Source organism: Arvicanthis niloticus, chromosome X (assembly GCF_011762505.2).
Source record: "Arvicanthis niloticus isolate mArvNil1 chromosome X, mArvNil1.pat.X, whole genome shotgun sequence".
Lineage (NCBI taxonomy): Eukaryota > Metazoa > Chordata > Mammalia > Rodentia > Muridae > Arvicanthis > Arvicanthis niloticus.
Genome location: NC_047679.1, coordinates 88,198,006 through 88,322,885, shown reverse-complemented (window position 1 = coordinate 88,322,885; position 124,880 = coordinate 88,198,006). Strand labels below are relative to the sequence as shown.

Genomic DNA, 124,880 nt, shown 5'->3' with positions numbered 1-124,880 from the left:
TACACAGAAGCCATGGTTTCTCCCCTTGGCTGTTGTGGGACCCAAGCAGCAGAACTATCTATTCCCTGTGAGCCCAGCAGCTAGGAATGGAGCAAGTAGCCAGTGTCATGTGCTGGCTGAGCTGCAGAAAAAAGCCTGCAGCTGCGGAGAGGGTGTTGGGTGTAGAAACTTGATGGGCCAGAAGGGACACCAGCAAAAGTACACAGAGAGAGACATTAGGCAGAAAAATGCCAGGCAGTAAGCACATCGCACAAGCAGAAAAATCACACCAGCTGCAGGCACGTGGAAAGGGCAGGCGAGTTTGAGAAGTTATCAGACTTGGGAAGAGAGAGTTAAGTAATATTAAAAAGAATAAGACACATAAGGTTGGGAAATGTAACACAGAGTGCTTGGATCCTATATAGTGCTACCTAAGATGGCTTAAAAATAGAAACAAAATAAAATAAATAAACGAGTTAAATGAGATTGGCTCAATGGTGATTATGATTACTATTATTTTGGTATTTTATATTTTATTCTTAATAGCCATAGTGGCTTTCTGTGTCCCCTCAAAGAAAAAAAACTTCAGAGATACAGAAAGAACAAAAATATAAAAGGTGAATTGATGAAAGATAACCCTTGTAAGAAAATTTAGAAAGACTTACAAATAAAAGTAAAAAAAAAAAATGGACAGAGACAGAGGTATTAAGACAAGAACCTACTGCATCAACATATAATGAATTTGAAGAAGGTCAGCTAAAAGTTGTTAGAACCCCAAACTTAGCTTATCTGGTTACTATATGATAAATGCCAGATGATAATAGCCACCCCAAGGTTATGAAGAATTTGGATGGTATCTTGTAGAAATGCTGGGTTTAAAAAAAAATTTAGAGAAGCTGTCACTTCATATAATATGCATTCATTATACATGAAGCAGATACTAAATTCTTAGGCAATTCAAAATAGAGTATTCCCCACAAACTGGAAAGATATGAAAAAGGCAATATTATAGGTTAGTGTTTAGTTCCAATGGTGACCATAGTGGAAGGAAGAAGCTAAGGGAATATAACAGAGAAATAGGGACAGCAGTATCAGTTGTTAGGTGAAAGTCCATATGCAGAGGTACAAATGCAGGCTGAATATGATGATGCCACCTTGGTGCTGGTGCTGTGTTGTATGTCAGCTTTAAGTGCTTGGGACAAAGTTGAAGAAAGAGGAAAAGGGTCTGAACCACTTTCTAAAATTATACAAGGTACAAAGGAAACATATACTGACTTTCTACAAAGGTTGACATTAGCTGTAAATAGAAGAATATCAAATCCAGAAGCTAGGCAACAATTAATCGAATCTTTGACTTTCAAAAAATGCTAATTTTGAATAAAAAAATAATTATGCCTCTAAAATAAGATTATCACCAATAGATGAATGAATTAGAAATACAGCTGATATTGGAGCTTATATTTATGATGTAACTTTAATAAAAGTAATCTCTAAAGGTTTTAGGAAAAAATCAAACTGTCAGATGTCTTTGGCATGGCAAGCAAGGTTGTTTCTAAAGAAATTGTAGACAGAGCCAAGATAACTTCGAAAAAGACCTGAGCCTACAAAATACACAGAAGATATAGCAAAGGCCAGCACTGGACTAATGAATGTAGATCAACAAGGACAAACAAAGTAAATCCTTTTTGGAAAAGGCTCTAGGAGTCCTTTTGCTGGGTCTGGTATCATCTTCAAATTGGGCATTTCAGGTCAGCAATAGAGAAGCTCACCTACCTAGCACTTAAACAGCATTGCTGTGGATATAGCCATTAATAACCCAGATACCAAATTCAGAGCAGCTTCAGTAGACAAAACAGAAAACGCGGGAGAAACCAAAAAAACAAGTATTTTGGCAATCTGCTATAGATGATCTTGACCTCCAGATTGGCATTATTGAGAGGTAGATATTCAGTTTCTAGGGGTTGGAACGTTATCCTAGGTAAAACAGAGTGAGATGGCTTCAGTGTATACACTTAAGAGCCAGAAGGTCAAATGGGAAAATTAAAGCTAATTGTGGCTAATATAGCCATGAATTTCCGGGGACATGATTTGTTGCAGCAATAAAAGACACATATTAACATTCTTTCAATCTCAGAAATAAACAATAAAACAAAAAAATGCTCCCAAGAAAAATATTGAAAGGTGTTATCAAGATACTAGAAGAGCTGGTACAGGAGCAACAAAGTACTCAACACATTGAAGAATCTACTGGGCCATGGAATTCTCTTGTGTGTATTATAAAAATTAAATCAGGAAAATGAAGAGTGTTAACAAATTTAAGAGCCATTTGTAAGGTTATTCAGCCAATGGCTCTTTACAGCGTGGAATCACAGTATCTTCTTTATTACTCAAGTTGTGGCCTATGATAGTAATTGAATTAAAAGATTGCTTTTTTTCACAATCCATTTGTGTATGATGGGGAAAAGATTCTTTCTCAGTACCTACTTATTATAATAGTTGTCCAATAAAAAGATATAATTGGAAAGTCTCACCACAAGTAATTTTAAACAGTCTTACCTTATGCTAATATTTTGCACAATGGCCATTAGAGATGATTCGTAAACGGTTTCCTAAAGCTATAATTTATCATGATATGGATGATATTTTGCTGGCTGATTCAGATGCAGATAATGTTTATCTTAGAAAAAATGATGAAGTCAAGAGAATTTTGCCTTGTTGAGGATTACAAATTGTTCCTGAGAAGATACAAAGAGGAGAGTCTATTAATTATCTAGGACATAAGATTGGTCTACAGAAATTTGACCACAGAAAGTACGAATCAGGAGAGATCAATTATAAACTATTAATGATTTTCAAAGATTGTTCGGAGATATTAATTGGCTAAAGCTCACAAATATATTAACTATTCAAGAGCTACATAATTTATTTCAAACCTTACAAGGTGATAAGGACTTAAATAGTCCAAGAAAAGTACCAGCTGAAGCTGAGAAATAATTGTCTCTGGTAAAAAAGAAATTACAGGATGCACATGTTGACAACTTGGCTCCAAACCTGGATTATATTTTGTTATTTTGCCTTCTACTCATTCTCCCATAGGTATTCTTATGTGGAAGGAAGATGATATTTTAGAATGGATATTTTTACCACATAGAGTAAAAATTAAAGAACTATGTAGAAAAGGTTTCTGAATTGATTCTGAAAGGAAAAATGAGACTTTGTCAATTAGCAGGAAAAGACCCAGCAGAAATTATGGGACCTTTTTACTAATGTTGAAATTGCCTCATTATGGAAAGAAAATGGCAAAGAGCTTGAAGTAATTTTTTGGGAAAGTTTGACAACGTATTTCCCAAAATGTAAGAGACTTCAGTTTATAAAAAGAACTAATTGGATTGAAAGTTTTGTTGGGTAAGTAGTCCACATGGAATCTGTGGTTTCTTAGTCTATATCTTTCCAGGTCTTTCAGTCTTCTTGAATCTCCATTGAGAAGTCAGGTCTTATTCTAATAGGTCTGCCTTTATATGTTACTTAGTATTTTTCCAAGTTTTTCTATTTTTATCTCTATATACTTATATATAAGTCTATACAATATATTTATATTCTTTGATGTGTATGTCTTGTGTTTTAATTATTATGTGTTGTGGGGAATTTCTTTTCTGGTTTAGTTTATTTGCTGTTCTGTATGCTTCCTGTACTTTATAGGCATCTCTTTCTTTAGGTTAAGGACATTTTTTCTATGATTTTGTTAAAAATATTTTCTGCACCTTTGACCTGTGTTTCTCCTTCTTTCTCTATACCTATTGTTCTTAAGATTTGTTCTTCTCACAGTGTTCCAGATTTCCTGGATGTTTTGTGCTAGGACATTTTTTTTAGATTTAATATTTTCTGTGACTGAGGTAACTATTTCATCTACTATGTCTTCAAAGTCTGAGAGTCTGTCTTTCATCTCTTGTATTTTTTGATGAGGTTCTGTTTGACATCCCAAAATGTTCATTTACAGATTTCTTTTAGTTTGGGTTCTCTTTATTGTTTTTTTTTAAATTTTATTATGTTTTATTTTTCAAGACAGGATTTCTCTGTGTAACCCTGGCTGTCCTGGTACTTGATCTGTAGACCAGGTTGGCCTCCAACTCACAGAGATCTACCTGCCTCTGCTTCCTGAGTGCTGGGATTAAAGATGTGTACCATCACCAACTGTTGCGTTTTCTTTATTGGTTCTATTTCAATTTTTAATACTTGAACTGTTTTATTCATTTCTGCAGTGTCTTAATTAGGGTTTCTATTGCTGTGATGAAGCATTATGAACGAAATGCAAGTAGGGAAGAAGCAGGTTTATTTGGCTTACACTTTCATATTGTTGTTCATTATTGAAGAAAGTCAAGACAGATACTCAAACAAGGTAGAATCCTGGAGGCAGGAGCTGCTAGAGAAGTCATGTAGGGGTGCTGCTTACTGGCTTGCTTCACGTTGACTTGCTCACTACCATGGGCTGGGCTTTCCCCCAGAAAATGCATTACAGCTGGATCTCATAGAGGCATTTCCTCAACTAAGGCTTCTTCCTCTCTGATGACTCTAGCTTGTGTCAAGTTTACACACACACCCAGCCAATACATTTAGTATGTATTTTCATAGATGTCTTTATGGGGAGGTTATTCTTTTCCTCTTTAAGGATTACTGTCATATGCATAAAGGCTATTTTAAGATCTTTATCTTATGCTTCAGCTATGTTGCAATTCTCAGGGTCTACTATGGTAGGGTTACTGAGCTCTAGTGGAGCCATATTGTCTTGGCTATTACTGATTATGCTTTTATACTGGTGTCTAGACATCTAGATGGGTTTTGGAAGATTGTTATTCTAGGTCAGTAGTTCTCAAGCTATGGTTCTAGTAGTTCTCCAACATATGGTTGGAGTTGAATGACCCTTTCACAGGTCTCACCTAAGACCATAAATATCTAAAACATAGATATTGCCAGGCAGTGGTGGCACATGCCTTTAATCCCAGCACTTGGGAGGCAGAGGCAGGCAGATTTCTGAGTTTGAGGCCAGCCTGGTCTACAGAGTAAGTTCCAGGACAGCCAGGGCTACACAGAGAAACCCTGTCTCAAAAAACAACAAACATAACAGTAGCAAAACTACAGTTAAATAATATCAATGAAAATAGTTTCATGATTGGGAGTCACCACATCATGAGGAACTATATTAAAGGGTCATGGCATTAGGAAGGTTGAGAACCAATGTTCTAGGTGCTGATATTTGGTCTTGTCTTTGTTGCATGGGTGATTTGTTCATTGGTTTCTGTTGCCTTATCTGATTCTTAGGAGAGTGTAGTGGCTGCGTGTTTCCTGGTAGGGCATTCTTTAGGGATTCTGATAGATGTGGTCACTGGAAGTCCCTGGAAAGACATGTTCCTAGGTATTTAGAGCTGACACTTAGGAAGGTGCATGGATTAGGAGTCAAGGAGGAGTCCACAGGAGTGTGGAAAGCAGGCATTCCACTAGGATTGGTTTAGATCCCTGGTAATATGTGAGAGAGTAAAGAGAGGACACAAGTAGTCTGCTACAGTGCTAAGGATGAGACTGGAACATTGCATATCAAGGAAAGGACGGAATGTGAGCTCTGAAACGCATGTGCCTGCTCAGCTGGCCTACGTGCTTCTCTATCAGGCTTGGCTGGTGGGTTCCCAGAGAAGGTGTTCTGGAGGTGAGAACTGGAAAAACAGGATGAATTGGAGTAAGACTGGAGAATAAGTGTAATTCTCAAAATGACTCTGTAAGCGCTACCTGCCCAGGAAGCAGGTAACTTTCTGGAATGCTGGAAATTGTAATACTTGGGAAATAACAAAGCCCCATGGAAGTAAAGTGACAGATATAGTTGGCCTTATAAGCCCCTACAACAAGAGCCCTGAGGACATTCCAGCTGGGAAAATCTTGGAAAATGGTCCTGACCCAAGTCCATCTCTTAGTGTTTAATATTTAACAAAATGCTTGTTTTAAATTTGGCCCAAAAGTATGAAATTTTTTTTCCTGGCAAATCTGAAGATTAACATAAGATCTGCTAAATCCCCTGGATGGGGGCAGAGGGGGGGGGTGGCAGCAGGTAGTCTGCTACAGAGAATGAATTGAGAATGGGGGATTATACTGGAGGGTAGGAGGGCATGGTGAAGATCTACAGTTAAACTACCTGCTTCCCTGGTTGGAGTGGCCTGTGGGTTCTTAGGGAGTATCTGCTAGAGTTGGAGGCTGGGATAAAGTAATGACTATGGGGAGGGAAGTTTGGAGTGGAAGATCTATGTGATTCACTAGTGATAGGCATGGGAAGGTGGGAGGCCACAGCAGATGGTCTGCTAGGAATGAAGCTAGGGGTTTGGATTTGGAGAAATGGAGAGAGAGGGGAAGACCTGCAATTAGCCTTCCTGCTTTCCTGCTTTTCTTCCTGAAATGGTTTTTGTTAGATTCTCTTTTCCTCAACTGTTAAAGTGCCATTTTGTCTCCTATTTTCTTTCATTTTTTTTATTGAAAAAAAAAACCTTTTTTTATTATGTGTTTTTATTTTTCTTATTGTAACTACTTTTCATCTTTTCTTTGATAAACTTTTCAAAAATCTACTTCTGAAACATATTTTGTATATATTTCTGGTATATTCTATGTTATACTGCTTAGTTTTTTAAGTGGGTTCCTTTTATATGTCTTTTGTCAGTCTTCGAAAAATTTTGCTCAGCATTTCTTCATATATTATTTCTAACAACTGATAGTTACGCTGATCCTTATCATACACACAGACAGTGTTTTATCAACTCCATGAGAATTAGTGATGTCTAACACTTTTCAAATGTCTGATGAACATCCACTGTTGGGGGCCGACTTTTAGCAGAAAGCAGCTATCAGCTTTGCAGCCATCTTGAGCCATATACCCTGACATGTGACTTGGATTACAATAGCCTACAACAGCTGAGAACACTCCAATAATCTTGGTTTAGATACCTTGAGATTAAAGGTGTGTGAGATTAAAGGTGTGTAACTTAAGAGTATGACTTAGAAGTGTAGAGATCAGATTTAGAGATAAGACCTAAGGGCATGATTAAAGGTGTAACTTAGAGGCGTGGCTTAGAAGTAAGACATATAAAAGGCAGAGACAGAACGGATCAGAATTCAGACACATCAGGCATTAGGGAGACACAGAAGAGAGAAGAAGACACTTCAGAGAGCACAACTGGGAGTACAACTTGGAGTAGGAATTAGACATTAGGCACTTGGAACTTGGAAGAAGTAACTTGGAACTTGGAGGCACTAGGAACTAGGAACTAGGAACTCAAGACTTGGGACTTAGACCAGGAAGAGAGACTGAAGAATAAACGGTATTGAATCATACTCTGGTCTCCATTCTTCGAGTCTGCCCTCACTCTCTCGCTCTTGCTGAACCCTGACCCGCAGACCTGAGCGGCAGCTTGGGCCTGGATACAGTAGCAGGCAAACACGGGGCGGCCCGGGCCTCAACATTTTGCTTGGGCCGCGACATTTTTTGGCTGCCCCAATGTGGGGCTAGTGTGGACCCCAACAATCCACATGTTTATTTTCAAAAATACCCATTCAGGTTTTTATCTGATACTGATCAGAAGTAGTTTTTTGTTTCCGAATTGTTTGAATTCCTTATGAAATCCTGTGTATTAATCCCTTATACACTGCAATTATTTCCCCTCATTGGATGATTATCTATGTATTGTTCTGACTATTTCTTTTTCTTTGAAGAGGGTTTTTAGTTTGATTTAATATCCTTTGTTAATTTTTATTTTTGTTGTTTGTGCTTTTGAAATGTTTTCTCTTGGTTTTCTTCCAGTAGTTTTATGTATTCTAGTCTTACATTTAAATACTTATTTCATTTTTAATAATTTTATTTTTATAAATATATAAATTTATATTAATATAAAATTTGTAAATTTATTCATAAATTTGTAATTCTATAATAAATATTTCATTTTTCATTAGTTGACTTTGTAACTACTTAGATATAGAGGTATAATTTTATTATTCTATATGTAGATATCCAATTTTCCTAGCATCATTTATTGGAATTGTATCTTTCTTCATTGTGTGGTCTTGGTTCCTTTGTTAAATATAACTTGGTTATAAATGTATATGGTTATTTTTGGAATTCTTGTTCTGCTCACTTGGTCTGTTATATCTGTCAGGTTCATGTGCTTATCTCAATGCCATGATGGCTTAATTACTAAAGGCTCATAGCATATTTGATATGTGAAATATCTGGCTGGGGTAATATGGATATTTTAATAATTAATTCCAATCTATGAGCATAGAGTATATTTTCATTTGTATCATTCATTTTGTTTGCATCATTTTTCTTCAATATTTTTTTACCTTTCTGTGTATATGTGTTGCTGCCCGAGCTGCCCCACGTTTGGGGGCCAAAATGTCAGGGACCGCTCTATCAATGTTGGAACCCACACTGCAAAAGCCTTGGGAGCTAAATTGTTCCAGCTCGTACTGTCCCAAGCTGTTCCAGTCAGCGGGTCAGGGTTCAGCAAGAGAGAGAGTGAGGATGGATGTGAAGAATGGTGACCAGACAGAGTGTTTTTCAATCCTGTTTATTCTTCAGTCTCTCTTCCTAGTCCAAGTCCCAAATCTTGAGTTCTTAGTCCCTAGTTCCTAGTTCTAAGTCTAAGTCTTGAGTACTTTCCAAGTTCCAAGTTCCTTCTTCCAAGTGTCTCGTCCAAGTGTAAGTGTTAAATAATAGTTGCCTGTCTCGAGTCTCAAGTGCCTACTCCAAGTGCCTAATACTTAATAATAATTTCTTCTGTCTGCCTCTCACCTTTTATATGTCTCACTACTAAGCCACACCTTTGAGTCATGCCTTTAAGTCCTTAGGTATTGTCTCTAAATCACACCTTTAAGCCTCACACACCCAAGGGAAAATCCTGGGTATCTAAAACAACATGTTATCAGAGTGTGCTCAGCTGTTGTAGGCTGTTGTAATCAAGTCTCTTGTCAGGGTATATGGCTCAAGATGGATGCAAGGATGAAGCCGCCTTCTGTCGGCTCCCCACATATATGTGGGTATGGTTTTGTGTACTTATGTGAACATAAATGTAGAGGTCAGAGATCAATGTCAGGTTAAGTGTTTCAATAAACCTGGAGCTCATAGGTTTGGTTAGAGTTAGAGTGGCTGGCCGACAGGCCTCAGGGATTCTCTTATTTCTGCCTCCTCAGTGGTAGCATTATGGGCAACCATTACTGCTCCCAGCTTTTATATGTGCACTGGGAATTTGATCACAAATCTTTATGCTTTTATGACAAGCACTTTATCTCCTATAGATATTATTTACCTCTTTTTTATTCATAAATATTTTGTGGTAATTATAGATGTTATTGTGATGTCTCAGCCATTAAAGGCTAGGCTCACAACCAAAAATATAAGATTTCTTTTTCTTTAGCGTTTACTAATGTATAGAAATGATACGCTTTTTGGATGTTGGTGTTTCATTCTTCAGCATTACCAAATTTGATTTTGCTTGTTAGTTTTTACAGTATTTGGTAAAGTTGTAAGCATTGTTTTTAAATACTGAAAATTATATTATCTGTGTCTTTCTTCCTTTCATCTTGGATAATTTTTTATTTATTTATCTTGCCTAATTGAATTGCCAAGTGCTTTTAGTAGAACATTGAATAAAAGTGGTGAGAGAGGGAAATCTTCCTGTAACTTTAATTTTTTCAAATCCTATTTTTTAATGATGGTTCTTAAATGTTTTAACCTCCCTTTCAGCCCACAACCCACTAGAGGCAGTAGAAAGAAAGGGTATAGGGGAAATGGACCTGTTTAGAAAGTTTCTTTGGAGCAGCCCCCATCTGTGTTGTCTAGAAATCGGCAGTTCAGTTCACAGGTGAGCAGCTGCAGCTCGATCCACTCACAAACACTTCATGGATACACCAGCAGTTCAGTTTGGTAGTGATGACACAACCTAGCAGAGACAACCAGGCCTCAGATTTGGCTCAAGTCAGCAGGAGGCACCCAGAGTGACACCAGAAGTTCTTGGCTGTGTCTCTCTCAGGGAAGCGAAAATCAGTGAAGACACGAAGACATGAGACCTACAGCATTGCACAACTAGCTCTACCAGCAAGGCAAGCTCAGCTTCCATGTGGAGTCCTATTTTCATGCCCCAAACATCACATGTTCTCTATATGCCTTGCCTCAGCATGTGCATCCAATCAGCCAGAGTCCACAGAAGCCACAACAAACTGCACCACACCAAATTCAATGACCTTCCTAGCTGTTGCTCTGTTCCATATTTTCAATTTCTTCTTCATGATTCAGCCCTACTAGGTGATATATTTTTTGCAATCTACTTCAATTTTGTGTTCTATAGTGTGTTCATATTCTTTTTTTTTTCTTACATAAAACTTGGATGAAGAAAGGAAAAGGGGGCATGGGATGGGGTTTTCCAGGGGGGGGGAATGGGGAAAGGGGATGGCATCTGAAATGTAAATAAAATATCCAGTAAAAATAAATAAATAAATAAATAAATAAAAGTTTCAAAGCTAAAAAAAAAAAAAGAATTATTCGCTAACAATACACATACATTTGCCCACCTTACATTGTGTAGTTGAGCTGCATTTGTCAGGACTCCATAGAGAAAAAGACACTAAAAAACTTCTCGTGATGTGCTGCAGCTTCTTGCCACTTGGACTCTGACTGATTTTCAGAGAGATGCCAATTGAGATAGATGCATGAGCTGAGGCAAGTCCTGTGGAGGACATGTGATGTTTGGAGGGAGTATAAAAAAGGACTCCATAGACAGTAAGAGTCGCTTGAGCTTGTCTTGCCTGTAGAGCTAGCTGTGAAAGACTTGTTGGTCTTCGCTGATCTTCCCTTTGCTGAGAGGTACAGCTGAGAACTTCTCCGGTATTCTTGGTATTCTTTCTGCTCCCTCCTGCTGGCTGAGGCCTGGCTGTCTCTGCTAGGTAGTGCCACCACTGCTGACTCGTGTTTGCTATTCCAACTCTACTGAACTGGACTGCTTGTATATTTGTGAAGTGCTTGCAAGTGGATCGAGCTGCCTTCTGTGAACCTGCGAACTGCTTCTGCAGACTTCCAGACAACACAGATGGGAGTTATTCCAAAGAACAATTTGTAAACAGGTCTACATCCCCAGCATTCTTGCATTCCCACTACCTCTGGTGGGTGATGGGCTACTGGGCTAGAAGGGAGGTTAAAGTATTTAAGAGCCATCATTAGAAGTCAGATTTTAAAAGTTAAATCTACATTTGGATAAAGTATAAGCATCTCTTTTAAATGCTTATTTTACACATCACGCTGATCTCTCCAGTGTGTCTGGCATTTGGAATAGCCATGCATCTTCAAATATGTCCTATACCAGTGTGAAGCATGAAGCAGAGAGTGCTGAGGGAACATCTTGGGGCAAGTTAATTATACCCAGAAGCCAACAGTGGAAAAATAACCCTTATGATGGCAGTCGGTCCCAGGAAGAAAAGTATGTGGTAGTTTGAATGAAAATACCCTCCATAGGCCTTGGAGTAGGTGTGGCCTTGTTGGAGGAAGTCTGTCACTGAGGGGCAACTTTGAGGTAGGAAAACTGTCCTTTGTAGTCTGAGATATTTGAACACTTGGTACTCAGCTGGTACCCTAGTTCTGGGATGGCGTGGAACCTTTGGGAGTTGGAGGCTTGCTGGAGGAAGTGTGCCATTGAGGGTGGGCTGTATTTATTGCCTTGCCATATTTTCTATTGATGTTCTGTTTCTGCTCCTGTCTTCATACCTTCATGTCTACTAAGTGCTGCTATGTCTCCCTGTTGTTATCTTTCTGAAGCCATAAAACTAAAATGAACTCATCCTTCCTTAAATTGCATTGGACATGCTCAAGGCAAAAAAAAAAAAAAATTGACTCACACATGTCAATGTACACGTGTGTTATCTTTTTGTCGGTAGTGGTTTTTGTTTTCTTGTTCGGGTTTTGGTCTGTTTGTTTGTTTGTTTTGAGACAGGGTTTCTCTGTTTAGCCCTGGTTGTCATGGAACTCACTCTGTAGACCAGGCTAGCCTCGAACACAGAAAACTGACTGACTCTGCCTACCAAGTGCTGGGATTAAAGGCGTGCGCCACTACAGCCCTGCAGTAGTGCTATTTTACATAGCTATCACCTGCTCCAACTTCCTACAGTGGTTCCCAGTGGTTTATGATGGGGGTTGGTAACATTATTCTGTCAAAGTCCGGACAGCAAATATTCTTAGGTTTAGTGGGTTCTATATTCCCCGTTGTAACTACTGAGTCCCACCATCATATACAGATAGCATCCATGGGCAGTATGTAATTAACTACATAGGAATGTGTTCCAACAAACTTTTACTCAAAAGTCAGTGGGTAACACACTCCACTGGATGGCTCCAAACTCATGCACATATAGGCAGCACTAATAGGATTCAGGGCAAAAAAGATATGAAGCTAGGAGGGTAGAGGTGGGGACTAGCTCAGGAGCAGTTGGACAGGGATGTAAGGTGAATATGATTAAAACACATTGTATACATACATGAAGTTTTCAAAGAATAACTAAAGTGATTCCTAGCCTTTTAAAATTATTATATTAAGAGCATGCCGGCTATCATCTATACACTCCTGGTCTACAGATTTCAGTCTTGAATTCAGGACCTTATTGCCTGTAGCCTTGCTTTATAGTATTCCTAATATGCATTCCCTGCTCCAGTGAAACCAGACAATGTTCTTTTCTCTTTGTTCACATCAATTCCCCCGTTTCCTCCCTTACAAGCTCTGTCTGTTAAAATCCTATCTTCTGTGGCAGGTATTGTGGTGCATGACTTTAGTCTCATCACTAGGGAGGCTGAGGCAGGTGGATCTCTGTGAGTTCAAGTCCAGCCTAGTCTGCATGGTAAGTTCTAGGATAGCACGGGCTACAAAATGAGACTTTGTCTCAAAAAGTATCCTTCTATTTCACTCTCTTGATTATAGTCCTTTGTAAGCAAATAACAGATGGCTTTGGCAAGTAAGGAGTGTAGGGGTTCATCATTGCAGTAATCTCCATGGAGACACACTTTCACTTTGGGAAGTTTTAGTTTCTCATGATCAAATATGCTCCAAAAATCATATATATGTATATGATATATTTGTTAATATATATCACACATATATATGTATAATTTGCAAAACAATCCTTAAGTTTTCAGTTGCCTATAGTTTTGAGAACTATGATGGAATCTCATGCCATCTTCTGTTGTCCTGGGTGGGACATGAATCATTTTTTTGTCAAGTGTATGAACCATTTCTTTGTCAAATGTATACAGGCTGCACATTCTAACATCTAATTACTCATTTAGTAGCAGTCTTGGTTATTGGCTTGATCGCTTCATGTAGTGTGCCATGGTTGCTGTTCAAGGAACCTGTGCTCTAGTTACTAATGTTCTCAAAGTACAAAGAACAATGAGCCTGGCAGCTTTGTCACAGTAGGTTGGTATCATTGTAGTATTTATTCTTAGTCACAAATATAGGTATGTATGTACAGGAAAATACTATATACAGGTTTCAGTACTATGTGTCATGGATTGATGGCTTGGGATTTATCTCTCATGTAACAGTGGAAACTAATGCTTCTGAGGGTTTTTGTTTTGTTTTTTTTTAGACGCCTATTCAGGTTACATTTCTCTGCTTATCTGGAAAGCTTATGGCAAATATGGCCACATTCCTGACTTCTGGACAATGAAATTTGAATAGAAACGCTATGCCATGCTTTCCATAGACCCCCCCCACTTCCATTTGATCCTACCAGTTAGATGTAGATGATTCTTAAGGCCTAAAGTAGAGCATAGCCAAAGGATGGAACCAAGTCACTTAGAGCATAGTCTTCAACCTTTGAATGAGGAAATTGACAGTCTTATATATTTAAGTCACCGAGGTGTGAGAGCTGGTTCATTACTTATGAAAACGAACACACTTACTAGTCAGCAAACTAATTTAAAAGAGGATGGGTCAACTTCTAGCAGGAAAATTGAAAAATTAAGTCTCAGAAAATAGAGAAACCACAACATCTACTAAGATATACATAGAGGAAAACAATGAACTACTTCTTCAAGGCACCACTGACATTGTGAACAAACTTAATGTACACTATTTACTTCAAGTTTCAAAGTTCCAAGAAAGCCCACTATATTTACATAGAATGTTATACACCCACCCTAGTAGAAAGAAGACAAGGCATAAAGACTGGCAGTCTCTAAATGTACTGTGAAATGAGAGGACAAAGTTTCAAAAGGGACAGTATACAAAATAATCATGGGAGGTAGAGGGAGGGAGCAACGTGGGAGGGAAAGAGGAGGGGGAGGGAAAATGGGAGGCAGGATCAGGTGTGGGAGGAGATGAGGGTGGGGAGAAGTACAGACGGTCAGAAAATTGAACTAAGGAGTGTAGCAGTGGGAGATGGAAAACTGGGGGTAGCCACTAGAAAGTCCCAGATGTCAGGAAAGCAAGAGGATTGATCCCAGGACCCCACAGGGATGACATTAACTGAAATACCCAACAGAGGGGGAGAGAAAACCTGTAGAGACTATTTCCAGAGGTTAGGCATGGCACCGAGTTGAGGGATGGGGCTACCTACCCTTCTCCAAAATTTTTAACCCAGAATTTCTCCTGTCTAAAGGAAATACAAGGACAAAATGTGGAGTAGAGACTGAAGGAAAGGCCATCCAGGGACTGCCCCACCTGGGGATCCATCCCATACACAGACACCAAACCCAGTCACTATTGAGGATGCTAAGACCTGCTTGCTGACAGGAACCTGATATAGCTGTCTTCTGAGAGGCTTTGCCAGAGCCTGACAAATACAGAGGCTGATGCTCACAGCCAACCATCAGACTGAGCACAGGGACCCCAATGGAGGAACTAGGGGAAGACTGAAGGAGCTGAAGGGGCCTTATCTGGCATCAATGGGAAGAGAGGTCCTGTGAAGGCTGATGGCCCAGTGTAGGGGAATGCCAGGGCAGTGAGGTAGGAGTGGGAGGGTGGGGGGAGCACCCTCATTGAAGCAGAGGACAAGGGGCCTGGGATAGGGGTTTTGTGGAGGGGAAACTGGAGAGGGGGATAATATTTGAAATGTAAATACATAAATTTACCAATAATTTAAAAAATGAACAGTATATCCTACAACATATTGGTAAAGCTTGGGCTTTATGTTGGATGAAACATAATTCTATTAAATTTATAACTTCATCCACTGTGTTTCTCAGCTTTGGATTTTCATTTGATTTTTTTTTCTTACATTATGGTTTTCTGGTCCACTGTGCCACCTTTTCTTAAATGTTTGTAGTCCTTACTATTTAGCTGCAATAACCGGGTCATCATCAGTCTTTCTATATTGTCTGTAAGTTTTCTTCTTGGTGTTATTTCTTCATATTTCTGTTATTTTTTTTTTTTTTACTGACTTAGTGCATTTGTGCTTGAAAAAGTATACAGACTCTTGATGACCTTGTGTCCTTCCAAAAATGACACGGTTTTCTGCCAAGAGGCAGAAATAAAAATTACTTGAACCAATGCAACCATTGGGCTAAGACTGTAGGTTAGATCTCAGTATTTGCTGTGCTCTATTTATGTCTAGCCCAGCACAGTCCTAAGATCAAGGGCTACACACCATGAGATGCAGGGACTGGGGTTTCCCTGAAGTTCCCAAGAAGTTCCTCTTTAGCTTTATGATGCACTTGCAAAAATTAAAATCACTTTCTTTATATCTAGTCTTTTGTTCTTTGCAACATGATCAGAAAGCTAACGGATGTTGATGGTTGTTCTTAGTGGCAACGCCATTTTTAATGTTACCTTCTCCTCAGAATCAAGATTGCTCGAAGTTTAGCAGGGCTTGTCCCATCTCAAACACATTTTTTTCCTCTGGAGTTTGGGAACATTATTAAAGTTATGCTGGCTTTTCTGCCGTTTTTTTTTTTGTTGTTGTTGTTTTTTTTTTTTTTGTTTTTTTTTTTCCCATGTCTAGGCCACAGCCTGACATTTACTCAAAGGAAAAACCCAATGTGCTCAAATCTGGGTTTGATTCAATGAGCTCCCCTTCCCCTTCTTCCTGGGAATTGATGTCTTGGTCCCTGATGTCTTGAAAGGGGAATCTGTGCAGGCAGGTTGCTATTTCTTCTAATTGTTCTCAGCAACAGTATTTAAATCAGCTATAAGCAGAAGACCCTTGTTTGGTACAGTATTTCTGAGAATTTTCTTTCATATTTATCTCATTTATCTAGCCTGTAATAAGAACAACCGTATATGAGATCCAGTAATTAGAACTGAGGTCAAAAGGCTGTGTTTGATAACCTTTCTGTGTACAGAACCTTAATTGCTCTAGATACTCAGTAAGGAGGACAGTGAACACTACAGAAAAAACACGAGTTTATGCGTATGCATACATATGCAGACGTGTGTGTGTGTGTGTGTGTGTGTGTGTGTGTGTGTGTGTTTGCATGCACGCACCTTTAACCCTGTGAGTCACAGGGATTGAATTCAGGTTCTCAGTCTTAGCATCAGTAAGTGACTTTTCCTACTGAGCCATCTCCTGGGCCCCACACTATATAGTTCTGCATAATGGTGAAAAAAACTAATTTGGGGGAATCCTCTGCTTACTCTTGGACTTTAGATGCAGAAATAGACAATAATTCACCAAGCAGAATGTGGGTTTGACTTACAAATAATTCACCAAGCAGAATGTGGGTTTGACTTACAAAATTATGGCAATAGATTTTTAAATATTAAGTCATACATTATAAAAATACCTACTCAAATAAATTGTCATTTTAGAGGGTCCACAAATCTCTGGATAAGCAATAGAATGGGCACTTTTATTTCAATTCACTCTTGGTGAGAGCAAAAATTGGTTCTAATATTTTGTAAATTGACTACAACACATATGCTATGATCTATAACTCATCTTCATACACATTGATGTAGTAATTTCACCTTTGAGAATCTATCCTAAAGTAATCATCCTTGACAGAGGTTCTGGTTAGTCAACAAAATGATGGACTGGGTATTAGGACTATCTTGTACCTCACAGGTACAATTAGGAATAAGTATGCTTTAATTGTAATTTGAGAGAAAGTTTTACTTTAACGGGAAGAGTGATATGTAGGAGGAGCTAAGTGGGAAGGTGTACTGAGAGGAAGAGATGGAGCAAGGAGAGAAGATGAAGGAGAGGAGAAGCTAGGTGATGAGAGAGAGAAAGAGAGAGGGGGCATGGAGGCAGATGTTCACAGATCTCCACCAGTCAAAGATAGTTTTTATATCTAGGTTGGGTATTGGGTTACGCTTCTGATAGAGCATTACCAAACCTATAAATCCTTTGATTAACATTTTAAAAAATTGTATAAAAGCAAAAAGGAAAGGGGGGCATGGGACAGGGGTTTTCTAGGGAGGGGAAATGGGGAAAGGGGATGGCATCTTAAATGTAAATAAAATATTAAATAAAATAAAAAAATAAAGTAATCATCCTGCCACATTGCAAATAGGGTTATATTTAAAGATCACACATTGCAGCATCATTTATAATGAGAAAACTGGAGACAACCTAAATTTATAGTCATAGAACAGAGCTTTCCTCACTTTAGAGTGCACATAATTAGCTGGGCAGTGGTGGCGCACGCCTTTGATCCCAGCACTTGGGAGGCAGAGGCAGGTGGATTTCTGAGTTCGAGGCCAGCCTGGTCTACAGAGTGAGTTCCAGGACAGCCAGGACTACACAGAGAAACCGTGTCTTGAAAAACAAACAAACAAAAATATAGAATGCACATAATTAAATATTCTGCAGCCATAATAGTAATACATAAGTTAAATGATAATATTAACTAGAGGCTGTCATTTTCAAATATCTGCACAGTGCCTTATACCTATACGTTTCTCAAGGGCCTGCAAAAGAATGTGAAGCTTGACTAAGGTTCTTGGAGGTATTGGCTCACACATCCAGATAATTCTAAAATCCAAGTCAATAAATGGTAAATAAATGTCAAAACATACAATGCATTGATTTTTATGAATGCTTATAGTTTAAATTCAGAAAAATTCAGTAGCTGGTCTAAGTGTCTGGTTGGATGTTACGTTTTTAAGAACTCCTGTGTATTATAATCTCTACTAAGGAGTATAAATTTATTAACAATACTTGGTAAGGTAGAGTTAGTATAAATATATTCCCAAAACTTGAGAGGTAAAGGCAGAAAGATCACAAGTTCAGTGTCAGGACCAATGAGATGATTCTGTGGCTAAATGCATATATTTTAAACCCTCACAACTTCAGTTTGATACCTACTTCTCGCATTATGTAAGCAGAGAACTGACTCTCACAAATCGTCCTCTGGCCTGCACTAGCCTGCTGGGGTTTGCTTGCTCATGAATGCATACACAAGCACATACAAAACAAAATTTAAAATGAAATACAAAGACATCCCATTCCAATCTTAGTTACATAGCAAGTCTGAGGCTGATCTAGGCTATACACGAAAATGTGTATTAAACAACAAACACAGAATTTTCACCAAAAATGAAAAACTAATAATAAATTTTAAACTCAAAGCTTTAAAACTGCCCAAATACTTTTTTTTAAAGAAAAAGATTTATTTTTACTTTATGCACATGACTATTTGTTCAAACAGATACCTGTGTACCATATCCATGCGTGCTTCTTGAGGAGTACGGAAGAAGATGCTGGGTCTCCTTGAACTGGAGTTACAGGTGGTTGTAAGCTGCCACATGGATGCACTGAAACTCAGCCCTCTGCAAGAGCAGCCAGTGCTCTTTAACCATTGACCTATCTCTCCAAGCCTCTAAAATTATTCTTCAAAAGTACATTTACCATTACGTGACAATGTGTGTGGGAGAAGACATGGGGCAAGGCCTCCAAATGTAAAAGTGCAGAGGGTCTACTGTCGACTTAAAAGGCCTTGGTTTATAAGAAACAGTATTACTGGAACTCCTGCTTGATACGAGAGTCATCATCTTTAATCTCCACAAGCAAACTCAGGATTTAAGGAACTTACACATCTAATTCCAGTTCATAAAGTTAGGAAAGGTGGAGCTGGTATTTGAAGAGAGGTCCAGTTTCACTCCGTAGCCTGTGGTTGTAATGAGAACATGTAATTATAATATATTTTAAAAATGAACTGCACTGGGCACAATGGTGCCTGCTTTTAATCCCAGCAATTAGGGAGTAGAATTAGGCGGGTCTGTGAGTTCCAAACCATCCTGGTATAAAATTTAAATTGGGTTTAGTGTCTCTAATCTTTTTTTGGGAGGCAGAGGCACAAGGATTGGGCCAGTCTGCTGTGTAGAGTGAGGCCTTTTCTCAAAAACGGAAATGCACACACAAATAGGACATTTAATATAAGCAAAAATAGTTTAATGATTTTGTGCTGTTCTCCATCACAAAAGGTTTTCAGCATCGAGTTAGAAGACTTTTGTAGTCATAATGTTGTAATGGTGACATCGTGTGGTTATATGCTGTCATTGCAGCATTGGTTTTAATTTCAGTTGTGAAGCTGACCACTAGAGGGCAGCACTGAGCTCTATTCTGGTCGTGTATTCTGGACTAAATATGATAGCAGGAACAATATTCCACCTGTTTTGTTAAAACTGCAGAAAAACAAACCCATTACCGATGTCACAGATAAATCCATGTGTGCACAAAATAATATATGCATGAAAGTTACTTTCTATTTTCCCCCATGCAACCTGAAGAAATATAGCAAACTTACTAAGTTCCGGATTCTCAAACCACACTCCCTGTATTCCACTTATGACCCCACCATTTACTAACCGTGTAATATTATTCAAGCTACATAACCTATATAGGTTTACTCAATTTCTACACATGTATAATCAGGTTAGGAAATGTCCCCGTGTCTTAAGGTTGCTCTGGAAAATAAACGAAATAATACATTTGCAGTGCCACTTGTGAGGATGTGCACAGAAACTGGTAATTATGATATTGATCCTGACACCAGACTATCCTCTTTTTTATTTATTTATTTATTTATGTTCATTTGTTTTGTTTCTCTATGCAGCCCTGGCTGTCCTGGAACTCACTTTGTATACCAGGCTGACCTCGAACTCAGATCCATTTGCTTCAACCTTACAAGTGCCACCATACTTGGATGAGACTTTTTTAAAACAAAGAACTAATGTACAATATTATTGAGCACAATAAGCATGATAAATGTGATAAATACAAAAAGACCTTTGCTGTTACTACTGAATGCACTAAAGACATTTAAGTGACGGGACTCAGCAGTTAGAGCACTGGCTGCTCTTGCAGTAGACCTGGGTTTAATTCCCAGCACCCACATGGCAACTCATAACCATTTGTAATTCTAGCCTCAGGGAATCTGATGCCCTCTTCTGGCCTCCATGGGTATTGCATGTGTGTTATGCACAGATCCACATGTAGACAAAATTCCCAAACACATAAAAATATCAAATGATCTTCCAAAAATATTTCAAGAAAGGAATTTTAGTGTCATGGATTACATGAAAGAATTTTTTAAAGGTTGAAAATTGCTAATAAGTGCCCTCATTGGGAATAGGGGGACTGTGGGAGTGGGTGATGTCTAACATCTTGCCTAGTGGCTTTCCTTTTCACTCATACTTATTTTTCCCCAACATTTCCCCCAGGTTCGCATACCATTTCTTGACTTGATGAAAGAACTTATCCAAGTTCATTCTGAATGAACAACCAGGGGCTTACCATTGTGGATATATTTTTATAGCCCACACTCCAGCCTGCATCTCAGTCATAAAAGGAATATGAGGGTTGTAGGCTAATGCCTTGTAAAGCCTACACCACTTTTCCATGATGTATGTCTTTGAAGTCCTGTGTAGTGTTTAGTAGGAAAAAAAATCATTAAATGGAAAGAGACTGTATTTTCTTTTGTTTGCAGTCATTACAAAGAAAGACAGGGGGCTGGCTAGATGACTCGGTAGGTACAGGAGCTTCCTAAGCAAGCCTAGAAGCCTAGAGTTCAATCACCCGAATTTATCTAAAGGGTGAAGGAAAGAATAATCTCCATCTGCAGGTGATCAAAGGGAATACATGTGCCAAGGACTTCTCTTTGTATATACCCAAGAGAAAAGAAAATACTACTTCGACTTAATCATTTTTGTTGTTGTTTTTCAGAGACAGTGTTTCTCTGCTTGGCCTTAGCTGTCCTGAAACTCACTCTGTAGACCAGTCTGTCCTCAAACTCAGAGATCCACCCACCTTTGCCTCCTAAGTGCTAAGATTAAAGGCTCGAGCCTCTAATGCCCTCTCTGCCCACCTAAAATTTTTTCTATGAAATTACAGCTTCAGAGATGGCTTAGTTTATAAAATGTCTGCTGTGCAAGCAAGGGCACCCGAGTTTATCTCCTACAACACCCAGTGATGCTGAGACAGGAACAAAGGATCCTCTGGGCTTGCTGTCCAAAGTCTGCATCAGTGAGAAACCCTGTATCAAAACATAAGGTGAACAGCGATTGGAGAAGACACCGAACTTCTTGTCTTGGCATATATGCACACACATTCCCACATATATGCACAATGCGCACACACACAGAGAGAAAATCCTTTCACAGAAAAGAGATCATTTTATAATGGCTGAAAAGTGGGAACAGCCAACATACCAATTATCTGGTGGTAAATGTGATGTGTCCAAGGTAAATAAAAAGTGGTATGTCCTGGAGGGTTGTAAACTAAATGTGGTGTGTCCAAGAGAGTGTAAACAAACAGAACGTGGTGCATCCAAGAGGGTGTGAAGGAACAAAATATGGTATGTGCAAAACAGTGTAAACAAAGTGAGGTATGTGCAAGAGAGTGAAATATTATTTGATCATAAAAAGGAATGGATGATAGAACAAGTGTGAATCTTGGAAATCTAATGCTAAGTGAAACAAGGTAGTTTCAAAAGACCACAGACTGCATGCTTTTATTTATAAGAAATCTCCAGGATAGGCCATCCACGGAGACTGAAAGCAGAGCAGTGCTTCCCTAGGCATGAGAAGAAAGGGGAATTAAGAGTGATTTTTACTCAAGCATAAAATTGCCTTGTGGGGAAAGTAAAAATTGTCCTGGGATGAAAGAATGGTAATGTATGTTCAGTCTTGTGAATATATTAAAAATCTCTAAATCATATGTGTCAGGGAAGTAAATATGATAGGTGAGTTATAGCAAAATTAAGCTATTGTAAAATGGTTGTCATGTAGTAAGCTTCACTTAATACAAGTCATTTTTATTCATGATATCTTCACTCTTTAACTCTGGATTCCAGAATAGAGCCCTGGAATGAACGGTGAGTAGGCATCTAAGGAGACAGATGATGGGCAGAGCACAGATCTGAACTCTAAGTGGGGACATGGGAGGACTACAGTGCAGGGAACTTCGAGACCCTTTTTTTGTAAGGAAAGGAAAGGAAGTGCAGGTCCTTAACGAGGGTGGGGGGCTGTAAGAGGGAGAGAATTTTCATCTCCTTTGAATTCTTCAGGACTCGGCCTGGATCATCACTCATATCTCAGACCAGAATCACAGCTGATGAATGTTCTGGCATTTAGAGCGCTCCTGGAGAAAGGGAGCTTTGTAGTTATTAGACAGATGGGGGTGGGGGAAGGAGGAACACACAGGCAAAATGCAAGGCTATGAGAGCCAAGCTGGGAAGGTAGAAGAAGGCAGTAGTCTGCGAAGGATGTGTTTGTCTAGAGGATTCAAATTGTTAATCTCTGGGTCAATGCATCTAGGTCAGCTCTAACTCGGCTACAGGTGGGATCAATTTAAAGGATTACAAGTGTCACTCTAAATCCTAATTCAGGTCTTGGTGTGGGGATACTGCAGTGATTTTCTAAAGGTTCACAATGCCCCACAATTATTTACTCTTTCAGTGGAATTTGTCAACAGATTGGAGTCCTTGGCAGGATTACGACAGCCCAGAAGATGCACAGAAATGGGTGCATTGGAGTAGCTGTGCCTGAGATCTGCGTGCGCGCTGGCTGTCCACTGGCAGATGCTTGAATAGTGATTTACATGGTAAGTATCTGAGAACTCTTGTTTATGGGAAAGCTTGTGATGGGGGAAAGACAAACGCCCCACTTGTGAGTTCAGAAACTGCTTGAGACATTGTTACATTTACTGCAATATGTGGTGAAAAGAAGAAAGGAAAGGAAACAAAGGGAGGGGAGGAAGAGGGGAGAGAGGGAGAGAGGGAGGGTCGGAGAGAGAGGGGGTGGTTAGTTGAAGATACATTTAAATCAAGATTTGGATTTAAAAACTCTCCTGCAAGCTTTCATTTACTTTCTCCCATGACTCTTTTATTTCTTCCTGGTGCTGTCTTAGCCAAGCTGTTAACTTGATTCAGGTGTAACTGTGAAGATCAATCTTCCAGAGGAGTCCCCAGCTTGACAGGCTTGGAGAAGGAACCATTTCCCTCGGTTCTATCTGTCCTAGCTTTTCTTTGTATCTGTTTAGAGAACAGTGTCTGCCCTATGAAGCCAGGCTGCCCAGAAGGTTGGTAAAGCTACCTGAAAGGAAATGGTGTGCCCCTACATGCTGAGCATTGTCTGAGGAAGCAGGACCCTGGTGCGGGTCTTCATACCTGAGTTACCTACACAATAACCACAGAACTTTGGGTCAGGAGTGTTCTAGTTCCAAAATTTCATAACTTCAGATTTCATTTTGGTTGTGTCTAGGCTTCCCATTTAACCCTAGGGAACCCTATAGCAGGCTTGTTTTGCAGGCAACAGACAAAGACGTTTTATACAAGAGCGTTATACTTGGTCTTTAAATCAAAGCCAACATGTGAAGGCATTCTTTCTCACTTCCCCCTTCCTCCCTCTTCTTATCTCCACTTCTCCATCTCCATCTCCATCTCCATCTCCCCTTTCATTCCTCTATTCATTCCCTTTTTAAAGAATATCTTTTCCTTCTGCAAAGTCTTGAGTTGGGGGAAACAAGATGTAATAGTATAATAACATAAAAAAATTCTAGTTCTTCAGGGAGACCTAGCAGAATTAGCCGTAGTGCTTAATGCATGGCACACATGCCAGAAAGAGTGTGTATGCGGGCAGACCTTCAGCTTGGTAGAGCATTAACTGTGCAGTTGATGAAGAAAAAGAGCTGCAGCTCTTTTTTCTTTTCTTTCTGTTTTTTGAGGGCAGGAGATGTACAAGGGGCACTTTCTGACCCATGACTAGAGGACAGGTCTATGTTATAAGTGCATCTAAACTTTGAAAATGCTTCAAGAATACCACTCTTTTTAGAATTTGAGATGGGGCAGGCATTAGGAAGACTGACCTGGATTATATCATTAGAATGCCAGGCTTATATTAGAAAGGACAGCTGATGACTTTGATCTACAAGCTCTAATTTCCCTGTTTAAAATGTGGATGCTCTTCATGTACCTGCAATGTATTACACATCAATACTGATAATGTTAGCATGAGCATGTCTCTGCCACTATTTCAAACACTATTCACTTAAGAAGGGTAGGAGAAGCCATCAAACGTTCTAATTCTTTCACATACCCATGGAGATTAGTTAAAGATTTCTAGAGTTGCTTTTCTCTCTATTAATGGAGAGGCCAGAGAGGACTGAGAAAAAATTGGGGGCAAACTTCAAACTTCACCTTGTGGATCATTTTGCAAAGGTAGACACTAACCAACGTCTAAAATAGGGCCTTTTCAAGAACATCTCATTACTGCTGTTTTCTCCTCTTCGCTAATTGCTCAATAAATATTTATTGATCATTTACTATGTCCCAGGCACAGTGCTAGGTGATCAGGTTCTAAATGTGTGTGTAGGAACAATAACAGTAAGTGGTGGTTTTAGGAATCCAGGCTGTCAGCACAATATAACTCACACTGAAGGAGAAAGGAGGCTTCACATAATTAGAGCTTCTATCAAGGATTGCAAACCAAAATTAAGAAACTGGACCTGCCAGTTTGCACTCAGTAGAAAACAGTTGGGTATGAAATATGAGGAAGAAATCTTTTAGAGGAGGAAGACCTTTTTCAGGGGATGTTGACATCTAGTTTAGAGGGGAGAGGGGAGCAATTGGTTGAAAGTTGCACGGTACTGAATCACTAGCAGAACCGGATCCAGAGACCTGGCCTCATGGTTGCCAGCATGACCCACTTGGCAAGCAGCAAAGAAGAACCAGGGTAATGAATGAAAAGACTGCTGTGTGCTTAGCATCATAACTTATTTAGCCAGCTGTCTTCAAAGGGTTACATTCTATTTAACCACATTTTGCAGATGAAGAAACTGAACAGTGAGTGATGTGCTTCCAAGACAGCCATTCCTGGACACCTATGTAAACTTGCTATATAGTGCAATGGTACTAGTGACCCCCACTTCCACCCTGGAAGCACTCTGCTTCAAGTCAGGTTGTTTCGGGGAGAGGATTAAACATACACTGTAAATTTCTTCCATTTAGATGGTGATTTTTTTTTCCAATTTGCTTTGTTTCTTTGCTTCTTGGTCTAATTTATTCTTTCATGGGGGATGGGGGAACTTTGAAAGTCTTAAACCACAAATGAGTCAATAAAACTCAATTTGAGTCGGAGAGAAGGTATAATGAGGTGATCGCAATTATTTTATAGATTGGGGATATCTGGAAGCCTTCTTTCTGAATGCTTAATCAACTGGGGTGTAAATCCTCAGTCTACTGTGGTGCACCCTCAGGCAAGTTGTTCTTTCTCAGTACTCTCTCCTCATCTATAATTGATTATGACAGCAGGTGCCTTTAAGAGCTCAAATGAAGTCTTTAAATTAAGTTGTTATTAAAATAAGATAATACATGCAAAGGGTATAGCCAACTGTTTCTCACATACTCAGAACTCAGTAAATGTTAGCCTTTATTATTCAGTGTGCTGATTTCTAATTTAAATGTACACGTTATGGAAAAGAACTCATCAGACTGGTGTATTTGGGTTAAAAGAACCAATTGTTTGTCTTGGTAGTCCACTTTGTGTTGCTATGACAACATATTTGAGGTTGAGTACTTTGTAAAGAGAGATGTTTATTAAGCTCAGAGCTTTGATATCAGGAAATTCAAGATCTGACAGCTGCATGTGCTGTGGGCTTCATGGTACACTGTAATATTTCAGGTGACATTGACTGATAGTACAGATAAGAGATCGAATGGCATAAAACACTAGGGAGCGGTACCAGACTCACTTTATAAGAATGCACTCATTTTCTCAAGAACCTATCCATCCTTGTGTGAACACTAAGTCCCCCCAAAACCCATAAATCCCCCCTAAATATCCATTTACCTCTTAAAAGTTCCACCACAATACTGGTGGTATATTGGTGATGACGTGTCACTGTGAATTTTGTAATGCACAAGCTCCTTATGACTAACGGCAGCTTCCTAACCTTGTAGCTGTGAATGAGGGTAAGTTCATCACATGGAATTGCTTTCATTGTTGTCCACTCCTGGTGGTTGAAAGAGCGAGGACTTGTAAGCTAAGATATAATTCAATATCTTTGTCACAAAACATACTTGAAAGAGGAACCCCTCCCGTGAAACGGAAAACCTTGGAATGGGAAGAAGATGGGAAGGGAAGCATGTGACTGTTTATCAGATCTCAGCTTGTAGCCCCACCTTCCACTTTAGGCTGTGTCTTAACTTCCACCGTGACACACAGACCAGATGTGAGGTTTTTGTTTTTATTTTTAAAGAGAAATTAGACCATATTTTATCTTTCAGGGTTTAGCAATGAATCTGAGACCTTCAGACACATAGTCATCCATAAAGCACCTTTTCTCTACCCCTAAAGCAGTTTGGGAGCTTCTCTTTCTAGCTCTCACACCTCTGTCTTCAGTGTGCTCCTTTCCAGTTTCCTATTTTCCCAAGTTGCCTCCACTGTTCATTAAAACAACTTTCCCTGGTGCATAGATGTTGACCACACTAGTTTGGTGGCTCTTAAAGATCTACCAGGTGTGCTCCAATTAGGGTTTCTCACAAAATTAGGTGTTGGAGCCAGGATAATATCCAACAGGGCTACCAGAAGCAAAAATGGTTACAGATAATAATAATAATAATAATAATAATAATAATAATAATAATAGTAATAGTTTGGCCTGATCAGTGCACACCTGTGCTGATTATCAATCCAGAGGAGAGCCAAGTCATTATTTTGGCATTTGATTCAAGCTAAATGTTTACTAATGATTTCTCTCATTATCATTTCTCTTGAGCAATTAATGGTTTTGAATGTATATAGTTTTTTTTTAAATTAATTTTCTTTTGAGAGTCTCAGTCTGCACACTGAATTTACTTGAATTTACTTGAGTCTTTTTTAACTTGGCTTCCTAAATGCTGTGATTACAGTAATGAGCAGTTAATTTGATGTACTGGGGGTATTCCTAGCCTGGGATCAACTTGAATGTGTTGTTTCTTCATTTTATGAACATTCGTGTAATTCTCTTTGCTGGGCACTTGGTTTCAGGAAGTCCTAGTTAAGCCAGACCTCTTCTCCATACAGCTGCACTTATTGTCACTTATTTCCTTTGAAGTTCTGTAAGTGCAGAGAAATCAGTCAGATCAGTGTCTTCATCCATCCAGAAATACAGAAAGCTTAGAATGAGAGTAATGCCTTCTTGCAAAGTTATGAACATGGGTGCAATGAATTCAACCTGGGAGAATTACCTAAGGTAGCACACAATGGGAAACACTTCAGTTGGTTCTTGGAGGGAGAGTTCATCAAAAGAGACTGGAAGGAGACAATGGAGGAGAGAAGAGGGAATTCCACAGAGAAGGCACGGGATTTTCTAAATCCTAGTTCTGTCAGATGATGTGACAGACCTTTATCAGAGCAGGAAGAAAGAAGAGCAGGAGATGGAGTGGTAGAGGCAAGGACTGAAGCATCAGCATTTGTCATCTTGAGTTCTCCATGCTTGCTGACTTTACATCATTCACTCATTCTTCTTTGTTTTCTCATTGTGGTCCTCAAACTTGCATCCTTAGTCTCTGAGTCGAAGTCAACTAGGCCCCTAACTATCTTTTCCTTACTTGATTTTACCAAGTGTGATACTGATAAATACTTTGTGTCCTCAAAGTTTCACCATTCTTGGAGTATACAATAAGCTTTTCTTTTTTTCTTTGGAACTTGTAAGTCATTATGCTATATTTCCTTTCTGATTGCCCTTCAGTCTTGTGGATTCTCAGAGATTTTCCTTGGTACTCTTCATCCTGGAGAAATTCATCTTAATTCTTCTGTATCTTCACTCCTATGCTCTTGGTCTGTTATGTCTCTTTTTTTTCCTTTTTCTTTCTTTTTATAAAAGATTTATTTATTCTTCAGCACATTGGTATTTTGTTTGCATGTATGTCTGTGGTGAGTGTGCCAGATCCCCTGGAACTGGAGAAGTTATAGACAGTTGTGAGCTGCTACGTGGGTGCTGGGAATTGAACCAGGGTCCTCTGGAAGAACAGCCAATGCTCTTAACCACTAAGCCATCTCTCCAGTCCTCCTGTTATGTCTTATATGGGTGTTTCCAAGTTGTCTTTTTTAAAAATTCTTGCCAACTTTCCAGAGCATTCTCCACACTGATGATAGCAGGCATGTCTGCTACAAGCCATGGCCATGTATAGCTGGGATAGCTATGAGGTTGGCCCAACTAAAACAAATCATAAACATGTTAAAATATTATGATTATTTCGTGGTTTGGGGGTGGGTAACAGGATTGCAAATTTCTCCCGCATGAACTCTGTAGATGACAATGTCATATACAATGTCAGAAGCTTGAAAACTCATGATATATAGATCTTAGTGATTTGGCCTATGCCTTCAGTGATTCCATAAATCCAGTAGGCAAAAGAAACAGTTTGAAACTCTGGAATCTAACGTACACTTTTTATTTGGTTTTATTTTCAGACAGGGTTTTCTCTGTTAACAGCCCAGGCTGGCCTTGAACTCACAGAAATCCTCCTGCTTCTGCTTCTTTATACACTACCACGTTCAGCTAAATTCACATATTTTCAACTCTGATTCATTCTACACATTGTAAGAAAAAAAAAAAGAAAATGAAACACCCTGAATGCCTTCTAGCATGCCCTACCTTGAAATCATAGTTACTTGGCTATGATTCTTCTTTCTTTGTTTTTTAAAACACACATTCTTGAGTGACCTCTTCCCTCCTCTTCTTCCTCCTTTCTCCTGTTTCCTCTTTCTTTCCCTTCCCCTCTTTTGTCCCCTCCCTTCTTGTGGTTGAAAGTAGGAAGTGCTATAAGTGGAGAGTGCAGAGATCCCAAACAAGAAGATCTTGTTATAACAGCCAGAAATACCCCTTCCCCTGCTCTCTTATCCCACGCTTCCTTTGCCCAGTTGTTCCTGTCAGTGTGAGCTACCTCAAATAGCTCTTCTCTGCACTGTTATGATCTGTTTTTACCTGTCTGTCTCTAGGAAGGCAAGATGGGGGTAAACGGACATCTTACAACCCATCTTGTCTATAACAGTACACCAAATATAATTCTGATGATTATTCAGGCCATGTTGTAAGCACTTCCCATATGCTACCCATTGTAATTGTTGCACAATTGTGAGGTGGACAGTTCTTATTAGTGTTGAATCCACTGGACTTAGCCTTGGTGATGGATTGAATGTGGAGGGGTAGCAAACGAGGAGCCTCCATAATTCTACAGTTTTTGAAGCAAGTGAATAACAGTGAATGGAGACAATGCATCTACTGTAAGGTAAGGAGGACCAGGTGAGGAAGCATTTTGGTTGGGGTGGGGAATGGAAAGTTTCACTTTGGGAGACTCCATTGTTTCAAAAGCGATTTTTTTCCCCCTAGAAACTGCAGAAATAGTGTAACATATATTTTCCTCTGCTTGACAGGCACTCAGAAATACCACTGTCCATCTCCAGAGGGCAGAGTAATCCTCCAGTATCTCATCACTAGCTTGCTGGAAGGCAGCAAGGCTATGTTCCTCGGACCCTGGCCTTTTTCTTACTTTCTGTCCTGGTTTGCCATTTCCAGCAGACTGTCAGGACAGCATGGCCTCGCTTCCTCCAAGTTCCTGAGATGCTTGTGCCTCCTGGCCCTATTGCCTCTCATACGGTGGGGGCAAGCACTCCCCTACAAGATAGGGGTCATAGGCCCCTGGACATGTGATCCGTTCTTCTCCAAGGCCCTGCCTGAGGTTGCTGCTGCTTTAGCAATTGAACGAATCAGCCGGGACATGTCTTTTGACCAGAGTTACTCCTTCTCATATGTGATTCTTAACGAAGACTGCCAGACTTCAAAGGCCCTCGCTAGTTTCATTTCCCACCAGCAGATGGCCTCAGGATTTGTTGGGCCTGCCAACCCTGGCTACTGTGAGGCAGCCTCACTCCTGGGAAACAGCTGGGACAAAGGGATTTTCTCTTGGGCTTGTGTGAATCCTGAATTAGATAACAATCACAGCTACCCGACCTTTTCTCGGACACTCCCTTCTCCTATTCGGGTGCTTGTAACGGTCATGAAGTATTTCCAGTGGGCTCATGCTGGGGTCATTTCCTCAGATGAAGACATTTGGGTGCATACAGCCAATCGAGTCTCCAGTGCTCTTCGGAGCCACGGCCTACCAGTAGGGGTCGTCTTGACCTCGGGACAAGACAGCCAAAGCATTCAGAAAGCTCTCCAGCTGATTCGCCAGGCAGACAGAATTCGCAGTGAGTGCGTGCTCCTGGCTAAGGTTTAAATGTGGTTTTGGTGAAAAGCATGACAATCTCTAAAAGGTTTTTCTGCCTCCATACCTAGGCTAACACGTTATTCCCTCGTTCTTTATGCACATGCCTTCTTTCATCCATAATCAGAGCCCAAGAAGATTGCCTCAACAGAGCCAATCTTAGGGACTTAATAGAGATTTCAATAATTCTATGGTCAACTACCCTTGTGTGCTAGCACTTGATCGCAGCACCTGGTGTAGACGAATGACATCAAGAGTCCTGTAGGCACACCCAGTCTTTGTCCTGGGGACCACAGAAGTTTCAGATTAACCACAGCAATGTCCTCCTCCGGTTTCGTCTCTGTTTTGTTTTATTGTTTTATGTTTTGTTTTTTAATCATGGGGTGGAGATGTACTTTTGACTTTCTTCATGGGTGCCCAGTACCATTTTGTCATTACATCGGTCCTTCTCTCCCCTTCCTAATAAAGCAGATACTTCTCCCAGCAGCATGCAGCTCACTGATATGGAGGGTAGTTAGCTGGCAAATGAAAGCATAGCAATGCATGCTTTGTGTTAACATGCCTCTTATTTCAAGGGAAGCTTTATGCTTGGAAATATAATTCTCGCAGAGGCAATAGGCAGGCAAAATGTGCCACAGGGGACTCTACTCACCAAAGCTTCAATTACCAACAGAATTTGATTTACTCTGGGGAGGGAATTTTCCTAGTTCTCTAGAATCAGATTTTTTTTCCTTACATTTCTGACACTTGGTTTTTATTTTTTTCGTTTCTATCCTTTCTATTTGATTTTTTAAAAATAAATTTCCTCTTTGCCTTCCTCTGGAAGTGGCAGTGATGTATGGAAATGATGCTCATGCCAAACTGCAGCTGCTTCATCACTGTAGGACCTGTAGCTCAGAACCCACTTGTCAAATTGATGGCTTCTAGGATTAGTCCTGGTCCCAGTCATTTCCTTAGCATAACAATGGTCCTGCTAGGCACTGGTCCATCTTAGGCCTGGCTTATAACCAGAATCCATTTTAAATTTCAAGTATCCCCACTATTGCACCTTAATTATGATCATTGCAGGAAGATGAAAGCCATAGGTGTAAGTTCCAGGAGCTACAGTAGTCCTGTAGTCTGTAAAGCCCCAATCTGTAAGACCTTCAGCATTAGGCAATCAGCACAGCTCTGATTATTTCATAACAGAACTTAGCACCTGTTGAGCATAGAATTATTATTTTTAAATATAACAAAATTATTTCCAGAGAGGATTCATGCTAGAAACAAAACAACATATTTAGTGTCAGAACTTTATGTTACAGAGATTCATGAAGACCTGTGTCTCTTATAAGTTTCAGATCCCACTCATTCTGAATACCATACTTTGAGATGATATTTTGGACCCTATCATGAAATGATAAATGAAATCCAGGCCCTGTGCCTCTTTTGTCATCAGAGCGAGAGCAGAATTAGGACTGAGTGCTCACCACCACCAATTCCTTTAAGATAGAGAGGTAGCAGCCATGTGTTCATTTTCCTATATTAGAAGCCTAGCTTTATTTTTTTTCACTATTCTTGCATTAGCTGACCACTATAATTACCTGGGCATCTTTTCAAAAATGACTGAAGCTACCCGCAGAGACTTGAATTGGCCAGTGGTAGAGCCCCAAGCGAGCGAGGGGCTTTTAAATAGCTCCCCAGGTACTTCTAAAGCACAGAGTTCAGAGCTGCTGCCTTTAAGTTTTTCAGAATGCAAATAAAGTGTTCCTCATTTGAAGTGACCAGTCATCTTTGCCTTACTTAATAAGACTTTGTTTGGTCAGAATGTATTTTTTTTGATGATGATGATGGCATGCATCAGCCCACTAAAGGGATCGGAAATTTGAGAATGAGTTGGGAACCCAACAGAGACTGTTTAAGGAACAATGGAAGCCCCTATATAAGGATGGCAGAAACAAGTGAAGGAAGGGGACTCTGAAAGAGACAGTGCTGGCAGTGATGATAAATCTCTACCGTCCAGAATACTATTTCTCTATCAGCAAACTCAAATAAGTCACAATGTGATGAGGTATGGAAGCAGAGAAATTGGGTTGTAGGCTGGGCTGTAGACTGAGTATGATGTCATGTTATTTCTGTGTATAGTGAGCAAAGGAGTATGGGTTTCCTGCAACTGGTACAATTCAGTGTTCGGATTTTAGTCTGTGCCAACCAGTAGGTGAGATATAGCAGTAGGAGTTGAAGAAGAGAAGTGAGAGTTTGAGAAAATAGACCTTTGGGTCAATGCAAAGAGGTCTTGTTATGCCACGAAACCAAGAGCTCCCAACACTGTAACCCAGGTTCTTCTAAGGATGATAAAGAAACTTGATAGTAAGGAGTTTTTCATAGCTCTGAATACGGTGAGAAGGGGCCCATTCCTTTGAAGAGATCTGGTAATAGTTGCAAGGTTGTGTCACAGTAACAGTGATGACTTTCTTATATGACAGTGGTAGCAGGTGGTGGGCAATTGGGACAGAAGAAAGAAAAGAGCAGGTGCTGCTCCATATGCCACTTCTGTTTCTTATAAATTGATGTTTCTAGTTAGGCCATATTATTGGCCCTTCATTGTAGTTAGAGGGAATGTGTTGTAGTAATTATTAGAAAAAAAAAAAAGGTCAAGTCAAGCCGACTATCTAAGCTGCAGCATCTCTGCCTAGCTGTGTGCGCTGCAGCTAGAAATGGCCAGCTAGAAACACCAGCCCTGCCACCCAGGCTGTCTCTGCAAGGCTGGGCAGTGCCCGGACCATCCTGCCAGCCACATGGGCTTGGTACATATGAGACTCTAACGCTTAGATTATCCAAAGGCTTATATATTTAGTAATGATCAATAAACAAGATAGATACTCTTACAATCAGAGATGTAACCCAATACCCAACCTAGATATACCAACTACCTTTGACTGCTACAGACAGGCGAACATCAGCCTCCATGTCCACTTCTTTTCTTCTCCATCTCCCCTAGCTCCTCCTCTTCCTTCTGCTCCTCTTCCTCTCTTATTCCTCCCACCTTAGCTCCTCCTACAGGAATGTCTTTCTGAGAAACAAAACTGAATCATGTTTACACAGTACAAAGGCAGTGGTTAATTAAACAATAGAGTAATAATAATAAAGCTAAATACTTTTGGAAGGGAAAACAATGGAGGCTTCATTAGATGTTGGGCCACAGAGACAATAAAAGCAGCCATAATTCATTCTACCTTACATTTACACAGCACTCTACAGTTTACAAGGTACATACCTTGTAAACATTGTAAACACATTGACCAAGTCATTTGTCAATATTTTCCAGGAGATAGTTGTTTTCATCTTCAAAGTTTACAATATCTGTGAGGCTCACAAGAGCAAGTAGATAGGTGTAGGCATTATTAGTATGAAATAGTAGAGGCAATGCAGCTTCAGAGTAGGGGGATTCAGCCTTCCCAAGGTTAGCGACCCATTTCTTTTAAATCTTGGAAGTGATTGCCAATTATCTTTATTTCTAACAAAGTCAAGTGGAGGTATTGATCAAAGACAAAGACCTCAATTTGCAGTCAGAAATTCTGTGTAGGATTATGTAGGTTTTGCCCGGTGCCTGGGAACCTAACTGAGTGGATAAGGGGGCCACAATTCCATCCTCTCTCTGCTCCTCCACCCATGAGCCCTGCTGGAGGTTTTTGTCCCTTGATACAAAGGAGCATTCACTCCCCACGGCAAAGCACCTGAGGGATTGTGTCCACCCAGGAGAGGTTCCTTTTCCCATTCCTACAAAGGCCAGCAGGAGGCCTTACCTCTAACTCTTCAGAGGTCTTTTCAAATGAACATTTCAATTCCTCCTGTCTTCTTATTTTGAAATCCTTTCAACTTGAGCTTACCTGGTTGTCCACCAATTGGAGTTTCCTTTAAATCCTTCCAAATTGGAATTGCTTTATTGTGCCAGTCAAAATGCCCTTCCCCTGTTTTCCCCAAATTAGATACAGTTTTCTTTCTTTAATAGCCAGGGCCTGACTAGCTTCTTTCCATCGACTACATTCCTCCACATGAAAGAATAACTGATAATACCTAATATTTATTGAGAGTTTATTATATTCTAGGCATTTGGAAAGGACTTTTCATTCAGTTCTTTCAATGTCTATAAAATAAGGCCAAATTACTGTTTCCCAGTTTTATGGGTAAGACCTCTGAGGCAGCAAGGTTAAATAACTTGCCTGATATCATACAGCTAGTGAATGGGAAAGCTAAGAGATAGGCCTTCAAATCTAAGTAGTGGCTCTCAAATCTAAGTGAGCACAAGAATTTCCTGGAGGGCTTCTTCAAACACTTTGTTGAGTTTTTTCCCAAAGTGTCCAATTCAGTGAGGCTAGCTAGGGTGAGGTCCAGCATATGCATCTCTAGTACGTTCCTAAGCGATGCACATCCTGCTGGTCCATGGACTATAGCTTGATACCTGACCTATGAAAAGCCTTTACTGCTTCAACTCTGCTTGAGATATGCTCCTAAAACCCACACGTTGGAGAGTCTCTGTTTTCTGGATCATATATAATTCAACCCTTCTGATTTTCTTTTTTAATTCAAAGGTCTATTGATGAATGATTTTAAGCATCCCCATGTGGCAAGGTTTAAGCCCTGTTTCCAACACACTAATAACAGTGATATTGGTAATACTGTGGTGAATGGTATTAGTCCTGATAGGGACTTTGATATAAAATTTGCTATAGGTAAATGTGAATGTACATACATTCACATTCTATAAATGCAGGCAAGAATACTGCCTGCATTTATGAACACTATATCTATGTCGGCTCTTTCTCCTCCTACAGCCTTCCCTCCCGACTAAAGTCCTAACAAATCATTAAACTGAAGTAGGCTAAGATAAATATCTGTTGAAGAAAATGGCACAAAAAAAAGTCAAAAATGCTGGTGGAGGACAAAAGAATGCGGTTTTTTGTTGCTATTGTTGTTTTTTGTTCTTTGGGTTTTTTTTTTTCCATTTTGTTTTTTTAAGATAGTGTATTCCTGTGTCTCAGGCTGTTGTAGTCCAGGCTGGCTGTGCACTTTAATATTTCATCATGGTCATCCTGCCCACTTCTTACTAGTGCTGAGATCACAGGAATGCAGAACAGTGTCTGACATGTTTTGTCCTTTGGAGAATATAAATCATCTATCTTAAGGAATAGTGGGTAGAGAATTTCAATGCATGAAGAGAAAAAAACGAGTAGAGGAACCCAGGAACTGGCTTTTTTTTTTCAGGCTTTCATGACATTCCTTTCTAGTAACACTGAAGATGAGAGAGGATTGTACAGCGCTTATCATGGGGGAGTGCCACAGTCTGAAGACATGGCTGCTAGGCAGTTCAAGTGGAGTGCACATATACCAGAGAAAGTGCTTGCTTCATCCTCATAAGATATGATCTCCAGAGGATGTATTTTCTGGTTCTTGTTTTGGCTATAAAATGTCTTCACTGTTAACAATCAAGATGGAAACTTACAAATTAATATTATTTGGTGACCACCTGTTGACCTAAACCTTGTCTAGGATTTAAGTTTTCTGCATACTAATCCTTTCCTGACAACAACTTAGAGGTCAAATCCCATTTTAATGAATGTAATTTTGAGATAATAAAAGCTATTTAGTAAAAACCATCTTGTAGAACAGATGCATCCATAAATCCCTGTGCATGAAGCACTCAATCTATTAAATTAGGATGCTGTTGTTTGAATTCAGTATTTATGCTTTCTACTTTAATTGTGTCCAATGGCAAGTTCTTGTCTTGCAAAAATAGAGGTCAGAGATTATTCAATTTCAACATTTCCATTTTTTTTTTAAATCTAAATATGAGAGGGAAAACTTGGGATGGATACTTTTAAGTTGTCTTTCTAGTTTGGGAAATTTGGACCATTTTTTAAAATGTCATTCATATGTGCCAATGAGAAAAATAGAGATTCAGATTGAGGAGTAAGATAACTGTACGCAGCATCACATGTAAGCTTGCCAGTATCTACTCACGTAAGAGTATAGCTTCCAATTGCTCTGCTTTCCTGATAGTACAATGTGCTCATGTCTCTTATATACCTCATGGAACATTTAAAATGCAGGAATGCAGATTCTTTCTTCCTAGGAATTTGCTAGCATGCAGACATCCATCTAAACAATGTTTACTGTGTGTGCGTGTTCATGTGTATCAGAATAAAAGGTAAATAGGACACAGTCTCTGACCCTAAGAAGTCTACAGTTTCATAGAAGATGCTGTCATACACAAATTAGAGCAAGAAATACTGTGGGTATCATGATAGAAGCCAGTTTAGGGTATAGTTGTAACTTCAAACTGGTGCTAGATGTAACTTTGAGTGCAGGAATTTTATTGGTGATGGTTTTCAACTATAACACTCATGAGGAAGAGAAAGCCAGAGAATTAGGCAGAAAGAAGAGAACAAAAAAGGCCTTGTTCAATCCATAAGGGGTGCCCTGGAGCTGAGACAACTAGAATTGGGATAAAAAATCTGCAGTTTTCTACCACTGTGTGTAGACTGCTCGTTGTGTAGGCTGACCCAAAGAAAGGCTACAGTGTGCTAATAATTGTTTTAGCAAGCACTTTCCCGGGAGTGAGAAAGCCCTGATTTGTAGTTTGCTGATTCCCATAGAGTAAATCACCATTACCATGGCCAGTTTCAAGCTAATAACATGTTGTTTACTGGCTTACAGATGTCCTGAAAAAATGTAACCATAGATTCAGTGAAAGTCAACCCCAGCCAGCTTCAGTTCACTGCTAAAGGCATCTGACCTTGTGAGAGGCAGCTCTCTTCAGCTGAGGTTAATTATTGGTGAGGCATTAGCTCTCACATGCTAACCTTCTCAGCAGCTAGGGGGGATGCATGTCAGTCCTGAAGTGTGTGTCTGGATGACACACCATAATAGCTCCCTCTGCATGCATTGAAATATTTGTATCTCAACAAACACAAAGCACTTTGTTCTATTTGATGATTTCCATGCACTAATTTCAATATCCCCTAAGAAAATTAAATGGAATTCTGTTTGGTAACCTTGATCAAGTCAGTTTATCACTGCCTTTGCAGGAGAAATGCCAACTGACTTTCTTGCCAAGAATACTGACAAATTAGACATCTACTAAAGCACATGGTTTAGTCCATATCCTTTTCATCCCCAACCCCACCCAACAGACCTGTGACTTGATTGATTGGGTCAAATGAATTCATGTTTGGTGGTGTAGTCAAACAGAGAGGGTGAAGCTACTTTTAATTTTCTTTAGTATCATGATAGAAGCCAGTTTAGGGTATAGTTGTAACTTCAAACTGGTGCTAGATGTAACTTTGAGTGCAGGAATTTTATTGGTGATGGTTTTCAAGTATAACACTCATGAGGAAGAGAAAGATCTTTCTAATTTTTACTTTTAATCTTCCCAAGCTCAATTCTTGAATTGCCAAACCTCTCTAGTACCACATTTCCCCATTTCTACAGTGGGTGATTATTGACAACTGAAGCAGAATTCTTTATGTGGCTCAAGACATAGCTCCAAAGATATATCTTTAGAGAATTCAAAGGAAGGTCTGAACATCTGAATATGTGTAGATCCTCTTAAGGTATCTATTTTGTAGAAACCAATGGTCATTTAAGAACTCAAATTTGGCCAGGTTGTATGTGTATTGTGCATGTGTCTTTAAGATCCATTGTATAACTTACTGGGTGCATTAAAAATCGAGAGGTGGTGGCTCTAGTTCCAAAGCAAAACTTTCCAGGAGTATTTAAAAAATGTAAAGAAAGCTTTTGAAAACATGTGAAGCAATACGGTAAAGCCAAAGAGGAGTCATTGAATGTAGTTAAGCACACTTAGTGCCTGAGATTAAAGGTTTCACAGAAGCATGTATAATTAATATTTACCAGTGGTGATAGGACTTTTGCTTTTCTTCAAGGAGCTCAGAATGCTTGCCAGGCATTATCTAATTAAACTACTCAATGTACCTGTGAAATGCATTGGAATCTGCATTTTAAAGATGTGGGCACTGAAGCACAAGTGGGCTTAAACTAAACTCATTTAGCATGCCAAGGACAAAATTGGATATAAGACTTTCAGTCTCATGATCAAGCCGCCATTCTTCAACCGTGGCCCACTCTAATCCAGTCTATTCTAGCATAGCCTTGCCAAACAACATAGTTTCATAAGTCTAGGAAGAATTAAACTGAGTGCAAAGTAATTCCAATTATAGGGAAGTAAGATTGAAAAAGTCGAACATATCATCCACAATTTTAGTAGCATTTATAGATGAGTATGTGTTAGTGCCATCCATTGTCCATAATGGCTTTGGTAAGAGCCAGGAACATTAGTCAGAATATGCTGGAGTGCACATTTGTAATGAGTGGACAGCAATAGTGGCCATGTGTCTCTTTTCCAATCTATCCTTCTTACAGAAGAGTAGATACTATCTGTCTAGTGCTATGTACTAGGCTCATTTATGAATTTTCTCTTTGAATTATCATTACCTCTTCATGAATTATTGACATCTGGGGGCACAGTAAGGATAGTCGTTTACCCAGAAGTACACAGCTAATACCTTGTGCTATTAGGATATAAACTTAATGGACCTCAAGGCCTTTGTGTTTACTAGCTCCAATTTATACTATTATTCCTGTTTAGGAATACTCTCTGCAGCCTGTAGATGTGTCTTTCTTGCCTCTATACGCAACTTAGAGAGTTCCCATATATAACTCAGACTTAACTTAGGACCTCAGTATCTTGCCCATCCTGTGGGAATAGGAAATAAATAATTTCCAGCTTATTGGTTAGAACACATTTCTTTCTTTCTTCCGTTTGGTTTCTGATTCTATGTTTTACTACCATAACCCCCTGCCCTCCCCCGACACCCCCTCCCGGTTTCAGTAATCATCATGTGTATGCATTCTGCCTTGATTGGGGGAGAGACTCAGACGCACTTCTTGGAATTGGCTCATGATATGAAAATGACAGATGGGACTTATGTCTTTGTGCCCTATGATGTACTGCTCTACAGTTTACCTTATAAGCACAGCCCCTACCAGGTCCTGAGGAACAATCAAAAGCTCCGGGAAGCCTATGATGCTGTGTTGACTATTACAGTGGAGTCCCATGAAAAGACCTTCTATGAAGCCTATACAGAAGCAGCAGCCAGTGGAGAAATTCCTCAGAAGCTTGACTCACACCAAGTAAGTGCAGACACACAAGTTGTGTCATAGGCTGAGAACATACAAAATATGGTAAAAAACAAATGGCTTTTTTCCTTTACCAAATATTCTGAGAATTAATCCCTTCTCAGATGAATAGTTACCAACATTTTCCCCAATTCTGCTGACTTTCTCTTCTCTCTGGTAACTAGAAAGAAGGGGAAAAAGCATATTTTAGCATATGCTGGGGCTGTTCAAGAGGAGCTAATAAAATAGAGGTCTTTCTTGTGACCCACGTTTGGAACAGACTCACCAAGACAGTGGGCTATAACTGTAGGCACCTGAGGAAACCTGGCAGCAGAAGAGATGGTCTTCCCCAGTAAGCACACCAAGCCATTGTCTAGGGCCAAATGGCCCCCCTGTAAATTTACATACAAAAACATTATACAAACTGAGCAGGATATATTTAGGAATGTGTGTGTGTGTGTGTGTGTGTGTGTGTGTGTGTGTGTGTGAAGGTTCATGTTACTTAAGGACTGGAAAAATAAAAAAGGAGTGGAAGGGGAAGAAAGCAGAAAATGGGTGGAGAGCAATGACAAAGAACACACAGAAGAGTAAGAGGAAGACAGGAAGGCAAATAAACTGCTTACATTAGAGAAATACTCATGGAAGCTTCCTCTCCCCCTTCCTCCCTCACTCCTTTCTGCCATTCCTCATTTCTTCTCTCTATTCTGCATTCCCTGAGTCTCTTTCTTTCTTCCTTCTTTCCTTCTATCCTTCCTTCCCACCTGCCTGCTTTTCTTCTTCTCTTCTTCCCTCCACCTTTCTCTCTCTCCATCCTATTTTCCTTTCTTTCCGCCTCTCTTCCTCCCTTCTTCTTTTTCTTCTTTTTTCTTTCTTCCCACCTGCCTGCCCACTCGCCTGCCTGCCTGCTTGTCTGCCTTCCTGTCTTCCTGGCCGCTTTCCTCTCGCTCTCGCTCGCGCTCTCTCTCTCTCTCTCTCTCTCTATCTCTCTCTGTCTCTTTCCCTCCCTCTCTCTCTCCCCTTTTGGGACAATGGCCTGGAACTCGCAATCCTCTTGCCTCTACTTTCCAAGTGTTACAATTCCAATTGTGTGTACCCATTCCCAGCTCATATGGTAGTTTCTATAGATTAGAAGTTATATGCAAACAGTAAGCATTTTAAAAGTAGCTAGAATGGCATGTGGATATATTTCAAAGTACGAGATTTTATTAATATTAGTTCTATTGATGCTCACTATGAATTACAGAGGGCCCCACATACATTGTACTAAATAATAATTATTTTTGCAAAATTTAAAACAGAGAGCAAATGCGTAATGTTACCCACGAACCAGCTTGTTTTCACTGGGACACTTTTCAAGTTCATGTCATGCTAGGTTTTTTTTCACTCATGAACTGGCTCTCCTTACAATCTCCAAATGACTGGCACAGTTCTTGGCATTGTACACAGGTATGGATATTCAGGAATGCACAACGGGAATGGTCATTTCTTGTATCTCTGTTCAAGATTGGGAAAATAACCTAGAAGTTACCTATATAGGCGTTCCCATATACCTTCTTTGTCACAGTTGTGTCTCTTACCAATGCCTGAATCAATAATCTGGAGACAGGAATGAGACCACTGTGATTTAGTCTATAGTTGCCAGCAGAGTATGTACTATGCTGAAAATCAGCTAGCAAAGAAGAGAGGGGATTGTGCCTAATTATCGCATTTTCTAACGACATGTTTCATTCCAGTTCTTATTTGTCTGGTTGGTTGTTTTCCTACGAATAAGTGATTCAGATCCAATTTAGGATTGCATATGATTTCCTGCCTTGATAGCAAAGATTTCTCAAATTGTTTGTCTAGTAAGGAAACTGACTCACAAACATACTGATAGTACTGGAGTTGTTCTGCATCACTGCTGATATGTCTATTAGAAATCTCTTTTAGGGGACACACTCACAGATACACACACACAGACACGCACGCGCACACACACACACACACACACACCTGAAAACAACTGTTCAGTGTAGTCAGGAGTTACAGGACTCTCTCAGATTAATAGGAATTTTTGGTCAGACCAGACATTTTGTGTTATAGTTATTCACAAATGATCAGGTTGTTAATTTTTGTGCCCTTCAAGCCAATGATACAGCATCATATAAAGATAGTCTGAAAACTCATCTTTTTTTCTATGATTATTGGATTGAGGAAAGGAGTGTGTGCATGTGTGTGCGCGTGCGTGTGTGTGTGTGTGTGCTATGCATATGTATGAACACATATATTGATATAAAAACTCAGACCTTGCACTCTAGATATTTGATTCAATCCCTTTGAGCTTGTACAAAACATAAGATAATTAAGGCAAAAAGGAGACACCATTAGCTTGGTTGCTAGGCAGCCTGCATTCTGCTTTAGACAAGGAAGTAGAGAGCTACAACAAAGAATACAGAGCTTATTTTTTAAAAAGGCTTCTTGGATGCATTTCTACTCCCACTTTTCAGGTACCTAGGCTAAACTGTATAACTAAAGAATGTAAAGAATGATAGGAGGTTAGATAATTAGCCTCATGTCTCTTATAAGCAAAACTCCCATTTAAAAAATAACTCTTTTAAAAAGGTATTTTTGAAGGCAGCTGGTATAGCAGGAAGAGAATATAATGAGAAGCTAAGCAAACTTGGGTCTAATTCTCAGGTCTCTGGGGAAGGTTGATCAATGAAGACTTAGTTACAGCTAGACAGAAGTAAGAAGTTGCATAATAGGGTGACTGTAGATAAGATATTGTAGCATGTTTTTCAAAAGGTAGAAGAAAAGATATTTTAAAAATACTTTCATTATTGAATGATATCTTATTTGTGTTAGTTATCTGATAAATGTTACAATGATTAAGACATTATAGAGATAAACATGTCTAAAAAAACGTCACATGGTGCTCCATGTGTATGTATAATTTTGTATTTTAATGTGTCAGTTAAAAGCAAGCAAAAATAAAACCATCAAAGCCAGATCTCATCCTTACTATCTTGGGAACGTTGCTTGGAGTTGATGACTTTCAGTTTCCCCATCTGTAAAATGGGGAGGACTATCTCCAGAAATTCTTGTGATGATTAACCAAAGTGTCATGTATAAACCGAATAGCTGAATGCTTGGCTCACTCTTCTCTTCTTTCCTATTTTTCACTTTTGAGGACAGCATGACATTGTTGATTGATGGTGACCCAGTACCAACTTACAGTCTGACTTCAGCTATCTATACTTTCGTTGTTTCAAATTTAAAAACTTTTACTTTTTAAAAATTTAATGTAAAAGTTTTGTCTGATCAGGTTGCATAAGGTTCCTTACATGCAAGTATATAATTGCTTTGAGCAATCCTCTATCTTGTTCTTTCTTACTCCTCCCATTCATTGTTTTTGTCCCCCACCCCACCCCAGACAGTTTCACTTCTACTCTCATGAAATCTGTAAATACATGATTTTTATATATCAGGTGACAATCAACAGATGAATGCATAAAGAAATTGTGGCATAGTTACACAATGAAATCTTTTTTTTTTTTAAAGATTTATTTAATGTAAGTGAGTACACTGTTGCTCTCTTCAGACACACCAGAAGAGGGCATCTGATTCCATTACAGATGGTTGTGAGCCACCATGTGGTTGCTGGGAATCGAACTCAGGACCTCTGGCAGAACAGTCAGTGCTCTTAAGCGCTGAGCCATCTCTCCAGCCCCACAATGAAATCTTGTAGTCACAGAGAACAATGAATGAATTTATGCAGCTTCTCACTCTCTCGAGGGTTTCTGATTCCTGGCAGAAGTTTTTTCAGTATTTCTAGCCTTTGATATTATTTGGCTTTGGGAATTTTGAGTTTTTTCAAACTAAATAATTGTATTCATTCAATGTTGGTCTATCTTTGTGCTTACGTTTTTAAAAAATTATTTTATTTATTTGCATTCCAGTCGTTGTCCCTCTTGGTTTCCCCTAGGTTCTCCCTCCCACAGCTCCTTATCCCATTCCTCCTCCCCCTTGCCTTATAGATGGTGTGTCCCCTCCACCAGGCTTCCCCCTTCCCTGGGATCTCAACCTGGCAGAGGCAGGATTAAGCACATCTTCTCTGACTGAGGCCAGACCAGGCAGACCTCTGCTACATATGTGCCTGGGACCTTGGACTGGCCTGTGTATGCTCCTGGTTGGTGGCTCAGTCACTGGTAGCTCCCTGGGGTCTGGTTTAGTTAAGCCTTCTGGTCTTCCTATGAGGTTGCTCTCCATTTCAGCTTCTTTAATACTTCTCCTAACTCAACTACAGGGGTCCCAGACCAATGGTTGGGTACTTCTGTCTCAGTCATCTGCTGGTAGGGTCTCTCAGAGGAAAGTCAGGCCAGACTCCTGTCTGTAAGCATATCATAACATCAGTAATAGTGTCAGACCTTGGTGTTCCCCCACGAGATGAATCCAAAGTTGAGCTTGTCATTGAACAGCCTTTCCCTCAGTCTCTTTTCCATATTCACCCCTGCAGTTCTTTTAGACAGAAACAATTCTGGGTCAGGAATTTTTACTGTGGGTTAGTAACCCTGTCCCTCCACTTGAAGCCCTGTCTATCTACTGGAGGTGGACTCTTCCAGTTCCCCTTTCCCAATGCTGGACATTTTGGCTAAGGCCACCTCCAATGAGTCCTGAGAGTGTCTTACCTCCCTGGTTTCTGGCACATTTTAGAGGGTGTCTCCACCCCCCACTCCCCAAGGCTGTTTATTTCCATTCATTTTATTTGCCCTCTGGGCTTCTCTCCTGTCCCTACCCCCATATCTGATCTTGTTCCCCTTTTCCCCTCCTCCTTCCCTCCCCCACCCAGATCCCTCCCTCCTTCTGCCTCCTGTGATTATTCTCTTACCCCTTCTAAGTGGGAATGAAGCCTCCTTACTTGGGCATTTCTGCATGTAATACTTCATACGGTCTGTGGGTCATATCCTAGGTATTCTGCACTTTTTGGCTAATATCCATTTATCAGTGAGTATATATCATAAATGTCCTTTTGGATCTGAGTTACCTCACTCTGGATGATATTTTCGAGTTCCATTCATTTGCCTGCAAAATTCACGATGTCCTGGTTTTTAATAACTGAATCGTATGTAAATGAACATTTTCTGTATCCATTATTCAGTTGAGGGACATCTGTGTTGTTTCCAGCTTTTGGCTATTACAAATAAGGGTGCTATGAGCATGGCGGAGCATGTGTCCTTGTGGTACAGTGAGGCATCTTTTGGATTTCTTTCCCATGGCAGCTCACATCTATCTATAACTCTGGTTCCATGGAATATATAGCGCATTTTTTTCAGCCTCTGTGGGCTTCCTGCACACACGTGACACACATTTACTCATAAAGGCTTACACACATATACCTAAATCAAATAGACACATCCCTAAAAATTCTTTTGCTAGTAACTTTCAATGGAATTGAAATTTCTCTACACAGGCTCCATTATCCATATCACAGATTTCAAATACACTTAACTTATTTCTTGCTTTATTTAAAAGGTAAAATATGAGTAAAACTAAGCAAAATCAAGAAATGCTGAAATGTTTACACCAACAACAAAAAAAGCTGTCCTTAAATTTTTATCTTCCCCTTCAGAAATCTTCACTGTCATGTGCCTTAGGTCTTGATTCTTGTATACCTCTCCCTCTCCCTCTCTGTTTCCCCTGTCTCTCCCCCTTTGTGTGTGTGTGTGTGTGTGTGTGACTTTATGTGTATATGTGTGTGTGTTTGTTTGTGTCTGTGTGTTTGTGAGTATAAACTTATGAATACAGACAGAGCTCACAGAATTCTGAAGGGGGAGTTGGACCCTCTGGGCTAGAGTTACTGGCTACCTGACATGTGTGCTTGAAGCCAAACTCATGTAGTCCTAAACAGCAGTATGATCTCTTAACTGAGAAGCTGTCTTCTATTCCATTTTATTCTACCATACCAGTATGGTCAATCTTGATTTCTCAGTGTGTGCCACTCTTTGCATTCCTATTACAGTGGAGGAGGACTGCTAGCCTTTTTTTTTATACTCTTGTCCTTTTTCCAATCTTCAATATGATGCCACATTTTTTTTTAGTTAAATACAAGTATGTTTTACTCTTCACTTCTCTCTTTTTTGTAGACAGTCTCATGAATCCCAGGCATACCTTAAATTTATCATGTGGCCAAGGAGGATGGCTGTGGACTCCCGATTTTCTTAGTTCTACACTTAGCCACTACATCCATCAGTGTTTTTTTTTCTATTATTTTTTTTTAATTCTTTTTTCATATATTACATCCGGACAGCAGTTTCTTCCCCACCCCCAGTCTTTCCCTTTCATCTCCCCTATTCCTCAGATACACCCTTTCCTCCTCCCCTCAGAAAAGAGTAGATCTCCTAGGGACATCAACTAACCACAACACAGCAAGGTACAATAAGACCAGGCACATACCATGTCATCAAAGGCGGGACAAGGCAACCCAGTAGGAAGAAAAGGGCCCCAAACAGGCAAAAGAATCAGAGACAGCCCCCACTTTCACTGTTATGATTTCTACAAGAACACCAAGCTACTCAGCAATAACACATATGCAGGGGACCTAGGTCAGACCTCTACAGGCTCCCTAAACTTTGCCCAGCACCTGTGAGCCATGTTTTGGTGGTATCCCTGATGCCTCGGCTCCTCCACAAGTCTTTCTCCCCTTCCTCTACAGGACTCCCTGAGCTCCTCCTAATGTTTGGCTGTGGTACTCTGCATCTGCTCCCTGCATCAGTTGCAGGGTGAAGTCTCTCTGGTCTCTTTGATGATGATTCTGCTAGGCTCTGCTCTCAGCACACAATGTAGGCAGTATTTTTAAGTATAGTTTCCATTTCAGTATCATTCAATGATGATTGCAAAAAGCAAAAGTTTATGTGGGGCATATGTTACAATACCAGCAAAATTTACCTTGCACACAAAATAAACTTACTTTAATTTGCATTTCTCAGTCATTCCACGCTTTCTGATAAGACTGTAAAATCCTCTCAAACAATTTTATACATGGTAAAGCCCAGAAAATCCTTCTGAACTTTGTTTTTCTTGAGGTCCTTTACTTTCCTACTCTGATCTAAGCCTACACTTTTATAACAGTGTCACAGAACTATTTGTCTGAAATCTCCATTTTTACATTAAAAATGTCCACTTTCACTCTTCTGTTCTGGATGCACTATATCTCATAACTCTCATGACTCCCAGTTTTCTTTTTTTTTTTTTTTTGACCCAAGCCTTGATTTTTATTATTTAAAAAAATTGCATATTTATTTTGCTTTCTGACTCTGTGCTTGTGCCTTCAACACTTTCACAATGATTTTCTGCTCCTCAATAAGGAAAGCCAGCTTGATCCTATCTCGGACACACTTGGCACACATGGACCCACCATAGGCCCTGCTGACATGCTTCTTTGTCTTAGACAATCTCATAAGGACTTTGGGTCTCACAGTCTGCCTGGGCACATGCCACATGTGGATTTAGGAGCTTTCCCAACCTTCTCGGTGTAAAGGTAAACAATCCTGTTGCCAGGGGTTCGAGACAGCCTAGTTTTGTTAGAGCCTGTGTTGTACGAAAGCCTACGACAGTATGTCAAACGCTGGACCATCTTGAGTGCCTCTAAGCACGGTTGCCAGAAGAGGAAAAGGAAGGGTGACTCCCATTTTTCTTGATTTGTTTTCTCATTTATTTTGTAGAGCACATCTCCCAGTAGCCTCTGAAAAAGGCATGTTGGGTAAACACTTAAAGTCTTATGTGTCCAGAAAGTCTTTAATCCAACTTTGCTATATCAATCTTAGTGAAAAATCATTTCCCTCAGTCCTTCGAAGTTTATTTGTTTTTTTGTGGGGATAGGAGGGTTACTAAGGATGGAACGTAGGACTGCACACTTACTAGGCTACCATTCTACCACTGTGCTAAATCTTCAGCTTTATGTATCTTTGTTTCTGTTGCTATGAACCATGATGGTGTATGAGTCTTTAACACATTTTATACTATTCCTTTGGTAGATTCTTTTGGTCTATAAGCCCATTCTTCCTGGGTGATTTTGTTTTATTATTTATTTAATATTATTTTCTTTCTTTCTTTCTTTCTTTCTTTCTTTTTTTTTTATTTTTTTTTTTGAGACAGAGTTTCTCTGTATAGCCTTGGCTGTCCTGGAATTCACTCTGTAGACCAGGCTGGCCTCGAACTCAGAAATCCGCCTGCCTCTGCCTCCCAAGTACTGGTATTAAAGGCCTGTGCCACCACTGCCCGGCTTGATATTATTTTCAATAATTTTGTCATAGTTAACTTTAGGAAGGCAAGTAGGCAGGTAAGATTTTCTTTTATATTAATGATTTGGGAATATTTTATCTAAATAAGTCACTAAGGAACTAGGGATGTAACTCAGTTGGTAGAGTCCTTATCTAGTGTTCAGAAAGCCCTGGGTTTAAACTACAGTGTTACGTTCCAGTAATCCCAGAACTCAAGGAAGTAGAAGCAGGAAGATTAGAAGTTTAAAGTTATTTGTGGTTACATTCGGAGTTTGAGATCAGCCTGAGATACATGAGATCCTGTCTGAAACAAACACAAACAAAACCACACAATGATGATGAACAAATGAGATTAATGATTAGTTTTTTTATTTTATTATAATTCTTTTTTTGTGCAAGAGCAATATGTTATTTATTGGGAAATAGAATTCATTTTTTGAAAGAGCCAAGGTTTTATCTTTTTTTTTTCCATTTTTTATTGGATATTTTATTTACACTTCAGATACCATCCTCTTTCCCCATTCCACCCCCTTAGAAAACCTCTATCCCATGCCCCCTTTTCCTTTTTGCACTTATACATTTTTAAACAATGTTAATCAAAGGCTTTATAAGTTTGGTATTGCTCAATCAGAGGTGTAACCCACTACCCAACCTAGATATATCAACTATGTTTGACTGGTGGAGATACATGAACATCTGCCTCCCTGTCTCCCCCTCTTTCTCTCTTTTATCACCTAGCTTCTCCTCTCCTAAGTTTTAGAAGCTATGCTTTGTGCTTCCCACAATTATAGTTAACTCAGTCATTCTGGATTTCTGACGGGGTTGAAAACTTATAGCCTCATGGCCAATTCTGGCTAGTTACCTTGAGAGAAAAGATTTGAGTGGATGGTCATCAGCTGACATTCATCCTAAAACCAAGGAAAAAGCCAGGTTCAGAACTAAGTGTTTTAGTTAGGATAGATGACAGAGGTTCTGGTTAGTCAACAAAATGATGGACTGGGTATTAGGACTATCTTGTACCTCACTGGTACAAATTGGCATAATTATGCTCTAATTTTATTTTGAGAGAAAAGTTTCATTTTACTATAATTCTTAATGCATATTTTGAAAATTAATGGAATTCAAATTAGTATTTCTATATGCACATCCAAGATGTGCTCACAGGGTCTATCCGGACTTTTATCCTTTCTCTCCTGAATACAGTTTCCAGTTCCTAAAAGTACCTCTTAATTTATTTTGGTCCTTTCTCCCTTTATCCTTCCCTTTTTCTAGAGATCTCTGTTCTGTTACATACACTTACAAGTTGATTTATCATTTTTCTTAAATGAGTAACAACATATGGTATTTGTATTTCTGGCTTGTCTTACCTAAGATAAGATTCTCCATTGCTATCCATATTTCTGAAAATGACAAAATTTTATCTCTAACAGATGAGTGTTCTATATACTTCCTTTATCTGTTCATCTGCTGAGATGATGCATCTGGGTTGCTTTCCTATTCTGCCTATTCTAAATAATGCTGCAGTAAACATGGATGTGCAAGTATCCTTTCTGTAAACATTTCATCTGCTTTCGCTATATGCTAGACTGATCTTTTAATTGTTTTATTGTTCTATTATATGTCCTATATATTTGATTTAGTTTGCCTTATTGAATTGCTCCACTTTGTGCTCTTAGCCTTTTACCAATTCTTTTTAAAAATGCATAGTCACAACATTTTTGATTTCTAAGAGTCTGCTTTATTTTAGTGGTGTTCTGTTTCATCAAGGACAAACTACATTTGTCCTTCAATATTTATGGAACATAGGTTTCAGAATCTCCTCCAGATATCAAAGTTTATGCTTTCTCAAGTTCTCTACGTAAAATGGTAGAGCATTTGTATATAGCTTATGTTCACTTTTGCACATGCTTTGAGTCACCTTTAGATAATTTATGATGTCTCATACAAGAGCAATACATGTCTTATATTATATGGGAAATAACAAAAAAGAAAAGCTTCAAATATACACACATTCTTTATATATATATATACATATATACATATATATGTATATATATATATATAAAGAATATATACATATATATACATATGTATATGTATATACATATGTATATATATGTATATATACATATATATACATATATATATATATACACACACACACAAAGGGATACATGCTTACAATTTTGTATGCATGCAAGTATGTGTATGTTGTGTTTTGTGATTGGCATTTGGTTAAAGTTGTAGATATGGAACTCAAGGACATGAAGAGCTTTTATTTCTTTTAAAATATCATAGCTTCTTTGAGGCTCACTTCTATTTTTCCCTTAGTTCCTCATTTTTCAAGTTTCTTTGTTCTGATCGTTCTATTTACTGTTAAAAGCTTTGCGTAGATATCTAGCAATGGGAATGTCTGCCTGTAGTTAAGTATGAAGCTCTAAACAGCAAATCTGAAAGTAGGTTTATTGCTTAGTGGGATTCTGCAGAGAGCAATTGGCTAACCACCTGTTGTTCAATTTTATTCTATTTGTTTGTTTTTGGTTAATATATGTTAAGATTTGATCCTTGGGTCCAAGAGAGTCTTCAGAGAAGAGACTTAGAAACCTTCATTTCCAGAATCTAGGCACAAATTTGTTCAATTTTATTCTATTTGTTTGTTTTTGGTTAATATATGTTAAGATTTGATCCTTGGGTCCAAGAGAGTCTTCAGAGAAGAGACTTAGAAACCTTCATTTCCAGAATCTAGGCACAAATTTGGGTGAAAGAAACTGAGATTCTTACTGTCAGTCTCATGAATACTTCATCACTATGAATAGCCCATCTCAATTCCAAGTTCTTTGTTTCCACCATTTTTGTTCTGGAGCTGCTATGAAACAGTATAATGGATTTCAGGGTTTTGTTGCTTTTGTTTTTGTTGTTTTCATTTTTGGTTTTTTTTTTTTAGGGTCTGTTCTCAGTGTATGTCAGGACAGGGAGATGTCTATGTATTCCTTCCTCAGATATTTAAAGAGCTCTGTTTCATTAATGCTCAGCTTCAGTCCTACTAGCATAGTGTCAAACAACTCTAACTAATACCCCTTTCTAGTATTCTAAGAAAACATAGCTGCTTGCTGCTTATCAATGCTTCCTTCTGAAGATGCCTAAGTTTGATTGGTCTCCATGCTGCAACATCAGTTACTGCCCCTATAGCAAGCAGCCTTCTCTCTCACATGTTCTCTGGCTCAGCTTTGTAGAGGTCTTTGATATTACTAATTACGAAACACTAATGTTTCTGTTTCTTCTTCCCCTTGTATTAGAAAGTCTATGGACAAATAATGCAGGACAAAAGAAGTTACAAAAGGGTGCACATGATATTCCTTTTTGGTGTTTGCCACAGCTTTGTAATTAACTCAACAAGTATTAAGTATTAAGCTCAAACATAGCACATTGGTTTAAAGCTTCAAAGGGACTACCTTTAGTATGCTTAAACTGTATCGTCAGTTTATTTTAAAATATACACAATATTGGCACCCCCTCACAGAACAGTGAGACTCAAGTGAGTGAAGACATTAATGAGTTTGCCTGATACCTAATAACTCCTTAATAAATGTTAGTCATAATTATTAATAAAGTAGCCATTGTTAATATTACTGTGACTCTGGAACTCTGCACAGGATGTAATGGGAAGCAAAATATAAATAGGTCTTTGTCCTAATACGAAGGAATGGTTTTACCATTTGGGGACATTGAGACTATTACTGGTCATAGATTTAAAACTGGAACAAGGGGCAAAAACCTCCACATTTCCAGAATGATGTTGCCAGAGACAGAAGCTCCTTCTCATAAATACAAACAATAGCAGGTATTGTATATTCAGTGTTTTCTCTGTACTAAGTAGTTTGTATAAATGATCCCATTGAATCCTCAAGCCAACCCACAAATTACATACTAACATTTATATTTTACGAGTAAGAAAATTAAAGCTCAAAGCAGTTTTCTCAAATGATAGACTTGGGATTCTACCGAAGACTGCTACGCGAACCTGATCATGGGACCACATCAAGCACATCAGGCTTACTGTGTATTATGATACATAGTGAGTATCTAACGCTAACTCTTTACTAAAAGAAAGTAACAGAACTAAGTGACTAACATTTTGATCAGGATATGTTTATTGAATTCTTTTCCTTGGTTGTAGGAGGTAGTAAGACTTTCTAAGGAGCCATGAAGAGAGAAGAGTACATCAAAATAGAAAGATGTAGGGGTGGGAAACCACGGACAAACTTTCTAATTTAGTCTCAGGATGATTGAGCAAGAATTATCACTATGTACCTATATACTTTGGCATAAAATAGACTTCTGAAATTAGGTTTTGATGCCTGAATTCTTCCTTTTTAAAAAATTGTACTCTGATGTTTGTTTTAAATGAAATTCTATTGGCTACAAGCACATATTGCTAGAACACACATTTTGGATATTTTTTCTCAAGTGTGGCCTTCTAAGGTTAAGCAAAGGGAAACTTCCAGATTTCTTAGGATCGTAGTTGTAGGGAGTTTATGTTCCTTTAGAGCTACTGTCTTTCATTATCCTAAATATAGATGCTTGGCAGGGGGTGCTAAGCTGAAAAGGAGACAGCAGCTTGGACATTTCAGAAAGAAGCCCAGGAGACATTTTAAAAGTCTGTAAAGAAAAAATCCCCAAATTTCAGTGACCACAGTTGTCTATCTACCTTACTCTATATGACTGTCATACTAAACATTGCTTTTTCAGCTAGCTTTTGACCAAGTCAAAGGATTCTGATCATGAATTATTGTATCATTTTAACAACAGAAATTCAATTAACTTAAAGTTCTTAAGTCTCTTCATATGCCTAGCTTCTTGTTTGAAAGTGATGCTACAATTTTTGTTATTTAAATAATGACTGTTTGAAGAAGTAGGTTTTAGTGAACACTTCTGAAGACCAAGTGATGACAATCAACTTTATACCAGCATAAACAGCTAAAAAATTCAGATAGCACTGCTCCTTACTTTGACCTTATTCTTATTTTAATGGTTCTTAAAATCTTAGTATAGAGTTATCTAAAGTCATAAAATAAAAACCAGTGTTATGTTTCAGTTACCATTTATTTTTAATTCAATTATTCAGGTTCAGATGTACATAGTAGGCAAAAACAATAGCATGAATCATTAATGGTTTTTCTCTTCTGGACTGTGAGGTCAACAAAGTCATCTGTCTGCCAGGTGTTCCTGCCCATTCTGTCTTGCTTCTTGTGTTAGTCAGTTTTCTGTCCCTGTGACAAAACACCATGAGCAATCGAGCTTATAGAAAAAAAAATGTTTAATGGAGTTTACAGTTTAAGATGGTGAGTTTATAACTATCATGGCAGAAAGCATGGCAGCAGGCAGGTGGGCATGGTCCTAGAAGAGTAGCTTACATCTGATCCCCAGTGCATAGAGATAGACAGACAGACAGACAGACAGCCCAACCCCAGTGAACCATCTTCTTGAACAAGTCCACATGTACTCCAAGAAGGCCACACCTCCTAATTCTTCCAAAACAGTTCCACCAACTCAGGACCAAATATTTAAACATTTGAGCCTATGGAGGGCCATTCTCATTCAAACCACTACACTTTTTTAAAACTGTTTTAGTGAGAAGCCAGGATAGGACCACAGAGCCTGTCTAGTTATCCCTTGTTTCATCCTTTACTTCTTATTTTGATTATTTGCTACAAATACAACTAGAGAACTTTTATGATTGATACTAACAGAGCATGTTTTGGACTTTGGACTTATATGAAGGGGGAAATTTCCATTGCTAAGGAGCTGAATGGGTGAAACAGACCTAAGCTGTCCCATGGACAGTGGGGCCAGGGTGACAGCTCCTTGTTTGTAATTGAATACTGCTGGTAAACTTTTCTCTTAACTTCAAGCCTCTTCTCCATTATACTATTGTGGCTATGAGGGCACTTACAGCAGTCCCCGTGTGTGTGTGTGTGTGTGTGTGTGTCTGTCTGTCTGTCTGTCTGTCTTTAAAATATGGAAGATGTGAGAAAATTCTGAAGAATAAACTTCAAGTTTCAGTAATCATAGGGAGTTTCTGTCAGCCAGTTCTACCAGTGGTCTACCTGAGAACACAGAGGGTAGGATAGACTAGCCAGCAGAAAACACAGTGCAGTGTGTCAGATGCAGAAGTGTTTTTAAGAGTTTCAATTTTTTTGGTCCTAGATAGATAGATATGTTCTTTCCCAGAATTCTCTGTGCCTTTCAAAACAGAATGCCAGTGTTCTTTTCTGCTTCCAGGGGGTTGCTGCCCTGTGGGTGTTTAAAAACTAGTTTTTATTTTACTAGTATTGATTTTGTACTCTGCCTTCTTTCCTTCACCTTTTCTCATAACCTACCAATATCTTGGAAAATAGTTGGGCTCTTAGCAGGAATCCTAAAGGCAAGCACAGTCCACAAAAGTCAGGACAAGGGATTATTGAAAACTTCCTAAGTGACCTCCATGTATGTTCGTTCATTAACGGTGGATACCCTGTTTTGATGTATTTTTAATCTGTTTCTGAAGGGCGTATGCTGGGGTTGGGTAGTGGAGAGAGTCCATTGAAACAGAATTCAGGAGACTGAGACTCAGTAGTTTAAAAAATGGAAGTATATAATAGCTATTTAGAAAAAAGGAGAGATACTTATTGCATATAGAATGGGGGTTTAGGATGGAGATCAATTCAGAGTATGTGGAAATATAACATTCAAGTAATGTTATTGACATAAGCAATTGACTATTTGAGTCTGTAATACAGGAGAGAGGTCTAAACTGGAATCTTAAGTCTGAGAGTTATGGGGTAGATGTGCTATTTCAATTCATAAAATTTGAAGTGGTCATCAAAGGAGAGAGTATAGATAGACAAGAAGCGAAAGACCAGAGTTTGGGGCACTCCAGTAAGAAGAGAACAGAAAGCTAAACAAGAAGCCATATATAGGCTAAAAAAATGTTTGCTTGCTAGTTTTAGTCTCTTGACTTGGCCAAAAGTCAGAAACTTTTGGAGGAGATCAGAACCAGAAGGGACCTTAGTCAATGTTTTTTTTTTTTTCAGTTAAAAAGACTAATCCAAGATATAGGAGCCCTGAAATCTTAGTCCTAATTTTATGCTGGAGTGAGAAAACTTGTCAGATCACCTAGCTTCTATAGATCCCCCTTTTCTGCCTATAAAGATATCTAATCAAATGATATAAAAGGTTATGATAACCATAATTCTGTATTATCATTTATGTGACTCACCCAAACATTCTTTCCTTAGGAACAGTGTATTGCTTTGAAAACTTTTAGATGTACTAGAACTTCTCTGAGACTTTCATAATCCCCAATTAGCATCTTAATTTGTTACTATGAGTTGGGTTTTGATATATCATGGTGACGCTAATATGAAGTCATGGTTGACCCACCACATTCCATGTAAACAAAGCATGGCACTATCCTGTTAGTCACTGCACCTCTCTGCATATTGACTTGCATTTCCAATACAAACACAATTAAGTCAATTGTAAGTATTTTGTTTTTTTCTCACACATGAAGCTTATCACAGGAAGTTGGCTCTATAGACCTTAGAATATAAAACCTGTGAGTAATCCAGCTTTTCTCAAAGCTTGGTAAAAATAACATGATCATAAACTTCTTGACTTCCGCACTTGATTTGAAATGCTATAGAAAACCATGAGGCCATGACTGTAGGGGACTGCAGAGTAGGAGTGGGGGGAGGCATGTTTCATCTTTCTCTTCACCTTTTATCATAAAAAGTACAAGGGTTATTCCAGAAATAACTTATGAGGTCAATGAACAGTAGTACATCAGGCATGGTATGCAAATATCAATGCCTTTGAAATAATTGTGTAGCAGACATATTCATGCAATTTTCTGTAGCCTACCTATTGATTTATGGTGGTTTTTCTCCAAAGTTCTGCAACTTTGCTAGCCGATTGGATGTAGGATTTGTTGACTTAAACTCAAGTTGTCTAGTGTGTGAATGTGCATTTAAAACTGAATCTTGGTGGCCATTTTCTCTGAGGAGTATGTGTCTAATAGACTAGGCATTTTGGACAAAGACAGGGAGACAAAGGCATGGATTGTGGTGACCAGTTATTTACAATCTTGTCATATATATATGACAAGTATATATATATATCACTATATATATTCATATATATATGATATATATATATATCATATATATATATATATATATATATATATATATATATATATATCACTGTAGTAGTGCAAGGAAGTGATTTTATCATGCTCAGAGCACCAATAATTTTCCTGGTAAATTTCCCTGTAACTCCCCTTGTCTAGTTTCATGCTTGGTTTTTAGTGCTCTTTTTAAATTCTAAATCACATTTTTAGTTGAGTAGCGTAAACATATACTGTGTATGGCTCGGTTTGCTCGTAAAATTGTCAAAGTTGATATATTTAAAGATGTTAAGACCTTGGGGGAAAAACAGAAAAATTCAGGGGAGAAACCAAGCAAGTCCTCAGAAATATTTCCCTACTCTGGGTCTTCAGGGCTCTGCTCCATTCAGACGTGTGGCACATAATAATGAAGAGAAGCTTGGGATATACTCTAAAATCGCTCTAGGGTGAGCAGGGCTCAAGATAATTGTAATTTTTAAAACTAGGTTTCACCGTTGTTTGGAACCATCTACAATTCAATTTACTTTATCGCACAAGCCATGAATAATGCCATGAAAGAAAATGGACAGGCTGGTGCTGCCAGCCTGGTTCAGCATTCCAGAAACATGCAATTCTATGGATTCAACCAGTTGATAAGGACAGATTCAAATGGAAATGGAATCTCTGAATATGTAATCCTGGATACCAACGGGAAAGAATGGGAACTCCGTGGCACCTACACTGTGGATATGGAAACTGAACTGCTAAGGTTCAGAGGGACCCCCATTCATTTCCCTGGTGGCAGGCCTACTAGCACAGATGCAAAATGCTGGTTTGCAGAAGGGAAGATCTGCCAAGGAGGTAAGGAATGGGAAATCACTGGTCATCAATTTAGTTCCGTGTGGGCTATAAGCATGCTTCTTTAAGACAAGGTATATTTTAATATCAAAGCACTCATAAGGGCAGACATTTGTATTTCAGGTTGCACAAACATCTGGGTACTTTATCTTCTTAACTTCAAAATAATCAGAACCACAAGAGGCACTTTCCAGTCTTAAAGAATCACTCACAGTTTAAAAGCTAACTCATCACTGGTTCTGAAAGAGGTCTCAATCTTTCTCAAAGACATTACTCTAATAAAATGAAAACATTTTCTTCCCTTGACTTCAGTTGTCTGTGGCCTGTGGTTGCTTTCCCCTACCAGAAAGTTCACCTGTGTATCCTACTCTTGTCAGTCAGATCCTTCCACAAGCACCATCTTTACACCACCTCTTTACTGCACTACCATTTCATTAACCTTCTCTGCATTACAGCTTAGCACAAAATCACCTTTTAGTTCTTGCTCGGGTAGTTACATCTCCTCACTCTCCAAATATACTGCTTCTTGAGGGTAGGGACCACAGCTAGTAATTTTGGTGTTCCTCACCAGTATCACAGTTTGATTGACTAGTGGGCCTCTCCTAGCTTTTGGAAGAGGGAAACTTCATCAAATCTCTGACAGCTAGAGCATACCTTTGGAAGTACCCATATTATCCTGACTTACGTATCTGTCTATGCCTTTCCAAAAACATGGACATCTATTTGAACTAAGGTTTGACTCTGATTTTACTTTAACATGACACATCTGACTGCCTTTTCACTCACATAAAGTGTTTTCCCTTGAAACACTTGTAATCTGTTTAAACATTTAGATTCATAAAGATCAACTTATATGCTTATGAAAACACTAATTGTCATACATTGGCCCTACTTCACCCTTAAAGGACAACTATTATGTAATTCATGAGGTCTGTGGACTCAGGTAGATTAAGAAGGGCTTTTATTTTAGACAGCATAATACTTACTACCACACCTATTCTCAAGAATGTTAGTGCTATCCTACATAAATGAATTCACTCAGAGTTTTCCATTTGTAGACTTTTTCCTCCAACAAAAACACCCTGGTCACCTTAATTCATGTTATTCGTTATTGTCAGAGTGGTGAGTGGGTTTGGCTCAGAACAGTGAAATTGCTTTCTTGTCCATAAAATCAACAAGACAGACTACACTGTAGAAAAAATAGAATTAGGTTAGTTACATCTGGCTTGCTTTTAGAGTCACCAGAAAGCATGAGGAGTCACTCTGTCGTATGCTTTATTTACTGCCTTTTCTGTTTTAATGTTGTTCTTTTCCTTCTCTCTCCCTTTGAGCAGGTATTGACCCTGCCTTGGCCATGATGGTCTGCTTTGCTTTGCTTATAGCCTTGGTGTCTATCAGCGGATTTGCTTACTTTATAAGGTACTTTTTTTTTGTTCTTTCTGTATACACAAAATAGAAGTCCACAACAGCTTTGTTAATATTGATTTCCAGGAAGTCATGTTTCAGTACAAGTGTCTCATTACATGACCTGCTTATTTTTTTCCCATAGTGTTTTACCTAATCCCTATGGCCCCATTTAAGACTGCAATGTTTTCATGATGCTGCGAAAAACTTTCACAGCTATACTGTCAGTGGTGATATGGCCTATGAGTAGATCAATGTGATGGTGAGATAAGAGAACTAGGATTTAGGTCTTTCTATTATTGCTTATCTATGCCCCGCCTTCTCCATGAAATGGTATGATAGCAGATGGAGTTGGGATATTGTAGGGAGGCTTGGGCTAGCTAGACTCTAAGCTCAATGTATAGTGGTGCTCAGTCATACATTTGGAAAGCAGCTCCTGATCCATCATTCAGCGTGTAAAGTTGCTAAGTCTGAAGATTTGAGTTTGAGTCCTATGACCCACAGTGGCAAAAACAAGAGAATCAACTTCCACAAATTGTCTTCTGACCAACAAATGCACGCTGTGGCACATGTGAGCTCATCTCCCCTCACCGCCATGCACACACATAGGATACATACCAATATTTTAGGAGGTGTGGATACGATTGAGTACTGAGTAGTTCTCAGCACCCATGTCAGGCAGTTCTCCACTGCCTGTAATTCCGGTTCCAGGGAATCTGATGCCTTCTTCTGGCTTCTTCAGGCACTACACTCATGCAGGTACCCATATATGTATAATTAAAAATAAATAAGGAAAAGTGAATAAAGCACTTACCTCAGTATGCAATTTATAATAGGTACTCAATAAGTGGAAAAACTTAAGCCCTTTGTAGACTTCTGGTAATTGTTGAGAATTCAGACTCCTCATTTGGACATCTATGCTTGTTGTTCAGAGTATTGCAATCTGGCTTTCTACTGTTCTTCCTTGGATAAAAACTACCCTCTTCATTCATCAACATCATAGTTATCAAGTCTGTCTTCCTCCCTCAAATCCCTTAACAGGTGGTCCACTAATTTGATGACCTGTTTTCAAGACTGGTCTGAATGTGACATGCTGCCAAGTAATTTAATAGTCATTCAACATCCTTAGATATTCAGCAAAAAAGTAAATGACAGACAATACACACCCCGGGAGATTTTAGGAGTCATAGGCTCTTTCTACCCACTATTTAACCATTTCATGTCAAGGTAAAAAAAATGGACTCACAGTCAGCTGCTTATATTACTAATCAAGTGATAATTCTTGCTTGTCTTTTAAACAGAATGGATTGGTACTCTGGGTTTTGAGTGAGTTCAACCCATTAATCATTGGGAAGAGAAGGGAAAAAGAAAAAAGCAGACCCACAAAGGTGTGGGGGGGGATTGTTTGGAGCTTGTGAGCTGAAGGGCAAAGAAGACTGAAGAGGGACATGATTGGAGAGGGACATGATTAGAGAGGAAAATGATTGGAGAGGAAAATGAGTTTGAGACAATTGGTACTTCAAGTGGTCACAGAAAACTCAGAGATGAGAGAGAGGTGCATCATTTCCCAGAGTCACTTGGTGCTTGGTTCCTCAGCTAACAAAGCATAAAAGATGCGCCCTCTTCGCTGCCTACCTCCCTCTCTCTGCCCACCGCGGCTGCAATCAGAAGTGCCAGGCAGCTGATGAGTTTCTGTAATAGATGATTACTTGCAGGAGAGTGACTCTCTGTTCCTTCCTTTTCTCTGTGTTTTGATTATTTAAGTTTTTTTTTTCCCAGAAAGAAAGCCTTGCAAAGAACCTAACTACCCCAAAACAAAGGATTCTTTGAACTTCTCTTTTTCTCCCCACTCCTCCAAACCCAATTGCATTGCCTTTCTGTAAAGCTCTCCTGAGCTTTGTGATACTAATGATGATAATGGTGATAATGAGCCCTGAGACTTCCCTCTTGCTTCCTGCTTTTCAGAGCACTTTCACATACATTATCTCATTTGATTTTCAAAACAACTCTCTACAGCAGGGAAAGTAAGAAGTGTTATTTAGCTAGACAGGAGACACTGAGGCAGGAAGGGGTTAAATGATTTATCCAAGGTCACCTGCACCTGGCTAATTAATGACAGAATCAGTACTGCACCCTTTCCTCCCAAACTGTGAGTCCAATTTGTTCTCTACTAGATTGTGTTAAGTACAATTATTTTCGCAGGTGTGCCTGCTTTAATGTGTAGACCATTTTCTGCACATATGAAACTGATAAGTTAGGGAGTGATGTTTTACTTTGCCAAAAGATTCATGTGCTCTACCCAAGAAGTCACTACAGGGCTCTTTTAATTTTCTCTGCTGGGTAGCAGCTCCCACCGTGATAAGGGACATATTTGTTGGCAGACAATTAGAAACACATTAATTGTTTGTTTCCAAACCAGTGAAGTCACCGAGAACAATTGACTGGGTTTGCTGGTACTTAAAGCTACAGTGATGTGATTATAGAAGTCTCCTTAGACCAGTTTGGCAAAGCATTTTGATTCACTGGTTGTTTCCCTCACACTGGCTTTTGCAGTGAACACATTGCAGTATTGAATTATGGAAAAAAGAAAGTCAGACCGTAACCTTTAAGCAGACCAAGAAAGACAGGGGAGAGACGGAGAGGGGAAGAGAGAGAAAACAAGAGAGAGATAGGAGACAGAGATGGAGAAAGAGAGAACAAAAGTACAGGAGAGGGGGGTTCCTTCCTGATCTTAAGTTGCCTAAGTTGTCTGGTAGGCCTACCTGACTGTGTGAGGTGAACATCATACACTCCTATATCTCTATTGATTTGTATAAAATAATTACAATTCCTGCAAATTAAGAGGTGTGTTTGGAGAGAGTCATGTTTAAACTGAGTCTGTGTCATGCTCAGGCAACAGACTAATTCAGTAAAAGGGGGAAAAAAAAAAACCAGCCAGCCCACTTGTTTGGAATCATGTAGACAAAGCAAACGACTGACTGATTTTTTTTTTTTTTTCCACTTTTCAACCTGTTGCTTTGGCAACGCATGCATGCAACTTTGTGAGACAAGTGTTCTTATGGGCAGAAATCTGGGCCTACAGCCAGGGGCCAAGGATTCCAGTTCCAGCTCTGCCTCAGGCTAGAGGATCTCACACAATTTTCATTATTTTGCTTTGTTTCCTTAATGTGTTTTTGTTTATAAACTGAGGATCACTGACTTTTGGCCCTAGGATTATTAAGATGTGTAGTGTGAGCAAGCAGTATACAGAGAGCTTTAAAGTGATCTGGAGGAGTTTGCAATGTGTCCCTGATGAGATCATCACCATTAGTCTGAATACTATCCCTATATATTACCCTTGCTTCTTTTTTGGATGCTTTTTCAATAATATTTTTACAGTTGTGTTTTTCTCTTTGTAAGTTGTGACGACCAGGCTTATTGTCGCATTCCTTTGCTGTAGATATTATGGTAAAAATCCATGTATATGATGTATATATTTTATTCATAATGCATGCTATAGGTGTATATCTATTAGAGCCCCGACCATCTTATTTCACATTTGTTTCAGGCGACGTATAAATAAAATCCAGTTGATTAAAGGACCCAACAGAATCCTACTGACTTTAGAAGATGTGACATTTGTTAATCCCCACTTTGGAAGTAAGGTAAGTAGCCCCCTTTCTGCTGTATTGCCTGATATCATAGGCAGAAGCTACAAGTTAGCATTGAATGCATGTTATTTATTAATTTTAATTATAATTTACTGTAAGAGTAAAATACATGAGCTGGAGAGATTAAAGGCTGGACTAATAACCAAAAATATAAGAGGAAAATACATACTGTATTTAGAACACTTATCAGATATATAAAGACAAGCTCACATGATCCTGCTCATATATAGAATTAGGAGAATGGACTAATGATCCCCAGAGGGTAGGAAGGGGAGAAGACAGGGAAATAGTCAGATGTTAGATAAATGGTATCAAAGTAGAGTTAGACAGGAAGAATAAATTCCAGTGTTCTATAGAACACTCGGGTGACTGTAATTTACAACTTCATGCATAATTGACAAAGAAAAAGAAAGAAAATGAAAAAAGGAGGCTAAAGTTTATTAATATCAAGAAGTGATACAGGGGACTAAAACTATGGCTGAGCAGTTCAAAGCTGTATTGCTCTTGCAGAGGACCTGAATTCATTTCTCAGCACCCAAGTCGAAAGACTTACCTATAACTCTAGCTCCAGTGGATCCAACACCCTCTTTGAGCCTCTTCAGGCACCTGCATGCATGTAGCATGTACATGTACACATATACACAGACAAATTCACAAAGTAGAAATACATTTTAAAAAGAAATGTTTTATATAGATATATAATTTAAGAATATCAAAATGTCAATTACACTTATTTGTTCAGCATGTATTATATACATATATCAATTATTCAGTTTTATACCCTGATATGGGTATGAATATTAATTGTTAATTAAAATGACATATATAGTTCACGATATATCTCAGTTAGATAATGATGACTTAGAACCGTGTTTTTTTAAAGATAAATATATATTTTAATCAAAACAAAACAAAATGCACGCTCAAAACGAAGAGCCCAATTTGCCTTGGCTAACTACTGAGCATGAGGCCCACCCTGGAGCGTATTGATATACATTTCATTTGTTATAACTTATTTTGATTTTATGTACATTGGTTATTTGCTGGCATGTACATCTGTGTGAGGGTATTAGAAACCTCCAGAAATGGAGTTACAGACAGGAGTGTGAGCTGTCATGTGGTGTCTGGGAATTGAACCCAGGACCTTTAGAAGAACAGCCAGCATTATTAACCACTAAGCCATCTATCCAGCTTCCGTGTATGCTTTCTTAATTTGTGTGAATTCATATATGTATCAACCCTGTGGTGTCTGGAAGACACTGTTTTTGTAGAGTTATCTACCATTTCTGCCACTTAAAATCTTTTCTTTTGCTCTTCTCCATAGATCTCTGAGCTTTGAGAAGAGGGATATGATAAAGACATCATATATAGGGATGAGTGCTCTAAAGTCTCTCACACTGTCTAGTTGTGGTTCTTCATGTTAATTACCATCTACTACAAGCAGAAGCTCCTCTGTGCACTGATATATGGCTATAGCATATGTTATTAGGAATCATTTTATTGCTATGTTCACTCAGCAAAATAACAGTAGTAGGTTTTCTACTAGGCCCCATGATCTATCTCATCTCTGGTCCTTAGCCTCATAAATGGTATCTCATGAAGCAGGCATTAAATCTGACCAAAAAGTGGTTTATTAGTACCAGAACACTTATTTCACCATTGCACCAGTGGGTATGCCTTTCAGGCAGGTCACTATTGTACAGTGTGCAGTTGAGTGAGATTATTACTTTTCTCTGCAAGCAGCACATATAATACCTTTCAGCATTATCAACACGAGTCAGTATGGAATGAAGCTTCTAGTTCCAAGGAAGAGGAAACATAATATACTGCTAGTAGAACATATATCAGGAGGTTTAAATGGGAAGGGGTGGGAGAGCAGGGAAGAAGAAGGAACATGTGCAAGTAAGGATAACTATCATTACAGACCTTTCAAAAGCTATGTGGAAATCTACTATTATAGAAGCTTCCTAAAATATTGACATATTTAAGAGTTTAAATGGAATTACAGTTTAATGGGGGAGATGATACCCCAACTAGACATCATATACTACCAATTAAGACTCCCAGTACCAGTAAAGATTATACTTTTTAAAGTTGTTGTCCAAGAAAGTCTTATAGAACCCCAAAACCTTACAGAGTACTAGTGATGCTATTGATTACCCTCTACAACATGATGACAAGACTATTGTTGAAGATACCACATACTTATGTCACCAAACTTATAATTTTAAGTATTTAATTAAAAATTTTTCAAAAAAACCAGAGACTAACATAATAAATAGTATATGACTCTATCAATTTCAGATATTTTACCATATACTCTATTTAAAATAACTATTATTATGTGTGAGTCTGTGATGTGTGTGTATATGTAGGGTGTGTGTGTTGTGTTGTGTGGCACATGAATGCCATAGCAGTGTGTGGAGGACTACTTGTAGGAGTCAGTTCTTGTTCTCCCACTAGATTCCAGGGATTGAACTCTCAGATTAGCAGGCTTGGCTGCAAACACTAATACCCACTGTGCCATCTTGCCAGCCTTGCTTTATGTGAAGAAATGAAACACTACAGATAAGTGTTAAACCCTCATGATTTAAATCCACTCCTTCCCTCCATAACTGCCCTGAAACCATCATTTTCGTGATTGTTGTTTTTGTTGCTAATATATTTGTGTAACTATAAGCAACATAGAATACTTAGGCTTTCAAAGTGTACATAAATGACATTATTTTGTATGTCTCAACCTAAAGCATGCTTTCTCAGTCTGTAGTCCACTTTGGGAATTTCACCATCTTGATAGCTCTCTAATCATGTTTCATTTTTTACAAAAGGTGTCATATGTACAAACTTGTCAGCAGCATCTATGCTTACATTCTAAAAATGCGACAAGAAAAATTCTGTCTACTGTCCAGATGTATTCTCTTAAATGGAATAGGTAGCTCCTAGGGTTGAAGCACATTTTGCTTTACTGAGGGGATGTGGTGATTTATGTTATTCTTACAGCCAGTAAATAGCTTCTCATTGATTCTTGTCTTCACTAACTCTTTTTTTATTGGATATTTTTTTTATTTACAATACAGATGTCATCCCCTTTCCCCATGTCCCCTCCCTAGAACCCCCTATCCTATACCCCCTCTTCCTTTATGCTTTTATACCATTTTGATTACATGCATGTATTAAGGTCAGTTCTAGGTTGAGGGTCTAGCAATACAATAGATTCAAATAGTCAAGGAACAAGCAAAACAATAAACACAAATAGCCAAAGAAAAAGCAAGGCATTAAACCCAATTACGTGAACACTCCCATGATCACTGTTTCTAAGGGCTTATCAGGATGACCAAAATATCTGAGCCTACTTCCCTATCCTAGCCCAAGGTCATTTTCATGTCTGAAGCCTACTTCCTTGTTCTAGCCTAAAATTTAGATTCTTGTCTGAAGTTACCTTTTTTTTAGAACTGTGTTTTGAAAATGAATACTGTCCACTCTGGGCAATAGTTTAACTTTGACTTCATATAACCCCTTTTAGGTAAACTTATATTAGCCTCTAACACCCAACATGGTACTTATACTATAAAATGTGCTAATAAAAGTTTGGAGAAAGATGGTTCAACTCATAAAAGAGAGTTGAGTTTCATGAGAGTCCAGGTTGTATTTGGGTTATAATAGGTGATCTTCTTAAGGACCTGCTACTGTTCGTGGGATGCATTTTGTGAGATTCTGTATATTCCTTACCTCCTAGGGCATTACAGTCAAGTTGAAGACAATGAAATCCTGCAAGGAAACCAATACATGCCAGCTTGTACAAATGAACCGGAAATAGAATAGGACTTTAGAGAAGTCAGATCAATAGAAGGAGCCATTCAGAGACCTCTGTCCAAAGCTAAGTCTTAAAAGAAGGGAAGGTAGAATTTGTCTATGTCACAGATTACAGATTACTTATCAATCACTTTTCTTTGACTCTCCCAGGAGAAATTATTAGTAGGCTTTGGAATTGAAGTTGGAATTTGCCAAAATTTTGGTATTGGTTATTGGTAAATAGTTAATGATGATGATGATAAAAGACAAATTTTCTGTGGTTTCATACAATTTCTATCCTGTTTTCCTATTGTCTTCCAAGCCCTGAGAGATATAGGCAGAGGAAACAGCATAAACAGAAACTTAGAAAAGAAAGCATGTGGAAGACAATTTTGTTAAGGGAACTGGTGTGTTTCCTTATGCTAGTCTATTTGGTTGCAATAATGACAGTGATATTTGCATACTTTGTAGAGGTGGCAAGATGTAGAAAGAGGATACAAAAAGCATATTGTTTCCATGTATCATTTACTGTTGTTACTTTACTACACCAGATTTGAGAATTTGGCTATCTTAGTGGCAAACTGATCAGTTGCTTAAAAACGACACTGAAACTTACATGGAATTAGTTGGCTATGTGAGGAACAGAATTATGTGGTAATGTCCTGTGTCGTCAGTCAGTCAAATGAACTGATGAGCTATTTAATTCATTTCCCACTTATAATCATCTGGGTTAAATCCTCAGATGATTTCGTAAGGTGTATATCACCTTCCTAGAAATGTATTGATGAAAGACAAAACTATCATTGTGGCTGTACTCCATCCCCACGCTCCAGAAACACACTAATAATTGGTTTCTGTTTTTTGAAACCACCAGAGGAGACTAACAGTCATGGTGGTGGAGTCTCTCTGGGTTTTTCACTCAGTATTCTCTGTATGAAATTCCCTGACTCAAGCACACACTGAAGCCAAAGCTCTGAGGCAATCTCAACCTATAACTTGATACCAAGATAAAATAATTCAGTTCTGTGGTCAAAAATAGTTTATCTAGAAATGTGATCACTGATAAAGTCTTGTAAAAATGGAGATAAAGGTACTAAAGTCTTGATCAAAAGATACAAACCTGTTTTCAAACCCTCCATTAATTTGGTACTATCCATGTCAACCTGACAGTTCTTGACAGCTGCCTGGATGTTAGGTTCTAAAGTAACAAAAACAGTAACTATACTCAATTTTGGACATAATTGGCCTTTTTCAATGCATAGACCTTCAATGCATAGGCCTAGTGAAGTCTACTAATACATAAGCTGCACCCGTGTTGCAAAATTGTGCCAGCAACTACAAAATGCCACAAAGAGCACACTAGAGCTACTGTCACACAGACAGATTACCTAGAGTCTAGGATGGTGCTCATGATGATAGATCATTTCATTTTATGTGTACCTTTTGACCTGAAGAGAATAACAACATCATTACAAGTTTTTAGTGTAAAAGTGAAAAGGCATCAAATATCGCTAGCCCTTTAGAGGATGTTGATGCTTGTTTGCTTGCTTGAGTGTTTTAGTCTAAGTGGGAACGAATGGCATTACCCAAGCAGAAGAACATAGCTCTCTGTCCCTTTTTGGTATTTGGCTTCTCTGAAAGATTCTGAGTGGAACAGATAGGGGAAGCATATATTTTCCTTAATTGCTCTGCAGTCACAAACTTGCAGCTGGCTGTGTTTAATCAGTCAAGAAACCAAGCCAAGAATTCTATCCAAAAGGAATGTCTGAAAGTGTAAACTCTTTGAGAATACAGAATTAATTCAGTCTAGAAAAATTGGCAGGTCAGGGGAAGCCAAGTCAGAAAAGGAAGATTTTAGAAGGAAGTGAAGCTGAAATCCAAGTGTATGTGAATTTTGGCAGATTTTATCACTTTCTCCCTTGCCTTTTGCATAGAGGGCTGTGTCTTACTATACATCTACTTGCTCTTACTGAGATGTGGAAATAAAGAAAAAAAGAGAAATAGATTGCTCCCTGGCCTTGCTCTCTTCGAGGGAGTGCAGGTTGATGGAGGGGTTACGTGAGGAGTCAGGTCTTACATGTTGCCTAAGTCTTGAGCTATTCAAATTTCAGAACATTTTCTTCAGACTTGATATTGAAAAGAACTTAACTGAAGACTAGAGCAACCAATTGCTCAAAGACCATTGTTATCGCAGCATCAGAGATTATTTAATATTAATTCTTATTGGCAAGCAAGTCTGATAAAAAGCAGGACGTGGTAAGAAAAGGCATAGGACAGGGATATATAACACCAAAAATCTTTGCTCAAGCCCTTGTATTCTTTAGCTTTCTGTTTCCTTCTTATAAAAAGGAGAATATTGGTGGTATGTGCCTATAACCTTGGTCCTGTGAAGGCAGAGGCAGGAGGACTGTGTTCTTAAGGCCAATCTGTCATACATGATAGAGTCTTATGAGACTTTGTGTGAAAGCAACAAAAACACTACCATGACTACTAGTAATAAAAATAATTAACAATAAATGAGTGAAGGGTAGTAATGATGTTAGAAGAGGGCCCTTGTCTAGATAATAACAAGGGTATCTATTTATTTATATTTATTACAGTTCTTTTAAAAGACATTTAGAGAAATACAGAGAAGAATACTGAGATAACTGTTGACTTACTCCACCTTCACATAAAATAAGTCTACTGGCTTACTTGAGGGTACAAAAGGTTATCTTTAAAGGTTAACACAGATTTCAGGGAACCATCTTCATTTTCTCTTTCAACTGGGAAGCTGGCAGTGCCCTTTACAGACTATGTGTCCAAGTAAAACCAAGGAGTAAAGGATCTGGATTACTTCAGTCTCGTACTTGTCATAGGCCTATAACCCATTTACATGTGTCTTCTTAATTGCTCTGTAGGAGGTCTTCTGTCAGAAAGAACATTGTCATTTAGCAGAGTAGAATAAAAAGAGCCAGTATTGGGAGTCAGGGTCTGAAATTATTCCCTAGTTCTATTTTTTTAAAGTTTTGCTTTCTCTACACCCACAGTTCTCATAACTAAATCATTGAGTAGATTTTTTTTGGCAATTAATTTCGACTTTTGGGTCTAAATGTCAAGTCTAGAAAATGAGAATTCAATGTCAAATTAATAGCAGTTATATTCTTCCTTGTATAACATGTACATAATTCAGATTTTCTCTGGGAACCAGGAATGGTACATTGCATACCTGTAAGCCTAGCACTTGAGAGGCCAAAGCAGGGAGATTATGAGTTCTAAACCAGCTAGGACCACACAGTAAGATCCTGTCTCAAAAACAACAACAACAACAACAACAACAACAACAAACTAGCAAACCAACCAAGTAACCATCCAGTAACATTTTAGGGACTAAGAGGGTTTTATTTATACATTGAAGAATATATAGCTACACATATATAGGTAATAGCAACTAAAGAAATAGGAGACATGGATCTGAAAAGAACAATTGGGGATGCAATAGAAGAATTGGAGGGAGAAAAAGGAAGTAGAGAAATGATGTAATTATTGTAATTATATATTTATTCTCAAACGATAAAAAAATAAGCAAGTTATCTGGCAGTTAAAAATATGTGGAAATGTTAACCTTTCCTTCATGGTATATAGGATTTAAGTAAGCTACCAAGTGCGCCTTAAAAGGGTTCTGAATGATTATAATGAATTAGTTTCAAATAATGACAATTTTGTTTAACCCCCTTTTCCTAATCCTTTCACAGAGAGGAAGCCGTGCCAGTGTAAGCTTCCAGATCATCTCAGAAGTTCAAAGTGGGAGGTCCCCAAGGCTGTCCTTTTCTTCAGGTAGTCTAACTCCGGCTACATATGAGAACTCCAACATAGCAATCTACGAGGTAAGACATCTGGAGGTCTTTAATCTGCAGCCTTTCTGGGTTTTAAAATGAGACTGCCATTGGAGAGTCTTTGGGTAAAAATAGTGAGACTTTTTTTCAAGTTTTTCTGTCTGTGTCCATTTACAAGCTTGTTTGATATTTTTGGCAGTGATCTTTCCCCAAAACTCATCTACTTGAAACTTCATTAATACTTCAACTTGATGCATTTACTAGACTTGTGGGTAAAAAATCTGAGATGTAAATAATTAAAATGTGGCAGTCATCTTACTACACTGTATGTAATAGAAGAAATGACTCTCTGAGCTGCTTTTTTGATGTGAGATGTCAAGAGAGACACATATACATGGGGTAGTGTTTGAAGGTAATCTTCAAAGTCTGGTTGCTTTTCCTATACTTTTGTCTGGTGACGTTGAAACATTAAAAATCCTTTCTTTTTAGTCACCTGTACTATCTTTGAGAATAACAGGTTACTTTATGCTTTACAAAATAGAAATCCCCTTTGAAGTTTCTGTCTTTCAAGATTGAGGAGGCTACCTCCTCCCTATTGTTCTTAGATATTGGAATTTGGCAACCAGAACAAATCTTGCATCAGTTGTAAAGATGAGCTGTTTCTTCTCAGCAGGCAAGAGTTAAGCAGGCAGTAAGGAGGAAACTCTACCATCCTTCTGTCCCTCCTAAGTGAGGCTTTCCCAGTGTGGTTTCCTTGTTGTGTTTGGAGACACGCCTGAGAAGCAGCAGATACTCTCAACATGAATAGTAAATGGAAAGAAAATCTAAACCAGGGAAGAATTTAGAGTGCTGACTGCATTGGATTTTTCTGAGGGAACATGCTCCTCTATCAAATAAATAATTCACAGGGGGTTTGCTAGGCATTGAACATATTATCCTCCAAACTTTAGGTGTTAAATTTTAATGATCAGCATGATGACATTTAGAAACAGCCTGAGATTTTCGGTGAAAAAGTGGGACTCAGACAAATATGTGTTTTTCTCTCCTTTATGGAACCTAGATTTTTATAAATATACAAACCGTATATAGAGCTATTTTACATGAATGTAGAAGAAAGACTTGGGGAAGAGAGGAGACTACTTGGAGGGATGGGGAGAAGTAGGGTATAGGGACATGAATGTGGTACAGGATATTCTTGAAAGAACCTGTCTTTATTAAACCTTCACTATTTGCATATTGTGTCAATAAAGTAAAATGACTTTTAAAGGGATTAAATCAGTGTGAGTAAAGCCCTTACAAATAAAACTTCATACAGCCCACTTGTCCTTCTGCCTTCCATCATGTGACAACACAATGTTCCTCTACTCCAAAGGATGTGACATAGACAACAGCTCTCACTCAACAACTGAATCTACTGTCTCTTGATCTCGAACTTTTCACTCTCTAGAATTGTGATGAATAAATTCTTGTATTTTTTTTTTAAATAAATTGCCCAATTTTACAGGTTGACTACCCAGGCCTACACACCAAATTAGCATAGCACATGGTCTTTCAGCATACCTGAGGGTTTTATCTTAATCTAAAGCAGGAACCCTCTGGATTCTATTGTGATTTAATGTGATGAAAAAGGGCATTTGTTTCCAAAGTGAGCTTGAGGTTCTAACGAATTTTCTTTCTGAAAACTTAAAGGTGAAAATGATTGGATAGTTTTAGAGTGTCAAACAGAATGAATTTAGGCCTTTACAGTTGCAATACACCATTAAGATTTTGAAATAAATATCAATAACTTTTGCTTTTCATTTACCAAATTAGAAGTTGAAGTGAGTTCTTAGTTCTGAGGGCTCATAAAAAAAGAATTATGTCCATATTCCAGATTCTGACACTTACCAATTGATTCTTGTTGGTATTCAGCTGGTAGGGACCTGCTACCAGGCATTGATATATTTTGAAGTCCATTGATGTGCTTTTGATATGTACAGCCAGGTGTGATAATTGCTAGACAGAGATGCTTCTAAGGCCACATCTGGCATGGCTCTGCTATGATTCTCTGACTCAGTGGACAAATTTATGTGTTGAATCACAGTGTGCTCTTTTTGGTTGGGTTACAAGGTTACAGTATAGAATTGAGAAAGGTTAAACAAACAAACAAACAAACAAACAAAAACCAAAGAAAAATCAAAAACCAAACCAAACCAAACCAAACCAAACCAAACCAAACCAAACCAAAAACCCTTGTTACTGGCCTTGAAGATCTTATCAGATACTTCTGTGTTTAGGAAGTTGAACAGGGAGACAGGGAGCTGGTTATATCGCTTTTCATGACTGGCTGCTGGTCAGTCAATTCATGAGTCAGAATCTTTTTTAAAATATTTTATTTCTTTATTTTAATGTGTGTGTGTGTGTGTGTGTGTATATATATATACCTGCATGTGTATTTGCACCACCAATGTGCATGGTGTAAGAGTACAGAAGTGAATGTTGGATCCCTTGATGCTGGAGTTACAAATAGTTGTGAGCTACCATGTGAGTGCTTGGATTTGGACCTTGGTCCTCTGAAAGAGTAGCTAGTGCTCTTAAACTCTGAGCTACCTCTCTAGTCCCAGAAGAGTGTTAATAGCAATAACACCACACAGTGAAGTCAATATTAGGCTTAGAATAAGGTGTAAAGGAAGAAAGACAAGTCTACAAAACTGCCTGTCTAGGGTTCATAGAGGTTTCTAAGATGGAGTATAAGTCAATTGAATCAGAAGAAGAAGAAGAAGAAGAAGAAGAAGAAGAAGAAGAAGAAGAAGAAGAAGAAGAAGAAGAAGAGGAAGAAGAAGAGGAGGAGGAGGAGGAGGAGGAGGAGGAGGAGGAGGAGGAGGAGGAGAAGGAGAAGGAAAGAAGAAGAAGAAGAAGAAGAAGAGGAGGAGGAGGAGGAGGAGGAGGAGGAGGAGGAGGAGGAGGAGAAGGAAAGAAGAAGAAGAAGAAGAAGAGGAGGAGGAGGAGGAGGAGGAGGAGAAGGAAGAAGAAGAAGAAGAAGAGGAGGAGGAGGAGGAGGAGGAGGAGGAGAAGGAAAGAAGAAGAAGAAGAAGAAGAAGAAGAAGAAGAGGAGGAGGAGGAGGAGGAGGAGGAGGAGGAGGAGGAGGAGGAGGAGGAGGAGGAGGAGGAGGAGGAGGAGAAGGAGAAGGAGAAGGAGAAGGAGAAGGAGAAGGAGAAGGAGAAGGAGAAGGAGAAGGAGAAGGAGAAGGAGAAGGAGAAGGAAAGAAGAAGAAGAAGAAGAAGAAGAAGAAGAAGAAGAAGAAGAAGAAGAAGAAGAAGAAGAAGAAGAAGAAGAAGAAGAAGAAGAAGAAGAAGAAGGAAAAAGTAATCATCCAGCGGCTTTCTCAAATGGTCCTCTATTAGAAATTGTTTGAAGTGTCACCATCAGTAGATTCAGTTTCAAATAAGTCAGTTTTCCATAAGACTTGTTACTATAGCCAAGCATGATGATACATACTTGTAATCCCAACACTCGTGAAACTAGGGCAGGGGGATTGTTACAAACACAGCCTGAGCTATATAGTCATTACTAAACAAGTTAGAGTTGCATAATGATACCCTCTTTTGGGGAGATGGCTCAGTCAGTAAATTGCTTCCCACAAAAGCACCAAGACCTTTGTTTAATCCTCCAGAACCATTAATAAACGCTAAGTACAATACTGTGTGTTGATAATCCCAGCACTGGGGAAATGGAGACAGGTAGATATCCCTGAGGCTTTCTAGCCAGCCAGTTGAGACTGCGAACTCTAGATTCAGTGAGAGAACCTATCACAAAACATAAGGCAGAGAACAATTAACAAAAAGATACAACTTCAATTCCTGGCCTCTGCATGCACATGAACTTCCCTTACATGAACACACACACACACACACACACACACACATACACACACAAAGTTAAGAAAGAAACAAACAATCCCAAACAACCAATCAAATGAGAGTCCTGGAATTCCCAGATAATATGCTTGTAGATGCTAAATAGCCAAAATTGGCCTTTTCTGGGTGGTTCCATATATTGTACTACATTCACACATATTTATATTCTAATTTGTGTACAGATATGTAGCCTTCCATAGATACTCTTTGAATATAGACAGGCGAGCCAGATGAGCTGACCAGTGGGGAGAAAGTAATTCTCAGCCTCAGCCTATGTGCTCCTCCTTGACTCTTCTTTCTCTATGCACTCGTTTATCTTTCTCAGAGCTTTTTTCTTTTTCCTCCTTCCTATGACACTCACCTCTTTCCCTCCCACCAGTCATTGTCACTCATCACAGAGGTATAGATCAGTAAAGTGAAAGAGCCTTGATAAATTATCTGGTAAACTTTATTCAAAAGGCAGGGAAGCTGAAGACAAGGCTGGTTAAAAGGATATGCTAAGGCTACCCTTGACCTTGAAGCAGAGTCGTGCTTAAGACCTTGCTCTCTTGTTTAAGTTAATTCACAACAGCCTTACTGAAAAACAGATAGACTTTAAATTACTTCAGAAAACTTCCCCAAATAGAATTTGATGTTTCTTTCTCTTAATTAAAAAGTAAGTGATAAGTGAAATATTTTATCATTCTGTTTTAAGAGACTAAAACAAAAGCTATTTAGCCCATGTGTGGTGAAGATAAAAGCTGCCCATTTCCTACTTTCCCCTCATTTTTCATGAATGAGGATGCACACAGACTCAGTAAAAACCTCCTTATGGAGTGTGTGTGTGTGTGAACTAAAATTTTAACAACCAAATCCTCCAAACACAGGGAGCCTGACAGAGAAAAGAGGACTGGAGTGGACCCAGAAAGACATTGGTATAGTTTTGGCGCTTGGGTTCTTTATGGAGATATGAGATGGAGTTAGGTGTACATAAGACCCTTTCCAGCTCTCAAATTTAGCGATTTGACAGGAAAAGCTATTGTTAGCTACTATGGCGTGAGTAAACCAAATAGAAGGCCAACCTATGTCTCTGATTAAACTCCATTAAAAAGGCATCATAGGGGAATGCTAGGGTAGTGAGCCAGGAGTAGGTAGGTGGGTGGGGGAGCACTGTCAGAGAAGCAGAGAGAAGACGGGGTGGGATAGGGGCTTTGCAGAAGGGAAACCAGGAAAGGGGATAACATTTGAAATGTAAATAAATAAAATAACTAATATATTTTTTAAAAAATGTAAATTAAAAAACCCTGAAACTATGAGCCAAAAAAAGGGAGAATGTATCATGTATAATCTACAAGGCCATCAGAGCTACTAGTAACCAGTGCTCAGACTATACACCACATGAGGACATCACATCTATAAGGGCTCTATTCACAGTAACAACATGTTTTAACTTAAGTGTGACTTGTACAGAAGGAGATGCAAGCATTCTGGTTTCCCAGACTAGTTTTGGATGGGGGTCAAGCCTCACATTTATGTCTAAACCTTCTCTGCCACAATTAACTATTATGCACGTTACTCAGTTATTATTTTGACTATACTTAGAAATTGCTTAAGGTTGTGTTTTTTTCGTATTTATTATTCTCAGAACCCAGAAAGCAGTTTCTTCCTTCCACCCTGATAGCATCGCTCTACCCTTCCTAAAAGAGGCTTCCCTTGGCAGGGAGAGCTTGGTGATATGCAGAACACACACATTGGGATATGCTCCCTTGTGACCAGGGTGTTGGGTGATTACATGTGAGCATGGAACATGCATGCTTGTACAAAGCAGATGCATTTATGCTGCTGCCCCAAAACAGAGAACACAATTATATACTCAAAAAATTACGACGGTCTTTTTTCACCTGAGGGAAAAACATCATTATCTAATTAGTACCAAGGTGCCATGGCAGCTGGTAGTTACTAAGGGCCAAGTGATGGTTGCCAAAAAGCTGAGAAAGCTTTGTTTTCTTTCACCCATCAGTGTGTATTATACATTGTCTCATTTCGTAGAATTCCAGTTAGACTTTTGTTCTATCAGCTTAAGGCTTAACCTTTGATGACTGTAAAGGGTAAAGTCCTTTGAAAAATAAAACTTAAGCTTGTGGCAGGTCCTCTTGACTTCTATGAATGAGTTTTAGATCTCTGCCTTAGAGCAGAATTTGATAGGAGAAGCTTAGTGTGAGGTAAGTGGAGAGGCTGTGAATGAAGGGAGCATCACAGAGGTAAGGCAAGGGGAAAGGCTGGGCAGAAGGTTGCAAGCTTAATCATGGATTAGAAATACAAAGAGGACTCGATAACATTCACACTGCAGGTCCCATTCCTATACCTTCCAATTACTCAAGTGTTCCGTGGAACTCAATTATTGGTGTCTCTGAACACTTCCTAGCTGACCCTGATGCAACTGGTGCAGGGTCGCACTTTGACCATTCTGGTGCAGCAAACCATCAATGCTATGGTGCCTTGCTGAGCTTCATAGGCGAGGACCTTGTCTCTCATACATTTGTCCAGCTCTGCAAGGTCTCCTAGAGTCATCTCCTAGTTGAGAGGCTTTGAACTCCTTGCCTAGGAGAGGCTTTGTAACAGAGTGCTGTGGAGTTCCTGAGATGCCTGCAGCTACCATTAGCCTTTGCCTCTGGCAACTTTCCAGATGAACTGCTACAGCTGGGTATATTCCTTAATAAGAGGGTGGTTACACATTCCTATTTTCACAATTTGATTGCACACAGCTCGCTGCTTTATTATCTCTACTTGGTGACAAGTAGGTGCAGCCTGAAATGAACTCTCCAGGCTATAGGTAATAGACGTGCAGGCACTTTGAAGACCAGGGAGCACAGTGTAAGACATTATCATTATCACAGAGAAAAGGGAATCTCTATTTATATTGCTTTTAAATTTTTTTTTGGTTGGACAGATGTAAGTAGGGCTTGATGACTGATGATTCCTTGAGGCTATGCATGCAGAAGAAAATTACCAGGTACCCACAGTGAAGAAAGACAATAACATAATTGAGTTTGAATTGACAGTGACCATAGAAATTGTAGTTTTGTGTTTCAAAAGTTAAGAATCAATGCTAATTACTTAGATTTGATCTTTACACATGTATCAAATTATCTCACTGTACCCACAGACATTTAAACTCAAAAAGATAAAATGATTACGAATGGGAAAAGTTGAAAATAGACTTTCTAAAGGGTCTGGGTGACCTCTTACTATGGTGGAACATGTATAGACCAAAATTAAAAAATGCTTAATCTATATTTAAATCAGTCAGTTCAAGATGAATGTGTGAGAGAGGCCCCGCCTCCACCCCATGGTCTGTCACAGGAAAGCAAAATGAATCAAGGTAAATGCTGCCAACATTTGTGGCACTCCATCTCCTGCCTTGCATCTCCCACTACAGGTGCCTCAAGGCAGTGGAAATTGCAATCACAGACCGTCACCATTAATCCAAGCAAGCCCTGTGCTACATCACTTAGCTATGAATAACTGAAATGACCTGACACTTTCTGCAGTTAGTTAAGGAAGATGGTTCAGAGTGGTTTCTTGCATTTCCTGAGATCTTCATCCCTGTGGGTTGTTTCACTGCCTGTAGTACTTTGACACTTTTAACTTTAACTTCTTTGTGTGAGTTCATTTTAACCCAGAATACAGAGTTTCCATGGGGTAGAGGGTGTGGAAGGAAAAAAAAAGCATCTGTTCTTATTGGCATTTTTACTCTTAGCCTTTTATGTGGGAGAGACACTATTCTGACTGCTGACAACTGCGTCTCATCAGCTTTCTTTCCTTTTACTTTCCAGGGTGACTGGGTATGGCTGAAAAAGTTCCCTCCTGGAGATTTTGGGGACATTAAGTCTATCAAATCGAGTGCAAGTGATGTGTTTGAAATGGTATGAGAAACCCTCATTTATATACATTCCTATTCGAATAAATTCTTTCTTCCAAGTACTGCCAGTAGGTAAGAGGCAGTCTTAGAAACCTAGTACAAGTACAGAGTTGTTATTACAGATGGGTACAATCCTGTGACACAGTGGCAAAGTCATGAAAATGAATGACACTGAATCTGAATCAAAGAAGGCACTTCATTAACTTGAGCCCTGAGCCTTCATGTCCTTTTTTATTTTTTTTTAATAAAATGTCTGTTTACTGCCTTTCCTTCTATGTTGGGAAAAGAATTAAGAGACAAATTAAGAGACAATATATACAATACTTCCTGCATATTCCTAGCTCATAACTTCTTTATAAAATGATGCCTATTAAGATAATTATCAACTAAGCATACCATAATCATTCACATGCCCATTTTTCAGACCTTGAAGACTCACCTGCTAATTATTGTTTGGAATATGGTTATTTTCCTAACTCTACTAGTTATGTTCAAAGTGTCCTTGGATGGTTTACTTAAGAAAGCAGCCTATAAATAAGTCAGGCATTATCTCTTTTAAGCCATTTAAATTCTTGTGTCCTCCTTGAACTTGGACTGGAGTCCATAAAAGATTTGTGGATATTGTTTTTGGTTCGTTCAAACACTAGTAATAGTAAATTTCTCCACATCTGCAAAGCAGGCAAATCATTCCAACAAATCTGAATGAGGTCCAGCTGCATGCAGACCACAGTGCAAGTGAGAAAAGAAAGGAAACAAGGGGTATGACCTGTGGGGAACAAGGTGTGCCCTAAAGGAGGGTTCAGATGAAACATCATGATATGGCATTTCCCTTACATAGGATTTTGGTGCCTGGAGCTTAAGGGAAAACAATTGGAGATAAATCTGAGAGGACCAAAGGCAGCTAAAACAGCCCATTTTGCAGTGATTTTATAACCTGAGATGCTTCCCTCCAAAAACTATATTCAAAATAAAAAGACAAAATGGCTCAAACTGGGGAAAGCTGACAAAATATTAGTGTGTGAATAAACAGATGAGCCAAAGTAGAGGTTTTGCATTACATCTTTTTTTACCTGTGTGTGTGTGTAGGTGTGTGTTGACTATTAATTTTGTCATTAATTCAATTTTATGGAAGAACCCTTGAGAATCTTTCAGGGGACTTTTGGGTGCTCTGCTCAGATTTGGCACTCGCTTACAGTTTTCTTAGTTGTTTACTTGACCTACAATGATAGAATACAATTATAATGCAATTTTCTGATGTCAGTTTACACTATACATTCTCATATTGCAGTTGACTGTATGTCTCTTTGGGTTCTGTTAATATGACAGCTTCTCAGACTTCCCTATTTTTCACCTTAATATTTTTAAAGAATTCTGGTCAGTTATTTGTAGATCAACCCTACACCTGGCTTTGCCTAATATTTTCATGGTTTGCTTCATGCATCTTTAGTCAGATAACTTCAGGAGTAATGCAGTCTTTTTTGTGCACTTTATCCAAAGGGCACACAATGTTGGTCATCCTATTGTTGGTGATATTAACTTTGAGTACTTTGCTGAGCTACATTGTTCCTCACCAATGAGTTACTTTTCCTCACAGTAATTCATAAATAAGTTTTTGCACAGTTTGAATTTCTAGAAATAGTCTGTTCCTTTTTATGAGATAGGATCTCCCTCTGTAACAAAGGTTGGCCTGTAACTCACTTTGGAGTACAGGCTGATCCTCAAATCATAGCAATCATCCTGCCTTAGGCTTCTAAGAGCTGAGATTAAAGGTGTGAGACACCATGCTTGGGTCTTTTTGACTTTTTTAATAGCCCAGTCTTATTCACTATTTACTTACCAGTTGATAATTTTATGATACTAAATTTTTCTGTACTTATTGGTTGACATTTGTTATAAGAAAGATCCTTCCCTTCTTCCTTATTATTTACATTATTATCTTTTTCAATCAGTATGCATCCATAGGCTTTAAAATTGCTTAGGGAGGATCAACATCTTTGCCATATTTCTGGTTCTAAAAGAGAAGGATTAAAGACAGCCCATGTTATCTGTAAGTCTCTCTCTCTCTCTCTCTCTCTCTCTCTCTCCCTCTCTCTCTCTCAAACACACACACATATGTGTGTGTATGAATTTTTTTATCACGTGTAAGTTTCTCAAAACCATTTCTTCTACTTGTTGAAATGGTTATTGTTTATGCCTTTATTCTGTTAATATAGTAATTTACATTACTTTAAAATAAGTATTGGATAAACCTTAATATAGCTGGCATAAATTTACTTTTCATTGCATACTATCAAGTACTTCTAGATGGTACTTTAGAGATTATTTTGCAACTATGTTTATTAGAAAGATTTATTGATAGGATCATTTTTATCATATATATCCTTACCATATCCTTGTCAATATGTTTTTCATTTACTATTAAAATTTCCCTATTGTTTAAGTCTATGATTTTTTCTTTGTATTCTTTGATGCTCTGATGTTATAGGTATACAAGTTAGTGTGTTAGTAAGTACTTTGTAGTAGTGTCTATGAAAATAATACACAATTTTGAATATCTTCTGATTATGGTTTCATAAATACTTTCATTATGAGTAGTTTTTTTTTCTTTTATACGTACCTACATAATGTCACTAAAACAGAGCTGAAAGAATTCTGTAAAATTTGCTTTCTCAGCTCCAGGACACAGCTACACATGTACATTTATGATAGCAAGGTCTTAACATTTATTATTATGAAAGATTCACTATTAGCTCTGGGAATACTTATTTTCTAGACTTATCTTTTATTCAACAATAATATAGCCACTTCAGCTTTTTGATTTGATTTTGTGTAGTCTATTTTCCTATCATGTTACTTTAATTTGGGGGAGTTCTAAAGTTCATCTCATTCAGGGAACATATATTTGTTTTCCTTTGCCCCTTCTCCACACTATTCTGCAACCTCTAGCCAGTAAGAGCGGTCTCTGCTATACTAGGGCACCAACTGAAATCGTTCAAAGTTTGATCAGCTATCTATTTTCTATCTCATCCATTTCTCTGATTTATTTGGTTCATTTGTTCTTGCCTTTGGACTAAAATTATGTGGAGAGATTTCAGTTCGCTTCTTATATTTGCATCTTAGGTATACTTCATTGGATTTTTAAATTAATTGTTCTAGAAAGTCTTGAATGCAATTTTAATTTGCCACAATATGCTTAGAGTTAATATTATACCACTTTCCGTAAAATATGAGAAATTTGAGAGCTCATTGCTCTTTTTACCTTGTCTATATTCTTTGCTTTACTGTGTGAATGTATATTATCTTCATGTATATCATGAACCATATAATACAGTATCAATTTTTACTTTAAATGCTCATATATATTTTATAGAAGTATTTCAATTAATAAAATACATTCTTTTATATTTATCAACACAGTTGTTATTTGTAATAACTAATAACTAATTTCTATATGTCCTGATAGTCTATATATTCCTAACACTGTTAGAAAGATGTGGGAACCAAAAGTGGTATAAAATTTTAAAAGTCAGGGATGAGGAGATGACTTGATAGTTCACAGTAATAACTTTTCTTCAAGAGGACCCTAATTCAGTTCCTAGTCCCTATATTGGGTTGCTCACAATCCTCTGTAACTCCAGTTCTGACACTTTATTCTGGCTTTTATGGGAGCACACATATGTGTCATACATTCTTATACACACACACACACACACACACACACACACACACACACACACACACATCTTTTTAAAAGTTCAAAAAGTCCTCTGGCTCTTGCTGTATTTTGGTTGGAAATATTACATCATAACATTTCTAGTATAGGGGTTGGGGAGATGGCTAAGAAGTTAAGAACATGTTGTGCTTTTCCAGAGAATCCAAGTTCAATCCCCATAACTACCTGAAACTCAGACCTAATGTGTCTGAGGCATTCTGCATTCATATATACATGTGTGTGTATGCATGCATGCATGAGCACATACAAAAACATGCACACATACACAGGATTAAAAAGTAAGATAAAGAAGAAACTAATCCTGAAAAAAATCCATTTCCAGCACTTAAATAATCTATTCTGTATGACTATTGACTTCTGGGTGATAGGCAGTAGATAGAGTAGTAGAGTAATATGAACAATACTTTATAAATCTACTAAAACAAAATATTGTGCTATAAACAGACAGACATTGTAGCCAATTAGGCAACTGAGGTAGCAAAATCTTGCTGTTGCAATGTACATCAATAGATAATTCTATAATACCTTGTATGGGAAAAGGTGGGTGGGATTAACTCCAATGTTGGCTTATTTCAGTACGCTTTTTTATTGGCCAAACAAGTATTTAAGACTATGTAGGTTAGTATTTGACTCAGAAGCAGGTATTTCTGGTAGTTGAATGCTTAAAGATTTTATGTCAGAGAGGTGAATATCAAATATCCTGATTTAACACACTCAACCCTTGAAATTTTGATGTTACACAGCTAAGTAAGCATTGTGGTAGAGATGAAATATATGTCTACCTAGTACATGTTCACCTTGTGAATGTGTTCCACACTTTCCATTTTATTCAGAATCTCCGAGGACATGCCTACATGGAGGTATTTATATAATTTCAAAACAGGACCTTCTTTCATGTTTGCAGCTGAGGATGTGTGGTTGTAAAATCCAGGCAGAGATGGTCTGAAACATGCCAGTATACTCTCAAATATTTAATGCCATTTTTGTTCTGGAGATTGAGCCCAGAAAACATGTATGTGGTCATTCATTCAGCTATAACTCCAGTCTTGTTATGTTTTGTTTTTGAGACAGGTTTTCATTATGTAGCCTCAGCTGGCCTGGAAGTTAATATGTAGTCAGGGTAGCCTTGAACTCACAGAGATCTGCCTGCTTTGCCTATTGAGTGCTGAGATTAGAAGTTTATGACACCACGCTGGGACTGTTTACTATTGTAAATGCTGGAAAAATTTAATTCTCAAGCAATAACAAAAGATGATTATTCTTGATTGACAGGTGATCATTCTTCAATATGGCGGTTTAAGAACCCAGGCTATAGTCATCTTATGGCTCTGCTATGTCTTATGACCTTATAAACATGTATATTTAACCACAGAATTGGAAAAATAATATGCAACTGAGTATATTTGCTTCTTAAAACCCTTAACCTAAAATGAGACACATTCCTTCTCTTCTATTCCATTGCTTAGACTTCAACCACACTTCTATGCTTAGTTTGAGTAGAGGCAAGGGAATGTGAGTTAAGCTATTTTCCTAATCAGTTTTTATTATTTTTGAACACAGTTCCAGAGACCAGTAGTTTTGGTTGTTTGGTTCATAAGAGAACAAAATCTTAGAAGGAGGTGCTTAATTTGTTATATGTAAGCTGAGATTTCATGTCTGCTTTAACTGATTTAGGTTGAAGTGGACTAATAATTGTGGTGGGTGTCAGGCTTTTCTGCTTGGTAGGCAAATGAGATAGTCAATAGTTCTCATTCCTATAAAGATTAACATAGTTTTAGCACAGACTATCTTGTTGAAGGTCTTACGGTATTATCCATACCAGTAAATGGATTGCCACCTTCTCCATACTCCATATGATAATCTTTGAATTCTTTCTTTCACTTCCCACATTATGACATGTGATTTGTAGCTCTAATATACTAAGATCTAACCTGTTCTGAGTTCTTCAGTGTTGCTATTATTCTAAATCTGTGTGTACATGAAAGTGTGCACATTCACATATACATAACTATATATGACTAGAATGTTGTATTTATTATGTTCAGGGAATTGGTTTCAGGAACCTTCAGATACCAAAATCCACAAATACTCAAATCTTTTACATAAAATAGAAAAATGCTTTGTATCCAACCTGTGTAATCCTACCATATACTTTATATTATGTCTTGTTTATTTGGAATGGCCATTATAATTTAAATTCTGTGTGCACAATTGTGTTGTTTTGAGAGTCACAAGAAAAAGCTCTATAAATGATCAGTATCTGTGGTGGCTTGAATATGCTTAGTCCAGGGAGTGGCACTATTAGGAGGTGGGGCCTTGTTGGAGGAAGTGTGTCATCATAGGAGTGGGCTTTGAGAGTCTTCTCCTGGCTGCCTTTGGATCAAGATATAGAACTCTCCAGCACTGTGTCTGCATGGACACTACCATGCTTTCTGGCTTGATGATAATGAACTGAACCTTTGAACCTATAAGCCAGCTCCAATTAAATGTCCTTTATAAGGGTTGCCATGGTCATGATGTCTCCCCACAACAATGGAAACTCTAACTTAAGACAATCTATTTGGTTAAAATATTAATAGAGTATAGTTATTTGAATTTCATACCAGGGCACTCTATGAAATTATATGACACATATGATACTGAGATTATGATAGTCTGTCCATTGCTTTTGGCTCTTGTCTATTTATATAGCTTGATATTTTATTTTCTCCCCATTGCACTGTAGCCTGGGAAGACTAAACCTGTTGTAGTTTCCTCAACTCAGAAGTATTCCTCCATCAGGTTCATTGGTCAACTCTTTTATGTTCTTTAATGTTGTCTAGTTATTAGTTCTTTGGAAAGTTTCTTTTGATACCTGCCTCCTTCACTGCCTGTCTAGATGAGATATTTAACCTCTGATCTCACTCAGCATCTCATGGTCTCATTTAAAACACATTTCATGATGAAATATAATTTTCAGATCACTTACCTACTACTTTCTGCTGAGTATAAGATCTTCTAGGACAAGTGGCTGCATTGTATTTATTCTTTTCTCATATATTCTATTTATTTTTTTTAAAGTTTGTATGAAAACAGTTGTCTTAATCATGACATTTTGCACATCCTTATTCTTGTACTTTTTGTGTAGTACAGTCAACAGTGAGAAGCAACTGAAACAAAACAGCCATGATTGGTCTCTGTCTTCTTTGCAGATGAAGGACCTGCGGCATGAAAATGTTAACCCTTTATTGGGCTTCTTTTATGATTCGGGGATGTTTGCCATCGTGTCAGAATTTTGTTCTCGAAGGAGCCTAGAAGACATACTCACAAATGATGATGTGAAACTTGATTGGATGTTCAAATCATCATTGCTGCTTGACCTCATCAAGGTTAATGGCAAACCTAAAGGAGTCTTGAATTTTCCTTATAGAATTGAAATTTCCAAAGATTTTGGCTGTTGTTTTTATTTTACTCTTTTGGGGTTGGGAATTTAAGATATTGATTGAGGTATTTTCTTTCCCGTGGCTTGCTGTGATCATATCCCCTCTCTATCTTGTCTCCCAAGTCCTGAGTCCCCACCCTTTCACCAACCTTTTGTCCATATGTGTTTTAGAGTATCAATATAGAATCTATTCACCCATGTTCCCTAACAACTTGGGGACTAGATTTCCTTCTCTTCTTATGTTTAACATCAAGTTTTCTTCTACTTTTAACCACATTCCAGTTCTATGCTTTGTGGATATAGGGAAGTAATCATTTCTAGAATCTTTTGTACTGTATGTAAAGCCAGCTGCTTGCTTTCATTTTCTAAAAAGTATCACAGTCTAGAAGTAGATGATGAGACTTTACATGTCTGTATGGATGTGGAACTCTGCCCCTGGAAAAGACAAATGTCCACTGATCATATAAGGTAGCACCTCCATTGTATGTGCCATGGACAACTACAATGGGAATTTATGGACAGGTCCATGGATGAGCTTCTGTAAAGCCAATGAACTCTATATGATGACATAAAGCTCTGTATATGTGTATTTTAATGGAATTGGTCTGAATTATTGATTACCTATTAAGCTATGCATACATTAATCACAGCCTTGAATCTTGAATAGCAACTTAAACATTTTCAAAGAGGTGTGGAAGGGGAAGATATTATCTTGTTCTCACTTTGTAAGATGGCCACGATTAAACTCCCAACACACACAGAGGCCCAGAGAAGCTACCTGAGGCAGTCTCTGTTTTGCAACATCTAGCACAGGCCTGTGATGAGTAATAGTGAAGCACTAGCTAACCTGGGGAAAATCCTACCTATAGTAGACTTGGCTCACAAGTAATGGAGACTATAAGGAGTTCTGAGAGCACAAAATAGAAATCATGGGAATACAAAGGGATATCAGGTTTCAAAAGCAGAAATAGCTCACTAAAAGGACACTTGTTATCAACAATTCTGAGATAACTTCACTAAAATACAGATGTGTAGAAGGATTAAATGCATCTGATAGAGAGTTCTTGTACATCACATTTAAATTCATGTAAAGGCTCTCAAGCAACCCCAGAGAGCAGAAATATCCAGCTTTCTTCTTCATTTATATATTCTTTTGTTTAAAAGTAGTACATTGAATTAATATTTAAATCAAGTGCTATAAATCTATGTGGGGAAAAATATTGATATTTATCCCTCATCTTTCATAACTTCTACACTAAGTTAAGCTACTGCTAAAAATTTGGAAACTAGACTTGAAATTCATTCCATGCTTATTTACATTATATTATAACAATTTTATTTGTTTTTAATACACATGCCATTGCATAACTTGAAAACTCACTATTTGGTCCTTACTGTTTGGTTTGTAGTTATATCAGTATCACTACATATGGATTGACCTTATTCTTTGTAAGTATTGCAAGACATTTATAGATAAGAATGTATGATAAATCTATCTATTCCCTTACTGATATTTAGTTTATTTCTAATTGCACACTATATAAAACCAAAGCTTTTGTTTGTATTCTTCTTGCTCTGTTTGTATACATTTGTGTATAAGCAAGCATACATGCTTTTTCTCAAGAATTAGAAGCCCTATAGTATACATATTTAAAAATTTTGCAGCTCTTGTTGAATTACCAACCTGCAAAGTCACACCAAGTTTCCACTTCTGTGATAATGGATGAAAGATGCATTAGATCTGTTCAGAAAAATCAGAATCTCCCAGTTCCTGGCAATTACATGCGAATGGATCCATCTTGTACTTGAAATGTCAATAGATATCCTAGTAGACCATAATTTTCAATAAACACAAGCTATGATTCTTAATTAAAGCCAAACATTTTAGAGTTAGAATGGACCTAAACATTTGTCAAAGGTTTACTTTGCCTACAAATAAGAGAAAAAGCTTGAATTCTGAGTCACAATTGTCAATGCTATTAATAACCTCAGAAATTGGCTCTAAAAGCATCCAATAGTTAAAGGAGTACTTAAGTAAGTTTTGTTGTATCATCTGCAGGGAATGAAATACTTACACCACAGAGAATTTATTCATGGGAGGCTAAAGTCTCGGAACTGTGTGGTAGATGGGCATTTTGTACTAAAAGTGACAGATTATGGTTTTAACGACGTTTTAGAAATGCTGAGACTCTCTGAAGAGGAACCTTCTGAAGAAGGTAAGCAATGAATTGTACCCTCCAATGTACACAAGGTAACTTCAAGGTTCAAATGAAACTATGCATAAAATTAAAGCCTTAGAGTGATTTCAACTCCTCACTTTTGTTGAAAATCCAGCCTCATTTCCAAGCCAAGGGACTTGAATGAAGTCTGCATGCTGTAACCTCAGTCCAGCCTTTCCTTCCAAACAAAGCCATTGCAATAATGTTCAGTCCCTGCTGAGGCAGGATTAGGCTGTATTGTTTAGACACCCCAGCAGTCCATGGAGAATCTTGCTGAGTGCTAGGCACACAGTAGGCACTCAATAAATACTTGTCAGATTGAATGGAGAGTAATTTAGAAGCTGGACCCCCAGGAAGTATATTCTCAAATGGGATGTCACTAGAGCGTATCAGTACCGTGTCTTTCAGAGAGAAAGAAGCAAGGGGGCAGCTCCCTGCAAATGAGGGCTCTATGGTTGTGTGTATGGCTTCAGAGAGAACGGCAGACTTGTAAGTAAGCATGCATGCTTGTGACATCCATTTTGTGGTTTTGTCTTCTGTCTGGTGCACTAGTAGCAGCACTAAGGAATGCCTGAAAGACTGATAACTCATCAAAGCTAAAAGCAAAATCTGAGGTGTGGGAGAACAGACAACCCCCAAAGATAGGACGGTAGAAAATGGTGGCCTTACAAGTTTTAAAACTGCTGACTTTCCTACATGGGAGGCAAGAACAATAAAAGACAGAAAGCCACATGCCTGGATAGAGAACTGGTCTTTGATGGCATCATATCCACACTTCCCCAAATGCACTCAATACTAAACTGTAGGAGTCCTTTAGTTTAACTCTCCCATTCACAGATGAGAGAGCAGAGGCTCCTGAGTTACTCAAACCATACAGCTACTTCACAGCAATTCAATTCAGGCCTTCACCCAGTCAACAAACCCTAGTTTTCTCTTTCTCTGCCCATTCATGTTCTGGAGGAGTTGAAAGTCTTGAAAACCATAGTGACAACTGTGATATTTTCCCTCTTGCCTTTCCCTATCCCTGACATAGCTGTGTGGTAATTACTTGTCTAATTCTAGTCTGAATGCCTAGTTTGCCATTTGCCTTGCTTTCCAGTAGGGTGTTGGGATAATAGCTGCAGAGATGGCAGGTACTTAGCATTCTATAAAAATTAGACATCTAGAAAAGGTAAAATGTAATACTTTTCCAGGGTTTTATTTCACATTTATTTCACAGACTGACAAAACTTTCAACCTTAGGGACACCTGTTCATAACCTGAGGAAAGACTATCCTCAGTTGTATATGGCTGTGCCCATGCCTCTGTGTATATATGTGTAAGTGGGTGTGCACTGTCTACTGTCTCTGTCTGTATCTTGGTTTCTCATTTGTATTTTACTTCACTCTCCAAACTGCAACCTATTCTTCACATACTCATACTGTGCCCAGAGGGAACTTTCTAGACTGCAAATCTGATTTTGTTATAGGTGTCCCACACTGAATGGCTTTTTATTGCCTTTAGGGTAAAGTTCAAATTCCTTTACATGACATATGAATCTTCTTTGGTATGGCCTTAATACCAATACCCTCTCTCTCTCTCTGATCCAGCCCTGCTGAACTCCTTCAGGTTGTTTGTGTATGTCAAGGTTCCACTTCCTTCCAGCCCTTTTACATTTGCTGTGCTCTCTGCCTGGGATACTTTGCTTTTTCCACAATCATAAGCATTTCTGTGAGCGTAGCTAAGTTCTCCTCTTGGCTTAAGTACTGCTGCATCGAGTGCTTCCCTATGACTCCCTATGCCCAGCTTAGTTGTTCCCTTCAAGACCTTTAAGGTCAACAAAATTCATTGTGGATTTGTACTTTGTTAGGATTACCTTATTCAAGTTGCCTTTTCCCTACACCCAAACTATAATCTTGATGGAGGTAAGAAGCAGGTTTGAGTTCACAGTTTCTGGTAGAATAAATATTCATTAGATTAGCACATGAATGAGATGAAATAAAATATTGGAACTGATCTCCTACCTTAAATGATGAGGCTTATAGTGCCTTATAACTGGACAATCTTTGAAGGTCATCTGGCTCAACTTCTGTTTTAGGAAAATTGAGGTTTTGGGAAAATTGAGTAAAGAAAACTTACTATTGGTCAAGCTGGGATTTAGAAACCCAGGTCTCTTGACTTCCAGTTCTGTACTTCTTAAATGCTATGTTATCATGGTTTTTCAAAATTGACTTTACTGATACAATGAGCTCAGAGTTAGTAGTGTCCGCAGCTGATACAAAAGAAGCCAAATTAATTTCTTCTAGTCTTTCTGACACCCCATGTCTAATGGTAGCTAGTGGCTATTACTTGATTCTGGAGTGGACATGAGGAAGGGGGGTGGGTTGGGAGATGGGGATGTGTGTTCATTATTGTCCAGTTTCAACTGTATGAATGACTGTAGTCCAGATACAAGCTCATTTTAACCATTAAGAGCATAGGTGCTCTCTAAAAGTACTATTTGGTAATGATTGTGTTTAATCAACTAGCTTTTTACCAGATGGTTTGTTTGTTTTTCTCTCTGAAAATGTGCAGGGAGAGTATGCCAGGAACAAGGACCATGCTTTGTTTTTGTTTTCAAATATCCACTCAGGCTCTCCTCCCTCAACCTCCTCTGCTTGAAATCTTCAGAAAAGGCATTCCTTTGACTAAAGGATCATTTGGTCATTTCTGTATTTTAGTGAATTTCAGTCTTTCTAGGGAGGGAGGCATAAGAGAAAACCCGCTGCTGTGAGTGTACAGGAGATATTCATAGAAGTAGGTATTGGGTGGGAAGTCAGAAGTGTTTGTTACTTTAAAGTCAAAGTGAGACAACAGGTACACAGAGAAGTCTGAGTCTTAGAAGTTCTTGTTCCAGCCTTTTTATCATGGTTGTCCAAAATTACAGCTGCTTTTTTCTTCTCTGGACTTTTACTAGCAAAACATATAATCTTATGTTTTCTATTCACCTTCTTGCTTCATAAAAACTTGTCTTCTAGGCTCCCATCCTCATACCCCCACATTAAACATGCAAAAGTTAGCTGTCATCAGCCCTAATCCTGACCCTAGCTTCTGTACTCCTTAATAGGCATTCTCCAGCCCTCCCAGATTAATTTAGCTAGCTCACATGTTTGTTAGTTTAAATCTAATGAAATTACCCATATTCCACTATTGTTCAACTCACAGAAATGGTGATTTTTCTATAGCTCGACAACAATAACAACAAGAACCTCAACTCCTCTTTTGGCTTTCTTCTTTATATTATCAAGGCATTTACTTCAACTCCATCCTCCACAAAGCTGCAGGGAGGAGGTGCCTGACCTTGCCACTTTCATTCCCATTGTAACCCCAACTCCAGTATATCTGGTTCTCGGCTCTGCTGCCACAATGTACCCCCACTCAGGTCCCTTTCACCTCTGTGCAAGCTCTTACCTCACTTCCTAGCTGATCACCCCGACTCCAGACTCCAGCCTTTCTCCTTGCATCCAGTTTGTGCAGGTTGCCAGATTAATCTTCCTAAACAGAGCTTTCATCAAATCCCTCCTCAGCTCCAGCACCCCTACTGCCTTCTGTATTCACTCCAAATGCCTTCATTTGGCTCTCAGGGCCTCTCACCCTCTGCCCCCATTCTTCTAGCCACCCTCCCTACCCCCACCTCATCAAGCCTTTCTCCCTTCTCATTATTCCTTACAGGAGCCCTTCTCTTCAGCCCTTCACTAATCTGCTTACCACCTTCCCACCACCCGCAATTTGCTCCTTTCTGCCTCTTGTTCTTCTGAACATACTGTTCTTGCTTCCTGCAAAGCCCTCACCTCTCAGCTCCAGAAGGTGCACCCTTGACCTTCTTAATGAGCACATTTGAGATTTAACTTTTCCAGGAAGCCTTCCTGGATTAATTTAGCTAGTTCAGATGGTTGTTAGTGTAAATCTGATGAAACTACCCATATTTAAGCATTCTTCAACTCACAGAAATCGTGATTTTTATACAACTCAACAACAACAACAACAACAACAATAAACCCAATTCCTCTTTTGATTTTCTCCTTTATATTATAAAAGTTGATTTCTTTATATATTAAGGTGCCTGCGATAAAATGTTCCAGTGTTCTGACTGCTAAAATCTATGAAAGGGAATATATATATATATATATATATATATATATATATATATATTACCATGTAAAGGGCCTGAGGTTAGCAGAACATAGCCATTATTCAAATTTTGTTTTTAATCAATTCATTTTCTTGTACTATACAGTAGTTCTCACCACTAGCTCTCTTGTATTGATTGCAATAAGGGATGTACATGGCTTTCTTGTCCTCTGGTCTGTGAACTCCTCTTCTGCAGAGTAAAGGTTTGATTCATATTTGGAACCATTTTTTCCACATAGCACAGTGCCTGGTACATATTAGACACTCAATAAATATTTGCAGAACCAGGTAAGTAGCTACTGTACCATTTAGCTCTTCAAGGAACACAGGAGGCCTGAGGATGTTCTAATCCTTTCAGAGAAGACCTGGAGAAAGCAAATTGTAAATCCCTGAGACCCGGCACAATCAAATTACCAGACACATATAGATCTTAGTGAGCAGAAAATCCATGGCAACCAGTCTGGCAGTGCCCTTGCCTTTTCATGGAATCCTGCCAACTGCTACTTGCAGGCTCAAGAGAGCGAGAAAGCAAGCGCCAGATAGTGTCTCTACTTCTGGCGTTCTGACCTTCCCCACACCTTTATACTGTGTCTTGCTGCGTGGTTGTGGGGGTGAAGAGAGAATAGTATGTTTTCTCTCTTTGTGTGTAATCCCTTAGATTAATAGATTCAGACCCTGAGGGGTGCTAGCATGCTAGTATGTCTAATAAAAATATAAAGCAGTTAATAAAACAGCACCCTTAGAGCCCTTTAGGGCATTGCAGATGTCAGTTAATCCTCCTTCCATTTATTAGACAATTCTTCCTTTGCAGAGCTGCTGTGGACGGCCCCTGAACTGTTAAGAGCCCCTGAGGGCATCAGGTTAGGTTCATTTGCAGGAGATGTCTATAGCTTTGCCATCATCATGCAAGAAGTGATGGTCCGGGGTGCTCCTTTCTGCATGATGGATCTGCCTGCCAAAGGTAAGCAGGAAGTGAGAAAAGGGCACTAAGGGCCCACTGTGTCTAATATCAGCAGGCTAACCTAGACTGTCATGATTTGCTAGAAGACTGTTAACAGCCTGCTAGTCTGCAAAGAGCTAGTCTGTTTTGTGAATGTAGGGCTTGGAGCCAGACAGCTTTAGGCATGTGGAAGAAATTCCCTCACCCAGGAAGCTGGTCATTTTGCAAACATGGATATAAATCAGGGGCTTTAGGACCTATATCATTTTTCTACTCTGCATTATTCCCACCATGCAGTACCTCTGCCCCTCTGAGTTACTTCTTACCAAGTACTTTGGTACTGACCTTGATACTCTATGATGTCAGTCTTTTCCTGTAGCATGTCATAGACTTTTTATGCCTGTCTCCCATTGAAATCTATGAATTGTAAAATTGTAAAATTGAAATCTATGGTCTAAGATCCATCAATGGAGAATAAAATCATTGCATGAAAGTTTTAGCAGTAACGGGAAAGCTGCATATTCTCAAAGTATGAGATTAGAAGATGCTTAGTAACTAAAAATACTAAGTTTATAAGGTGAAGCTCCTGGTGACATCACCTTAGCCAAATGATCAAGGTTACCATCACCTATTTCAAGACACATCTATATCATGTATTCCTGATATGATCTTGCAGTTGAGACCCGAGGCGCTTGAAATCAGAGCAGTGGAATAAGTAGAGATTACTTGGGTTCTGACCCTAACTCTGTCACTACCCATGTGACCTTTGGCAAGTTCTGTGTGCTCCAGTTTTACCATCTACAGAAAGAATATGAGTGCTTACCTCATCCATTTGTGCTGAGCATTCAATAAAACAACACATGCCAAGTGCCCATTCCATAGCTTGGCATATGATAAGTGGCATTCATTGATCAACAGCCATGAGAGTTCCCTTTGTTTAGTGATTATCCACGACCCAATGCATAGACCTTGGCTGGCTATAATCTTACAGAGAAGGCTCAGTATCTTTGTTTAGGTAATTGTGAAGCTCAGGTGACTTGGGGACATTGAAGCTGCAGTATTGGGTGTGTTTTGTTTTGTTTTTCGAGACAGGGTTTCTCTGTGTAGCCCTGGCTGTCCTGGAACTCACTTTGTAGACCAGGCTGGCTTCAAACTCAGAAATCCACCTGCCTCTGCCTCCAAAGTGCTGGGATTAAAGGCGTGCGCCACCACTGCCCGGCGAAGCTGCAGTATTGGAATTGGCCTTAAATAAGCCACATCTATAACTTAGCAGAAGCAGGATAACATGGTAACTCAATTCTACTAAGATGCCAATTGATCAGTTTCTCACTCCTTTCTTAAAAGTTTGACACAGCCTTTTCAGAGATGTGGTCAACATTAAAGCTACCTAAGGAAAAATCAAAGAGAAGCTCTCTTCATGTTTTCTCCTGACAAATCATTTTCTTGGCTGAAACTCGTGATTCACAAACTTTTCTCTTTTTTGTGCCTTGTCAGAAATCATAGACAGACTTAAAATGCCTCCTCCTGTGTATAGACCAGTGGTTTCTCCTGAGTATGCCCCTCCAGAGTGTCTCCAGCTGATGAAGCAGTGCTGGGCTGAGGCTGCAGAACAGCGACCGACTTTTGATGAAATATTTAACCAGGTAAATCTATTTGCACAATCACTGCTCAGTAGTTAGTCTCTCTGAGACTATATTCACTGAGTCCTTATATTGTGGAAGGGGCTTCCTTTTCCACAAGGGGAAAAGGACATTCGCCTTTCAAAAGCAGCCCAGGACTGGCTTTGAGATCCTTAAGCCTAGAACATCACCAACACATCCTCTACAAGCCCAAGGGTTGGTTCTGGTGCTCTTCTATGCCTGACTGACTTTTCTGAGCCAATCAAAATCTGCTGTGATCAGCCTGTCAATGACAAAATCATAGCACCAGTCATTTGGAAGAGTTAGCATTGAAACTGTTGGGCGATGAATATCACGAGTAAATGTGGTACTCACAAAGCTGTGTTTCTATAAAAGTTTCTAGGAAACTCTGATGGGTACTGTATTTTAACATCTAAATTTTAGAGGATGCCAGGTTGTTTTTGTAGGCTTGAGAAAAATGTAGATTTCTTAGGTTTCTTGAGAGCTACTAAAAAAAAAAATGGGTACATGAAAAGTGATAACCACGCTCCTTAAGATATTGCATTTCTAAAGAGGTTGGTATTTTTTCTAGTCTGAGTTAGGAAGAGGGTAGAAGGAAAGACAGAGTTCCTCTCTTAGTGCATGCAGTTCAAACTTTGTCCACTTGCCCAATACAGAAATTGTGGGTGTTCCCCATGAGTGCTAGCTAGTGTTAGCTCTGGAAAAGAGGCATTTGAGCCTGGCTAGAGTCCAGCACTGAGTTGCTTTATGACTGGCAGGTATCTGAGGCGTAAAAGAGAAAGACTTTGATTGAAAGCCTGAAAGGGCCCTGCTTTTGAAGTCATCCGTGTCCTCCAGCTAACAATACTTCCATTAGTCTGGCTGGAGTTCTTGAGGACACTCTAACAGGTGTTCAATGGTATGGAAAAAGCCAAGGACCATAAAGGTCGCATTTCTAAAAACGTATCATGAGGCAGGAGGAAGAACCATTTGTCCTTGTGTTGATGCTAAAGATGTTATTTCAGAAGGCAGCAGAGAAGTCGCTAATAGACAGGAGGAGAGCCCATCATGTGACTTTCAAACAAAACATTACTGGGGCTTCCTTCACTGAAATGATTTACTGGAAGTTTATTCTGTCTGATGACAAGAGTAACATCCTCTCTTATTGCATCTAATACACCTTAAATGCACACAGATGAATGGACTTCTCTAAGTGAGGCTATAGGGGGAGCTCAGTGGATTCAAACTGGCTGATGGAACTTGATGGACTTATAGATGTGCACAGAGTTCAGAAGGAGCCTCCTACTGTCCACTTTGGGATAAGGAGTTCTATGCAGAGCATGTGTGGCCATGCAGTGTGAAGTTTGTTGGGCAGACCCTTTAACATCTACTCAATAAAGGCACTACTAATCTTTTCTGGTTATGACCACGATGACTAAAGTACCAGGGAGGAAGCTACCCACTCATGAGTCAAATGCTTATGCTAATATGCTCTTTGTAAATGCACAAGGTCCCAAGAGTGTATATTGGACATTCATATCAAGCAGTTACCTCTTAGAAGTCAGGGAACAACACTAACCAAAAAGCTAGCTGAATGCCTTCATGACCCTGACTGATATGAAAGGCAGGTGCTAGATGGAACCATTTAGTGTTAGATCCCATGATAAGAAGTAGAGAATCATCTTTCTATGTTATCTTTTGAACACTCTAAGTAGTCAAGACGCTCTTTGACAACACTGTATCATTTGAGGATAAGGGTGAATGATAAAAGATCAGTTTCTGCCTATTTTTCTCCCTCTTATGTTGCCCACAACTTACTTGAGCTCTAAACAAAAATCTCATTTTCTTGAAAGTGGCTACAATTGTGATAGCGTTTCAGAACTGAAGGAGTTTACTCTGAATTTTTGTGCTCAGACTTGAAACAATGAGAAAAATTGGGGGAACTTTTTGGGGGCTAGGGGTGGAACACTCTCTGTGAATGCACCAGGGTGACAAGAACACTAGATAGTGACCTCTCCTATTTAGAATTGGGCTCATTTCTCCACTTCAGAGGAAAAAGGTGGTGGCTCCATCATTACTGAGTTTGGAACCCAAGCAGTTATAGGCTCTTCTTTCTCCTTTACTTTCAGTTTAAAACTTTCAACAAAGGGAAAAAGACTAATATTATCGATTCTATGCTTCGGATGTTGGAACAGTATTCTAGCAACTTAGAAGACTTGATCCGGGAACGGACTGAAGAACTGGAAATTGAAAAACAGAAAACGGAAAAGCTTCTAACGCAGATGCTACCACCGTATGTGTGAATACTCGAGGAGTGTGAATGCTTGTCACAGTGTGCTCCATTTTAAAAAAGAAGAAAAAGTTACCAACTAACTGCTCCTCCCCCCTGTCCTTCGCCTTCTCTATTCCAAGTGGCTTTGAGTCACACCTTCAAATCAAAGTAGAATTGGAAAGCAAGGAAGCAGAGCATGCATCCTAATTCTCCTTTTCCTGTGGAACATGATGGTCATTTCAGCTTTGGTGTTGGACATGATTTTTCTATATGTCACTTCGTGACAGAGCCAAGAAGGTGGCCAATTTAAAACAAAACAGGCAGCTTTCTGAGGTCCTATAGGAAAAAAATAGGCCTGTTGTTTCCAGGGGACTTTCTCCCTTATCTGTGGCTAGAATTTCCATTTCCTCCTCAAGTAGCATGCTCTTTAATGAGATCATTGTTGAACTAGCCTCATGGAAAGCTTCCTACATGGGAACATCCCCCCAAGAGAGAGGGTAAAGTAGAAGTCCCAGGAGCTGAAGAAATTCCATGGGGACAAAGACCAGATCTTTCTTTTAGTACCCGTCCCGACACCTGATGAATTGTTTGTACTCAATATAATACTTGTTGAATAAGTGAGCTCTTTAATACTCTATCCAGATGAAACTTTCATTATCTAGCTGGCAGTGATTTTTAGAGAATTTGTCTTGGCACATAAGGAGGCCAATCTCGTCTTAGGAATTGTTATTTCTCCTTTTCAGATCAGTTGCTGAGTCCCTCAAAAGGGGCTGTACAGTTGAACCTGAGGGATTTGACTTGGTCACCTTGTACTTCAGTGACATTGTGGGCTTCACCACCATCTCAGCCATGAGTGAGCCCATTGAAGTGGTGGACCTTCTGAATGACCTGTACACACTCTTTGATGCCATCATTGGCAGCCATGATGTCTATAAGGTATGTCAATTAGCAGACTATGCTTTCTAGCATGAAACTTTTTACATGGGATCTATCTACGTGTATTCTAAAATTGAAGGATGTGGTTTTATAGAATGTTGTCTTTTAAGAAATATCTCTCTTGATATGTTTTCTAGACTTATGACTAAGAAGAGGTTAAGATGGGAGGCTTATTGCAGTTCATTGAATGAATCTGAACAACGTAGAACGTATTGGGCTGGTTAATAAAGAGGATATTGGAATATTGGCAATTTTCTCATAGTTGATAGCTGCTACAGACTAAATCTTGGTAAAGTTTGTGTTGATATGACACATGGTATAAAAAATTTATCTTCTCCCTGGGTATTGCTTTTAGACAAGAAGGAACATAGCATTATACCAGAGTACTCTTACAAATGTGACTTATGGGGATTGATACAGGGTAACCCAAAGTACACCTATTGATCTGAAGTTTGAAGAAGTATCAATTTACCATATCCCTTCCCTCCAGCCTAGTTATACCCTATTTTTAAAAATAACCAAAGGCTGCAGAATATGAGGAGACAATAGATGTCTCCTTTCATCCTTTCTGGTACTATGATTCTTTACTAGTTAGTATTCTTTGTACATGGTGTATTTATTGACTCTAGGTACAAAATGACTAAAAATATCTGAGTTCTCTAGAGACATTTCCATGTTGTTAAAAACATTGATATTTGTCGTATTATAAAAAGATACCTCAGGTATTCCCAATAACTCTTATGTCCCAGGAACCATGGACAAGCTGGAAAATGAGGAGATTCATTTATTGGTTCCCCCACAGTAGTCTCAAATGGTCCAGCTCTCAAATAACATTGGGCAGTGTATTTATCTCAGATTAGACAGGTAGAGACTGTTAAGGCTAAACTATGCAATCTAAATAGGGTTCAGAAATAGACATCATACCTGTCAATCAGCAGGAGCTGCAAACTAATCAAGAGATGCACATGGAAACCACTGTGGAGGAAAAATCTATGGAATCAGGCTACCTGTCTTAACTTGTTGAACTCAAGAAGCCTGAAGAGAAAAACAAATCACTGAAAGCTAATTCAGTTGAAACTAAAATCAAAGATGATTCAGCATGGGCAGTAACACAGCCACTAGTTTAATCAATCCAGCTGATTCTGCTCAGGCAATCATTGGGGGTCCTGGGGATGAGGGCATTAGCTATTTTGGTACTTCGTGGCTGCAATACAGAGTTAGCCGGCTGTTTTTAAGATGGAACAGGGCTGCCTGAATCCAAAAATGGAATCTAAATTTTCAACCTTGTTTATTAAAAACAACACAGGGCAAAGGAAATAAAAATTGAACCATCAGTGAGTCACCAAAACTGTGTGTATTTTCATTTTCCTTGCCTGTAAAATTGGAATCACCTCCCCTGGAACTTGATAATCTAAAATGGATGTGAGAAGTCTACTGCAGAAGTCTGATTTGTTTGCACATTTGTTCCTTCAACTGCCCCATCTTGACCAGATTCTTTTCTATGCCTTTGCTTCCCTTGAACTGTTCTTTGATGGATGTGTCCCATAATTCCTCATGGCCATCTACACACTAATGCTCACGTGGGGCAGATTTTATGTTCTTTTAATGATCTCAGAACATTCAGGTCTCTGGGGTGACATCTTATCAAAACTAAATGGTCAACTACCATGCTCTGATAATGGCCAGCCACTAATGTAGCATACCCACATAGCATTTGCATTGTATCCATGGGTATACATTTCACTGGGACTGGCTTACATTTGCAGAGTTTCAGTTCATTATCATCATGGTAGGAAGCACAGCAGCCTGCAGGCAGATATGATGCTGAAGAGGGAGCTGAGAGTTCTACATCTTCATCCGAAGGAAGCCAGGAGCAGACTGTCTTCTGAAGGCAGCCAAGAGGAGGGTGTCTTCCTCTTGGGCAGAGCTTGAGCACTAGGTGACCTCAATGCCCACCTCCACAGTGACACAAGTCCTCCAACAAGGCCACACCTACTCCAACAAAGCCACACCTCCAAATAGAGCCACTTCCTATGGGCCAATCATATTCCAGCCACAGCATTGTCCCTCAAGGATCTAGCAATTGGAGACGAGGAGGTGATTGGTGGAGAAAGACCCAGTTCTCCTAACTCAAAAGTCTCTGAAATTTATGGTCATATTAGCATGGCCAATTAGAGGGCCCAGATTCTTTTTGTCCTTCCTTTTCCTTCCCTGTACTTTCCCCAAGGCTGCCCATTTACCTAAAATTAGCTGGAGAGAAGCTTTTTTTCTGACAGTATCTTGGGTACATTCTCCCTGAATAATTTGCCAGAGGCATCTTAGGGGCAGTGCCACTTTCCCTTCATATAGGAATTCACTGAACTTGATATTTTCCTAGAGTCATTCAGTAGCCTTTGAAGTAGCTATGTTTACCTCAGGATCTCTGGTTGTGAGGCTTATGAATCAATATTTTAGTAGAGCTGCTTAAACGATTCTGATGCACAGGTAGGCCAATGAATTATATTAACAGGCCCACCATGCCTCCCTCACTTTACATATGTGGCTTCTATCATATTCCTGAATACCCATGGGGGAAAAGTAACATGAAGAGGTTACCTGTGTGTTAATCCTATATCTTATAATTCCCAGGTAGAGACCATTGGAGATGCCTACATGGTGGCCTCAGGCCTCCCAAAGAGGAATGGCAGTAGGCATGCAGCTGAGATTGCAAACATGTCCCTGGATATCCTGAGCTCTGTGGGTACCTTTAAGATGCGACACATGCCTGAGGTGCCAGTCCGAATTCGAATAGGCCTGCACTCAGGTAACATATATGCCTCAAGAAAGACTTAGAAGAGGAGGAAGAAATATGTAGCTGTCCTCCGATAGTGGACAGCTGAATTATCTATCCTGCTGTCCAGAAATGTTTCACTTCTTTCTGCCTAGCCAGATTTCCTTCTTCCCTCTCCCTATACCACTGCACTGGGCACCACATATGCTGCAGCCTAACCTTCTCATTCTGTGCACCATTTCGTTGTTTAACTGTGCTACAAGATCACCAAGTATTTGTGGTGTTTAAGATAATGTAATTAATTAATCAAAAGCAATTCCCTCCTGTGCTCATCCCCTTTTGAATAAATGTCTTCAAGTCCCTCCCTCCCCATCCTTTTTATTTAACTACTATATACCTACTGGTGACTATAGCCAATTTATTTCTTTATTTTATAAACATATTTTTTTAGAACTTAAAATGTAATTATACCCCTTCTTTTTAACACTACAGTTCCAGAGCAATTTTTTCCTTAAGTTTCACCTATGTGTGTCAGACTTTCTGATGACATTTCCATAGGAATGTCTCATTTGGTCCTTAGACTCAACAAGTCTAATACAGAATTATTTTCTTTCTATATCAATGTCATCCTCTCCTGTGTTTTATATTTCATTTAGTGTTACTGCCAATGAGCTAATTATCATCTTAGAAGTTATTCTTGACTCCTTCCTCCTTCTCACCTTCAATATTGAACCAAGTATATGTATATGTGTTTGTGCCACACTGCTTGTGTCGAGGTCAGAGGACTATTTACAACACTTAGTCTGTCCTTCTATCATATCAGTTCTGAAACTCAAACTCAGATTTTTAAGCTCTTTGGCACCAGAACCATGTCTTATTCATATATTTGCATTGAAAGCTTAGCATATAGCAGCTTGTTGTTACTCTTTTTCAAAAACAAACAAACAAGCAAACAAACAAAAAAAACTTCAAAACCAAAACCAAAAAATTCTTTGTTTGGTATTCTAATTATTTCAAGTATAACATATTTAAATTGTCAAACTCTCTTTCCAACAAATGAACACAAACTTAGAGCCCCATGCCAACTTAGTCATGGTAATCAATCAGACAGCCAAGTCTGTTGGGTCTCTTTCATAACGTCTGTGTTTTAGGTCCCCACTTTGCCTGCCTACTTTACCCTATCACCTCTTTTCCAAAGCCTTGTGTTTGTTTTTATGACAGCAGATCTCTAAAAGCTTTTCTATAATGTTATCTATCCCCTTCAATGCATGCAATACACTGACTCGAGAGGAAAAAAAGACAAAGATATTCTTCATATAACCATTGCTCAAATGTTTTCTAGTAGGCCAAGGACCTTATTTTGTAAAACCCATTTAACTCAACCTGATCTATAGTCTTTCCCCAGATGCCTGAACTGGTAGAATGGCTTCTCTAAGAGCTCCTCAAAAGTCCATGTATGCTGAAATCACAGTCACAAGCCTTTGATGTATGTCTCTTTCCCCTGTAACTGAATCCTACTCACCATAAAAGAGTTTGGGCAAGCCTTGCTCATAGGAACCTTCTTCACTGAGTCAGGTCCTAATTGCCAACTCCACAGTGTCTAAAATACTCCAGTTCTTCTGTCTTTAAAATTTGCTTGGACTCAGCCATATTGTCTTGCACTGTTGCTTGCTTGCCTACTGCTTGGCAGTCTCTTCTCTTCATTCAGATGTGAATAGATGGTGTAATTTAGACCATACATTATTTATTTTTGATGCCCCCAGTGCTTACCATGGTACCCTAGAAGATGCTACTGAATGAGAACGAAGAGAATTTAAAAGAATATATATATATATATATATATATATATATATATATATACACATATATATATGTATGTATATATATACACACACACATTATATATAAATAATTTGTTCTTATTTGTAGTAGAAAAACTTTGGAAGCAAAACAATAACTTTAATTCAGGAAACAGCATAGATATAATGATGAAAAATTTAAACATAGAAAAAGCAAAAATCAGAACGGTAACAACGGGGGACTTTTTATTGACTGTTGAGCTCATTTTTCTGCCTACCTGCAGAAGTTGTCTTTTTTTCCAGCTATCTTGAACATGTAACATAGCCATAATAGTGTGAGAACAAAAATTCCTGCAAGGACAAATGGGAAATAATTTTAGATCTTCTGTGCACACTGTTCTACCACAGATAATGAAAAATCAGCTGTGCTTGTTCACCCATTTTCTGATTGTCTGAGCAATAATTCTCTTCATTGACCCAGTTGGGAGACGGACTTTCTTCTAACACCTATGCACAAGAAACAGTCACATTTTCTCCTTGCAACAAACCTATTTGGATCCTGAGTCCTTGTTCAGTGTTTTCTGGTTTGATTTTGATGCTTTTTTTTCCTTTGTTGACAGATATCAGCATTTTGCGTAGAACTCTTACTAGAATAGAAGTGTAAATCAGAAAGGTAGCTATGTCTGGAACACAGTAAATTTCCTTTCTTGTAGACCAGCATTCATTATTCAATCGTCAGTCTTTAGATTTTTAGAGCAATGGTTTGATCAGAGTTTTGGTTCTTCTCCTAAGCCACATGCACCCACCCTGCTTGCATAGCTCTTCTGTTAGCACTGAGCATACACCTGCCGACTCCAGTTCCACTCTCCTGGTGTTTGACAGGGCCTGTTGTTGCTGGAGTGGTGGGCCTTACCATGCCCAGATATTGCTTGTTTGGGGACACTGTGAACACAGCTTCTCGAATGGAATCAACAGGGCTACGTGAGTATTTGTAGATGGCTAAGGTGAGGCCATCTTTCAATTGGCATAGTGATTCTTCAAGAGAGGAGAAAGAAAATTGGGTACTTCGTCCTTTAATTTTTTTTTAAGAAAAAGGAAAGATAAATTCGAGACAATTAAGGTCTATCACACATTTCCCTGGCCTCTAATAGCAAACCAGTAGGGGGTGATGTTGGACTGAACATGTCCCTATCTTGTTCTAGAAATAAAGACGTACCTAAGTGCCACTGAAACAACCAGTCAATTTGATCAAAACAACTTCCAAAAAAAATCTTTTCAGCAAAAGAAAGAATTGGCCAGCCCGGTAGGTGTAAGGGAGTCATGTAGAGAAGACAACTAGGTCTAACAGACTGACATTTTCAGTTTTCAACTAGTTTGTAAAGGGACACGAGCCAGCTGCCTCCCAGCTGGCTGCTGCTGTTTGCTGCTGGAGTCCAATTTTTGAACTAGTTAGGTCTCCAGGAGTTCCTGGCTTTATCAAATAAGCCCCTAGAACTTAGCTAGAGATAATCCTACAATCCAAGGAGCTTGGGATTCCAAAATAATTAATTCCAACCTGCCTGCACGTCAAATCCTTAGCTTCTATCAAAAATGGTCATAGTAGGAAGGATTCAACTCCTTCTTCCTCCTATATTTGCAAATAAAACTGGACAAATGATTCCGCCACTTGTTCATTATGGGCAAGATACTTTATCAACCATTTCTTGACTACTCATTGTCTTGACTGAAATACAATCAGCAACAAAATGTGCCATTTTATTTACATCATGGTTCTGCAAGCAAATTTTCCACGCTATTATAAGAGAACAGACTTAAAGCCTATGTACAGTTTTCATGGAGTCTTTTTTTTTTAAGTGAATGAAAGAGATCATTTAAATCAGCAGCAGCCCTGGCCTTTGCAACGACAAACTCCTTCTTCAGCTGCAGCTTCAGCAGCATATAGTCCCTGATGGTATGGTGGGCTGTAGCACAGCTGGTGGTGCCCTGTATGACCCCACTCCGCATCATTCATGTACAGAAACAGGTTTATACAATGGGTCCAGTCTTAGCTGATCTAGCTAGCCTGTGCAGCTCTAACTATGAGGCAGCACGGGACTTAGGAAATGTTTTCAGAATAAATTTTCTGGCATCTGGGAAAGTCTTTAAACCCACTCTCCCCAGATATGGCAGAGGTTATGGAAGTGGTCATCCAGGGACCACTGTGTGCACATGACTGTGCATATGACTTTATCTTGAAGTGCAACCCAATGTAGAGTGAAAACGGTCATAGATCTGCAATGCAGATTTGGCACAGTGCTTCGGACTGATGTAAGCTTTGTAGAAGGCTGAAGTCATATTCTGCTCTATACTCGGGAAAACTCCACACATTACGCTTTGAAAATAGAGAGCTGAGAGCAGAAATTGAATTCTGAGATTTAGGCAGCATCTTGTCTAGTGGTCAGGCAGGAAGAGAAAATGAATGCACTGAATCACCCACAGTAAGTGCTTAGTAAGCCCAGGCTTTGCAATGATGGCATTGTGTGAGATACAAAGAAGCATGATCACGTGATCTCTGTGCATCTGAACCTGGTTAGTGTCCTTTTTTTAAAAGGCTTATGACTTTGAACTGAATATGGCAGTAAGCTCCACCACTTACTGATCAGAGGTAGCCTCTGACCTGTTGGATGTGACACTAGAGCATGTAACATACTTCTTAATAAAAAAATCAATTTCATCAGTATCTCCTTCATATCCAATTAAATAGACTCGGACTCCTGAATGGGAGTAATTAGGGACTTACAAGCGATCCTCCTTATCATGTTGTTAGACACTGGTTAAAATCAATTGTTTTTTTTTTTTTTTTTTTTTTTTTTTTTTTTGCTATGTGCTTCACCATAAGCAGGATCAGCCTACTTCAAGAATTCCTGAAGATCTGAGGCTAGTGGAACAACACACAGTGGAATGGATACACTTCTCAGGGATATAGTTTTAAGGAACAGGACAACTGTTTCTGAGCAGAGGCTTTGCATGAATGTGCATCAATGAAAAAGACAAACAAATGGCACTGAGCTGTTAAGAAAAGGCAAATCCTGGTGCATATACACACCAGAAAGGTGTCTTGTTCTTTTCAGCCATGTTTTCAAATTGTAACCAGCTTCTGGATGGACAGCTTCTGCAAGTACATATGAGAACAAATCTTGAACTTTTCTTAAGACTCAACCTCAACAAGTTGTCAGGCCACACAGTGACAGTTGTCAGGAAGCTCAAGGACCTTATCTTAGAGAGCAAGTGGTTAGTTTTCAGTAAAGAATTACAATTCAACCATAAATTAGTTTTGAAAGATCTAGTTCCCCAAATGTAAGTATCCTATCCCATGTTGGAATACAAGTCTGGAACAAAAATGTTTATGCTTACTTATGTCTGGAAGCACTCATTACTCATTTTTTAAAAAGTTAGCATTGTCTGATGCTCACAAATACTGATTGATAGAAAGAAGTTGGGCTATTTATTTCTTACTGATGTTTTAAATGTGATAATACTAAGAGACAGCTGTCAGTGTACCTATTTTGGAAAAGACTCCTTCTTATGTAAAGTAGAATTGTATAGGTCTGGAGAATTCGACCTTAATAACAACCCATGTCACAAGCTGCTGAAAGCTAAACTTCCCTAAGAGAAAATAGCAAAGAACACAGCAGAGGTTGTTGCTTTCTCCCTCTCAAGCTTTGAGTTAAATTAGCACCTTACTATTACATGACCTTTCATCTGAGATGGCATCTAGGAGGCTGAGGGATGCTACTGCTAATGCCTTCTTTGGAGTAATGAGGCCATCACTCCTCCTCCTTCTTGCTCTTGCTCCCCTCTCCCACTTTTCTCTCTCTAAACTTTTCTGAGAGCTTCCTATGCTCTGTAGCGGGGACATTCATCACGTTGTTCACGACTCAGTGATTTTACCAGTGAGAAAGGAGCCAAAGCAATGCTTCCCCTTATTTTACAGCATACCGAATTCATGTCAGTCTCAGCACAGTATCAATTCTTCGGTCTCTGAGTGAAGGCTATGAAGTAGAGCTTCGTGGAAGAACAGAGCTCAAGGTAAAACACCATTTGTTTGAGGAACCAAACCTCTTGGACACACCTGCGTCTTGAGAGGTCATGGTCTGTTGAAAAAGCTCACAGGAAGTTCGAGACTTGGAGCTAGATGTTGGACAAATTGTGGAGTTCCATTTGAGGTTTCCTCCTCCTCCTCCCCCTCTTTCTCCTTCTTCATATTAACCTCAAATCAGATGTAGGAGACTTGAAAATCTTTCTGCTTTTTTTGAAAGAATATAAGTTCTATTATTCTATTCAGAAGAACTGTCCAGAATTTGGTTTAGTAATGAGTTATGCTATTATTTTGGTTGTCTAATTTCTATTTGATTTACTCTTTGGCACTGCTGAACATAGTCACAGTATTGGAAAATTTAGATCTTTCACTTGTACCACTCAGTGGCGGCGTTTGATGACTTTTTTAGTCACACCATTGGCTCACTATATATACTGGTCTTTCTCCAAGGCCAGGGGTTCTCAAAGGGTAGAGGATTGGGACAGAGTCTGTTTCAATAAAAGACAAATGTTTAATAAGATCTTTTCTCTCTGCTGAGGCTATTATTTGACCTGGAATTTGGCACTAGGATAATCCAACCTCCCCTTTGGAATTTCCACTGAATTTTTTTCATCTCCTTTTAGCCTTGTGGTCCTAGGTGTAAGAGACTTCAGGGATCTGATAATCTAACTTGCTCATTTTAAGAAAAAGAGTCAAGACACAGAAAGGCAAAGCCTTTTCACAGGATAAAACTGTCATTTGCTAGCAGAGTTAGGCCAGATTTCAAAAAGTCAGGTTTGCTTCCATGGCACCATGGTATATGAAGATAATTTTAAGTGATTATTCATGGGAAAAAGCAAAGATGGGCAGTAAGGATGGTGCAGTTTGTTCCTGTCATTGGTGTGCTTCCCCCTAATGGTGGTGATTGACATGTAAGTAGATTTTAGCAGTTAGAGATAGGAGGGCCTAACTCTAGTTGATCGCCTCTTTTTCTACCTCATGTTAGTTCAGCTCTTCCAATAGATCGTTAATACCTTTTGGCAGGTAGGATGATGCACTTACAGAGGGACAGAGGCGTTTTTATCACCTCTGCAGAGAACTCACACAACGACATGATGGGGTAGGGTTATTACCTGGGCAGAAGATCAGATAGCTCAAGGCTTTTGTGATTTTACTGTACAGTCTGTCATTTCCCAGCAGTGAGGGACAAAGGCAGCTTGGTTTCCTGAAGCACTTTTCTCTGTATTGCTGGGTACAGAAATCTCACCTAAAAGCCCAAAAACTAAAGAGCTCTCACTTTTGAAACTGAAGGGAAAAAAAAGAAAGAAAGAAAAGAAAAGAAAAGAAAAGAAAAGACAAGAAAAGAAAAGAAAAACTGGCCCTAATTCCATGATTTTTTTTATTGTCCTATAGATTCTAGACAGGAGCAGTCGCATCTTTAGGAGCTTCAAGTACACAAATGAGAAATGAGGCTTAGCTTCTAACGAGCCCTCTGCACCCTGACATTTCCCCTATCTCATGGAATTTTGGAAGATGGTTATAGTAAGCATGAGGAAGAACTGTTTTTTAAGTGCCACATTGGTACCTGGTTTTTAGGGTGGCAGGAACCTCATGAGGAAGATACAGTAAGTGTGAGATGTTGAGAGTAAAGAGAAAAAAGACAGCAGAGGAAAGGAAGGCATTTTGAAAGAAAAGAAGAGAAGAAGACTCAAAGAGAGCACATAGGAAAGCCCCCCTTTTTTTTGTTTCTGCTCATTCCACCTTCCTCCCCATGAGAGTCAGAAATTACACGCTGTATAGCAGAAGTTGGGCAAAGGATGTTTCTAGTGTGTTGGAGACAGATAATGTATTCCCGATCTGACTATATCATATGGCCCATCCATATCAGAACCCACCATTTCTGCTCTTCATCCACTCTGTTGTTGCTTGCTACATGCAATGACCAGCCAGCTGTGATTTTAAAGTTGATGGTGGCAAACATGGTCTCTTTTCAGCTGGAAATCCTGCCAGTAAAACCTCTTTTCTTGAACTCCATCTTCCGATTCAATAGCAATGTTCTTTCCTTACTACATTTCCTTCACTGAAGTGATGAATTTTTTTTTTCTATATTGTTTTCCTTAGTGGAATCTAGGCAGTGGCTTAGATTGGAAAATAGAATAGAATATAGAATATGGGATACTCATAGTGATTGGGTGACTATAAAAAGAAAAAGACCAAAATGAGGAAACTAAGGCAGCTTGGGAAAGGAATCATTTAGAGATGAGAAACATGGCCTGTTTGGAGAGTTGCCCCAAGGCCCATGTAAACGCCTGCTGCAGCATATTGGCACCATGTTTCCCCAATGCCTAACCAGCCAGTTCTGAGTTTTCAGTAGTCTCTTCCTGATGGATTTATAAAATTTCAGGACATTTTTATTTACCCTTCCCTCAGCTGAGCTTACTTAAGTGACTGTTCTCTTGACAAGTTTTGAGCTTGTTGCAGAGATTTTGTATGTATTGTAGCATATCAGTCCCATTTCCCAGAGACTTTTTAAATATAAACTTGCATTCTAAAAAGATTTCCCTAAACTGTTGTTCTCAGCAAATGTATGTTTTCATTGCTAGTGTCTGATTTCGGGCATTGCGTAGTATTTGATTCTCTAATTTATAAATACTAGTATTGTTTTGTGATTTTTCTTCATCAATCTCTTTTACTCCTTCTCTTAACACATAACACGCACACACACACACACACACACACACACACACACACACACAGAATATCTAAGAAATGAAGCAATAATATTGTTAGGTTTATGAAGACCAAATGGTCTGTTCTCTAATTTTTGAATAACATCAGACAAACAACTTTATCCTCTCCATGTTTCTATTTATCTGCACAGGGCATGTTCTTACCTAAGATTACGAGAAAGCTCATTAATCTCACAACCTTTAAGATCCTAGGAACTGTCTTTTGGCCTCTAGACATGTGTGCCCTGTGACTCCAGTACATTGAAGAAACCATGTAACATGTAATGTGGAGGGAAAGGGTATTGATAATTTTCAGTCTGATAGCCTTGAGTTCCATTATGTTATTACTTGAACATTAACAAGCTATTTAATGCCATTAACATTAGTGTCTGAAACTGTAGAATAAGATTGATAGTAATACCTTCAAGGACTTCTGTAAAGAGTAAATAAGACAGGAGATGCCAAGTATCTTAAAATTATTATGCCAAAACAGGATGCTATATTTTTGGGTGGAGGGAGGGATCCTCTCGACTTCCTATGGGCAGAGGGTTTGGTCTTTGCTCTCTACTTGTTTTGCCTTTCTCCCTGTCTTCAGATTAGTGGAAATGGGCATTTAAACAGGGAGCCAGGATTCCACAAAAATTATTCTTGGATAAGCTCCAAAACCTCAGGGTACCCCTGGAGCTTCTTTTCATACTCTTTGATTTGGAAGCTTGCCTGAGACTATAACACTTCCAACTTCTTTTGTAAGCATTGGTTTGGGCACTGCAAAGAGACTCAGGATCCACCCAAATCTCTTCATAATCCTGGCATCCACAAAGTTTCTCTGTAAGTTAATGTGCTGTTCTAGTGGGCTGTAGATCTCAAGAGAAACAGTTAAATGGTTATGGGTTAAGCCCTCAAGTTTGAGTTCTAACAGTATGAACCTTAAGAATTCTAAGTGCTCAAAGGTTAGGAATTTCCGTTAATGAAACTGTCTGATCATTTACTAAGCAACTATTCTACAAGACATTCCACAGTGAGAAGAAGGAAAGTAGACAACTCATGCCTAGTATTTTAGAAAAGGTGACCTGTTAGTTGTTTTTGGTTAACTATTTTGTGATATGCTTAAGGAGAGAGCCATCTTTTTAGTCAAAACTGTGGTATAGGAAGGATATAGTAAATGAAAGAATGAGTGACAGGGTATATTCTTGTCTTTTTTTTCCTCTTCAGAAATCAGAGGACCACCAAAAAGCCTTACTATGTGAAAGTTTGGGTTAGTTGCTTGTTGATTAATGCAAATTGGGCTTTGCAGTATTTTTTTTCCTGCTTGCCTTATGAAGGGTTTGAACCTGCTTGGAGAATCTTAATTATATATGCTTATTTTATATGGCAATTGTCATTATTATTAAGGAAGAAATATATATGACTCTTTGTCTAAATATTTTTTTCTAAATGAATTAGAGGACATGAGAAGACAGGCTAAAAATTTAAAAAGGCAATTGAAAGGAAGAGAGAAAAACACAGTAAGAAAAAGGTTTACTAAAAAAGTGTGTATGGGGGAAATAGAGGGAGGTGAGACAGAGTTATCAAAGAGATGGTCCTGTGGTGATTAGCATAGAGTTATGATAATTCTCTTTTAAGGTCTTTGATCCTTGACAACCTACCAACTTTTCTGTAAGTGGGGCCATCTTTAGGATGTTACTCTACTTAGAAAAATACATTTTCAGAAAAAAAAAAACCTATGCTGCAGAAATATAGACTTCTCACAGCAACCAAGATGCCCCAGGCTTAAAATCAGATTTGTAAATCATATTTTTATTCTCCTCTAGGGTTTTATGCTAGTTGTTGGATTGTAGACCATAGGGAGAAAGCTCTGAATGCAGGTACTCTAGATGGAAAAGACAGTGGCTTGCTTAATGTCAAAAGATCAGGGTCAAAATAATAAACAGCACCCTCAGATGACTATGCAGATGTTTGCTTGCTTTGAAGTGAAAAATCCACATGTTGCCAAAGATGGAACCGCCTAGTGGTGAGTACACAGCGTGCCTGAATGACAGACAGCTCAGTATGGTGTTCACTTTGAATCTGGAGCTTGTCTTGCTTCAGGTACATATGGTAAGGATGCCATACAGAAAAATGGGTAAAAAAAAAAATGGTGACAATGGGAGAACTGAGTCTTTCTGAGCTAAAATGAATGTTTATATCCTACTGACCATTAGATATTTTTAGAAAAAGTGGCTATTACATGGTTAAGAATTTTTATATTTTCAATAAGGGCAAAGGCATAGAGGAGACCTTCTGGCTTGTTGGAAAAAAGGGTTTCACCAAACCTCTTCCTGTACCCCCACCAGTGGGCAAAGATGGGTAAGTGGAATTCATATTTAATCACTGGATCCCTTTTCCTATGCTCTACTTTGGCATATTCTCTTTGTACCTATTTTGGTGTCTCCTGTCCTTGTAGGCAAGTGGGCCATGGCTTGCAACCAGCAGAGATTGCAGCATTCCAAAGGAGAAAAGCAGAAAGGCAGTTGGTGCGAAAGAAGCCATAAGGTAATGGCCAGTGGGGAAATAGGTTTCCCAAGCTGGGACTCCCTTTGGCATGTGTGCCCGTCTTAGACTTCACTTTTTTGGCAGAAGGTAGCATAGCTGGTTAACTTCCAAGCTGCACTGAGTTGGGTAAAAACCTTATTGTGGAGACGCCTGTTGCAGAGTGAATTATACTTGAGGGATATTGGCTGCCATGGTCTGAGAGAGTCCTTTGTCTTCTACATTGATAACATGTTTGAATGCTAACAACTATGGCCTTTTTATCCAGTTATCAGGCAGGTGCACCTGTCTCTCATTCTTGAGCACCTGGACCACGTGGTTAGTCAGTCCAGGTCTCTAGAGATTTACATCTTTCTAGGTGATACATCAATAGGCTCTGTTACATGGAGCCATGCAAGGGTGTGGTTATATTGACTGGGATACTTACATCATTTCTTCTGAAGGCACGGTTCGATTTTCTTCTATGGGTGGAATCTGTTCAATGGCTTGAATTCAGGGTAAGTCTCATTCCTGATAGAATGAGATGAGTTTGTAGGAGCAACAGCAAAGTAATTATGACCACAAAATTATATCTGAGTATCTGATTTCTTATATCCTTTCAGAATTTTTTCTTTTTACTGTTTTTGTGTATGTGTTTATACACACACATGTACACAGGTACACAAACACCCATATGCATGTGGAGGCCAGCGGTTGATGGTTCATGTTGGCTGTCTTCTTTAGTTGCTTTTCACTTTCTGTTTTGTGCCAGGATCTCTCACTGAAGCTCAAACTTGCCAACTCAGCCAGATTGGCTGGCCAGTGAGCACCAGAAAATTTCCTGTCTCTGTTTTTCCAGCATTGTGTTTAGAGGGGCAAACTACTGCACTCAGTTTCTTACACAAGTGATGGAGGTCTGAACTCAGATCCCCCTGCTCGAATGAGAAGAACTTTACTGAAAAAGCTATCCCCCACATGCCTTCTTTTCTGTATATTGATTTCTTATTCTCTTTCTCTTATGGGAAGAAACTTTGCCCCTAAAGCCCACTGTCTTCTCCACATGTCTTTAGGAAGTCACAAAAGTTTAAAGATACCAAAGATTCTAAGGAAAACATTAGTGGATCTCTATATGCTCCTGATCCTTTGCTTTCTACCATGTTCCCGAATAATCACAATTATAGTCAAATCTACAAAAGGCACCTACGTAACACTTATTCTCATACTAGCATCTAGAGTGTGTCAACTTCTTTGTTTTTGTCAAAAGAAAACCACAGCATATCTTCATTTTTGCAACAATCACAAGTACTATGTACTAGTCAAAAATGTTCTGTTTCACAAGCGTCTGATCTTGGCCTTTCAGTACCACCTCCTGATTCTCAACCACCTGGGGTCTGGCTTTGTTCTTTCCTGCTGACCAACATAAGCAGTTAAGCAGCTGGGACACACAGTCATCCAACTTCTGCAACATTCTTTCCTATGGGTTGGGAAACAAGGATACCACCAGTCACAAATTCAGTCTCTCCCTTCTCTCTTCCTCTTTTCTGCTCCCCTTCCCCTTTCCCCCCTCACACTGCAGCAAAGCGTTTGGAAAGTCTTGAAAGACTTTCTCCCTGAAAAAGTGCTGCAAGACATTGAAGGCATTGTAGAAGAACCTGCCTATTCCTTAAAATGTGTTGGATTTTGCAGCAGAACATAGTGCAGCTGACTCAGCACCATTGGCTGTGTGTTTGATAGTGCTGTTCTGGCCTTAGATAGATGTAGCTTATATACAAAACGTACTCATCTGGACCCTTGGCAACTAGCCAGGACTGTGAAACATTGAAACCACAGGCCCAGGAAGGGATCCAACCTCTGATCTAAGCTTTATTTTTATTTGTGTTTTAACTATAATTAATGTTAATTGGGCATTCTGACCTCAGTTGCCCGTGAAACTCACAAAATGTCTCTAGAAAGGACAAATTTTGGAAGGCTTCAAGAATTCCCAGGTACCATATTTATTTCTCATTAAATGTCCTATATTAATGCCACCCAAATGAGATCACTTACTTTAGGTTGTTTGTAAATTTCTGTGAATTTACAGGCTGATTCTTATCAAAAGAGACCAATGTACAAAAGACCTATAATACCTATGAATGTTCTGTCCTGCTGCCAACATCACTTCTACTATGGAGGGAAAAATTTGTATAAAGCCTTACAGGATCAGTCAGTCACTAAAGAAGGAAAGAAGTTATGAAAGAGGTCACAGCTTAGGTAGACTAGTTCCAGGGGCTGCCTGGCAGGCAGGGCCATATTGTTGATTCAATAGCTTTCATCTTGTATCCCTGAATATTCATAACTTCCAGAACCAGCCTTTTCATCTCACTTCCTTACAATTTCCTTAGTTTCACCAACTGTGGTGAATTTGAGGCTGACAAGCCACTTCTTTTATTCCTGGATATGCCTTTTGCTGGGTAAAAAGAAATTAATTGCCCATATCTATCATAATAGAGGTGAACTGAACTCTATGTTTAGGAGGACCGGACAGCTTCATTTTGACTGGGACAGGGAAATTGAGGAAGTTGGCAATTTTGAAGAACAGAGTCACAGAGGCAGGTTTGGAATAACAGGGGAAACATGAATCTTTGGGAGATGGGTGAAATGAGTATAGGGGTGGGAAAATCACTTTAGATTCTGCCTTTTAAACCTTTTCCTTTGCTTTCCTTTCTGAGAAAGTCTTATCTTTTGCTTTCAGCAGGAGAATTAGATTGGAGTTTCATGTGCATTAAATTAGCCTTTTCAGACTGACTAAAAAGCTAAGCAGTGTGTGTGTGTGTGTGTGTGTGTGTGTCTGTCTGTGTACCACCGTTCCTATAGAGGAAATCATTCAAATTATTCATTAGCAAATTAAAAACTATCTGTATATTTGTCTTCTGCTTTTGTCCAATATTTGTGAAAAGCAAATCCTGTATTCATGCAAATCCGACAAATATGATAATGTTTATTCATTCAAGGATTCAGGAAAATTTAGCAATTGACTACTTGCTCATAAGATAAGGGTATGTGGTGGATAGAATTGGTCATATTAAAATTCCATGGAAGGGGCTAGATAAAGTATGCTTACTGTGTTCTCTTTCTTCTACCTAGATGGAAAGAACTCCAGCATTTGAATCTCCTCTTGAGAAAGCAACATGGAAGCTCATTACAGACCAAGATATTGTTCTGCCCGAGCAAGAAACTAGGATTGTTCCTACTAGGCTGCCTAATCTCCAGGGATAAATCAAGCCCAATCCCAGTGTATGGAGTCTTCTGAGAAGGAACATTGCCCATAGGTTTTGTTCATTACCAAGGTATTACCAAAACCAAACCAAAGGGAAACGAGAACCCACAAACTATTGAAATGCAAACTGAAATGAATGTAAACACCCAAAAAGGGTATACACCCGTCTCCAAGTTTAGTCATTCCAACGTAGTAGTATGGTCAACTTGGATGAAGAAAAGGAGGTTTTTATTTTCACAAAAGTAGGCACTAATTTGTTTTCCTTTTAATTTTATTTGAATTTCTAGAAGGTTGTCAGTGGGTATAACTGATAACTCAGATTAGATCCAGGGAAAAGGACAGCTAACTTCTAGTCTATGTCTATAATGCTATGATATTAGATGACTAGAGTACATAGAGAATGGAAAGAAAGAAAGGAGCCTAGCTGTGTTGTCTGGATAACTGAAGGCTAAAACGAAATTTCTCTTCTTACTGCTTATTGTTTAAATTCTTTCCAAAATTGTTATTGTCTTTTCTCTTATCTAAGTACAGAGAATCTAGACGGTATAATTGAATTGTCTTTGCTAGGTGAGAATCTTCCTGGGCCTCAGGGACATACACTGAACATAACAGAATAAATGTAAGGGACACTGTCAGGATAAAAGACAGAAGTCACAGAAGCAAGGGAGCAATTTCTTCGAAGTCTTATATTTCCCCTTTCCTTCTGACTGCTCTGCCTTCAGGCCCTTATCCATGTCCCCAAGAGGGATCCCTTTCAATATGTGTTGTGATTTTACAATTTTAGTTTTCAAGGTTGTATTTTCAAGAGGCTATTGGCAGTGGCTTGCCATAGTCACATGGACTAAAGCAGTAAGGCTTAAGACACAGCACAGGCATGTTCAAAATGGATAAGCAAGCTTTTCTTCTCTTTTATTATAAAAATAATCTCTTTATTAAAACCTAACCCAAACATGTAAGCCAGTAAAGAAGTTAATTCTTTTAGAACAACCCCTTTAAAAGGAAGAAATGCCTAAGGTATAATTTGATAACTTTGTCACTGTTTAATTTTTCCATAACTAACTTATCCCAAATCTGAGTTTGGAATCAAGAGCCAACCCCAGCAGTTCTTTTTCCTCCAGTGCTGAATCAAAGTGCCCTACATTGCTAGCTATCACAGCCTCAGGCGGTTGACTTACTATGTAGGAGGATGCAGATAGACTGATATTGACTTTACTTTCTTCTGATGAGTTTCTTATTCTTTGTCTGGATGTTCTAGGGAAGAAGGAGACACAAACATATCATCATCTCTTTGTAACCATTAAAAGCTGAGCTTTTAAGACTTTATTTCTAGAGTAAGAGATGACCCCAAGCAGTGTTTCTCTTTCAGAAGAGGTAACACAGCTCTTTACTATGAAAAGGAATGGAGGACTGGAGGCAAAAGACGGGGGTGTGTGTGGGGGGGACTAGTGCTAAGTAACCCATAGAGCACTGGGTATAGCCTTCTATAGATCAGGATCATCCCAGACATATGCCCATTCTGGGCTTCCCCATGTGTAGGCCTTCAAAAATAATTATAGTCTAACCCAGTATTACTCAACCCGTGGATCACAAACTCTTTGACAAGTCCAATGAACCTTTCACAGGGGTTGCCTAAGATGATTGGAAAACAGATATTTACATTATGGCTGATAACACTAGCAACATTACATTTATGAAGTAGCAAGAAAACTAATTTAATGGCTAGAGTCACCACAACATGAGGAACTGTATTAAAGGGTTATAGTATTAAGAAGGTTGACCTCCACTGGTTTGGCCAAAATATTTCATTGGAAAACAAGACCTAATGAGACTGCTCCTTTGCTGTCTGCTTGGCCCTGCCCCCTACTTCTTTTCTTTCTCTTTAGCTGTTCAGTATGTCAACCAAATTTACTTTTCTAGCCTGTTTTCTTTCTCATCACATCTTACTTTCCTTGATGTAATCAAAAGGGAGTTCCTAGGTAAAGCTGTTCCACTCATCTTGGTTTCTTTTGTATTGATGCCTTCACCATTAACCGAAACTAAGCTTTCTTCTATTTGCCTTGGTATTTATTTATACAAGAAGAAACACATTCCCATTCCCATTTGATTGACTTAGTGAGGTATATAGTCTGATTCCTATATTCAATTGATTATCACACTGTTGCTTGATGGCACAGTGGGTGGAACTGGTAGGGACGTAAATGATTTTTTTTTCAAAGCATTTTTTTGGCTTGTTTGTTTTGTTTTGTGATGGTGGTGGGTTTTTTTCCTTTTAGATTTTTCTTTTTATTTATTTTTCTCTCACATATTATACCCTGACTGCAGTTTCCCCTCCTTTCTCTCCATCCAGTCTCTCCCTCCCCAACCTCCTCTTTTCCCTGGGTCTATCATTCCAACTTTGTCTCCTCTCAGAAAAGTACAATTCTTCCAGGGCCATCAACCAAGTGCAAAATAACAAACTATAATGAAACCAGGCCCATATTCTCACATCAAAGCTGGATGAGCCAATCCAGTAGCAGAAGGGTCCCAAAGGCAAGCAAAAGAATCAGAGACAACCCCCAACCCCACTATTAGGAATTGTACAAAAGACTGAGCTACACGACCATAACATATATGCAGAGGCCTTGGTCAGACCCATACAAGCTCCCTGATCTCTGTGAGCCCACTTGAGTCCCAGTCAGTTACACTGTTTTTAAGTGGCTTATATTTCCTGTATGAGACAAAATATTCAGAAAACTAATGATTTTCCAGTAGAGATTTGGGTTAGTTTTATTCTAATCATTTTATCCTCTTATTTTCTGTTGATTTGTCTCTTTTGATAACGGATTACTGCAAAAAGAAAGCAAAATGTTAATGAAGAACAAGTTAACTTTGATTTGAAGTTTTACTGTACATTGTAAACATGTCTTACTACAATGATCATCCATTGGGGATTATATAGATTTGTTTTTCTTTTGTTCCTTTATAGATCACAATAACAGCATATGTTTCTTGTATAAAATGAAGAAAACATAGAAAGCCACAAGTGAAGTTAGAATTGTTCAAAATCACATTTATTTTGTGATTCCTATTTGGGATGGCATAATAGATTATGACATAATAGATTATGACATGTTACTATATCAGCTGATTCTTAGTTTTATTCTAATAATTTTATCTTCTAAGCTGTTTTGCTTTTATTTTCTTGTCAACAGTGTTTCTAATATTTTGATGCTACAAGTTGATTCTTGTATATTTTCGGCAGATTTCAGTGATCCATTTGTTCTTTATCTCACTTGGCATAGCAGAGTAGGAGATAACTGATGACTACCTCTTCAAAGCTCTATAACTTGACTACATGAAGTTACTCCATCAAAATGTATTAGTCTAAGGACTCCCATGACTGCCTTGTCTTACACTTACTATTATTATACAAATAACTTGATTAGTGTGAATCTTGTCTCATCATATCAATCGGATTGTCCTCAATCCAAATGAAATCAGCTGGCAAGGAGTATGAAGTGGCAAAGAGCCAAGCAGCAATCCAGGATGCTCACATCTATGTGATAACCAGGCAATAGAATATAACTTAAACCCTCAGTTGAATCAAGTCAGTATTAATTAGCTGAAAGAGCACAATGTTTCAACCATTTATGTTAACTTCTTTAGGCAACCCTGGGTGGTCTAATTAAGAATATTTACCACCTGGTTGATTGTTAGATTATTAAATAATGGATTCTGGCATGGATGTAGCTTAGTTGGTAGAGTGCTCACCTAGCATGCACATAGCCCTAGCGAGGTCCAACCTCCTGTACTCCAGTCAGGTACATGACTATAATCCTAGCCCTAAGAAGATGGAGGTAAGAATCAGAAGCTCAAGGTCACCATCATCTACTTAGTTAGAGACCAGCTTGTGTGATACATGAAGGTTTATTTAAAAAATAGAAATGAAGTAATAGAGTCTGCACAATAAAATTCCTTGTCTTTCTGTCTTATGTTTTCTTGCCAGGTCAAGATAGTTTATAGATATAGCACAGGCATAGATATAAACTACCTTTTATAAAACATTTATGTCAGTTAATTATACTTTGTTTGGTTTTCTCCTGGAATGGTTTGTAGACACCCTGACATCTTCCTTATTTTTCAGTTTGAATTTGCTATAACCTAACCAATAATGAATTGCATTCAAAAGAAAACCTAGAGCGGAAGTAATCACTAATCTGTATACTCACTTTGGCTTCCTATAAATTAGACTGGCTAGAAATGTCCCTAAGTGTTTTCAAAAGTGATTAATCCTAATTAAATTGTATATATGATCAGACTTGGTAGAGCCTTTGGAGGTGTCAAGTCCATCATACTACAGAGGTAATGAATGGAGTTCAGGAAGAAGAAGCCATCTCCCTGAATTCACCATTTAGTTAGCAGGTAATCAGCCATTTTTACCAAAATGAAGCTATTATAATTTATCTAGGACAACCACTAATATTCTAGGCTACTTGATAGAGGTCCTAAGGATATATTTCTCACTTTATATGTAGACATGAGTTTGACAGTAATAATTTAGCTTGGGATGGTGTAACTGTTGATACCATCACAAGTCAGCAAGAAAGAAAAGATCAAGAAGTCCTTGGAAATAAATCAAATTGCCTTTAACATACACATGGAATCTCATGCACGACCATACAATTACTAAGCTGATGTGACATAAATGGATGCAAAATAAATCTCCAGTTCTGCCTCATCCTGTGGGTTCACTTACAGGTTATGGTACATGGTTTATGTCTGACAGAATTAGAATCTCAGAAATTCCTGAGGTTATGGCTGGACATCAGCAGATGACAAGAACAGTTTCAATGTGTCTATCATAGAAATGAAGGCTTCAGTTTTGAATGAGGGAAGACAGAGGAAAACTAAGCCTTCATGCTTTAAAGTAAGATTAAAACCTGAATTATGATTACTACTTGTAAACAGCACATTTTATCCATCAGAGCCATTAAAGAGACTGAGTTGTGGCTACAGTCCTGTACCCGGTAAGTTCATGTTGCCAATAGAGAGGCTTTGCTCCTGTGCTCACTGACGCCAGCAGCTGCGGAGGTGATTGGGCCTAGATTGGGAACTAGCCTCAGATGAACTCTTCATGACCACGTTTCCCAGGATTATAAATCAAAGGAAAAGCAATTGTTCTAAGTCACATTGGCAATAAAAAGAAACAACTTAGAGAACTGCCTGTTGGAACTTGTTTCTTTATCAGTGACAGTATTTTAATTTAGTCTTTGGTGTGGTTTAGAATCAAGAGCGCCTTGTTCTTTTAGGCATCTCTTGATCTAGGAGCCATCTAGCCACAGAGTAAGAATGTTTTCTAATATGTAGAACCTCTTCGATCAGATTTGGATTGGTTTAGTCACTTGCTTCGAGGACAACCATTTGTGTGAATCATTTCCATTTATGCCTATAATTTGAAAGTGCAGCACTACTTTAATGATTTTTCAGGGATAGTGCTCTAAAAGCATGTTACAAGATGGTTGTGAGCCTGCAGGGAGTTTCCCTTCTCTGTATTTCAGCGTATTTTGGGGGGAGGGGCTAGAGTGCCGATCTTATAATTCTTCTACTTTAAAAACTTCAGTGTGTTTTTTTTTTTTTTTTTTTTTTTTTTTTTTTGCTTTGGTTGATTCCTTGGATTTCATTTAGCTTTCCTTAGCCTGCCTTCCAAGTTTTTGCTCTAGCCCAGACCTATTGCTTCCTCTAACCTGGTCCTGTATTTGATTTTATGCCTTTGTTCGTGCTGTTCCTTCTACCTAAAAGTTATTCTCTGTCTCCTTGCCTCCACTTGTCCAAATTCTATGCATCCTTCAAAAAATTCTTTTTAAATATCACTTCCTCTAGCAAGCTCTTTTTATTTCTTCTAAACATGTATTCTTATTTCTGAAGTTCTATAATAATTTTATCTGTACTTCTTTAGTGGTTATGACCTATTAACTTCTTGTATAAGTGTTTGAACAATTGTCATCTTGTATTCTACTTTGATTTAGAGAAACAAATACATGTTGACCACTTCTTGAGGGCTAGAACTATGTTTGATTCCTCGTTGTATTTCATATAATGCCTGCTATATTTAAGAGGCACTCAGTGTGTATTTGACTGAAATAAATGGATCCTTCTGTGTGTCTCCATATATGTCTATTCTCTGTGAAGTTTTCCCTTTTAACTTAATATTTTCTTGTATTTCCATCCACATGTCTATATTGCCTCCCTTTCACCATCATTAGCTATGTATACAAAACTTCATGCATATTATTTAAAAGCAAACTCTATTGTATATGTTGCATTTATTGGAAGTTAAATTTTCAAAGCAGGGTATTTTTTCATATTCTCCACATAAAATTCAAAATAGCCAAATTAGGTTACATATTTATTATGTTGCAATTTGTTACCTGTTTTTTTCCTGATGACTGCTTGATAGTGAAACATTTATCATTCATGTACTGAAAAGAATATGTTCATTGGTTAGCATAACTCAGTTTGTTTTTATTTGTTCGCAGAAGAATCTGTGTCAAATTATAAAATCTAGGGTTATAAATAGTAAGAACCTCCTAATAGTCAAGACCTGTTCAAAACTGATTTTTTTTGAGCTTTAGAGATAGAGCTTTTTCTTCTCTATCAGGATGTATTCAAACAGAAGATAAACAATAAAGTGGTGAGAAAGACAATATATCAAGTATTATGTGAGTGTATCTTTCTACTGAGAAATCTTGCACACCTTTCTAGAATAATGAAAACAGTATTCAAATATTAAAATCCCACCAAATCAGTTTAGTTCAGACAAATAAGAAGAAGAAGAAGAAGAAGAAGAAGAAGAAGAAGAAGAAGAAGAAGAGGAGGAGGAGGAGGAGGAGGAGGAGGAGGAGGAGGAGGAGGAGGAGGAGGAGGAGGAGGAATAGGAAGGGGAGGAGGAGGAAGAGGGGGAGGGGAGGGGGAGGGGGGGGAGGAGGAGGAGGGGAGGAGGCAGAGAGGATGAGTAAAGATTGTATGAAATAGTAATAGAAACTTCAGACATATCTTCTGACAAAATATTTTATTTAGTCACTAAATTTCACCCTGAGTTTCTTATCAGCCAAAGAAATAAGTGAGAAAATGGAACTCCTTCTCAAGTGAGTTGTGTAGTTTCCTACTGAAACTCCTGAACCTGAAGAGACCACCTCCAGTGGAGGAATGGAGACACCAACACACTTTCAAAATTCTTTTACCTAAAATTTTCTGTTTAAAAGAAATGCAGGGACAAAAGTGGAGCAGAGACTAAAGGAATGGTCAGCCAGTGACTGGCCCAACTTGGGATCTATCCCATGGGCGGGCACCAATCACTGACACTCTTACTGATGCTATGTTGTGCTTGTAGACAGGAGCCTATTGTGGCTGTCCTCTGAGAGACTCTACTGACAGCTGACTGAGACAGATGCAGATACATACAGCCAAGCATTGGGTGGAGGGGAGGTTGGGGATCCCTATGGAAAAGTCAAGGGAAAGATTGAAGGAACTAAAGGGGATGCCAACCCCATAGGAAGTGTCAACTAATCTGGACCCCTGGGAGCTCCCAGAGACTAATCCACCAATCAAAGAGCACATATAAGCTGGTCTGAAGCCCTAAGAACATATGTAGCGGAGGACTGCCTTGCTTGTTTGGCTTCAGTGGGAGAGGATGTGACTAATCTAATAAAGACTTGATGCCTCAGGGAAGGGGGAAGTAGGGTGGGTACCCTCTCAGGTGCAAAAGGGAAGGAGGATGGGGTGAAGAACTCTGGGAGGGTGGACTGGGAGGAGCAACATTTGGGGTGTAAATAAATTTAAAAAAAAACCAAAAAAGTCAAATCAATTCAAACTCAAAATAAACAAATAAATAAAATAAGTGGGAAGACACAACTCCTTCCCCAGTAAGCTTAGTTTCCTGCTGAGTAAAGTGATGAATGGATGAATGTGTGCTTCTCTGTGCAGACAGATCTTTTACCTGCTGAGTAATTTAAGGTGGAATTGGTCATGTGACTCTATTTAATTGATACTTTCGTCATGAAAGTGTAGTTTTACAAAATTAATAGACATTTTTTTTACTCTTTAATCCTTTTTTACACTCCAGTCTTCATCCCCCTCCTGGCCTGCCTCCTGACAACTGACTACCTATTCCGTACCTCCCCCTACTCCAAGAGGATGTCTCCACCCTCCCACCCCAACAAACCTCCTCACTCCCTGGGGCCTCAAGTCTCTTGAGGGTTAGGTACAGCTTCTCTCACTGAGGTCAGACTAGGCAGTCTTCTGCTGTATATGTGTCAGGGACCTCATAATAGCTAATGCATGCTGCCTGGTTGGTGGCTCAGTGTCTGAGAGATCTCGGAGTTCCAGGTTAGTTGAGACTGCTGGTCTTCCCATAGGGTCACTTTCCTCCTCAACATCTTCCAGCTTTTCCCTAATTCAATCACATGGATCCACAGCTTCTCTTTCAGCTGCTTGTTGGGCCCCTTGGATGGAGGGCAGTCATGCTAAGCTCCTGTTTGTAAGCACAACATAGCATCACTAATACTGTCAGGCCTTGGGGCCTCCCCTTGAGCTGGATTTCAATTTGGGCCGGTCACTAGACCTCCTTTCCCTCAGGCTCCTCTCCATTTTGTCCCTGCAGTTCCCCTAGATAGAAACAATTCTGGGTCTGAGTTTTTGACTGTGAAATGGCAAGCCAATTCCTCCACTTGATGTCCTGTCTTTCTGCTGGAGGTGGACTCTACAAGTTCCCTCTCCCCACTGTAGAGCACTTCATCCAAGGTCCCTCCCTTTAAGTCCTGAGAGTTTCTCATCTCCCAGGTCTCTGGTATATTCTAGAGGATCCCCCTACCTCCTACTTCAGGAAATTGCCTATTTCCATTCTTTCTGTTGTCCCTCAGGGCTTCAGTCCTGTTCCCCCACCCCATACCTGATCATGTTCCTACTTCCCCTCCTTCTCCCCTCTTCCACCCAAGTCCCTCCCTCCCTCTGCTCCCACCTCACCGTGATTGCTTTCTTCTCCCTCCCAAGTGGGATTGAGGCATCCTCACTTGGGCCCTTTGGCTTGTTAACCTTCTTGAGTTCTGTCGATTGTCTCCTGGGTATTCTGTACTTTTTTGGCTAATATCCACTTGTTAGTGAGTACATACCACACATGTCCTTTTGGGTCTGAGTTACTTCACTCAGGATGATATTTTCTAGTTCCATCTATTTGCCTGCAAAACTCATGATGTCCTCGCTTTTAATAGCTGAGAAGTACTCTACTGTGTAAATGTACTACATTTTCTGTATCTATATTTCCATTGAGGGACATCTGGATTGTTTCCAGCTTCTGGCTATCATAAATAAGGCTGCTATAAACATAGTAGAGCATTTGCCCTTGTGGCATCGTGGAGCATCTTTTGGGTATATGCCCAAGAGTGGTACAGCTGGGTAGATTTATTTTCTGAGGAACCTCCAGATTGATTTCTAGAGTGGTTGTACCAATTTGCAATCTCCACATTCTTGCCAGCATGTGCGTAGACATAATTTTGAATGGGAAATCTATTTCCTCTTCAAAAAGACAGAAAGGAGTATAGAAATTACATGTTAAATCAGTATGAATCTTCTCTTCATCACCCTCCAAGAAGCAAAATTATTTAGGTTTAGATAAATCACTTTCTATTTATCTATAATAGTATTATCTGATTTAAGGGAATCTAGAATAGCCAGTTCACATGACCTCTATCTACTTGCAAGCATCTTCTATATCAAGTTATCCTTTAGGAGACAAACTTGCAGTCAAATTCTGTGCAGGTTATCTCAAGGAGCACCGAGATTAAGAGTCAAGTATTTGTTATCTCTGTCAATTACTTGTTGGCAAAAAAAAAAAAAAAACAATAAAATGCGTATGTTGATTTTTACATCTTAGGACCATAGAGCAATCCCATAGAGTTTCCATGAGGACGGATGAAGAGAAAATTGATTCCAAAGCATTATGGGAGAAGTTACAATTTTTAACCAAATGTCAGAGATGAGGAATAGTGCTATTGCCACCAGACTGCTAAGGCCCCAGGGAGGGCTTTGGTGCTTAGCTACTGGGAAAAGCTAATTTGTCAGGTCTGTTATGAAATGTCATTGCATATCTACAGGGCCAAGGCACACAACCTAAGAGAAAGATGATCTTATGAAATTATTGAAACTTTTATGAGTTGAGGATTTCTATGACTAGTGTAAGAGCATCTAGTAATTGAAAATAATTCAAAAAATGTATTAATAATAAGCCATACTATACTTAATAGTTCACCAAAGCTACAATTTTTTTCATGCTTTGTTTTGTTTAAGACAGGGTTTCTCTGTGTAACAGTCCTGGCTGTCCTGGAACTCACTATGTAGACCAGGCTGGCCTTAAACTCACAGAAATCTTGCCTCCGCCTCATGAGTGCTGGGATTAAAGGCATGTATCATCACTGCCAACATTTCTTGCTTAAAAAAAAAAAATAACCTCCAATCCCACAGGTTTCAGGTGCTTCTTCCTTTAATATACTACCACTCCACAATCTATCCTAGACATCCACATATATATCTCACTTTTCTCAATATTCTCCTTTCCCTGAAAACTTTGTTTTATGTCATTGTCATAGATTGTAATGTAAGCCCTTCTCCTTTCCCCCTTCCCTCTCATGTACTCTTGTTGCTACTTCTGTATTCTATAACACTATATATTATTCTTCTCTATTGGTGGCAATTCTGGTTAACAAACAAACAATTATATTGAAAGCACTGAAAGGATGTAAGGATAACACCTACATTTTCTCATTTGTGATTCTAAAATGTGAGCTGTTGAGTAAAATAAATACAGCTTCTTTATAAACTAGAAAAAGTAAACAAGTGTATGTCTCCAAATTTCTTGGTGTCTTCCC

The 124,880-nt window shown here is 38.8% G+C and overlaps 1 protein-coding gene and 1 pseudogene across 1 annotated transcript; one reads left to right on the top strand and one right to left on the bottom strand.

Annotated features, from left to right (window-relative positions):
* The first annotated feature begins 22,833 nt into the window (after positions 1–22,833).
* On the top strand, positions 22,834–120,667 carry Gucy2f (guanylate cyclase 2F, retinal). Its single transcript, XM_034485650.2, has 20 exons — positions 22,834–23,031; positions 29,847–30,662; positions 39,567–39,868; positions 56,764–57,118; positions 58,450–58,534; positions 62,067–62,163; positions 69,696–69,827; positions 77,489–77,578; positions 84,499–84,675; positions 86,788–86,944; positions 91,908–92,057; positions 93,531–93,679; positions 95,785–95,948; positions 96,671–96,863; positions 99,492–99,666; positions 102,315–102,413; positions 105,406–105,500; positions 110,476–110,564; positions 110,662–110,750; positions 113,850–120,667. Exons 2-19 carry the CDS (start codon positions 29,933–29,935, stop codon positions 110,747–110,749), a joined length of 3,327 nt encoding a protein of 1,108 aa, XP_034341541.1. The 5' UTR covers positions 22,834–23,031; positions 29,847–29,932; the 3' UTR covers position 110,750; positions 113,850–120,667.
* LOC117694675 (large ribosomal subunit protein eL34 pseudogene) lies at positions 46,921–47,465 on the bottom strand (annotated as a pseudogene).
* Positions 120,668–124,880: the final 4,213 nt, after the last annotated feature.

Coding starts and splice junctions, on each gene's coding strand:
- Gucy2f (XM_034485650.2), top strand. CDS start 29,933: ATGTTCCTCGGACCCTGGCCTTTTTCTTACTTTCTGTCCTGGTTTGCC. Junction 62,164..69,695: donor ATCCCCACTTTGGAAGTAAG/GTAAGTAGCCCC, acceptor ATCCTTTCACAG/AGAGGAAGCCGTGCCAGTGT. Junction 84,676..86,787: donor TGCTGCTTGACCTCATCAAG/GTTAATGGCAAA, acceptor TATCATCTGCAG/GGAATGAAATACTTACACCA.